Source organism: Plectropomus leopardus, chromosome 20 (genome assembly GCF_026936395.1).
Source record: "Plectropomus leopardus strain MGB_pleo_1.0 chromosome 20, ASM2693639v1, whole genome shotgun sequence".
Taxonomy (NCBI): domain Eukaryota; kingdom Metazoa; phylum Chordata; class Actinopteri; order Perciformes; family Serranidae; genus Plectropomus; species Plectropomus leopardus.
Genome location: NC_142195.1, coordinates 183,240 through 305,135, shown reverse-complemented (window position 1 = coordinate 305,135; position 121,896 = coordinate 183,240). Strand labels below are relative to the sequence as shown.

At 43.1% G+C, this 121,896-nt stretch overlaps 2 protein-coding genes across 4 annotated transcripts; both read left to right on the top strand.

The window, feature by feature from the left end:
• Positions 1–1,357: 1,357 nt before the first annotated feature.
• Positions 1,358–2,653, top strand: LOC148186122 (uncharacterized). Its single transcript, XM_088070951.1, has one exon. It carries the CDS (start codon positions 1,488–1,490, stop codon positions 2,436–2,438), a length of 951 nt encoding a protein of 316 aa, XP_087927077.1. The 5' UTR covers positions 1,358–1,487; the 3' UTR covers positions 2,439–2,653.
• An 11,620-nt stretch (positions 2,654–14,273) lies between these two features.
• Positions 14,274–108,376, top strand: crb2a (crumbs cell polarity complex component 2a). Of its 3 annotated transcripts, XM_042509794.2 has the most exons (13): positions 14,274–14,522; positions 38,712–39,404; positions 41,270–41,465; positions 54,880–55,019; positions 57,469–57,639; positions 60,404–60,517; positions 67,059–68,012; positions 70,412–70,986; positions 84,897–85,062; positions 86,016–86,886; positions 87,004–87,120; positions 105,174–105,300; positions 105,547–108,376. In XM_042509794.2, exons 1-13 carry the CDS (start codon positions 14,414–14,416, stop codon positions 105,766–105,768), a joined length of 4,455 nt encoding a protein of 1,484 aa, XP_042365728.2. In that variant the 5' UTR covers positions 14,274–14,413; the 3' UTR covers positions 105,769–108,376. The 3 variants fall into 3 exon arrangements, with proteins under 3 accessions (XP_042365728.2, XP_087926771.1, XP_087926770.1); XM_088070645.1 differs by lacking the exons at positions 105,174–105,300; positions 105,547–108,376 and adding an exon at positions 93,099–93,391; XM_088070644.1 differs by lacking the exons at positions 105,174–105,300; positions 105,547–108,376 and adding an exon at positions 89,828–93,088.
• The last annotated feature ends 13,520 nt before the right edge of the window (positions 108,377–121,896 follow it).

Below are 121,896 nucleotides of genomic sequence, written 5' to 3'. Positions count from 1 at the left end.
TTCGAGGCAAAAGATAAATCTTGATTGAATATAACTCCAAGGTTCCTTACAGTTGTGCTAGAGGCCAAGGCAATGCCATCTAGAGAAATTATATCCTCAGATAGAGAGTTTCTGAGGTGTTTGGGGCCTAGAAGAATAACTTCAGTTTAGTCTGAATTTAACATCAGGAAATTGCGGCTCATCCAGACTTTTATGTCCTTAAGACATGCTTGTAGTCTAGATAACTGATCGGTGTAATCTGGCGTCGTAGATAGATACAGTTGCATATCATCCACATAACAATGGAAATTTACAGAGTGATTCCTAATAATGTTGCCTATGGGAAGCATATATAAAGTGAAAAGGATTGGTCCAAGCATAGAACCTTGTGCTACTCCAAAGCAGTCCAATGCGGCAACGAGATCTAATAGGATTAATAATTAATTACAAGTGCCATCTGTGTACTATGATGCACTCTAAATCCTAACTGAAAATCCTCGAATAAACTATTATTTTGGAGAAAGTCACTACGCTGTTTAGAAACTACTTTCTAAAGGATTTTACAAATACTGGGGAGATTAGATATCAGTATATACAGTAGTTTGCTAAAACCTCTGGATCGAGAGTGGGCTTCTTTGTAAGACGTTTAATGACAGCTACTTTAAAGGACTTAGTACATAGCCTGTTAATAAAGACATACTGATTATATCTGACAAGGAATTGTCAGTTATGGGTAAAACTTAATTAAGTAGCCTAGATGGGATGGGGTCTAACGGGCAAGTTGATGGCTTGGATGTGGAAATCAATGAAGAGAGTTGGTGAAGGTCAATGGGGAAAAAAACGTCTAAATAAATTTCAGGCCTTACTGCCATATCCAAATTACCTGTGTCTGAGGTGCAGTCAGTTGAGGGCAGGAAGTGATGGATTTTATCTCTTATAGTTAGAATTTTATCATTAAAGAAACTCGTAGCGTGAGTTCAATGCAGATCAGAATCATTTCCTTAAATTTAGCTACTGTGCTATCGGACAGACACCTTCCATGGTAACTCTTGCTGAGTGACATGTAAAAGTTATTAAATAATGGTCTGACAGAGTGGGATTCTTAGGGAAGACTACTAAGTCTTCATTTTCGATGCCGTACATCAGGACACTGCAACAGATTGGGAGTGAGGAGGGTTTGCTGCCTGCTGCTATAAGTGCTGAACGCCTCTTCTTCCACATTGGACGCAATGCCAGAGATCGTCTACGTGCTGACGTACTGCGGGTAAGCGTGTTATCTTGTATGTGTCTCTGGTAGCGTCTCTGAGCTGCTCCTACGAGCGATCCTCAGCTAATCTTCTAACTTGTTCCTTACTTCGGCTGCTCTATCTATCTGTGACTGAAAACTCACATAAGTTTTACTTAATCACTCACAGCTGTCTCCTCCTCTCAGCGGTTTTTCCTGTGTATTCACAGCCGCTCTCTCACTGTTAGCCGGTTAGCTTCGTTAGCATTAGCTCTGGTTAGCGATGTCTTCTCTCTGCTCCTCTCCCTCTTCTGCTCTCTCCTGCTCAGTGTGTCAGATGTTTAGATACTCCTCTGCCTCCTTCAGTGATAGTGGTACCTGTAACAAGTGTAGTTTATTTGCTGTGCTGGAGGCGAGGCTTAGCGATCTGGAAGCGCGGCTCCGCACCGTGGATAATCCCTCTGTAGCTGCGATAGCTAGCGAGCCCCCTGTAGCCGGTGCGGACCGACATAGCGTAGCCTCTGCTAGCCGTCCCCCGGCAGCCCCCGTGCAGCCGGGAGGCTGGGTGACTGTCCGAGCGAAGCATAGTAAGCCGAAGCCCGCGGTACACCACCCACCCCCCCTTCACGTTTCAAATAAGTATGCCCCTCTCAACCACACACCGACCGAGGACACAACCCTGGTCATTGGTAGCTCTATTTTGCGAAACGTGAAGTTAGTGACACCAGCGGCCATAGTCAAATGTATCCCTGGGGCCAGAGCGGGCGACGTCGAGTCAAATTTGAAGCTGCTGGCTAAGGCTAAACGTAAATACAGTAAGATTGTTATTCACGTTGGCGGCAATGACACCCGGTTACGTCAATCAGAAGTCACTAAAATTAACATAGAGTCGGTGTGTGAGTACGCCAAGACGATGTCGGACACCGTAATCTTCTCTGGACCCCTCCCCAATGTGACCAGTGATGACATGTTTAGCCGCATGTCAGCACTCAACCGCTGGTTGTCGTGGTGGTGTCCAGCAAATGATGTGGGCATCGTTAATAATTGGTGCTCCTTTTGGGGTAAACCTGGTCTTATCCGGAGGGACGGCATCCATCCCACTTTGGATGGAGCCGCTCTCCTCTCTAAGAATCTGGCCGATTTTATTTTATTAGAGGCCCAAAGCCATGACAAACCAGAGTTGGGACCAGGTTTCAGAGTCGCAGTCTTACACGCTTCTCTGAGCTTCCTCTAGCACAGTCACACACCCATAATGTAAATGTTATAAAAACAGTGTCTGTCCCCCGACCACTTCATTTGTTTAATACTAAAATAAACAAAAGGGGAGTTGTACATGAAAATCTCATAAAAATTAACTCATCTCCTGTCATACAGCATCATAACAGGAGAATTAAATGCGGACTCTTGAACGTTAGATCCTTATCAACCAAGGCTCATTTAGTCACTGATTTAATATTGGAAAATCATATTGATTTATTATGCCTCACTGAGACCTGGCTTTGTCCTAAAGAGTACGTTAGCCTGAATGAATCCACTCCTCCTGGTCATATAAATAGTCACGTTGCGCGGGACACTGGCCGAGGAGGGGGAGTCGCTGCTATTTTTGATTCAAGCTTAGCAATTCACACTAAGGCCAAGTTAAACTATAATTCATTTGAAAGCCTTTTTCTTAGTCTTTCTCACCCATCCTGGAAAACTTTACAGCCAATTCTATTTGTCATAGTGTACCGCGCCCCCGGCCCATACTCTGAATTTCTATCTGAGTTCTCTGAGCTTATATCAAGTTTAGTGCTCAAATCAGACAAAATTATTATCGTAGGGGATTTTAACATTCACATGGATGTTAATAGTGATAGCCTTAGTTCTGCTTTCTCCACACTTTTGGATTCAATAGGCTTCAGTCAGTGTGTACATAAACCTACCCACTGCTACAATCACACCCTCGATTTAGTCCTTGCATACGGCATTGATATTGCAGATTTATTAGTCTTTCCTGAGATTCCTGCTCTGTCAGACCATTATTTGATAACTTTTAATTTTTTATTACTTGACTACAAGCCTCTCAGTAAGAGCTACTTTTTTAGATGTCTATCTGATTCAGCAGTGGCTAAATTTAAGAAACTAATTCCCTCTGCTTTGACATCATTACCATGTCTTACAACTCCTGAGCACACTACTACTAACTTAAGTCATTCCCAAATTGACTGTCTCATCGATAATGCTACTGGCTCACTGCGATCAGCTCTCGACACTGTTGCACCCTTCAAGAAGAAAATAATGAAACAAAAAAAATTAGCCCCATGGTTTAACCTCCAGATTCGCAAATTGAAACAAACATCGCGAAAATTTGAAAGACATTGGCGTTCGACCAAACTGGAAGAGTCCCGTTTAGTCTGGCTGGACAGTCTTAAAGTCTATAAGAAGGCCCTCCGCCATGCCAGGGCAAACTATTATTCATCACTAATTGAGGAAAACAAAAACAATCCCAGGTTTCTTTTCAACATTGTAGCCAGGTTGACTCAGAGTCACAGCTCTATAGAGCCCTGTATTCCTTCGGCCCTAAGCAGTGACGACTTTATGAATTTCTTTAATAATAAAATCATAACTATTCGAGATAAAATCCATCACCTCTTACCCTCAACTGACCTGACCCCGAACTCAGATAGCCTGATTATGGCAGCAAGGCCCGAAATTTATCTAGACCATTTCTCCCCCATTGACCTTCATCAACTCTATACTTTGGTTTCTGCATCTAAGCCATCAACATGCCTGCTAGACCCCATCCCAACTAAGCTCCTTAAGGAAGTTTTACCTTTATTAGACAACTTTTTATTAGATATAATCAATGCGTCTTTATTAACAGGTTATGTACCCCAGTCTTTTAAAGTAGCTGTCATTAAACCTCTTCTAAAGAAGCCCACTCTCGATCCTGAGATTTTAGCTAACTATAGACCGATATCTAATCTCCCTTTATTTCTAAAATCCTTGAGAGAGTGGTTGCTCATCAGCTCTGTGACTTTCTCCGAGACAACAGTTTATTCGAGGACTTTCAGTCAGGCTTTAGAGTTCATCATAGCACAGAGACAGCACTAGTAAAAATTAATAACGACTTATTTATCGCTTCTGACACAGGTCTGGTCTCTGTTTTAATCCTATTAGATCTCAGTGCTGCATTTGACACCATTGACCATCAAATCTTACTGCACAGACTTGAAACCTCAATTGGCCTTAAAGGAACGTCACTAGCCTGGTTTAAGTCATACTTATCAGATCGTTCCCAATTTGTTCACATCAATGATCAACCCTCCGCACATACAAAGGTCTGCTTTGGAGTGCCACAAGGTTCGGTGCTTGGACCAATCCTTTTCACTTTATATATGCTTCCTCTAGGCAACATAATTAGAAAACATTCCTTAAATTTCCATTGTTATGCTGATGATACGCAATTATATCTATCTATGAAACCAGATGAAACTGATCAGCTATCTAGACTTCAAACATGTCTTAAGGATGTAAAAGCCTGGATGAGCCGTAATTTCCTGATGTTGAATTCAGACAAAACTGAAGTTATTGTTCTTGGCCCAAAACACCTCAGAAGCTCCTTTTCCAACAATTTAATTTCTCTAGATGGCATTACCTTGGCCTCTAGCACAACTGTAAGGAACCTCGGAGTTTTATTTGACCAGGATTTATCCTTTGCCTCCCATATAAAACAAACTTCAAGGACGGCTTTCTTTCACTTGCGTAACATCGCAAAAATTAGACATATCCTATCCCAAACAGATGCTGAAAAATTAGTACATGCATTTGTCACTTCTAGGCTGGATTACTGTAATTCCCTATTATTTGGTTGCCCCAACAAATCTCTTAGGTCTCTCCAACTGGTGCAGAACGCTGCTGCTCGTGTTTTAACGGGAAGCAAGAAAAGGGACCATATTTCTCCTGTTTTAGCTTCTCTGCACTGGCTCCCTGTGAAATCCAGGATTGAATTTAAAATCCTCCTCCTTACTTACAAAGCTCTAAATGGTCAGGCTCCATCCTATCTGTCACAGCTCATAGTTCCTTACCAACCCTCAAGATCACTGCGCTCTGAAAACGCAGGGTTACTTGTGGTTCCCAAAATTTCCAAAAGTAGGTTAGGAACCAGAGCCTTCAGTTACCATGCTCCTCTCCTATGGAACCATCTTCCATTTTCGGTCAGGGAGGCAGACACCGTTTCAACTTTTAAGGGTAGACTTAAGACCTTCCTCTTTGATAAAGCTTATAATTAGGGCTGGCTCAGGCTGCCTGGACCAGCCCATAGTTAGGCTGACATAGGTTTAACCTGCCGGGGGACTTCCTCTGATACGCTGAGCTCCTTTCCTTCTCTCAATGCCGCCATCAGAAATCATGCATGTCTGTTAACTGCATTGCCATGTGCAAGCTTAGCTTAGCTCTGTGATAGCCATGTGGTACTCTCACTGCCTGGGGCTCGCGATTACAGAGCCTGGGTCTGTTGAACTGCACTACGCTAATCCTGTTGCCTCTCGGGAGCATTCCTGCTCCCTTGTTTCCTAGTTTCCCTGGATCCTGGCCGTAACCTTGACTGTGCCTGACCGTGGTGATAGCTGTGCTGATGCCGCGACCCTGCCTTTGGTTGTGCTCGTGCTGTGGCTGTACTGATTCTGTGCCCCCCGCTCGCCCTGATCGTGGTCTGGTCCTGGTTGCGCCGATGCTGTGATCTTGCCTTTGGACACCTCCCTTTCAACATATGCATGAGACTGTTATCATCTCTATCAACATCATCATAGAGAGCAATTACTAATTCCACACCTACCATTATTGTAATATGACATGCATCTGTTTCTATTATTGCTGTGCCCCCCCCCCACCCTCTCTCCCCCTCTCTCTCTCTCTTTCCTTTTTTGCCATGATTGTATTTCATTTGCTATTTACGACATCTATTGCTCGTCTGTCCGTCCTGGAAGAGGGATCCCTCACTATCCTCTACCGCTCTTCCTGAGGTTTCTTCCTCTTTTTTTTCCCCGTTACAGGGGTTCTTGGGGATTTTTAGGGCTCAAGCACCGAACAGTGCGAGGACCCTCCAAGGAATTATTAGGGCCCAAGCACCGACCAGTGGGAGGTCCCTCTGGAGCGCAAGGAATGATTAGGGCCCGAGCACCAAACGGTGCGAAGACCCTGTTGGAATGCAGGCAATGTTAGGGCCCAAGCAGTGAACAGTGTGAGGACCCTCTTGTAACTGAAGGAATTATTAGGGCCCGAGCACAGAACCGACCGCAGGCCGGAAAAGGCCCTATTGAAATTGCTAGGATTTTTAAGGCCCGAGCAACGAACGGTACGAAATTCCATACACTTGCCATCATGCCAAGACACACAAAAAGCCCATTTAGAATAGATAATTGTTGTAACTTTGGTGTACATTGTCCAATCTGGATAAAACTTCATTGGTTTCTTATGGGTCCCACTCTGAACACATCTGAATAACAATATTGCATCAATCGATCCAACCCAAATTTGACAGGTGTGATCTAGGTGCAGCCCTGAACACATCAACATGTCAATTAAGTATGATGATCACAGCGCCACCAAATGGAAAAGGAATATAAGCCTCTTAACACAACTATATTTTGATTTTCATGACATTAGCATGGTTTTGTCTACAAATTATGTAGACCAAGATGATGTACATTTTACGTGGTCTCTAGCGCCACCTGGTGGCCACAGGAAGTATTACCCCACATTAAATATCTAACTGAAGGATCGAAACTCTCTGCCTGCTTGTTCCGACTTTCACTGAAATGAGAGATCATGGGACAGTTTTTGTCATACCGTGTGGATGTGACTAGGTTTTTAACTTCAATGTTTCACCATGAAACAGGAAGTTGTAGTAACTCAGTCACACACTGTCCAATCTGCCCCAAACTTCTCAAGCTTGATGCGAGTTCCGACCTGATCACATCTGGAAATAGGAAGTTACATGATTTATATTTTTAGGTGCATCCCCTATCAGGTTGACCACATTCAGCTCAAATTTGTTAACAAAAGCTAACCTTCATGATGCCTCCTTCTGAAGATCATATGTTTTTAGTGACTGTGGTTGCTGTGGCAATGCAGTATTCGCCACCAAAGCAGAAGCTGCTGTAACGTTTGCAATAACCGATTGGCCCTAAATTTGACGGATGTGATCAGGTTGCAGCCCTGAGCACATCAACATGTGATATTCAATGCACCACCTCCTGGTAAAAGGAAGTATACCTTGTAACACAATTATCCTTTGACATACAGGAAATTTAAATGGTTTGGTCTACAAATCATGCAGACCAGGATGACTTACATTTTGTGTTGTCTCAAGCACCACCTAGTGGTCGTGGTTGGTACTACCCTGTGTGAAATAGCTCTGCATGCATTTTCCGACTTTCAATAAAATTAAACACAGCTGGAGTCACGCCAGTAGCCCTGACTTGCGTGGGGGTCCGAGGGCCTGTTAATTGCTGCTGCTGTAATTATTAGGGCCCAAGCACTGAACGGTGCGAGGACCCTCTTGAAACTGAAGGGATTATTTTTATTATTATTATTATTTTATTATTATTATTTATTTAATATTTTTTCTCTCAAATGAATTGCCTTTTTAGGGCTTTAACATATTCAAAGTCATGAAACTTTGCAGAATTATCAGGTCTGGTGAAAAATTTGATATTTTAATGGTCTTGTGCATGGGTGGGAGGAAATGTATCAGTTGCGCCCCCTACTGATTTTCAGTAGGGGGCGCAACACGTTTGACCTAGAGCTTTGAAACACATTAATCGCCATAAAATTGGAAGCACTTTGTGAGGGGCAAAGTATGCACCAAAACTAACCAAACGTGGCACACACATCAGAAGTACTAAAATGTGATCTGATGTAATTCTTTTTGCACTGATGTGCCAAAATGGCTCTCTAGCACTCCCAACAGATTTCAATGAAGCAGCCCCTGTGGTACATTTCACCTAGAGCTACAAAACTCGGGACGCCTGTGCAACACCCCAATACCTACAAAAAAGTCTCTTGAGGCCATATCGTAAAACCAACAGGAAGTCGGCCATTTTGATTTGAAGTTGTAATTTTGGTGTATTTTTGGCAACTATCTTCTCCTTCAGATTTCATCCGATTAACTTCAAAATTTAAAAATCCTCTCAGAAGGCCTGGGACATTAAAAGTTAATACATTTGTGAGTTTTCGTCACATCGTGTTGTTGTTACTGGGCCAATCATTTCCATGTCTCACCATTAACCAGGGTGTAGTTTATAACTCTAAGGGACATGGTCCAATCTTCACCAAACTTCACGTTTGATGACTGTCATGCCCTGAACATGACATGACAACCATTACCATTACTTTTAGCGCCCTCGACTGCCAACATGATATGTCATGGAAATTACATGCTTTCTTCTTTGGTGGTATGCTCCTACAGATTCAAATCTGGTGACAGATTGACTTCAAATCTGGTGATAAAACCTTTAAGACCTTAATGATGCCTCCCTCTGAAGTTTAGGTGTACCATGAATGCTGTTGCCATGGAGACCCAGTGGTTGCCACCAAAGAGGAAGTTGTTGTAACTTCACTTTGGATCGACCAATTGGCCCCAGATTTCACAGTAGTAGTCAGGCTGCAGCCCTTATCACATCAACAAGTCATTAAACTATGATACTCACTGAGCCACCTGCTGGCAACAGGAAGTACGCCCCGTACCACATCTATCTTTTGATTTTAATGAAATCTACATGTTTTGGTCTACAAATGATGTAGACCAAGATGGCGTAGATTTTTTGTGTCCAAAGGAAGTAATTCACCATGTGAAATAGCTCACTAAAGGGTCCAAACGCTCGGTATACTTTTTCAGACTTTCACTGAAATGGATGATTGCATCACTCAGAGTCCTGTCAGTAGCCTCGACTTCATCGCTGCTTGCAGCTTTAATTATTATTATTATTTCACTGAATTAATCGTTTTTCTGAGGGCTTTATTATACTCAAAAACTTATGAAACTTTGCACGCTTATCAGGACTGATGAGAATTTTTGTATTTTATATGTCTTATGTATAGGTGTCAAAAAATGAGCTCAGTAGCGCCCACTAAATGCCAGCCCCAGCAAACCATTTCCTGTAGAGGGATGAAAATTGGGTACAAAGAACATCCCAAGACAAGAAAGCCTCTTGGAGCCATACTCTAAACCCAACAGGAAGTCTGCCATTTTGAATTGAAATTTCTTTTTTTTTTGCGATTTCGTGGTGTTGGAATTTAACGAACTAGTCCTACAGATTTTAACAGATTGACTTCAAATTTAGCAAATCCCACCGACCCAAGAATGCGACCCATTTGTTTAACAGTGGGGACATTATGAGGCCAATAAGTTACATGTTTTGCCACCAAACAGGAAGTAGTTTCTAATTCAGTTGTACATGAGCCAATCTGCATCAAACTTCACATGTGTGATGAGAGTTCTGCCCTGAACACACCTATATGACAGTTTTAAGCAGTAGTGAGAGCTTCACCTATTGATACAGGAAAGACAAAGTTTTACACTAAGAGGTCCAGCTCCCAGCAGGTTGGCTTGATTGATCTCAAAATTGTGTCAAAAAATCTTTTAGAAGGTGATGATGCTTAAAAATGAATATTGTCAGTTTTCCATGAGTGGTGTCAAAAACAGTCATAACATGACCCCAGATGGTCAAATCTTAACAAAATTTCACACATTTGATGAGAGTCTAGGCCTGAAGACATCTGCAGTACAATTTTGAATCACAGTCATGGTGGTAACAGGAAGTTTTTTTTTTTTAACATTTCTTATTCCCCTGTAGCCTGTAGCTAAGTTATCTTGAGCAAACTCAAATTCACTCTGAATACTACAAAGACCTTCGTGATACACAGAAAAAAAAACTTTTCATCAAATGCTGTTGTCATGGTAATGCATTTGCCATAAAACAGAGGACACATTTTGAGGGGCAAGGCATGCACCAAGACTTACCAAAGGTGGCACAGACATTAAAAGAACTAAATTGTGATATCTGATATGATTTTTTTGCATTGATGTGTTAAAATGGCTCTTTAGCTCCCCCTAGAAATTTTCAACAAAGTAGCCCCCGTGGACCATTTAAGCTAGAGCTACGAAACCTGGGTGACATGTAAAACTCCAAGACCTACAAAGAAGCATCTTGAAGCCATGCCTTAAACCAAACAGGAAGTCTGCTGTTTTCATTCTCCTTTTTTTTATTTTAGCCTTTGTATTGTAACGTACTTGTCCTACAGATTTCATTTGATCGACTTCACATCCGTACCCGAGTATTTCCTAAAGTTGGTGATGTTATATTGCGAGCCATTTTAGATTTCATCGATGCTGTTGCTGTTGTGGCGCATTCTTCGCCATAAAACAGGAAGTTGTGTTTGAGGGACTAAGGATGCTTAAAAGCTCACCAAACGTGGCAAGAGAAATCAGAAGCCTTGAATTGTGATATCTGATATGATTTTTTTGCATTGATGTGCCAAAATGTACTCAGTAGCACCCAATACAAAATTTTAAAAAAGCAGCCCCCATGGACCATTTAACCTAGAGCTTCAAAACTTGGGAGGCATGTGTAACACCCCATGACTTACAAAAAAGGCTCTTGGACTCATGCCCTAAACCCAACAGAAAGTCCACCAATTTAAATTTTATTTAAATATTGGGGCAGTTTTTTTCCATTTTTATTAGAGCCAGACCGATTATTCAATTTACCTATATTATCAGCCGATATTTGCCTTTTACAGACATAATGGAGCAAATCAACCTCAGAGCATATTTTTTCCAATGTGCACTGATAAGAAATGGTGTTATTCTACAGCTTGTCCAGCAGAGTGTGCTCTTACTCCATTGTTAAACTACTCTCAGCACTCAAGCACATTGTGACAGAGTGCTGCAGAACAGTGGACTGTGCTACAGTCAGTCAGAGTGTTTTCACGGTAAGCAACATTGAAATACATATGGTTACGTTAATAAATAATGGGTTCATCTTTCTGCAAACAAACAAGATGGTTTAAGGTCCCAGGGTACAGGAGGAGAGGACTCCCAACGTGCTGACTTTATTGTATTTAGCAATTTTTCGGACCCTCTCAGTGGCTTTATATTCAAGCAGCAACAAGAGACACATTTAGGGACTTATGTAGATCATCGGGGAAAAAGGAGAAATATAGTGTCATTTTTCCCATGACACTATATTTACTGCTGCATGCAGTGAATTAGTGCGCAATGGTGCGAGGGCTTATTTATCGCTGCTTGCAGCTTTAATTATTTATTGTTCTTTTTAGAGGAATCTTGTCAGCATTCCTTTTCCAACAGTGCTGACCAATGCTGCTGAACAGTGGATATACAACTACTGTCACTCACAAGCAAGACGTGGTCGCAAATGGCTGCGGCATTCTGACTAGGTTGAGAGTGTTTGGGAGGGCCAAGGAGTGTTCAGTTGAGTCAGCTAAGGAAATAACAAGGCATGTGTACCTACTTTGTACCATTGACCGGCGGGCTGACCAGGCAGAGAATGCAAGGTACTTAGGTTGCACTTCAGTGGATGAGGGGGAAAATTCAGGAAAATGGAGGTACATGATGGAGGAAGATACAAACCTCCTTGTTCCAGGATGGCTCACTACTGACTGTGCAACACGCTTTGGCACTAAGGTGAGGAACAGCTTGTTGAACTTTTTAGGGGTGTACAATATTATCTGCATAATATTGGTATCGGCAGATAATAAAAATTCTGCAATTTTTTCTTTTCTTCTTTTTCAAAAATATTTAATTAAAAAATGTTTCCAGTGAGAAAAGAGAAACAGAATTGCATCCTCACTCGGAGAAAAATGTGTCAGAGTTTCTTCACTTCCTGCTCATGCCGCTCAAGGTTTCAATGCACAACCCACTATTTATAAATATCCCACTGAAATAGACTCTCACTGCAGCCTGTAAGCCCCATTCTGTGGACAATAAATGGGGTGCAGTCTTCACTCTTTATCACTAGTGACCACGGAAATACAGCGGGTGCTGCTGGATGGAGCAGTGAGTAACATCACTGTCCATTTTTAAGAATACTGTCTGCGGTGGAAACGCTAAATAGATCTTGGGTCTAAATACCTGGTCGTAGGTGAAACTTTTGATTCCAAAGATACTATACCGAAAGCATTTGGTAGAAATGCAACTAATGATGCCATTTTCACACACATAGCTAGTTTACAATGCAAGACAAGAAGAAAGATTTGTTTTGGATGCATGTAGAGCTTGCCCCCTAGATGCCCAAAGGTGGGCACAAGACACAAGAAATATAAGCTGAAAAAGCTTGTAGTTCTTCTAAGCACCTCTGACATCACTGGTACATGGAAGAGCAGCAGGTTTTGAATCAGCACCCAGAGACAAATAAAGCACTGTAAAGACATGTAGTTTTATGTCACACTTTCCTCAAAATTTCAATAGATGAAGTTAATGTTGACAAAGTTAACCTTTAAGTCTTGATACTAAATGTCCCCAAATTCACAATGCAGAATATCCTAATCATGTGCCAGTTACTGTCAGTGACACAAGGTTCATGGGTGCAAGTCTGTCTTGTAGACTGTGGGGTGTTTAAAGCTGGTGTTTAGGGAGGGGTGGGGGATGGAGGGAGTAAAGAAGGCTAACAAGCCTCTAACAGGCTAAGTGATGGACATCTGACTGCTAAGCTCCATGCTACAAAGGAGTCACTAAAGCTGCTGAAGAGACTAATTAGCCAGTGACTAAAACCTGGCATGGATTCACAGGACTGTACAGGTCAACACAAAGGCTGATGGTTCACAAAAGGACGTCTGGTGGATTAAGGCCAACATGCCTTCAATCAAAGGGTTATGTGCAAATGTAATAACAATTTGTTGTTCAAATCTTACACATTTTTGATATATGTCAACACTGTTGAGTGTAGAGAACTGGTTTTAGAAAAGTGAAAAGTTAAGGAATCATGACAACTGAGCTTATTTATAAATACAAGACTGCTTTAATAGTCTTACACCCCTTTTCCATCTAAATTATTATATTGTAGGTTGTGCAGCAAAACCTGCTAATAAAGGCAATACATGCCATTCCCATTGCCAGTACCAACAGACAATTATACCTTTATGTCTCTCTCTGTGTTTGTGTGTGTGTGTGTTTTTTTTCTGGGTTGTCACCTTTGATGTTATGGACAGGTCAGAAAACAGGTTAGTAAACAGTATAAAGCAGTATGGAGGCCAGTGAAAATTTTATGGTTACTTTTATATATATATATATATATTTTTTCACTTTCAAATTTGGTGCCTCTTTCACATAGAATTGTTTGTGGGGTTTTTTTGGGCAGTACAGAAGGGATTTTATTTATCTTTCCCTTCTTTATATTTTATATAATTCAAAATTGTAGCCAATCCACAAACCATTTTCTAACCCTTTTATTTTCTATCAATGACTATGGGGGGCTAGAGCCAATACCCCAACTTACACACATGAAGACAGAAACTGAACCCACAATCACACCTGAAATTGCAGTAATTCATAAGATCCTATTGCAATACTATTACAGCAAGGGAACACTTTTAAGGTAAAAGGGAAACTGAGTTTCAACAAGTTGTTGTTTAAACCCACCCACCCACCCACACACACACGCACGCACGCACGCACACACACACACACACACACACACACACAGACACACATATATATAAATACATGCACACACAACATTTTGCCATGTCCCCTTTTATAACTCGTGTTTTATGAGTTGTGGCAGTCACAGGGAGACATCTTTGGATGAGAAGGTTAGGTATTAATGCCTGGATGTGTGCGTAGCTGCAGTTATTGCAAAGTGGAACTTGTGTTTTTTTTAGCATGCCTTCTTTTTATTGTGTCCCTTTTTCTCCTTTTGAAGTTTCTCTTCTTTTACCCCTTTCCTTACATAACCTCTTCTGAATGAGCACCGGTAAAGTGTTAATCCAGCTCATGTTTTCCTGTTGTCTCTCGGCTCTCATGGCTGATTACACTCTGAGTCCAGAGCAGGGAGGGTTGTCTGTTCAAGTCCAGTGCTGTATTCATTAGGAGCCAAGCATGTGCAGCGTGTAGCTTGCCAGCTTCTAAACACAGGGCAACACAGTGAGGAGCTTCTTCACCACACAGCAGCATGTCACTACTTTAAGACTTCTCACTTTTATTTCTAGATGCTAGCTTGTGGTGTACAAATCCAGGTCATTGTTTTTACCATGGAGTTGGGGAAAGTTCATCTGAATCTAAAGACAGTACTGCTGACGATGATGATGTTCAAATGGGGTGAGTAGAGACAATAGTTTGGATATTTTTCTCCTGTATTCAAGGACAGTTTGAGGGATTTTGGATGGATCAGTTTTTTGTAATTGTAATAGAGTGCTGTAGAAAAATATGTTAATCCCAAGGGAGATTCTCTGTCTACATGGTTATTGTCTGAAGTTGCCATGTAATCTGTTTCCAGTAAAAGCAACAGGTTACATTTAAAGAGTCATTACAAGGATGTAAATATCCACAAGAACTATTTTACATCACATATACTTGGATTGTAACACGAGTAGCTGCTGCATGATTATTGACTAACACAATACATATCAGTGCTATCATTTTTATCATACTCACTCCCCTCAGTTTAACAGTTAGCAGGAGGAGGCCCAAGGAATGTTACCAGTGCCCTCAGAGGTGCTTTTCTGTGAATGGTGAAGTGGTTTTCAAAGGTGGTTATTGGGCTGTTTTGTGCTCCCCCCATATTGGGAGACACACAAGTTAGGGTTTGGTTTGTCCTTTGTTGCTCATAACAATGATGAGGACATTAGTAAAATACCAGTGAATTTTCACAATATTAAGAAACCTCAAGCACGTGGAGTGTAATTACTGTAATTAATGATGCTATGTAAGGCTTTAGACAAATAACTGGATTGTCAAACATGAGTAGCTGCTGTATGATTAAATCATTGATTATAGAAGGTAAGGCTTAAATGAAAATTTGTTTCAGTTTTGTACTACCTCTTTCTATCAGATGTGACCATATACTGTACATAAAAATGGACAACATGACAGCTCTGCCAAAATGAGGATATTCAATCTTGATCGCTCCTTGGTGTCTGACTGCAGTACAGGTCTCAAGGCCGCCCCTCCATGTTAGTGAATGGTCATAGGTCAAACTAAAAACTCAAAGTACATGCCAAATAATGCATTCAATAAAGCTGCTCACAATTGGTCAGATGGTTGGTATGGCAGGAACTACCCCACCGGGGATACTGTTACTGCGCATATGCAGGCTCACAATGACATCACCCTTGCAAGATGGCAATGCCCGTATATTGGATATTTTAACCTCACTTAAGCATAGTGGGGGGTAAGTGGGGGGCATGTCGTTCCTTTTTTATATAGTCTATGGACGGAATCAGTGCTTCCAAATCATGCACACTCAAACAGAAAAAACAGGGATAAGATCAATAAAAATAATATAATTCAAATCCCTCTGCACACTCATGAAGGTGCAGAATGAGGTCACATAATGTCCAGAATTGTTTAAATATTGCTTTTTAATCTGAAATGCCTTCAGTTTGATTTTGAAAGCCAAAGAAACGTCAGACAGCAAACTTTGCCTACTCTCATGGTGACTGTTCAGATTTTATTTGAAAGTGGTAAAGAAATTTTGTGTGGTGTGAACTATTTGCCTTATGTCCAAACATAGTTTTTCTATTGAATGTCATGGAAAGAACATTATACTTAATAACTGTATATTGCTATAGTTTGTATCAATTTCATCACAGTTAGAAATATATTTTTAGACACAAAAAGGCAGAGCTCTTTAATATGCGGATGTTACTTCTTTTAATATGCGGCTGTTACTTGACTGATATGGCAGTGGTTCAGTTACTGTGAGTTCACCATTTGGACTGATCTCACAAAAATATAGTGTGTGTGTGTGTGCGTGTATATACCTATATATGTGTGTGTGTGTGTGTGTAAAACATGGTGCTGAAATAATCAGTTGCATAATTAACTTGAGTGATCATGCCTCAAAACTGCAACTATATGCATTTACACATAAAAGGAATCTTTCTGTTGATACTGACACATTTTGGAAAAATTCTTTCAAAATTTCATTCTTTTAATCAGGCCCATGTACTCAGTAGAACATGAGTGCACAAGAAATTTGCCCATAAGGCATCTGATGATGGAATGCTGTGCTCTGACCTTGCATGAACAGTTTATACAACAGTTAGTTCCGACCAAGCAAACTGATTGGTTGAGAGGCATTCCATGAGTGCTGATATAGGAGTACAACTAGTGCACTAGAACAAACAGAGTACTTGTCAGTACGGAAGTTCAAAATACTCGGGTGTCGCGTGACTCATGGAGGCTTCGAATAGTTGGGGCTATTTGAATACATTATATGGTTAGACAAAACTCCGATTTTTGCTAAATAGCAATAACCGAATTGATTTACAATATACATGAATATACATGAAGCGCATCGTATGTAGTTTTTAAAGTAAAACATGCTTAAATTTCAAGTCTAATGTTCACAGCCAGGGTTAGATTAGACTGATTAATCTCACACTCGGGAGATTCACACATTTCAGCAGCTTAAGAGTCAGAGGCAATAGAAAAAGGCGACTGAGTGCTCAATAAGGGTTAAATATGATTAAAATACAAAAAATAAAATATATTTTATATGCAAAATATATAAAATCTATATACACACACCACACGCACACACACACACACACACACACACACACACACACACATCTATACACTGTATATGTATAGTACTTTTATATGTAAAATGTATAATTACATAGTCTAAATATGAGTGATGTGGATATGACATATAAAGTTATGCTGACATATTTTAGACTTACCTTACCATGGTAAAGCAGCAGGTTGCTGTTTATTGCTTATATATATAAACATGTATTTTATTTATCTTTGTCTTTCTACTGACTAACTTACTGCAATTAATTAATTTCATTAATATATAATAAACTCAGAACCATAAATAGCACATCAAGCAGTTGGTTTATGTCCTTCTCTTTCGGTGTCCTCTCAGATAGTCTCCACCATGCTATGCTATGCAGCACGGGGATGAACCAGGCGTGTAGAAAAAGGCACGCTGACACGCAGATGAGGAAAATGTTGTTGAGTAATGCCAGCAGAAGTAGTCTTACACTCACCACGGATGACAACTACAAAAAGTATGTGAGGTTATCATTTTCAAAAACTGCATGCAACTTTTACTCTAAGAAAGCGCACACTATTGGAAAGCCTTGTATATGGTTTAATAAAAATAAGAAGCAGGGAAAGGTTTGCAGAGGACAGGGAGCTGACACTCAGGATGAGGGTGCGGTCTTAGTGCAGGGAATCTCCAGGCTCCATTGAATCCTGTGTAGCTCTTTTGCTGAAAGAGGGAGGGGAAAAGGACAGGAGAGAGGGTTAAACATACCTTAATAGGCCTGGGTGGGAAACCGCTTTGGGAGATGAGGTGTGTTTGTGCCCCAGCTTTAGTTATGGAACTTTGTTAGTTGTGTTAAATTTGTTCTTATTATAGTGAATTAATCGCTTTGAAATTAGGTTTGCCTGTGCTAACCTCAGCATTTGTCTATAGTGTGTCATATGAAAGGCCTACAAATATTGATCCTTTTTTAAAAATTTAAAAAGGTCTAGGCTACTTGTCTGTTCTATGTCATCACACTACTGTTAATATAAGAGAGTGATTTCAATACAAAGTGTAAACCACTGCACGTGAATGCATGAATTAGTCAGATCTGTGCTCCAGAGGAGAGCCTTCATTAAGCTGTGTAATCTTGCCCTCTACTGGATTTATATGTTAATAAACAGCATTAAACTAGAGCCTTCTCCGTTTTTATAACCTGCTTCGAAATAGTTCTTCCAGCACCCAGTACTCCTATTGTAGGTTACCAATATACAATAACAAGATTACATATATAACACCATAACAAAAATACTATAATACAGTAGTGTAACAATGTCAGTGTTTAGAATAATTCCCCATTAAGCCTAGTGTGTTTCGTTTTTCTAAATGATTTACCCTGTGATCTCATTCAGGTCTTTCAGCTTCCCTCCCTTTGCCACCAATGGAAAATCAGCTGAGCTGAAACATAATAGACAAATGGAGTCAACAGAATCACAAAGCTAAAAACATTCACCCTTAAATCTTAAATTACGTTTCTGTTTACAGTAATGTTTTTTTACATTCTGTTTAGATGTCTCAAATATGCACTCTTAATCCATATCAGTACTTATGTACCATAAAATAGCACTCTGCTATCAAGCGCCATGTTATCTCTAACAAAGCTGACATGTAACGCACACTGACCTGTAAAATAAATCACACAAGCCTTTTCTCCCCTTTAACTTCTTAATGTTAGATGAAATTACTCAAGAGCAGGGCATTTTAAATTAATGGCTAATGAAATGTGTTCAGTATATATACTACATTGTACTAACGTTACTCTGTTAGCATATCTGTTATTGCTCCGTAAATCTACTAATTTAACAGCAGATAATCCAATATCATGCTTTAATGCACATGTTAATTTAGCTAAGATATGCTGATAATATAAAGAATGATTCTTTAGACGTCTTACCCTGTTAAAAGTTGGTCTTCTCTGCTGTAACTCCATTGCGCCGCTAGCAATTAATGCTACTTCCGGGAACTGTTGAGATGCTCCACATTCCACCATTGCTGTAAAAAAAACAGTCCATTGGAGTGAATGGAGATGATGCAACTCTCTCAAAGGGCTCTGAATACAACATCACTGGGACTGTTAACTTTTAACTCTGCATGTATGACTCCACTTCACGGCTGTTAAAAATCAGTAAATTAGTTTAAGAGTGAAAGTGTATATATAAGTGGATATGTTTATAGTATGGTGTAATGGTGTATCAGTACTTTTTAAGAAGTCAGTTGAGTCAGTTGGGTGATGTCCAGCGGCAGGTAGAAAAGCACAGGATATCACTAACACTGTGCCTGAGGAGGAAGAGGTAGTGAGAGGGGATGCAGTTGACACTGAGGTCAGCAGGCCAGCCAAAGAGAGAACCATGGAGCAGAAGGCTAGAGTTAGATGGCTAAGGGCAAATGATAGTAAAATGTGGGAGATGGTGACTTGCTGGTAATCTTAATTGGGCTTAGAGGAAATGTGGTTGAGAGGTTAGAAAAGATGGGAGAGGTGATTTACTCATATGGCGCAGAGAGATTCAGGGTGCATGACAAAAAGAGGGGAAAGAGAGCACAAGTAGGCAAGTCTAGAAGGCAAAGAGAAATAGAGAAGGTAGTTAAGGAAAGGAGACAGTGAAGAAAACAGTGGAAAAAGGCTACAGGCGAAGAGAGGGAGGGAATCAATGTTTTGCAAGAGGAGTTGAGAGGCAGGCTAGCAGCACTTAGAAGGGCAGAGCATCTTAGGAAAAAGAGGAGAAAGAAAGAATATGCAAGGACAGCTTTTTTTAGGAACCCCTTTAAATTTGCGAAAGGTTTGTTTAATCAGGAAAAAGGGGGGCAACTTAAGGCAACAAGGCTAGAGGTTGAAGAATATTTGAGAAAGACATATTTAGACTTACAGGAAAATAGGAGTGGAGGTCTTCCACCTGATATGCCTCCATTAGGAGAGATAAGTCAGGAGTTGGACGTTAGGCCACCTAGGTGAAAGAAAATTTTTATTTGTTGTCGCTTAAAAGATTTCATCAAATCTTCTTTTACACAAAATGAGCCAGGCTAAGAAGCAATTGCAGCAATTTTTTTCTTTGTTTAAGAAAAAAATTGCTGCATGGCACATTCGCTTGCGCAGCACCACCACCCAAAAATTTGTTTTCACCTCCTTCCAAATTTCACTCCAAACTTTTCTGAAAAGTTGGCAGCCCTGATGATACTAACCATTGGGTCTATGCATAACATGAAGACCCAGCTAACACAGATTAGCAAGGAGTGTGCAGTAAAATGTTGCTAGGCAACAGCTGTCACATCCAACGGCTGAGGAACTATTTGTATTGGCAGAGCCAAAAAAATCATTAATTAAACAAACAAATTATAATCTGTCGTCGCTTGTCACTATTAACAAATAAAAGACGCTTGAAGAAATGTTGTATAAAAGCAATATCACACTTGGGGTCGTGTGTAGTGCTTGTACATCATCACAGCTATGATGATAAACAAGCACAACATCACTCCCTCTTATGTGTGTTTCAACTCCAGCGTTTGAATATGTCATGCTTGTATTTATGAAACTCAGTGACTCTTTTATTACTGCAAAGTGTAGACTCTCTTTTTGTTACTTCATGTTTGTTTTTTCCGGTTACAGAAAAGAAAATTAAATTAGCCTCTTATCAGTCTCAGAGGGAGGTCACAGACAAAAGAGTGATTATTTCAGTTTAAGGGATGATGTCACAGAGAGTAGGAGTGTGTCTAACAGACAAAGTACTTTGTTTGTGGTAGCTGAGCTGTGGACCTCAAAAGGAGGTGAGCTGTGTGTGAGGGAGAACAAGGCTGTGACTTTTTTTTTTTTAACTGTTTAGAGCAATTTCTCCCGAATTGGAGAGTTGATGGTTGCCAGGCAGACAGAGAGGATACAAGAGGAGAGAGAGGGGTAAATGGCATGCATCTTCAACAACAAGCAACAAGGGTGCTCCAGGTGAGGCTGTATTAACTAGAGCTGTGTAAGAGGGAACGAGACATCTGTCTAATCTGTGTCCTCTGCGTCACGTCTGATTGGTACAGGTGTCTGAACAGTCAGGATCAGTCTTGTGCATGTTTGGATTACCACCAATAATAGACAGGTCATTATGTTGCATTTGTCCCTATACTGTCTCTGTGTCTAGGCTAATGCTCCAGTTTAAGTCAGGGTGCAAAAGGTTCTCTTTTTTTTCAAATACATTCTTTTACTCTCAATAGCTAGTTTGAGTTTTTCTTGGTTTACACTCATGCTGGCTTGGCTCTGTTTGGTTTGACTCTGCACATCCACCAAGTGCAGCAGGGTTTTGCACCTCCATTCCAACTGGGCCACTGGTTTGACAGTGTATCTTTAACTGATGACAGCTTATCTTGAGTGATAAAAGTAGCGGGCTGGGGTGCCCAGTAGCTCACCTTTTAGAGCATGCACCCCATGCAGTAGCAGTGGCAGATTTTTTTGGCTATATAAAGGTGGGGATAATCCATACACCGGTGGGGCTCAAATCAATATCAAAATTTCGATATGAATGCATGCAAAGTAATACCACTCATTCAACAACCAGAAATAATACATGAGTTGAGATGATTGCACTGACTTTTTCACACGCAACACCACACGGAACAAATGCAGACGGTCTATTCTGTGGGCAATTATGCACACATCAGCCCCTAAACCTTGCACATTTTAAGTCATGTGTCATTCTGTACACTTCACACACACACACACACACACACACACACACACACACACACACACAACATGAGAGAGAGAGAGAGAGATTTATAAAGACTTTAAATATATTTAAACTCACTCGTTCTGGCAGGTGGAGAAAGCGGACTCCTCCCTGTCCTGTTCAGGAGTGAATGAAAAATTGTCCAACATGCCCGGCTCATTTTCTGTCCAGGGGCGCTGTACTGGTTAGCTCCTAGCTAGTGTTGACGGTTGTAAATGGTAAGTGTTAGCTGGTAAAGGCGCGGCCGCACATGAGTGATGTCAGTGACGCAATTTGTCAGAGCTTTCCCACTGATCTCAAGACAGTGATAACCTTACATTGAGTACCAGCTAGAAAATTTAATGAATAAAGGGCGATTCTACTTCTGAACCCGAATCAGTTTTATGTGTGAAGCTGTCGCCATCATTGCACGACACTGCATTACGTTGTTAGGATGCTGAGGCACTGTTGTACCTTGCCAACAAGAGAGCATGGTGTACAGGCAAACATATATGAAAAAGGAGCTGATATGGCACTTGGTTGTTTAAGTGATAGGGCTAAGGTGGGACTAAGACAATTTCTGGTGGGACTTTAGCCCAACCAAGCTCTACCCTGCCCTACCCTGTCCTACCCTGCCGTCGCTTATGGCCCCATGTACAAAGGCTTTGTCCTTACCGCAGCAGCTGTGGGTTCTATTGCAGCCTCAGGCCTTGCTGCATGTCATTCCCCTCTCTCTCTCCCCTCTCTCAGTTTTTCCTGTTTCCTTTTATGAGTGATGAATACAATTAATTCAATTTCAATTGAATTTTATTTATAAAGCCCATTATCACAAAAGGCAGTATGCCTCAGAGGGCTTTGCAGCATACTTCTTTCCTCTGTCATATGATGGACATGCTGCTGTAGGACCACAGCAACAGCAAAACCAAGACCACGATCAAGGCGAGCCGAAGGTACAGTATCAGTGCAGCCACAGCACAAACACGACCAACGGCAGGATCACAGCATCAGCACAGCCATCACCACAATCAAGAGCAGCCAAAATTGCAGCCAGGAAACAAGGGAGCACAAATGCTCCGGAGAGGCAACGGTGTTAACGTAATGCAGTAAACAGACATATGGAGATGGAGGGAGCAAGAGAAGGAAAAAGGAGCTCAGTGTATTTTAGTAAGTCCCTCAGCAGATTAAACCTATGTCAGCCTAACTAGGGGCTGGTCCAGGCAACCTGAGTGGAAATGATGTCTGCCTCCCTGACCAAAACTGGAAGATGGTTCCATAAAAGAGGAGCATGGTAACTGAAGTGCTATGGCTCCCATCCTACTTTTGGAGACTTTGGAAACCACAAGTTACCCTGTGTTTTCAAAGTGCAGTGATCTTGAGAGTTGGTAGGGAACTATGAGCTGAGACAGATAAGATGGAGCCTAAATAAGATGGAGGCTACAGACGACTTATGCCCGCTGGTATGGAGGGAAATTTCAAGTCTGGCGGGTGGAGAACTTACAGGTTGACCATCGGTTAGTTGCATTCATGTGCAACTTTTTAGCCGAGACACAGCAACACGAGACAGTGCAAGGGGCCTTTTGTTGCCACTAGTTCTCTGAAGTCATTTTGGTTGGGCTGGCAGTATTAATAAACTTGCTTTTATTGAAGAAAAGCAGCTTACAAGGTTCTGCTAATTTAAGGATGAACACATTTCATCATCATTATTATTATTATTATTATTTCCATTTTTAAAGTGGCTAAATTCCTGTCTAAAGCCAAAGGAAAAATACATACTAAGAATACAGTATTGTAACTTGGGAATATGTTGCTAGGTTTTCCTAGCATTCTTATGGTAAATGTGTTTTGAGGTGTATTTTGATACGTTCAGGGTCATCCAGGCGTATCATGTTTTTTGTGTTTTGTTAGTGTTCTTTGTATGTGATCTTGTTGAATCATTGTTTGGTCATGTTACACTTTTTTGTTGCACCATGGGTTGGGTCAGTGTCGTGGTTGGAAACCTCTTGCTTGTTTAATTTTGATTGTTGAATGGAAAGGTGTGCAGATCCCAACTAAAGAGTACTTCCTGGTTCAAGTTCATCTCTGCTTCTTGTTTGTTGTAAGATAACCAGTCTTGCCACAGTATTGCACTAACTGATATCATCAAGTGTTGTCCCTGGATCAATGACTAACGTGTTTGTTCCTTGACTTCACCATAATACATGCATTGTTTGTCCAGGATTCACATTACAGCCAACCAGTCAGCAGCACTTTTCCATAGTGATGTTATTCATAGTCCATTGTGCAGATAACCGCCAATTGAAAAAAAAAAAGAAACTGCCCATTTCAAAGCCATTCAAGCAGCAAACACATGCAGAGATTTGCCTGGATTTCAAGCACATTTTTGGGGTGTGGGAATTACTAAATATAAATTGAACCTCTGTTGGGTCTATTTAATGGGAAAGAAGCATGTAAAAATAGATGTTACAGGACTTATGGTAACGTAAGTGCCAACACTTCCTTGTGATATCAGATCGTGCCTACAGTATTCACTGGATAAATAATAGATGGAGAATTCATCTTATGTCAAACAGTTGATTACAATACTATAATTTGTAACAAAGTTATATCTAAAGCAATGTGTGTAATATTGGTAAATGAATGGACTTGGATTTGAAAAACACCTTCCTCGTCCAATTACTGATTAAACCTTTTCTACCTCCTGAGTTCCAACACTTTGGGAAATATATGTAAGATAAAGAGATCAACATCAATTTCATGTTTTTATATTTAGCACGGAGTTAGAGTCAGGAAGTGGTTAGCCTGGCTGAGCATAAACACTAGAGTCAGTAGTAAACACTGTTCCAAAATGAAACACTGATCAATCTTCTCATCTAATTCTGCAAAACTAACAAACAAATAAACAAAAAAAGTTCATCAGGGCAATAAAATCATAAACTTGTCAATATGAAAACTCTCTAACACAAGCAATTTTGCATAAGGTTTTGTGAATCAATATGAAATAGTGACAATGGAATAAATTGATAAATAAAAACTGTGAAATGTATTATTCCACTGTTATCAAAATCTTGGGAGTCCTAATAATTGTGCCACATGAGGGTTTGAGTATGGGCTGCTGCTGAAAAGCATGGTCAAAGTGGAGAAGAGGAGTGAGAGAGAGAATATGGTGACAAAGCTGGACTCTTGCTGGAGGCTGAAGCCCGAAGCTGTAATCTGTGCACATAGAGATTAGAGGAGCTAGGGGATTGGCTTGAAGAGGCCAGAGGGATTACTGCATGGAAAGGCTCTGGAGGTCAAGGAGGCCATCAAACCTGCTCTGGTAAAAGACAGGGCAAAAAAGTAGGATGAATACTACAAGTGTTGGGTGAGGGAATTATTAAGTGGGATTTATACTCCTGTGTCGAATCGATGCCGTACTTGTCATTGCCTGGTGCAAAGCTACAAATGTATGCTGCACGTCATTGTGACAGAGATCTCCTGTTAATTTTTGTAAGTTGAAAATCATAGCACTCAGTGGTAACAAAGCTTATATGAGAAAAAATAAATTGCGAAAACAGAAACGCCCCCAAAAAATAGCATGTTAAGTCTTGTGTGATTTGTTCTATTTAATATGAGAAGGGGAAAGTCTGGTAACCACTAGGCCTATGCAATGTTAAGTGTCATAGACTTATGCTCTGGTGAATGTGTGGGGAAAACGGTGATGGTGTGTAGTTTAAAACAACTGGTATGTTGGTGAACCTTGTGAGAGGCTCACCAACAATGAGCAATTTTGAGCTAAATTTTGTGATTTTACCTTTGGTAACCGTTGCTGTTATGCCTGGCTTCATAAAAGTAGAGGAAAACTCCACTATAGCTGCTGGCTAAATTATGAAATGTAAAATGTCATAAGCTTATGCTTATAACATTAGTATGTTTTACGGGGTAACTGTTATGAAGTGTAGCCTACTTGTTTGTGATAATGTCACTATTAAGCCTCCGCCAGAGTTGTCCCTTGTCTTGATCCTGTTTGTGGTTTTCATGGACAGAATCTCATGGTGCAGCCGGGGGAGGAAGGGGTCCGGTTTGGAGACATCAGAATTGCGTCTCTGCTATTTGCAGATGATGTGGTTCTGTTGGCTCCATCGAACCGTGACCTCCAAGCATGCAGTAGGGCAGTTTGCAGCCAAGTGTGAAGCGGTCGCGATGAGAGTCAGCACCTTTAAATCTGAGGCCATGGTTCTCTGCCAGAAAACGGTGAACTGTTCTCTCTGGGTGGGGAGTGAGTTGCTGCCCCAAGCGAAGGAGTTCTAGTATCTCAGGGTCTCGTTCACAAGTGAGGGTAGAATGGAGCGTGAGATGAACAGACGTTTTGGTGCTGGATCCGCAGTGGTGTGGGAGTTGCATCGGATTGTTGTGGTAAAGAAGGAGCTGAGCCGGAAGGAATAGCTCTCGATTTACCAGTCCATCTATTTTCCAAACCTCACCTATGGTCATAAGCTGTGGGTAGTGACAGAAAGCATGAAATCGCTGATATAAGCAAGCTTTCTCCTGGGGGTGGCTTGGGTTAGCCTTAGAGATAGGGTGAGCTCCGGGAGGAGCTTGTAGTAGAGCCGCTGCTCCTTCGTGTCGAAAGGGGCCAGTTGAGGTGGTTTGGGCATCTGATCAGGATGCCTCCAGGGCACCTCCTGCTGGAGGTGTTCCCGTCCTACTGGTAAGAGGCCCCGGAGCAGACCCAGAACATGCTGGAGGGATTACATATCTCGTCTGGCCTTGGAACGCCTTGGGGTCCCCCAGGAGAAACTAGAAAGTGTTGCTGGGGAGAGGGATGCCTAAAGTGCTCTGCTTAGCCTGTTGTCCCCGTGACCCAGCCTAAGATAAGCGGACGAAAATGGATGGATGGACTATTAAGCCATGTTTAATGTGTTTTATGTGTGTTTTGAATCAATTACACTTTTAGCTCTTCCCAGACAGCCCAGTGCCAACTAGAGTTTTAGAGGTGTAATAGCAGAGCGACACAAACACACTACAGCACAAGTATATATGCTCACAACAGTGTAGGCCAGTGTAGCTTACAGCGAAGGCTCTGTGTAGAGCCAATGCAGAACTTCACATCTGCATTAAAAGGTGGTGGAGACCAACCAGCTACCGCCAGGGCTTATAAATGAAAGAGCTGATAGTTCCATAAGCAGCCACTTAAGGGTTCATAGCAAATGTACAGGGTAGACATTTTTAAATAACTCACCTATTTACATTTAATAAAGACTTAAAGTTACACATATGTAAGCTTAAGTCACAGGCTGAGATATCACAGACATCACCACTGCCTATGAGTCAGGTCCCCTCCTCGATCCTCCACAGCTCCACCCTCTGGTCCAAGTATAGTCGCATCTGGCTCCAAAAAACCAAAATGCCGAAATGCCAAATTTAAGGCTTCAAAATAGTCCACATACCAATGGGTGGCATCACAGGAGCTATGTCTATTATTTTACAGGACGGCTGTGGCTCAGAGGTAGAGCGGGTTGTCCTCCTATTGGAAGGTCAGCGGTTCAATTCCCAGGTCCTCCAGGCAACATGTTGTTTTATCCGTGGGCACGATACTGAACCCCAAATTGCTCCTGATGCTGCAACCTCTGTGTGTGAGTGCATGTGAGTGGTTACTGAGTAGCAGGTGGTACCATATATGATAACCTTGGCCACCAGTGTGTGAATGTGTGTGTGAGTGGGTGAATGTGACATGTAGTGTGAAAGCACTTTGAGTGGTCAAAAAGACTAGAAAAGCACTACACAAGTGCAGTCCTTTTACCATTTACCACACAGTCTATGGTAGAGACAGGGTTTGAAAATGGTGTTCACAATGAAAACCAGTACAGTGACAAAGAAGAGAGAAAAAGTAAGTGATAAAAAATACATATCTTTTTACACATCTAAATACCTAAAAACAGAAAATTACTTTTACTTCAGGAAATGAAAAAGCAGGATTTGGGGGATTTTATTTATAATCTATCTTATTTTATTTTGTAATTATTTCATTTTTCATTTATTTAATTCTATTTTGAAAAATAGAATCTCATGTTCAAAATTTAGATTGGGGTTACACATGGAGTCTGGGTTATTTTTCCATCTTATCGTGGTGATTCGGGGGAAGCAAACTGATTTTGATTTAAAATTTCTTGATGTTGACCATATCGTAAGGCAGTGTTAAGTCCTAACTGTTATAGAATTATTAAAATTGAATGAGCAACAGTACATAGCAATTTGCTCCATATTTTCTGATTACACACCTCACAATATGCATTCAGTACCAGTGCTACAGGTAGTGTGACCTTAAATGTAGCCTCCTATCAGAGATTTGCCATGTATGTTTGATTTTTTATAAACTGTAATTATGGTCTTTCCTTAACCCCCCTTGAGCCTTTAATGGCCAAATACTATTTTGATCAAAGTGTATTTGCCATAACCATGATCTTTCTTTAACTTACTGACCATATTTTCTCTGCAAAGGTAGTAAGATGTGAGGATTTTGAAAATTATGTCATTAAACATAATCCACTTTATTTAACCATCATCAACCAACCATTTAACCACTCATTTAATAATGATGGTTAAATCATATTGTTGAAGAAGAGAATTATGTGACAAAGCTTAAGCATGGTGGGAAAAGAAAGGAGTGGACCATCAATTGACCTTTGAGGCATACCATATAAGAAAACGTGAGCTGAAACATGATGATCACAGTTTTCTAACAGACATCATGAAATCAAATATATGAACTATATGCCCACTCACATTCTAAACCTCTCCAGATTAAGACTGGTGTAAAGTGCTGAATGTAGCACTGAAACATAGAAATGGCCCCATGAATGCAGAATCACATGACAAGCTATATATAAATATACTTTTTTTTTTTTTAAAGATAGGGATAAATCATCAAAATAAATACATTTTTTAGGGTTTAAATAAAGGTTTAACTACATTTGGCCCTTCCTGACACATGATTGGACAGTGTTTCTCTACCAGTGTTTAACCCAAGAGCACTTAAGTTTCTTATCAAGTAAGCAAAGGATCACATTCTCAATCAATTAACATGTTTATCCTGGTCTCCTTACATCAAGGAGACTTGAGCCTAATCTTGAAACCCTTGACAGCCACCTGGGACTCTTTTAGTCTACAGGTGGCTAACACTCAGTAGCAGCCCACTGCAATCTCTAAAGTTCAAACACAGTTTGTGTCTACACCATAGATTGAGAGGAGGATGCACCTCAACAAGAATTGGAAATGAAAACAACCTTCTGCTTCAAAGGGCAACACTAGGCCATAGTTGCCTTTACCAGGCAGACCTGAAAAAAGCTGCCGAAGAGCACATCAAATATAAATATACACTGTCATTTGCATTTAATGTTTTAAACAGCAATTATTTTTAGTTGCTAGTTAAACTCTTTAAACAGGTGCTCTCTATCCAATCATCTTCTATCATAATCCATTGTCTCCTTACTTGGGGCGGCTGTGGCTCAGAGGTAGAGTGGGTCATTCTCCAATCAGAGGGTCAGCGGTTCAATCCCCAGCTCTTCCAGGCAACATGTCGTTGTATCCTTGGGCAAGATATGGGTGAATGTGACATGTAGTGTTAAAGTGCTTTGAGTGGTCAGTGAGACTAGAAAAGCACTATGCAAGTATAGTCCATTTACCATTTACAGTATGTAGACTACTGATTATGGATAAACAAACTAAACCAATGACACAGGTCAGTTCTCATCCATTGGTGCAATATGGTGCACTGGTTTTCAGTTTGCTTTATGTCATATTTTCATTGTTGTTTTAATGAGAAATCTATTTTCTTTTTTATAGATTTTTCACCATGAGGAATACGTCCTCTCATATTTTTTGTTAAAACAAGAATGACCAATGGGATCATCAGCAGGGGAGTCATCATACCTGTAATGACTCTCACAAACTAATTAATTATTAATTAATCAATAATGTAACTCAGCAAAACTTGAAATAATATTTTATACCACAGTCAGATTCACATGACCCCCCAGTACTTCCTCAAATATTATTTATTTATTTGTGGCAGCAGGAAGGTGTATGAGTCAAAATAAACTCCATGGTAATAAAGGAATATGTCACCCAGTGCAACAGTATGGCTCACTGATATGTTTATAACAACAATGAGGCTCGATGGCACTTGCTTGTAGACACATTCACTGCTGGTCTGTATATGAGATTTGTTGGCAAGAATAAAAAATATAGAATATCACCTGACTGATGCAGAAATGCTGATGCTGATGCTGAAAGTCAGCTAATCTGTTTTATCAATAATGTGAGGAGTGTGGTTCGATCAGATTTAATTGACAGTGCTGGCAACATGGACAAACAACCCCACAACTGCTTTAAGACTTTAAGACTTTTTAGACTTTAAATGAAAAGAAAAAATGGACCAGAATTGATGTAAACATGACAGAAATCAGTGTGTTGAGTAGGACTCCATCTCTCATAGTAAAAGGCTTGAAATGATCTATTGTATAACAAGACTGACACTTAAATAATTGAATAAAAAAGTTGGACACCTGTTAATGAGGTCCTCTTTAAAGTTTGTCACGAGAGAGAACTAGATGTATGGAGGCCATAGTTTGAACTCAGTTTTCAGTCTAGATGATATGTGCCAAATTTTAGGCTATATGCTCACTTTTTCAGAAAAGCATGAAATGTGGTGTGCTCTTCAGAAATGGAGCCATTGCAAAAATGCCTTGGTGGCCATTTTCCTTTGCGCCATAACCGTATAAAATGTATTTTGCATCATATCATTTGAATAAATGGTCAAGGATTACATTGATAGTTTTTCCAACATCAACTCCAGGTGAACAGTCAATGCTGAATCTAAGAACCTCTGGATTAAGTTAAGGAGTATGTTTTTAAAACCACACAACATGCATGCAACAGGCATAATAATATCAAGTCTAGCCTAGATTCCCAATACTTGTTTTCCATCTCAAGTCACGAGATTCACCATTCATCTGAACAGTTCATTATGTTGTACATGGTATCACTGTAATCTTTGACCATTAAACACGGGGGTAGACATTGCCTTTTCAGCGTTGTCATGTTTGGCTCAGGACATTACAAGGCATTTTGCCATGGCTCCATTTCTGCAAATGTTTAGGGTCCTGAACTGCAAAAGCATACCAAGTTTCATGCTTTAATGAAAAAGTGAGCTTCATTTTTAGATAATACCTGAACTATTTGTCTTTATTTGAAATTGACTGATTGACTTTGAAATATGCTTTGTCTTAGACTTGGTTGTCTTGACCACACTCCACTAAGGGGAGTTCAAAGGCATTATGTGATGATTATGTGCTTGTATTGGTTCTGAATTCCTCTGCCAGTAATGATGCAATAGGAGGGCCATACATTTACTGACAGGGTCAAAGAAAAATGGTAAAAATATGTTCAATCTCAATCTCTCATTTACAAAAAGTGCAATGATGCCAAGTATTGTAGCAAATTATAAATGTTACTTTCTCACTACTAGTTTATCTCATTAAATACTCTCTTTCTGCCCCGTTTCTCCACCTCCATAACTCCCTTCGCTCTTAATATCTTCCACTTCAGTGAAAATTTGGGAACAGGACAATGATCAAAGTGTGAGGGGCTGGGAAGCTGGGAGTAGTGGCTGTGGGTATTTAGGACGGGGAATGTGGACCGATCCCCCAAAGACCTCATGGCATTGGCTGTTGGGGAAAGACAGCGTATGTATTGTACTATTTCATATTTGTGTAGCAAACTTTACATATAAAAGATCCACTATAGACCTATAATTCAAGATCAACAACTTCTGGTTTTTAAAATCTGCTGTGCACTCTGGATCAATATCTACTTTATTATCTTGGTCCACTATGCTTTAACTGTATTTAATCAGTTTAACTGTCTAATTGGTAATGGAAATTTCTGCCCTATACTCATGCCTGCTTGCATGGAGGGGGCCGTGTTCTTGCCTGAAGTTCACGTCGGCTATCTGTGGCACAAAGGGATACAAACAGCATGCTTCAGAGGTGCAGTGTCAGTCATGTTATGTCTGATCTGCAGTGGTCATATAGACAGGGTTGATCTGTATAAACCATATCGGGTGCACACATATCCAGGGGGCAAAAAGCATTTTGGTTGCTGCTATGGTCAGCCATTGTAACCAAGTAGATTTTGCAATGTTTGTAAATCTTTGTTGACTCAATAATTACATGCTGTTTCAGAGTTGATCTCCTGTCTTTCATTTGCATATAAATACATTGTTATGGAAACTGTCACCTAACAATAGTTGATTATAAGTAGCCCATAGGTATCAGATCTCTGAATTAAATTTGGTAGGTTATTCACAGTAATGTCTGGCTAAAAGGAGCTTGGTGAATCACAAACACTTTTCTGGCTTGCTGATATGATATGAATTTTGCTCACCTTACCAGAAACCTGTTCCATGAAGCAGGATGTGGGGTTCGCGAGGTAACTTAACTCTGGGTTTTCAGTATTACGAAGCTGGTTCACTTTTTACTGGGATAAATCACAGCGGTAACTTGTGCTGAACAGCTCCATAGCAGGTTCACACTTCAGAGGACCACAACCTGTCAGTGCCCTAACACACGTCAGATCACTGGAAGAAAAAATATACCAACATGTACAAAAGTCTGGAGTGACAGGTTACAAAGAAGATCTTTTTGCCAGTAGAACAATATCATTGTTTCAGGTTTTCTATTCCCACTCTCTCTTTAAAACTGGGCTTCTAATTTTCAGAGAGAATGTTTACAACACTTAACACATGATGATAATTTTAGCTGCGTTTTGATTATTCAAAGTTTATTTTATTCCTACAGGGATATCTGACAGTGTGGCTGATTTTACAGTCTGATTCATCCCTGCAGCTCAGAATAGAAAAGTTAAGATAAGGGGGCAAGAAGATATTGGCCAGTGAAGATGCAAGGATTCATGGCCGAGTCAGAACTTTCCAGTTTTCACCCCTCTTTATCTTTTTTTTGAAAAGAATTTAAATCAAGATTACCTTTTAATACAACTTGGTATCACCCTGTTTATCTTAACAAAGAAGGTGCTTCATCAAAACTGTATGTTTCACCTAAGTCTGTAGTGGTCCACAAAGCTGAACTGCTGCCACCACAACATTACAATCTGACCACAGTGTCAAGCATTAAGGTGAAAAGAAAATGCTCTCCAACAAGAAAAAGAAGATGAAAGTTTCACCCAAAGGTACAAAGGGAACTGCCACACCTATTGTAGACAGAGCCCAGAGTTGTCACCTCTGCCAGTCTGATCCTTACACTCTAGCCAAAAAACATATAAAGAGACAGAAACGCTTACTGATTTGCAAGGCAACATTGCTGCCATATTCAACATGCATGTAGATAATCTAGAGCACATTCACCACAACACTGTCATCATCAGCACTTTGAAAAAAATCCATTGATTTGCATTTGCATTACTTTGCATTTTTGGAGATAGAACACTTAGAAACACACACAAAATTGGTTGCAGAATAATGTCCAAAGACGGTCAGCAGTTGAAATGAAAAACAGCATACAAGCATACAAATACAAGTGCAGATGGAACCTCAAGATCCACGGTATTCCCAAAGAAGAGACCCAAGCAAAAACTAGAGGAGATGTTGACATGGTTCAGAGCCAGGTTGCTAATAACGACAAGCAGAGAAGGCCAAGGCTACCATCATCTGCTTTTCAAACAAATCAAAGTCTTATCTGGTGTGGAGAAAGGCAAGGGCTCGAGTTTACTCACAAAAGAACAACCTGAGATTTATGTAGGGTCTTACCCCTGCTGACAAGGCACTTCAGGCGAAACTCTGGCCATTCGTAGATGCTGTCAAAAAAAGGAAAGAAAGCTCACTTTGCTGGGATTCGCATAATAATAAAGGGGAGATACATCCACCATTGTCTCCACTTAAAGGACAACTTACATCTGCTCTGATGGACACTTCAAGACCTCAGTGATGGACCAATATATCTTTCATCTTGTGCAAACACACCATTCGTAAGTATGGTCTCGTTTAAAGAACTAGTGCTAAGGGGAATAGCTTTGCTGTTCGTGGCTAGGTTCAACTTAGCTTTTGGTGGGGATGCAATTGTTGACTCTGATTACAACACTCATTTCACTGTCTCATCAGTTGTTACTCTTAATGCCAGGGGTCTGAGAGAGATTTACAGCCACATTAAGTAGCAATTGGGTTACATGTGCTTTGGCGCTCATGGAAGGTCTCTGACTGCAACACCACTGTTGCAAAACACACATAGCGCTGTTGCATGATCTAATATCCCCAAGGAAGTGTTGTCCCTGGATCAGTGAATAATAGATAATCCAGGATTCACATTGCAACCAACCAATCAGCAGCTATTCTTGAGTGCGCCATGGAGATACCCGCCTGTGAAGAAAAAAGAAACTGCCCATTTCAAAGCCATTCTAGCAGCAACCACATGCAGAGATTTGCTCAGATTTCCAGCACATTTTTATTACCAAATATATATACCTCTGTTGGATCTATTTAATGGTCAAGTAATATGTGTGGAAAAAAAGATGTTTCAGGACTGGTAACATTAGCTCTACCTGTTAAGCTAAGCGAAGTTACGCAGGCTAAAATGCAGCTTCATTTAGGCAACAAACTGTTTTGAGGTTGGGAAATTTTTATATGTGTATAAACTTTGTGGACTGTATTTAATGGGAAATAAATATGTGTGGAAAACCAGATGTTACAGGACTTGTAGTAACATTAGCTCTACCTGCTAAGCTAAACTTCACAAAGCTAAGCAGGCAAAAAGGCATCTTGCTGCTAGCTTTACCTGCTAAACTAAGCTACTCTAAGCTAAGCCAGCTAATAGGCAGCTTCCTCTACAAACTGTTTTGGGGCTGGGGAATTATTATATGTGTTTAACCTCTGTGAGTTGTATTTATTAGGAAATAAGTTAATATAATAATAGTAATAAAGTTGCTTATGCTATTGATTGTGATGATAAGAAGGGTGAAAATCCACATTGACGAGGTGCAAGTATAATCAGTAATGTAATGTTTTTTCAGAAAAATACCACAAGACACAGGCTTGGCTTATGCATGTAACCTGAAAAAAGACAGGATCCAGACACTGTTCATGTCATTATGTGTTGGTCCAGGACCACCACCACGTCACATTAATCATGGGCCATCGTAAGGTGTTAGTCCAGGACCACCACCAAGTCACATTAATCCTGGGCTGTTATTAGGTGTTAGTCCAGGGCCACCACCAAGTCACATTAATCCACTGTTGTGCCGACCAACTTGGCAGGTTACATTGAGGATGTAGAAAACAGCATAACTTCTTCTACAGCTCACCATCATTCCCAGTTAGAGAATGGGTGAAATCAAAGCAAGGCAGTGGGGCTGGGGCCACAGACCCCCAAGTCACTAAGTCTGCCCTTGTTAATAACAAAAGTAGCAGAGAGCAGTTGTTTGAGAGACAGAGGGATGTGTCATCATATTTTTAAAGAATTACATCTTATCTTATGACTGACTCAAACTGAGACTAAAACAAAGTCTTCTGCAGAAGTCTGAGGAAGTCACTTTCCACCGCCAAACATTTAACTGTTAAGACGCTGTGGCGGTGAAAGGAAAAACTGCTGGTTTTCTGCCTCTGCCTCTCCCCACTGACAGTCTGCTGTGATCTATCGCAATCAGCAAAATGTCTCATTTGTCAATAAAATAGTGAAATTAATCTCTAGGGCTCGGTTACTTTGGTTCGGACAGCAAAGTGCAGCCCGAGTTGCACTCTAGTATCTAAATGCGCACACACCTGGCACACAGTCTGTATAGACACACATTATGTAAAAACTATTTCTGTGCATTTTCAAACAACTGCTGCATGTTGGATGTTCAGTCCAAAACACAGGACACACAGTAACAATTTTTGGGGCATTCAAATTTCCCTTGTATATATTTTGGTGGACGTGACCCCCAAGGACGTAGCCTTGAGGACACTGGGAGAGGGCAATGAAAAACAGGAATCTCCCGGGAATTCGAGAGGGTTGCAATATGGCTGTGACATGCTTGTCATGCACACTCTCCAGCTCGCTCTTGCGTTGACGCATGACGTAACAGGTCCTGACTCCTGGCAGATTAAAAAAGGTCCTAGAAGGTAGCAATATGAGCCACAGCTTTGCAAATATATATAGCCTTTGCTTATCCCAATAAATTTTTGTCACCTCTATGAACCAATAAGGAGAACCAATATTTATTTTTTTTTTTTTCATGGGTATCCGGTACTTGGCATAAGTACTCGGTTCTAATTTGGAGCCAAGTTTTGGTTCCTAACCCTATGAACATCAGTCATCATCACAGTGGATCCTTGTATGGTGGCTCGCCATCTTTGGACTGGATAGTTTCTTGAATCATAAATCAAAAACCCAACCTGTACAACACAGTCAGATTGACATTCAAAAATCTACATCCACCTTCTGTATCTTTCCTTGATACATCACACAAGTAGATTTCGATGATATTTTAACAGTGCACAATCATTAATCATTATAAGTGAACTCAAACATCTATTAAACAAAACACTACATTGATAAGGGTAGTCTCTTATCAAAGGGAACATGTAAGAGAGCTGAAGCCTCAAAACGGCAACTGCGTGACTCCACGGTCAACTACACACACACACACACACACACAAAAAAAAAAAAAACCCATCTTGAGTGCATTTCATGTCTCAATATATGCAGCTACACTCATAAACGCACACACGCTCTACAACCTTCATATTACCGGTATAGTGACACACAATATTACAATCTGCTAAATAAATATTAAAATTTAGCTTTACAATTTCATGGGCGGCACGGTGGCGTCATGGTTAGCACTGTTGCCTCACAGCAAGAGGGTCCCTGGTTCATCCCTGGCGAGGCCCTTCTGTACGGAGTTTGCATGCACTCCCTGTGTCTTCCTCCCACAGTCCAAAGACATGCAGGTCAGGTTGATTGGTGACTCTAAATTGCCCTTAGGTGTGACTGTGAGTGTGTATGGTTGTCTGTCTGTATGTGTCGGCCCTGCGATGGTCTGGCGACCTGTCCAGGGTGTACCCCGCCTTCTGCCGGATGACAGCTGGGAAAGGCTCCAGCAAATAGTCTAGCAAATTAATGGTCTTAAATATTGTTATATTATCTATTAGAGCCTTTTTTTTTTTAAATAATTGTGGTTTTAATACGCTCTGCATTTAATTAGGCTTACATTTTACACAAGACAGCTGGACTGGACATATCATTTGTGCGTTCACATGGTCTGAGACAGTTATATATTTATTTGCAGAGCGGGAAAATATTCAGGGCAGAAAATATTAATGAGTCTCAAATTCTACTAAAAACAATCATACGCACGGTTTAAGCACAGATTTGTGTGTATGCATTGTTTCTGAATGAGGCCCATTGTTCGTTATGTGAGTTACCCGACATGAGCCAAAGCCCCATGATGCAATCTGTTTTTAAAATACATTTTGGTGTAGCAAAAAGACATCACTACATGAAATGAGATGAGATGAGATTCCCCAAACTTGCATATCAAGTGATTTCACAAGAGATCTTTTAAGCTAAAAGCTAAATTATTTTTGAGGTGTAACCTTTGGTACAACTTTGTTGCATTTCCCATGGCTGCTTTACAACATAAAACCACTTTGTGGTTCATTGGGGGTAAACATTTCAATGTGAAGCAGCTGTAGGAAGTGTTAAGATTGCTTTAGTGAAACGGGGTGTGTATGAACCCAGATGCAGTACGCCAACACTTAAAGTCAGTTCGTAATATCCTTTATTAGAACCAACACAATCAAAGACCAGCTCACAGATAGTCAGTTCGGTCTTCGGGTGGTTTACCCAAACAATGTCTCTGGGAATCCAACGAAGTGTAGACACGACACTGGAACCAACTGTGGCTGGGGAGCAGGAAACCCCGTAGCTCGAAGGGCCGACAACACGTGTGGGAACGTTGTCGGGGATAGCGCTGAGTCGTGGTCGGGGACAGGCAGAGGATCCGTAGCCGGGAAAACAGTCCGAGAAATCAACGGTACCGTCGAGGAGCAGGCTGGAGGATCGTCGTGGTCGAGCGGGGAGGTCTTTGCCAGTGGAGCCGTCAGGTTTCCTGAACGCCGAAGCGAAGCACGTGGTCGGGGACAGAAGGCAGGTAGGTACACGGGATGGCAGGCACAGAGAGCTGGTCAGGAACGGGCTGGGTCGGCAACAGGAGGTCTGGCAATAGAACGCTGGAGAGTCGTGCATAGCAGAGGAACAATCTGGCAGTGAGTGAACGTTTTGGAGTGTCTTAAATACTGGGCTGATTGATGATGAGCTGCAGCTGTGGGAGAGCAGGCTGCAGCAGTGGGCGTGGCTGGCAGGTAGAGCAGGTCAGAGTGAGGTGAGTGGAAAAATACTGGCAGAGAAGGGGAGGAGGAGAATGCAGGAACCATGACATTTAGCAGTGGCTTGATACAGGAGATTCAGCACCATACAGAAATAGAAGGGTGATCTGTAGATAAAATGGAATTATGACCAGTTATGACGGAGTATGTGCATGCATCCTTATTACTATTTATTACAATACAACAACAGTGCTCCCTCATTCTCCCACATTCTTACCTGCATCTTGTTTTAATCTGTATATCTTTGATTTTTTTTCTGGTATATCTTTGATTTTTGTATTTTCAAACCTGTACAATTTTTCTTCTTCTTTGATACATGCCTATTTGTGCACTTTTGTATATTTTATATTTTGTATATATTGATATTTTTATTTATTTCTTATGTACACATGGCTGCTGTGACAAGCTAATTTCCCACAAGTGGGATAAATAAACGTGTCTAAGTCTAAGTCTAAGTATTGTTGCTTGTGAAACTCATCTTCGACTCGTGCAGGAATGATGCACCTCACTAACAATGAAAACTTCACATATTTTTTTTTGGGACACCTCAAGGAGACCTGGCCCTTTGACTGAGAAACACTTTTCTGCGGTAGATATGATCTTCATATGCATTTAATAATCCTTAGCATAACATTTCCTTTGTTTTTCAGGAATACTCTGCACAGCCACTTCAGACAAATGTTTGTCTGCACCATGCCAGAATGGAGCTACCTGTGTGGACACCATGGACGATTATGCCTGTATCTGTGCCAGAGAGCAAGTTCGATACATGGGCAAAAACTGTGACGAACTCTATGACGCCTGCTCCTTTGCTCCATGTGAAGACTGCACCACCACCCCTGGTACCACAGAATACTACTGCATCTGCCCAGATGGACTAACAGGTGATAACTGCACAGAGGAGGTGGATGAGTGTCAAAGCAACCCATGTTCCGAACCTCGCTCTCTGTGTGTAGACCAGCTAAACGGATACTTCTGCAGATGTGCTGCTGGGTACGGAGGATGGGACTGCAGGACACATGTGACTGACTGTATTGATGAACCCTGCAGGAACAATGGGACTTGTGTTTTAAGACCAGAGGGCTTTGAATGCCGGTGTGCACCAGGGTTTGAGGGAAAGACCTGTGAAGAAGATGTGAATGAGTGTTCATCAGAGCCCTGTCAGAATGGAGCTATCTGCATAGACGGAATGGCAGAGTTCCACTGCTTCTGTGTGCCTGGTTTTCAAGGATATAACTGTGAGATTGACATTAACGAGTGTGCTTCACGACCCTGTGAGAACAACGCCACCTGCATCAATGAGAAGGACCACTATGAGTGTGAGTGTTTGGTGGGCTTTGCAGGTACGTCAAAAAGACAGACACACACACACACACACACACACACACCTACACACACCTACACACACATACACATTTGTAAAGTACAATACTTGCTTATCAGCATTGAAATTACAAATATACAGTGTTATTGGTCAAGTGTTACTGTCTTAAATCAGTGCACAACATACTCACCCTTGATTCCACCGAACGTGTGTCGATGATGTAACATCTACAGCGCTCCACGCAGCTTTCTATTCCATTGGGAGCGTCTATGAGTGTTCCAAAAGCGGAGCGTCCTGCCAGCTGCATACTTGCTGACATTGTTCTTATTTCATCACTTTTCCTTGATTTTTTGTGATTCTTCCGTGGGTGAATAGGCTACATATATAAATGCTTTATCTTTTCTGCCTGTTTAAATTCTTTCATTGATATTCTTATCCACTTTGTGCTGCAGCTGTTCAGTCCTAGCAAGAATAAAGTAGATCAAAGAATTTTGGCCGTGTTTCAGTCAACAAACATACTCATCTTGATAACTATACGGATCAGTATAAGAACATCCAGTTATACCTGGAAGAGATTGAAGATTTGTGGCTGTGCATTAGTTGAAAACATATCCATCCTAATAAGTACATAGATGAATAATTAATTATGAATGAAATAGATATGTAGGAGATTTTAACTATGTCTGTTAAAAACACAGTACTGTAAAATTTTCTCTTACCTAGAAAACATCAGAAAATCCCATTAATCACTGGGTACTGACAATATATGAACAAACTGTGGACATGAACAAATACAGGAGAAAATTTGTTCATGCAAAGAGTCCCAGTGTGTTGTATGCTATACAGATATGCAAATTTGTAGTTGAGCTATGTAAATCCAATTGACTTGACAGCCATATGAACTGTACCTTTTAAGTATCTAAACGAGATACTTGCACAATGCACAAATAGTAATAGAACGAAGCAAACCTGGCCCACAACTCATTTTTGTCCTTGGGCCCCATAGAAAATTACTGCATCCCCAACTTACTGCCCATGTGCTCACATGGTTATTATGCCATATTTAATCATCTCCGGAAAGAATACAGTGCACACAGTGAGATAAGGACTTTCTGCTGGCTGACAGCATTTACTTGTTCATGTAGAGGTTTTTCTGCCTCTTGTTCGTCACCATAATTTGTTAATTCCAAAGTGTTTTGTTTGTTCCTGGGCACAAGGAGTATTTTAAGTGCACAGAAAGCATTTGTGTGGGCATCTTATCTCTAGTGATGGATTAAGTACGTGAAAGCTATGCCTGAGTAAAACTACAGTAAATGACTTCGGTAGAAGTTAAAGTCACCTGTTAGAATATTACTTGAGTAAAAGTTTTAAAGTCTCTGATATTTACTGTACTTAAGTATTAAAAGGAATTTCATTATATTATAACTTTATTTCTTCGTAACATAAACCACCTGCAAAATGGAGCGTATATCACACAAAAAACAAGGTCTTTTTTTTTTTTAAACTGAAAGGATTTAAAGAACAAAATTCAGTTTTTACCTTTCCTCCCATTGCTTTAATCATTGTCTGTCCCCTCCTCCCTTCCTTCCCTAATTAGTAGTAAGAAACTACAATACTTAGGGAAAATGTAGTTTCGTAAAAGTACACATTTTATTTAGGAAACACGGAGGAATAAAATTGAAAGTTGACAGAAATACAAAAACTCAAGTGACATACAGACACTCCCAAACAGTACTTACTTACTGTAATGAAGTATTAATGCTTTGTTACATTACATCACTGCATTTGACTATAAACAATAGCTACATTTACCAGATATTCCAACTTAATTTCATCATTACTAACATCATCATAATTATTTTTTTCATGTTCCCTCTCCACCAGGAGTAAACTGTGAGACTGAAATAGATGAGTGCGAGTCCAGCCCTTGCCTCAATGGAGCCACCTGCCATGACCTGATCGGCATGTACTCCTGTGTGTGCCTGCCCGGTTTCAATGGCATTGACTGTGAGGTTGATGTTGATGAGTGTGCCAGTAAGCCCTGTCAGAATGGAGCTTTCTGTCATGACATGGTGAACAGGTAGGCCAATCAACATGCTGAATTTACTTTCTGTAGGGGCTATTACAGTGAAGATTGTTACTATGAAATATAGGAATTACTGTGAAGCTTGTGTATGGTGGGGTTAGGGTGGCCTTGTGCTGCTCCATTAGATGTTTCTCTTATGATGATGTGCCTAGCCCTTGTTTGTGCCTCGCTATATGTATTTTTTTCTGAAAAATATAGAAGAATAGAAGTTACATTAATGTCAATGAATTTTACCAGTATTGAGCTTTGGATGGAGACAAATACCATTTGTAGCTGGCATCTTTGTTTGGATAAGGAAATAGATATTCTATCATCAGGATATTTCTTCATCCAGAGTTTTTCTGAAAACACCATCATTGCTGTTAAACTACCCTCTGAGCTTTCCAAAAATCATTTCTCATTTTTTCAGTAAAATGTATGCTGAGTTGTGACTCGAATGTTGCTAATACATGAGACATTAATATAGGGCTATATTAATGTTATTTAGTGCTTCCCTCTATGGTTTCGGCTTAAAGCATGTCCTGTTGTAGCTGTATGAATGAATATTGAATGAATGAGTAAATATTTTATTTACGTGTCTGGTCATTTGTATGACCCATCCCGCATGGGATTATTCAGACACATTAACTGAAATACAGTAAATATTCCTGCATCAGACATCACAGTACCATAACATGATCACGTAAACATAAACCACCTCCAGATAAAATACTCCGGGAGGTAAGACACAACAAAATATATGTTGACCAAATATATATACATACATGCATACATGCATACACACATGCACGCACACACACATACGCATACTTGCATGCATGCATGCACCCATGCACACATGCATACATACCAACACAGCCTATTAAACTCAAAACTCAGATTCAGACAAAACAAAATAGATAAACTAATCTTAATACATCTCTTCCAAAGAGTGTATGTAAATCCAGATCATAACCCAATAACTTTTCTGATGAACAGAGTGATAAATTCAGTTATAAGTTACCATTCTCCTACTTTCTTATGCTTTCAAAAGATTTAAAAAGAGTCAGACAAGGCAAAAACATTATCACTGAGACACTTCCTTCCTGTAAATCATAATATATAGGACAGTTTAAAATAAAATGAATTTCATTTTCCACTTCGTTTAACTAGTGGTAGTATTCCGCATCTTAGCTGTGCAAACAATGATCTGCGGCTTTTGGGCAAATTATACTTAACATATTTTTCCCCTCCCTGAGCTACCACCTTATCGTGGTGGAGGGGTTTGCGTGTCCCAGTGATCCTAGGAGCTCAGTTGTCGGGGGCTTCATGCCCCTGGTAGGGTCACCCATGGCAAACAGGTCCTAGGGGAGGGACCAGACAAAGCGTAGCTCACAAGACCCCTATGATGACATCAACCGATGGTCCAGAGTTCCCCTCGCCCGGACGCGGGTCACCGGGGCCCCCCCCTGGAGCCAGGCCTGGGGGTGGGGCTCGATGGCGAGCGCCTGGTGGCCGGGCCTTTACCCATGGGGCCCGGCCGGGCACAGCCCGAAGAGGTGACATGGGACCTCCTTCCCGTGGGCTCACCACCCATAGGAGGGGCCGTAGGGGTCGGGTGCAATGTGAGCTGGGCGGCAGCCGAAGGCGGGGACCTTGGCGGTCCGATCCTCGGCTGCAGAAGCTAGCTCTGGGGACGTGGAATGTCACCTCTCTGGTGGGGAAGGAGCCTGAGCTGGTGCGCGAGGTTGAGAAGTTCCGACTAGATATAGTCGGCCTCACCTCGACGCATGGCTTGGGCTCCGGAACCAGTCTTCTTGAGAGGGGATGGACTCTCTTCCACTCTGGAGTTGCCACTGGTGAGAGGCGCCGGGCAGGGGTGGTAATACTTATTGCCCCCCGGCTCGGTGCCTGCACGTTGGAGTTTACGCCGGTGAATGAGAGGGTAGCCTCCCTCCGCCTTCGGGTTGGGGGACGGATCCTGACTGTTGTTTGTGCCTATGGTCCAAACAGCAGTTCAGAGTATCCACCCTTTTTGGAGTCCTTAGAGGGGGTGCTGGAGAGTGCTCCTTCTGGGGACTCCCTCGTTCTGCTGGGGGACTTCAACGCTCACGTTGGCAACGACAGTGAGACCTGGAGGGGCGTGATCGGGAGGAATGGCCCCCCCGATCTGAACCTGAGTGGTGTTTTGTTATTGGACTTCTGTGCTCGCCACAGATTGTCCATAACGAACACCATGTTCAAGCATAAGGGTGTCCATATGCGCACTTGGCATCAGGACACCCTAGGCGCGGTTCAATGATCGACTTTGTAGTCGTATCGTTGGACTTGCGGCCGTATGTCTTGGACACTTGGGTGAAGAGAGGGGCGGAGCTGTCAACCGATCACCATCTGGTGGTGAGTTGGCTCCGATGGTGGGGAGGACGGTCAGACCTGGCAGACCCAAACGCATAGTGAGGGTCTGCTGGGAACGTCTGGCAGAGTCTCCCGTCAGAAGGAGCTTCAACTCCCACCTCCGGAAGAGCTTCGACCATGTCCCGGGGGAGGCTGGGGACATTGAGTCCGAGTGGGCCGTGTTCCGTGCCTCCATTGCTGAGGCGGCCGACCGGTGCTGTGGCCGTAAGGTGGTTGGTGCCTGTCGGGGCGGCAACACCCGAACCCGCTGGTGGACACCGGCGGTAAGGGGTGCCGTCAAGCTGAAGAAGGAGTCCTATCGGGCCTTCTTGGCCTGTGGGAGTCCGGAGGCAGCAGACAGGTACCGACAGGCCAAGCGGAGTGCGGCGGCGGCGGTCGCCGAGGCAAAAACCCGGGCATGGGAGGAGTTCGGCGAGGCCATGGAAAACGACTTCCGGACGGCTTCGAAGAGGTTCTGGACCACCATCCGGCATCTCAGGAGGGGGAAGCAGTGCTCCGTCAACACTGTGTATGGTGGCGACGGGGCACTGCTGACCTCGACTCGGGACGTTGTGGATCGGTGGAAGGAATACTTCGAAGACCTCCTCAATCCCACCGACACGCCTTCCGTTGGGGAAGCAGGGCCTGGGGACCCGGGGGTGGGCTCCTCTATCTCTGGGGCTGAGGTTACCGAGGTGGTCAAAAAGCTCCTCGGTGGCAGGGCCCCGGGGGTGGACGAGGTCCGCCCAGAGTTCCTCAAGGCCCTGGATGTTGTGGGGCTGTCGTGGCTGACACGACTCTGCAACATTGCGTGGACATCGGGGGCAGTGCCCTTGGACTGGCAGACTGGGGTGGTGGTCCCTCTTTCAAGAAGGGGGACCGGAGGGTGTGTTCCAACTACAGGGGATCACACTCCTCAGCCTCCCTGGTAAGGTCTATTCTGGGGTACTAGAGAGGAGGGTCCGCCGGATAGTCGAACCCCGGATTCAGGAGGAGCAATGCGGTTTTCGCCCCGGTCGTGGAACTGTGGACCAGCTCTGGACCCTTGGCAGGATCCTTGAGGGTGCTTGGGAGTTTGCCCAACCAGTCCACATGTGCTTTGTGGACTTGGAAAAGGCATTCGACCGTGTCCCTCGGGGAGTCCTGTGGGGGGTTCTCCGGGAATATGGGGTTTCGGACTCCCTGATACGGGCTGTCCGTTCCCTGTATGACCGGTGCCGGAGCTTGGTCCGCATTGCCGGCAGTAAGTCGAACTCGTTTCCGGTGAGGGTTGGACTCCGCCAGGGCTGCCCTTTGTCACCGATTCTGTTCATAACTTTTATGGACAGAATTTCTAGGCGCAGCCAGGGTGTTGAGGGGGTCCGGTTTGGTGACCTCAGGATTAGGTCTCTGCTCTTTGCAGATGATGTGGTCCTGTTGGCTTCATCGGGCCGCGACCTTCAGCTCTCACTGGATCGGTTCGCAGCCGAGTGTGAAGCGGCTGGAATGAAAATCAGCACCTCCAAATCCGAGACCATGGTTCTCAGCCGGAAAAGGGTGGCGTGCCCCCTCCGGATCGGGGATGAAGTCCTGCCCCAAGTGGAGGAGTTTAAGTACCTCGGAGTCTTGTTCACGAGTGAGGGAAGGATGGAACGGGAGATCGACAGGCGGATCGGTGCGGCGTCTGCAGTAATGCGGACTCTGCACCGGTCTGTCTTGGTGAAGAGGGAGCTGAGCCGAAAGGCAAAGCTCTCGATTTACCAGTCGATCTTCGTTCCTACCCTCACCTATGGTCACGAGCTTTGGGTAGTGACCGAAAGAACAAGATCGCGGGTACAAGCGGCCGAAATGAGTTTCCTCCGTAGGGTGGCTGGGCTCTCCCTTAGAGATAGGGTGAGAAGCTCGGTCATCCGGGAGGAGCTCGGAGTAGAGCCGCTGCTCCTCCGCATTGAGAAGAGCCAGATGAGGTGGCTCGGGCATCTAATTAGGATGCCTCCAGGACGCCTCCCTGGTGAGGTGTTCAGGGCACGTCCCACCGGTAGGAGGCCCCGGGGAAGACCCAGGACACGCTGGAGAGACTACGTCTCTCAGCTGGCCTGGGAACGCCTCGGGGTCCCCCGGGAAGAGCTGGATGAAGTGGCCGGGGAGAGGGAAGTCTGGGTTTCCCTGCTTAGGCTGCTGCCCCCGCGACCCGACCCCGGATAAGCGGAAGAAAATGGATGGATGGATATTTTTCACATTCATAATCATTTTTAAATAAACAGTAAGTTTTCAGTTTTGTAATTGTAGTGTAATGTCAGATGCTATGTGATGACCAGGACCAACAACACAGGCGACGCTTCAGACAGGACCACAGCAATGGCAAAACCAAGACCACGATCAGGGCAAGCCGGGGTTACGGTATCAGTGCAGCCACAGCACGGGCACGACCAAAGGCAGGGTCACAGCACATCACAGCTATCACCATGATCAGACGCAGCCAAGATTGCAGCCAGGATCCAGGAAAACTAGGAAACAAGGGAGCAGGAATGCTCCGGAGAGGCAACGGAGTTGGCATAATGTCAATAAACAGACATGAGCATTTTCAAAGTCCTCAATCTCTAACCATTCTTAGGAGGAAATGTCTTCATCAAAGCTACCTTTACTTAATCTATGCACAAAAAAAGAGCACTCTTATGCACATTTTGTGCTGTTATTGCAGAAAAAATGGATATTGTGTCTTTTGACTGTTCATTGTTTTATATACACAACATTTGCACTTCAGTTTTCTTAATGGGAACCATGCCATCCAATAGGCCTAATTAGTGATTGATCAGGCTAGAAAATATCATGGGCCATTCACCTTCTCTCCCCCACTCTCTACTTTGAACCTTTGCATGCAAAGATTGGACAGAGCCACAGTGCTCGTCTTTGTCCTCAGTCCTGATAACTGCGCTACTATGATGCATAGTTTGCTTGTAAGAAGTATTTTTCATCTCATGTATCTCCTGATGCTACTAAATATGACAACTCAATTGACATTCACTTTTTTAAGGCGAACCTCCAGTCCAGAACAGAAGTTGTCCGGTGCTCCACCCTCTGTAGACTTTTGTTTCTCTCATCTTGAGGGACATCTTAAATGCTCTTATTTGAGTTCTGAGAAGCGATAAGCAAATATTGGGCACAGAGAATTGAGGATGGAGGACTGAGTATCGGGGAGGGATCTCTGAGGAGTGATGTGCGAGGGCACACGAGAGCAGCCTTCAGGAAAGTCTTTTGTCGGCCGACATGCCCCCCTCAGTGGCACGCTGCACTTTCATACCTGAGTGAAGACAGATCAATAACTGGTCTGCTATGAGTGTCAGAGTGGTGGTGTGTACTCCAACACTTCAGGCCCCTGACACAGGGGTAAAACAGCATGTTTTGGTAAAGACCAACAGCTGGCCCACACCAACAGGCAGGGCTGAGTCTGGTCCGCTGTCCTGTTGAGCCTGGTGCAAAGCCTGTGCTTGTTGGCCTGAGAACACTTGCTGTCTCTGAGGGCTCTTCAAATTCAGAGACTGGAAAATGGGGTGCACATCTCATGTCTCTGTCTCATCCATACTTTGTTGGAGAGAGTCAGGAGCCATTGTCAGTCAAAAGGGTAGCCACTTGAGTTGCCACTTGAAGGTTCAGTAGGTGTGTTGCTCTGGGTCAACCGCTTCAGGCTTGGCTCCTGAGAAGGACAGGCTAAGGGTGGCTGGCTTTTCTACAGAGTTGTGCAGACCATCTAGTCCATGAGCCAGACCATCAATCGCAAGCGACAGGGTGGGCAAATTCTTTTTGGTATTTTCTTCTTTCTATATATGTCCACATTATTTATTGGTAGACACTCCTGTATTTCCTGTGGTATCAAACCTGAGGCCACTCCTCCTCAGGAGGTTTGATTTTTTACCAGCAATTTTTTCTGAAGTGATTTCAGGTCCTCAGGTTTCTGTAATGTCTATAAAAAGTCTGGGCTTGTATTTTAATTATCTAGCTACAGTAGCTAGTTAGCTAAAACAGGACCGGCACCGGTAGCTATGAGCATAAGTAGCTAATTTAAAGCAGTTCATTTTCACCATCGTCAGGCAGTCAATCAAATTTTATTTATAGAGCACTTTTCATACAAAGAATGTAGCACAAAGTGCTTCACACATTAAAAATGTAAAACAACATGAACAACAACCCTTCCAACCCTACCCACCCTTCTTCTCCCAGCCCCACCACAACCCTCTGCCCAAACACCATGAAACACAATGGGCAAGGGCCATGGAGGGCCAAAAAAACACATGGCTGAGCACGGAGGACTAAAATGAGGAAATGCCATCATGGAGGGCTGTTCGGACCAGGAGCTGATCATAGTTCACCGAGACACCACCAGAGAAATCACCACCCCCAGTCCAACTGCGACAGGACAACCCCCATGACAGCATCCCCACAGCCAGAGCCAAGGAAACACCAGAGGTTGAACAAATAACTAAAAACAAAATAAACAATAAATTATCTATTTAAGACTAAAAGGTCAATATTTAGAGAGTAAAATTAAATATGAAATAACAGCAACAGTATAATAACCAAAGAATCTAAATAACAGTAAATAAATAGGTAGATAAACAAGTAAATAAATAAATAATAAAGATTAGTTAAAAGCTAGATTAAAAGAGTGGGTCTTGAGCCTGCGTTTAAAAATATCAATGCTCTCAGCAGCCCTCAGGTCCTCCAGCAGGCTGTTCCATAGACAAGGGCCGTAATATTGGAATAATACCTCATGCGGGTCTTTGTTCTTACCATGCCATGATTAAACTAGCTAGCTAGCTAGATATGACAGGACCGACAGCAGTAATCTGTTACTAGCTAGCTACAAGCATAACTAGGCAATTCAAAGAAGTACATTTTCAATTGCATGCCATAATTAAATTATGAGGAGGTAAAGTTCTTTAGAGCATATGCAATCACTAATCAGCAATTTATTGAAAACATTTTCTCATGGTTTCAAGAAAAGGAATGGAATGTCCAAAGCAGATTTCCTCCCTTACTTCTCCGTATGCATAACTCACATAACCAGAAGGATTTGCTCCATCCAGTGTCACAAACAAATACTATTTGCAGGGCCTTTCTGCAACTGCAAAGGTTATCTAAATCATTTGTACTGGCACACAAACTATGAAAAGTTGTAACATCGGAGAATGCCCAACATCATAGAATGCGTATGGCATTTTTATAGTCAAAATAGTGAATGCATGAGAAATATTTTTATATTCCGCCGCTGCAAAGGTTATGATACCAACAAATTATGTGAACATATGTAAGGAAAAAAAAATTGCAACAATAATTTGCCCACCCTTTCGATAGCGATGAGGGGTCTGGCTCATGGACCAAGTATGTTGTGATTTTCATCAAATTCAGAAAAACACATATCATATTTCTGAGTTGAATCAATTATTAATATCACAGTAGGGATCTTGATACAAGAAAAACATTACATTGGATTGATGTAGGCACCCAGAGTGGTCAACAAGCCCCATAATACCCAACAGGCATTATGCAGGTTTCCATGCTTGGGTTAAAATGCATGATAACTACCACTAAGCTACCAATCTGCAATGGTTATCATGCCAAACTGTGAACTAGAGATGTCTAGCAAGTCAAAAAAACATACTGAATACTGAATGAAATAACGCACAACTGACAAAAAGATCAAAAAAACTCAGCTGCTAGACATCAACACCATGACTTAAAAATCAACAGCGGGCTAATACCAAATCATATTCACAACTTAAATGACTAAAAAATAGAAATAAGAGCAAGAATTCATCCTGTGTGCCTCAATCACCTGTATCACATTAAAACACAGCAGTAGGGGAAAAAACATGCACTTACCCTTTGATGTCTTCATAACAGAGCAATTTGTCTGTTTTTATGGTTGAGGGCGAAGGCATCAATGATTTTTTTGTGGTCCAGGGCCCTTGTTCTATCTGTGTTGATTGCTAACAGTGCCAGGTTGCTGGTTCGAGAGTCCCCACTGCTGTTCCTCAAGTAGGTCTTTAAACGGCATGAGAAGCTGCGCTCACAGCTCAAGGACATGATGGGCAGTGTCAAAGATATGGATAGGAGTTTGTACAAGTCTGTGAAGGCATCTCTGTATGGTCTCATAAGGCATAAAAACTCCTATGTGGTGCTGATCTTATGTCTCTGTTCTTCTTTGCTCTTAAGAAGCTGGTGGACTTGATATAGCTCTGCACATAGATTTCCCTCTCCGACTCCATAATGTCCAGCCATCGGCAGGATGCGATCCTTGTCATGAATGAGGAATACTTGGGGCTCAAGGCTGGCACCCTGCTCAAAACATCATTTGACTCTGAAGAAAAGCGCTGCTTCATCTCTATCATTAACCTGTCTATAACAGGGTAGAAAGAGCGTGTTTTCAGGTCCTCCAAACTTTCGTAGCATGCTGTTTCTAAAGGGGCCTCCACAACAAACTCCTCCAGGAAACCATGTGCCTATTGTCAGAGGAAAGCATGGGTGGCTGCCCTTCTTCATCCCACGCTCTCTGGTTTTGCGTGGTCCTGGTCTGTTTCTTGTGTCTCCAAATTTTCCTCAGCAATAAAAACAACACAACTCTGACTAGCTTCGCCACTTTCAACAGTCGTATCCAGCAGGGACGTTTGTGTATGACAAAATGATGCACTCTCCTCACTGATGCTAAACTAGCTAAATTTTGCACTGTGGCAGTAAGGAATTGTACATAGGGTCAAAATTTCAATGCGTGTTGCACTATTAGCTGTAATTTATCACAGGCATATTTTAGCTATTTATGTATTTTTTTTATTTTAAAAATATTTGTTACTTTATTGTTTTAATCATTTAAATTGTAATTCATCCATCCATCCATTTTCTTCCACTTATCCAGGGTCGGGTCGCGGGGGCAGCAGTCTAAGCAGGGAAGCCCAGACTTCCCTCTCCCTGACCAATTCGTCCAGGTCTTCCCGGGATCCCGAGGTGTTTCCAGGTCAGCTGAGAGACATAGTCTCTCCAGTGTGTCCTGGGTCTACCCCGGGGCCTCCTACCGGTGGGACGTGTCCTGAACACCTCACCAGGGAGGCGTCCAAGGGGCATCCTAATTAGATGCCCAAGCCACCTCTTCTGGCTCTTCTCAATGCGTGGGAGCAGCGGCTCTACTCCGAGCTCCTTCCGGATGACCGAGCTTCTCACCCTATCTCTAAGGGAGGACCCAGCCACCCTACGGAGAAGGCTCATTTCGGCCACTTGTACACGCGATCTTGTTCTTCCGGTCACTACCCAAAGCTCATGACCATAGATGAGGGTAGGAACAAAGATCGACCGGTAAATTGAGAGCTTTGCCTTTCAGCTCAGCTCCTCTTCACCACAACAGATTGGTGCAGAGTCCGCATTACTGCAGATGCTACAGCAATCCGCCTGTCAATTTCTTGCTCCATCCTTCCCACACTCGTGAACAAGACCCCGAGGTACTTAAACTCCTCCACTTGGGGCAGGATCTCATCCCCGATCTGGAGGGGGCACTCCACCCTTTTCCAGCTGAGAACCATGGCCTCTGATTTGGAGGTGCTGATTCTTATCCCAGCCGCTTCACACTCGGCTGCGAACCACCCCATATTCCCGGAGTATCCCCCACAGGACTACCCGAGGGACATGGTTGAATGCCTTCTCCAAGTCCACAAACCACATTTTGACTGGTTATGCAAACTCCCATGCACCCTCAAGGACCATGCCAAGGGTCCAGAGCTTGTCCACAGTTCCACGACCAGGGGCGAAAACTGCATTGCTCCTCCTGAATCTGGAGTTTGACTGCCCGGCGAACCCTCCTCTCTAGTACCCTGAAAAGACCTTACCAGGGAGGCTGAGGAGTGTGATCCCCCTGTAGTTGGAACACACCCTCCGGTCCCCCTTCTTAAAAAGAGGGGCCACCTCCCCGTTCTGCCAGTCCAGCGACACTGCCCCCGAATGTCCACACAGTGTTGCAGAGTCGTGTCAACCACGACAGCCCCACTACATCCAGGGCCCTAAGGAACTCTGGGCGGACCTCATCCACCCCCGGTGCCCTGCCACCGAAGAGTTTTTTGACCACCTTGGCAACCTCAGCCCCAGAGATGGAAGAGCCCACCCCCAAGTCCCCAGGCCCTGCTTCCTCACCGAAAGGCGTGTCGGTGGGATTGAGGAGGTCTTCGAAGTAGTCCTCCCCCACCATCAGGGCCAACTCACCACCAGGTGGTGATCGGTTGACAGCTCCACGCCTCTCTTCACCTGAGTGTCCAAAACATGCGGTCACAAGTCTGATGATATGACTACAAAGTCGATCATTTAACTGTGGCCTCGGGTGTCCTGATGCCAAGTGCGCATATGGACACCCTTTTGCTTGAACATGGCAGCACAGAAGTCCAATAACAAAACACCACTCGGGTTCAGATCGTCGGGGGGGGGGGCTTTCCTCCCCCATCATGCCCCTCCAGGTCTCCAAGTCCCACAGCAGAACGAGGGAGTCCCCAGAAGGAGCACTCTCCAGCACCCCCTCTAAGGACTCCAAAAGAGGGTGGATACTCTGAACTGCTGTCTGGACCATAGGCACAATCAACAGTCAGGATACATCCCTCCATCCCCCAAGGCAGAGGGAGGCTACCCTCTCGTTCACCAGGGTAAACTCCTACATACAGGCACCGAGCCAGGGGGCATTAAGTGCTGCCACCCCTGCCCCTCTCACCAGTGGCAACTCCAGAGTGGAAGAGAGTCCAACCCCTCTCAAGAAGATTGGTTCCGGAGCCCATGCTATGTGTCAAGGTGAGGCCGACTACATCTAGTCGGAACTTCTCAACCTCGTGCACCAGCTCAGGCTCCTTCCCCACCAGAGCAGTGACATTCCATGTCCCCAGAGCTAGCTTCTGCAGCCAAGGATCGGACTGCCAAGGTCCCTGCCTTCGGCTGCCACCCAATTCACACGGTACCCGACCCCTTTGGCCCCTACTACGGGTGGTGCACCCACGGTAAGGAGGTCCCACCTCGCCTCTTCCAGCTGTGACAGGCCGGGCCCCTTGGGTAAAGGCCCAGCCACCAGGTGCTCACCATTGAGCCCCACCCCCCCTTATTTTCCTCATAAGGGGTCCGGTGAGCTACACTTTGTCTGGTCCCTCCCCTAGGACCTGTTTGCCATGGGTAACCCTACCAGGGGCATAAAGCCCCTGACAGCTGAGCTCCTAGGATCACTGGGATACTCAAACCACTCCACCGTGATAAGGTGGTAGCTCAGGGTATATAATGTATAGAAAAAAACATTCTAAAAAAAGAAAATTCTTGGGGGTGCTATGGGGGTGTTTTGGCTATCGCAGGAGTAGCTTCAGCACCCCCCAGCCCTCCCCTGGCACCGCCTATGAGTGGAAGTGATGCTGTCTTTGATTAATCTTTACTTAATTAGTCAACATGTAACATGAAAACCATTATTCCTCAAGTATAGATATTGATTTTACATTTTGATTTTGCCTATTCTGTTTGCATAGAACGTAACTTGGGTGTTTATGCCAGTGTAGCAACATATAGTATGACGATTCAATCAACGTTATCTTATTTACATTAGCTATTGTTTTTTTTTTTGTCAAAATGGGATGTAAATTCCGTCCATATAGCCTAGTGACATCAGTTCATTAAAAAAAAACAAACATTTTGAACGATTGAACAATAATTGAACAATCTCTCTCTCACACAAACTACCCATTCGTAATTTCCCTTTGACAAATATTTGATTGCATTTTACTGCAATCAGCTTAATTTAATATGAATTGATAACTGTGGGTATTTTATGACACATGAGGCCAATGTGTCTATTTGTACAGTGAACATGCCAATCTTTAGTAGACAGGTTATGATATACTTTGATCGAGCACTCATTGCTCTGTATACTAGGTCTTTTGTGATCTTGTGATCAGGGCTCGATTGCTCATGTCTGTTGTCGTTGCTATGCGCGCCACTAAAGGTTCGATGGTTACACACAGTCTCATCTCCATGTATTATTATTGCATAGTGTACAGGGTTATACGGCTTTCTTATAAAATCCTTTAATAAGTCTGCACACCTCACTATGCAGCAGCTAACAGCAGCCAAATCTTTTCCATGACCACCCATTAGCAGGTCACCTAGGAAGAAACAAAACATATAAAAGATAGCAAACATTAGCATACTGGCCCAAAATTAATTTGGAGGTTTTAAAAAAGGAAAGGTCTGGGGCATCTGGTGGCTTAGTGGATAAAGCAGGCGCCCCATGAATAATGGCACTGTCCTTGCCTCAGCGGCCACAGGTTCAAGCCTCGCTCACGGCCCTTTGCTGCATGTCCTCCCCTCTCTCTCCCCCCTTCACACTGTTGATCTGTCCTATCTAATAAAGGCAAAAATGCAAAAAAATAATCTTAAAAAAAAAGAAAAGGTCTTATACTGTTGACCTGCCAAATTAAAAAACAATAACAAAACACTAGAACTGAAGACCCCTCAGTGGATTACAACAGACCAAAGTCAGCCACCCATGGAAAATTGTGGGCAAAGATATTATGGGACCATTAAGGAGGCTTTCAGCTGGCAACATTGACCTACTCACCTTTGTAGATCACAATGCAAGCTGGGTACAGTGGTCACCTCTGTGTTGGGCAATGGCTAAATCAGTTCACAGCTCTTCTTTTCTATGTCACCAGAAACCTCAAAAAAAAAAAAAAAAATGAAACTTGACACAAAGGAAAACTACAATTTAACATTCATGGGAAAATCTTATCAAAAGAGTAGACCTAAACTTGAAGGCCATGATTGCCTTAAATGTAGAGCATCAACATAAAACTTGGAATAAGTACTTACTAGAGTTTGATTTTGCCCTCAAACGCAGCAGATTTTGAAAGTTTTGTACATCTGTGTGATATTGGGACGTTTCCACTACATAGCAGTGGAACAGAAGAAACAGCAGTCCCACTAGTGCTTTGAGAAATCTCCATGCAGGCTTTTTGTCCAATTATTGCTCATTGTCTGTATTTGTTTTTGTCTCTTGCAGCTATGAATGTGACTGTAGTGATACAGGATTCTGGGGTGACTACTGTGAGGTGGACATCCCTGAGTGTGCCTCTGATCCCTGTCACCACGGTGCCTCGTGTTTAGAGGGAATCAAAGGTTACACTTGCTTTTGCTGGCCAGGTACTGAAATACTACATCAAACATTCCTGTTCTAACAAAGCAATGTGCAAGGTTTGTGAAATAGGCCAATTGTCCATGTGAATCTGAGCTCAGAGCACATACATATATCAAGTGTACACAATATTTTAATTTATTTCTAAAGCCATTTGTTTGAATTTGAAATCATGTTCTGTTATAATCAAGGATCACATGTGGAACTGCATTCATTTACTGAAGTGTTAAGAAACTGGTATTTTTCTAAGTTAATTTAAACGGTATAATCTCTGCATTACTGACATGAAAAAAGCAATACTTTTGCTGGTTGTTTACGGTAATATGTTGTCAGTACAGATCAACAAGATTTATGATTCTAGAGCCATGCTCACAGCTGTTTATCACCATGCATGGGACTGCATAGATGATTTGTTCATTTGTGCCACTTTAATTGGACATGTGAAGACATCTCTAAGTTCAGCTCCATTGGAAATTGTGACTGAGACTGCATGTTCTCTGTTTTCTGGAACAAAAGGACAGCCATGTGCCCTCAACCCCCTGGGTGCCTTTCCTTTTGCACTGTAGTGTGAGTCCCTTCCAATGGACCCATCTTCAAACATGATTGGTTCACTACTGTGGCCACCAAGGACATCATCAAGCCAAGAAGAGAAGCTTCTGCTGATCTTGTGACTCATGCTCCTAAGCCTCTGCAGAGGAAGATTGTGGGTCCCCGAGGACCTGCTACCCCTTCCACCGAAATACACACACACACACACACTTAAGTCGCAGCAGGAGCTGCAGCTTTGCCTTAGCACAATGCTCCAAACCCGAAGAGATCTTAGAGAAGTTAGAGAGCCTGCAAACAAACATCTCAAATCACAAGGAGAACAGAAGTAAGTTAGCACTGAACTGCTATCTCTGTAAGGACACCAGGACCGGCCAGCCTCCTCCTGTATCCTTGGAACAGCACAGCAAGGACTGAACCGAAACCACCTACAGCGCAAGAACTCTTACATCCATTCCCAGCTTGGCAAGTTACAACTGGGCATAGAATTACAACATAAGTACAGGCTAGGCTAGACTGTTTGCTGTGATTTTGTCATTTCATGTAAATCATGTGTTGATGTAATGCCACTGAATGAGTAATTGATGCGATTGGTTTCTAATTAGGTTATCAGTTATTGTAAGTTGAGTTTGCCAATGCTTTTCATAGACAGAGTCTTGCATGCAGATAAACGTCTTTTTTACTAACCAAGTCATCTTAGGTCACGTACACATTTACTCAAAATTTGGCTCTTAACATAAGCACACAGAGAAGGTACTTAAAATTCGAGCCTTGTGTGACCAGCCATGTGGTAAGCTAAGGCCTTCCCTGCTCTATGACCATCTTGGATCTGGCATGTAGTTGTAGCATATGTTGTTTGCCAATTTACCTTTGTGTCTTGGTGTGTTCACACACACACACACACACACACACACACACACACACATATTTACACACCTACACTTGTATATTTATTTGTATATATTAGTAGTAAGGATACTTTGTGTTTGTGTAAAGGTGTAGTTGGAATCACACTAAATATTGCACAAGAGTGAATGAGTCACCAACTAATGCAGCAAGAGCTCCAAATTCCTTTAAACCTTTACTATAAATATGGTCATTTTGGTTGCTGTTATTAATTTAAATATTAATCGGAGTTTCAAATTGATAGTTTAGTGTATTTTATGAGACTGCAAGAGGTGATTTAATGTATATTTAGTCACATTATTTATTATTGTTTTTGAAATTTTTTATTTTTCATTTTTTTTCATTAAACCCAATATCAAAATCAGAGTACAACATCACTCTGTTCTTGGACTCTCACAGCAGCTAAGGAATCATTTAAATTTTAAACAAGTCACTAAGTAATTACACTCAGTGACTTGACTTTTTTTATTGACTATCGACATACTTTCAGATACACAAACGATTAATATGTTCAAAAATTATGTTCCTTAAGAACGATTATGTATTTATTCTTGTCTTTCTCATTTTTGTGTTTTTTTTATTTGTTTGTTTTTTGTATGAAACATTTCTTTTTTTCCAGCCTTTTTAGTTGATTTCAGGTTCCATCTCTGACAAAGCTAAATCTTTCAGCTTTTCTAGCAATGCATTTCATCTCTTACCTTCTTTGGGTAATGCATTTCATCTTCCATTTTTTCTAGTTTTTCAGATCTTGCAGGCAACTTGTTAACATTTTTGCATTTTTAAAAAATAAGAATTAATTTCAGCTTTCAGTATTCCCAAACATTTTTGCAGAGAGGGGCAGGAAGTGCAGTATATTGGTATTGGCAATGTGCCTCAATTTAGAAAATTTGTGAATGATAGCGCATGTGAGTGATCTAAAAAGACCTACATGTAACACTTTATTTGGTCTTGTAGTCACTGTGAATAAAACAAGTAAAATGACATTTCCTTTTTTGTTTTCTCCAGGTTATGAAGGACCAAACTGTGAGACTGATATAGATGAGTGTGCCGAGCAGCCCTGTGAGAACAGTGGGGAGTGTTTCGAGCGTTCAGATCCATCTCACTGGGTGCTTGACTGGGAGCTCAGCTTTGCAGATGCAGCTGGATATATCTGCCAGTGTAAGCCAGGGTTTGCAGGTCAGTAAAACTCAAATTTAATAATTTCAATTAAATTTGTATTTACATAGCCAAATATCACAAATCACACTGTGCCTCAGAGGGCTTAACAACATACAACATCCCTCTGTCATCAGTCCCTTGGCAAATAATGAAAAACCTAGGGAAAAACAGAGGAAAAATTTGGCAGGAACACGGCAGCAGTGCAACTGTAGCCCTCAATCCACAATCCTCAATCCGTGGCAACCGACTAGACAAGGGAACATGAAGACTCCAGGGAAGAGGCAGAGTTAGTAATGATGGTTACAATATTGTAATCCAAGTTCTATCAGTACATTCAGAGCCCTCTACTGGGCTTTTTGGGTATTACTTCTCTAATAATCTGATCTGATGATCTGGTTGCTCAATATAATAATGGTTTAAACAACATTGTCAACTCTCTTGCTCAAGTGAAAACTCTGTATGTTGCTTTTTCTCAGACTGCACCCTGGTTTACCCTTGAACTCTGGTCAATGAAAAACTCAAAAAAACTCACCTGTTCAAGATTGCATACTGTCTGTAATTGCATTGTTCTGTTTTATACTGTGTTTAGCTTTTATCTGTTGTTTTATTATACTCAAGTGTCCTTGAGTGTTGAGAAAGGTGCTGATAAATAAAATGTATTATTATTATTAATAATAATGAGCCCAAATTTGCACACTGAGAAAAACATAAACTTAGTCAGCCAATAACTACGTGCCCACCCGATTATGTGCAGACCCCATAGTATATAGGGAGACATCCTACGGCCTCTTCAGTGAGTGATGTAGGAGTGACCAGGCCTCCAGGTAGAGGGCTCTGCCTGTGCCACTAAAACTAGGACTACAATGACATAACCATTGTTCTGTCTCACACAAACTCCACCAATGGATGAGCACTCTTTCAGAACATATCATCAACACAGCAACACTGATCCTGACCGGCGAAGGTTTAGTCATCATGTCCTGCCGACTTCTTCAGAGAAGGTGGAGGCCCAGCCAACTGAGGTGGTAAGCAGCCAAACTAGGTGGAGCTTTAGCCTAACTTTGCAGGGGTTGAAAGAAACCACCCTGCACACCACATTCATTGCAGCAAGAACAGAGCCTGAAAGGGAGAACAACCTGTCCATATGAATGGGCAGAGAATAGAACACAGCACTCACCCTGCTGAGCAAGACCACCGACACTGCCACACCACATGTGTGTGGACAACAGTGGGAGGGTCCCTGCCAGCCTTCCTGTAGGCTTGGGAGAAGCACTCACAAAGCCATCTTGCAAGTAGTAACTTGGATAAGGCTTTAACAGCCATACCATCACTAATACACACATTCAGCTGTTCAATGTGACTGATGGGGGCAGTGCATTCAGCATACCATGCCAATGCACAAACTGGAAAGAACAGATGCAATTTTGCTTCCCTGTTCCCCTCACTGGGTAGAGGACAAGAAACAATCCAACTCGACCTGAACAAAGTCCTTATGTACTTGGGAACAAAGGAGGGATTTTGGTTTCAAAAAGGCCCCACTGCAGTCACCACCGAACTACCGAACATCTTGTGGTGTCATGGAGAACCGTAGTGGGCAGTGGGTGTTGCATCGGCTGCCAAACAAACCTTCTGCTTTTTTTAAACTGAGTCCAGGTCTAGCTCACCCCCTCATGGTGGAACCTCCACAGACACCATGTCAACAGCTAATATGTTCGTCAGGGGACAGAACCTCAGCAAAGCAGCCTGACCGGACTCTGTCTCCCCCTCCACCCAGCTGCATGCCATGTGCCAAACTGCCTCAAGGCCTCCACCATCATCCCTGTCCCCCCAAAAAACAGCTGCATCTCAGGTCACCAGTCCATCAAGCTCCTCAAGCTTGCAGATGACACAACCTTCATTGGACTCATCTCTGGTGGGAATGAGTCCGCCTACAGATGGGATTGGGACCATCTGGTGACCTGGTATGGTGAGAACAACTTAGAGCTTAATTCTCCGAAGACAGTGGAGATGGTTGTGGATTTCAGAAAGATCGCTGCTGCCCCTGTCCCCATCACCCTCTGTGACTCAACAGTTTCAGTTATATATATATATATATATATATATATATAATAATAATAATAATAATTATGCACCAACCTTTGCTAACTTTTCATCACTAAGGGGTTAAGTTTGGACACACCAAATTTGAGGTCATTTGGATTAATCCTGTAGGACCAGTTTGCAAAAGTAAAAATGGCTGACTTTGTGTTAGGTCTTGGGGGCTTTTTTGTGCATCTGGGCATGATACATGAGTGTACCGAATTTCATAATTGTAGGTGAAACTGGCCATTGGGGCTGCATTTTAGGGAGCCATTTTACCAAGCCCATTGTCAAAACCTCCAAAATAAGACATTTTTCGGCCAGACGTGTACCAAGTTTCCTGAGTTTTTGGGCATGTTGCAACCTACAAAAAAGCGATTCATTTGGTAGAGAAATAATAATAATTTCTTGCATTCCAAGAGGTTCTCACATCGTGCACAGGCCCTTATAAATAATAAATAGTATTGGTTCTATATATATTTTTTTTTATTTCATATCTTAAAATATTTAAAGTTATCATATTTTTTTTGTTCTTCCCCACGCTAATTGTTTTCCATCAAAAACACCATGACAAATTCTTTGTATGAGTAAATGTACTTGGCAATAAAACCCGATTCTGATTCTGATTCTCACTCTGATTCTGATAATGAACTCCTTGCAGTGATGATCGGTGGCAAATCATTTCATTTCTTTCACATTACAGGAGAGAACTGCTCTGTCAACATAAATGAGTGCGAGTCTGAACCCTGTCAGAATGGAGGCACTTGTGAGGATAAGATCAATGGCTATATCTGTATATGCTCCGTTGGATTTCTAGGTGAGTCTTGGACCTTGTAATAAATGGACACAACTACCTATTGTATTTTCAATTTATAAAAGTTTTTAGTTTTTAAGTTCTGTAGTTAGTTTTGATCTGGCTTTGCCCACCTTGGCAACCCTGAGCATCCAAGGGTTGCTCCTGCAGTGGGCTGAAGTTTTTCTCTGCTTGTTAACCCACTGGGGGAAGGTGTGACATACTGTGTTGTTGTTTACCAACCAACCTGGTTTTTCCAGCTTGAAGATAATTTTAATATAAAATATTTTTGAAACTACTAAAGATTTCTATTTTATAATTGTTGCCTAACAACGCCACCTGGGTTTGGCGGGCCTAGAAACTCCATAAATATATTGTTTAAGAAAAAGGTAGCAACAGTAGCAGCAAGCCAGCAGCAGCAGCAGTTTCTTTCTCTACCTACCTGCGTGGCCTCTCACCTGATTAAAAGCTCCTCCATTCACCTGAGATGCCACATCCCAGATGATGATTGGTTTCCTGGGCGTCCCGCCCCGGCTGGGGATCAACATTTTTCTATTGTCAGTCTCTAAATTAAAAGTAGGTCAACTGCCAATCATGGTGCACACTGCAGCAGAACTGGGACACACAACTATGCAGTTCCATAAAAGCAATCCAAATCCATCCTACACTGGTAAGGCAAAATAAAGGTAATTAAAGGAAAATAAATATACATATAAAATACAATTTATAATTAAGTCACAGCAACATGCAAACAGATTAGATCAATATTTAAAGCACAAATCATTTACCACACATTCGAAAAAAAAAACCACAACTAAAATATTCTGCCTTGTGTCATAATTACCTCCATGGTGTTTAGACCTGGTGCCACATAAACACACAACTTTCAAAAAGAAAACGAAGAGAAACAATCAAACATGGATACAATGCAGGCAGTAGCGGTTTTATATGCCACCATCTGTGTTGAGAAAGAAAAATCGCATTGGGTGTCATCATGGTGGTGTAGACATGGGGAATGTGGGCTCTACATACTGTAGAGGGAGCTTGAGGTGAGTAATGCTGTGTTGATGTGATGTAGAAGGGTTGGAGTTTCTGAGTTGGGAAATCGTTTCTCTGAAATATTCATGTGCGTTGAGGTCGTAAAGTGGGAACAACATGGAAGTTACAAAGGAAATGGGTTGCACTTTAAGAGCGTTTAAACAAGAGACTGATATTGTGTTCCCATAGCTTAAAAATAGCCTTACCTGACTTGTTATCAAGGTTTATGCTAAAATTAATGTTTCCAACTAATTCAGGTAACTCTACATGGACAGTAGTTAACATTAATACCATATTACACTTCACATATAATCAAAATGTATATTTCATACGTGAATTAATAAAAAAGGTAACACTTTCTATGTCTATAATATATTATAATATACTTTAAATACATTATAATGCATCTATAGTGCTATAGTACTTATAAGCACCCATGGTTATTTATAATGCTTTATAAAAAAAAAAAGAATCATTACTCATTATGATGCCAATGTCCACAATGAATTGTGAAAAATATATATAATGTTTTACAGTGTGCATATAGTTATAAGCATTTATAAATATTCAGAATACTTTATAACAACAGTCATCATTCTGTAGCTTAAAAGTAGTGTTTTTTATGTCTCCAAATCAAAAAAATCAAAAGTTTTATTATGAAAACTCTTTCCAATGTGAAATGGTGCAGGGTTTCTGGGTGGTGACTTTAAACCCCAGCTCACAACTCTAAATCTAGCAGTGACGCATCTTCATGCAGGATTGTTTTTGTGCTTTAAAATTTTATGGTTGTGACACAACCAGAAAACTTTTTGTTTTGGTTCTCTAATAACTGCTTAATTGACATTACCCCCATTCGCTCTTTTCATTCATTCTGATCTCTTGATGTGTCTCTCTATCTCCCTTGTTGAACTGAGCAGGAGTTATGTCTGCATCATAGTTGAATAATTCAGGAGACAATCTTCCATCTTCATACTCATATCTGGATTATCTCCAAATTGAAACAATAAAACAATCGAATGTTCATCATCACAAAGTTTGTAGTGTATGTTAGTTCCTGTTCAAAACAATACAATTACCAACATATTATGTGCTGTTGTTGCATTGACTCAATCTTATTCTTTATCACTTTACTTAAGGCAAAAAAAGACTACTTATAGTGACTTATAATTATATGCACACTATAAAACATTATAAGTATGTTCATAATTCATCATAGAAATTGGCATCATAATGAGTTATGATAATTTTTATAAAGCATTATAAATAACAGAGTGCTTATAACTATGATTATACAGCCCTAAAGAGGCATTATAATGCACAATAAGAGTGTTCATAATGCGTTATAATGAAATATAGACATGGGCTTCGTAGAAAATGTTACCAAAAACGCTTCTCACTATTGACCTATTGACTTATGCCCACCATGTTTATGCATTTTTGATGTCATGTTTGCAACTTGCGTTATGAAATTACCTCTGATTTGTTTTTCTGACATGAGAAGCCATTCATGTTAATTTTCCAAGTAGGAAAGTCATTATTCCGATTATCCTGACATCACATGATGCAGCATGAATGAAGTACCTTTGGTAACGTAACACACTGGATCCAAGCAGGGGTAATGACAGAACATTCATTGGCTATTGACGGTATGCATTCCCTTGTTGGGTTGATGACCAGTGTACACTAGGTGACAGCGTCCAGAGTTCGCTCTGAAAAATCAAACATCTTTGATATTCACCCACTCCACCTCAGCTCCACTGATGTAGACAGAGGTGTCTGTCTTTGCTTCCTTCTTTCTAAAATTGAAAATCAGCTCCTTGATTTTACTGACGTTGAGCGGTAGATTGTTTTCCGTGCACCACCCAGCAAGATCGTCGATTTCCTCCCGGTATTAACGTTGTTTGTAATACGGCCGATGATGGCAGTGTTGTTTGCATACTTCACACGTATGCAAACATCGAGTTCTCGTGATGTCTCGGAGTGCAGTCATGGTTGTAGAGTGTGAGCAGGAGGGGGCTTGGCACATAGCCCTGGGGGTGAAACCACCAATCCTAACTCTCTGGGCTCTGCAAGTAAGGAAGTCCAGTAACCAGTTGCAGAGTGCTGAACTGAAGCCCAGAGTGTTCATTTTTCCAATCAGCTTCATGGGTGACATTGTGTTCAATGCTGAGCTGAAGGCAACAAAAAGCATTGATGTAGTTCTTATTCTCCAGGTGAGTGAAGACTGAGTGAAGAGCAATAGATACGGCGTCCTCTGTGGATCTGTTGATTCTGAAAGCATACTGGTGAGGGTCCAGGCTGGCAGGGATGTTGTCTTGGATGTGCTGGAGAACCAATTTCTAATAGCACTTTATCAGGATGGGGGTAAGAGCCACAGGGCGGTAGTCATTAAGACTAGACACAGCAGACGTTTTAGGTACAGGAACAATTGATGGCTGTCTTGAGACAGGAGGGAACAGTCTCTTGTGAGAGTGAGATGTTAAAAATGTCAGTTCTAACATTAACAAGCTGATCAGCACAAGTTTTTGTACTCGTCCTGGGATGCTGTCTAGGCCTGTGGCCTTGTTTTCTCACACCTCCTGTGGTCACTGAGAGTGGTTGGTCCTCTGGAGGCGGAGCAGACTTTACAGCTAAGTCCTTATTAAGGATGTAAAAGCGAGTTTAAAATGTGTTCAGCTCATCCGGCAGCATGGCGTCACATATAATGGGGGCACTCCTGCTTCTGTAGCCTGTGACAATTTGAATCACCTACAAGATATCTTTAGTGCTGTTGCTGCTGAGGTCTCTCTCCACTCTCTGCTGCTGCCTCCTCTTAGCCATTGCCAGCTCTTAGTCATGCGCTGGCAATGATGTACGCCTCTTTGATGCCTGACTGAAAGGCAGCTTTTTTAGCTCTAAGAAGAGCCTTCACCTGTCCATTCATCCAGGCTTTGGATTGGAGAATGGTTGGGGAATGATCTCACCGTCTTTGTGATCACCACGTCATCAGATTGATCAAATTGATCTTGTTATCTTGAGTGGCAGCATCTTTGAACATTTGCCAGCCTGTTATCAAAACAGTCCTGTATCACTGCTGTGGCTTCATCTGTCCACACTTTAACAGTTTTAACTGTTGGTTTGAGCCTTTTTATCAGCTGACAATATCTTGGCAGAAGGAGCAGAGAAATATGATCTGATGGGCCCAAAGTGAGGGCGTGGGAGGGCTTTGTAGCTTTCAGGAATATTTGTATACATGTGGTCCAGGATATTTCTTCCTCTGGTGGGGATCTCAACATGCTGGTAGAATTTAGGTAAGACAGATTTGAGGTCTGTTTGATTAAAATCACCAGCTACTATGAAGATTCCTTCCAGTTGCTTGATGATGTTGCTGCTGATGGCATCACACAATTCCTGCAATGCATTTTTTGAATTTGCATCTGGGGGTATGTATACAGCAACAATATAAATGCTGGGGAATTCTCTGGGTGAGCACAGTCCATCCACTTTAACTGCGTTTCAGCACCAAGCATAATTTATATAAACACAAAGCCCTCCTCCTCTCCTCTTACCGAAGTCTTGTGACCTGTCTGCTCTGAATAAAGTCTGTCCACCCGGTGCAACAGCTTGATCCGGGATGTCAGGGGTTAACCATGTCTCTGTGAAGATTTGCACAGAGCATTCTCTGATCTCCCATTGCTGAGTGAGCCTCAATTGCCTCCCATCCATTTTATTCTCCTGTGAATGGACATTAGCCAGGAGAAGGCTTGGCAGAGGAACAGCTTTCGGTCCAAGGCAGGTCAGCCTCACCCTTCTAACAGCTCTCTTCGTCTGGCGCTTTCAGTTTCATTTCTCCCCTCTGCTTTGACTGGCAGCATGGCATATGACATTTGTGCAGATCCTCTCACATTTGCTGAACTCAGTCCAAGCCCCATACAAGTTTTCACAATGTTCATGAGTGTTTCTCTATCCTAGGAAAGTCGTGTTTCAGCAGAGGGGGCCATGGAGTTGAAAAAATATAGCAAAATATAGCAAAAGTAGCAAGACTTTTAGGAGCCACTGGCTGCTACATCTGCATTCGCCACTGTATTAACTGTGAGTTTTCAGAGTGCACTGCTCTTGAGGGTTGATAGGGAACTATGAGCTGTGAATATTTAAACTTTGTAAGTAGGAGAAGGATTTTAAATTCAATTCTGGATTTTAGAGGGAGCCAGTGCAAAGAAGCTAAAACAAGATAAATATGATCTCTTTTCTTGGTTCCTGTTATTACATATGCAGCAGCATTATGGACCAGTTGGAGAGCATTTAGAGACTTGTTGGGGCAACCCGATAATAGGAAGTTACAATAATCCAGCCTAGAAGTAACAAATGCAAGCACTAACTTTTCGGTGTCTGTTTGATACAGGATTTCCCTAATAACAATATTATTTTTTAAATTCTTCTTCTTCTTCTTCTTCTTCTTCTTCTTATTATTATTATTATTATTATTATTATTATTATTATTATTATTATTATTATTATCATTATTATTATTATTATTCAACATGCCCCAGCTTATAAGCAGCTTCATGTAGGAACTATTTTCTCTCTACACTCATCAAATGCATTACTGTGCAGGATTCCTCCTACTATCACCTAGGTCGCCGAGCAGTCCCACATACCACACTGCTGCCCCAAAACTATTTACTTTCTGCACAGACAATAGTTTTCTGTTCATGTTTTCTTGATATTCACTTGTCTTTTCTGTTTGGTGGGTCAAATTTAAAATAAAATCAAATTAAAAACAAACAAATAAAAAAAAATGACCCATGTAACAATTTTGTTTTGACCTCATTGAATTTAGCCCTTTGTTTACATTCCTCACCTGCAATTGTCTTCTCTTGCACTGAGCTAAACTGCCAATCAGAGATATTTCACTTGCCAATGGGCTCTGCTGTTGTCAATGTTGATTACACATCCTGAATCAACTGGAAGAAAGTCAACAAGGGTTGACAAGGACCGACTAACTGTGTGTGACACATCGCAGAGACAAGGGTCACGGATGCTTATTGACAGTCCGACAGTGACTGACAGCCAACCGTCGGCTTGGTGTGTCAGGGCCTGTCATGTTTAAAAGAAATGTAATCAAGATGCACAGAAAAAGACGGAGAAGTACATTCACAAGAGCATTAAATATATATTGTGATCCATAGCTTAAAATAGTCCTCAATAAATTCACTATTTTCTTCTGTTTTATAATTTTTGATAAAAACTGCAGTGTTTTAGGAAAATACTAAACCTTTTTTTAATGAAACTTATGAAACTTTATTCACTAGGCTTTTTAAAAGTTTATTTTAAAGATTTACTTCTTGAGTAGGAACCACTGAGCTTGGAACCAAGAGCCTCAGACAGTGTAGGGAAGTCAGAAAGCACTGAGAGATATTGGCATGGGACTGTTTGACAATCAGGAAAAAGTTCAAGATTATCCTTCCCTTGTTTTCCAACACATCTCTGACACCTTCTATAACAGTCTGCCACTATCACATCTAACCCATATACTGTTTCCTTCCAGGTGAACTGTGTGAAGTGAACATTGATGAATGTGAGAGCCAGCCCTGTCAGAATGGTGGCTGGTGTGAAGACGGCAGGGCATCATACACCTGCCACTGTCCTGACATGGGGCTAAGTGAACTTCCTTGGGGAGGTGATCACTGTGATGTGGAACTCTATGGCTGTGTGGACCATGAATGCCAGAATGGAGCCACCTGTCATGCATGGCTAGAGAATGGAGAACACGGTCACACATGCTTGTGCCCTCATGGCTTCTATGATGAGCAGTGCTCCACGAGAACAACATTCTCCTTCTCCACTCCTGGATTTATTCACCTCCAGATTGTTGTAGAAGAAAGGACTCGGAGGGAGGTTGAGCACCATGTTCACCCAGGTTTTGGGGTACAGCTACGCTTTCGGACAACTATACCCAATATGCTGCTTTTCTACAGAGGGGATGTGGACAATCACCTCATTTTGGAAATTGTGAACAGTGGTCTTCATGCAAATGCATTTTCAGAGGAGTCTGAACTGGAAGTAACATATCCTGGTTTGGTTACTGATGGAGATTGGTGGAGTGCACACGTGTTTGTAGATAATGAAGGCCTGATTTTGATTGTAAAAGGCCCGGGCTGTGACAGGGATGAATGCAGAGTTACAGATGGTGGTCCTGATGAACCACCTTTCCAGCCCTCTGAAGCCTTCACTCATATTTATATAGGTGGAGCACCAGAGGAGCTTTTAGAGCACTCTATAAGTGGCGCAGGCTACATTGGGTGTATAGAAGACCTGATGATTGACTCTAAGCCTATTCTACCTCAAACACTCCCAGAGGACCATGGACATGAGCTGGGATGCATTAAGACCGAATGGTGTAAGCCTGACCCCTGCAATGGACATGGACATTGTGTGGACCTGTGGACCAGCTATCAGTGCAACTGCTACCGCCCCTTCTATAGTGAAAGCTGCTCTGAAGGTAAGCACTTTTACTACCAGCAGCAGCTTTTAAAAGCCTTCATCTCAGTGTAAACATACTCTGTCACAACTAAAAGTCCTCATGGAGCACAGCCCACATTCAAAATATTATTTAAGTACAGAAGTATTATGCAAAATAGAACTGCTGCAATCAGGGATGTTGGGATCTTGTTAATTACACATTTCTCTGTTATTATGAGAATTATTGGGGCTTTTTAATGCCTTTTGTGTTATCCACTCATTCTTTACTTTTCTCTTTATTGACCATAATAATCATACAGGCATTCAGCTGGTGGACATGGAATAGACCCTTCATTTATGCATCTCTGCAGCAACACAAAAGGGGCAGGCTGGAGTAGTAAACAAAGTTATCTTTCTTCAGCTCCACATAAGGCTTGTGTTGTCATCTGAGAATGAAAACGTAACATAATATAGTACTCTAATGTACTACTGTGACATACTCAATGTCACAGACAAATATGAAGGTGGATTGAATGTGGCTTTGCTGTATGAAATGCTAGTAAGACTTATTTCTCCACAATTTTAAATGCAATGTCATGAAAGTTTAACCCTTATGAAAATGTCTCAGTTTCATCCTGAAGTAAACGAGACCATCAGATTGGCTACTTCTAAATACATACTATTATTATTCTGAGAAACATAGATATCCACTGTTCCCTTATTACTTTGTATTTACACAGTATTTACAGGGGTTCAGACCGGATTATGGAATATCTACTGTTCCCCTTTCGTACCCTATTCTTACACAGTACTTACCTTATACTTACAAAGCACTTACCCTGTATTTACACAGTATTTACTGGGGTGCAGACTAGATTATAGACAATCACCTCCCCTTTATCCTTGTACTCACCAAGTACTTACATGGATGTTGGCTGGATTGTAGAGTGTCACACTGTTCTTTATTACCCAGCACTTAAATAATACCTTCTCTGTATTTACAAAGTGGAGTGCGAGCTGGATTATAGAGTATCCTCTGTGCCCTTGTCTTAACCTATAATTATACAGTGTTTTCTTTGTACTTACAAAGTACTTTCCCTGGAGAATACTGAATCTCAAGAATCTTATTGTGTTGTGTAACCCACCTAGGGGTCACTAGAGTACTTATATATGTTAGGACCAGTGTGTAGATTCATAGGAGGGGTTGAAAGAGCATACAGTAAGCAACTGGAGTCACAGGGTGTGTTTCACTTTGAACTATATTAAAATGTAGGCAGAAAATAAAAATCAAAGGGTCCCTCTTTAACCAAGAAAAAAAGCGAAAAATTAAAGGGTCTCTCTCAAACCAGTTTTCTAGTATCAATAAAGCAGTGGATACCATATAAATGCATTCAGTACATCAATAACTGCTATAACAGTGCTTCACAACCTGCACACAAAACATAAATCCCCATTAAGCTGGTTGTTTGACAAAACTAAATTGCAAGGAAAGAAAATTGTCTCTGAGTGCTGTAGAGTTCAGGATTCCTGTTTCTTTCCCTTTCTGTTCATCTCTGGTCCTTTATTGCAGTCAGTTCAGCAACCTTCAGTCAGAAAGGGTAGTGTCCAGTCAGTTTCAGTTTCAGTCATCTCAATTTTTAGTCAAAATATCAAATGTGGGCTTCAACAGTCCTGCCAGGGGGAGGGATGGTTGGTTCCCTCCTCCAGGAAAAGATGATATCCAGCTCCTCTGGGTAAGGAATTGATCACGTTCAACAGTGGCTCGCCATCTCCTTCATCAAGAAGAGTTCAAATTCCAAAATCTAACAATGTTTCCAGGGTATCTCAAAACAGAACAAGAACAAGGCACAATTAATCCTTGGAGTCACAAATCTTCTATGGCAATACTGAATATTACATCAAAATTCTCAAACACTACTATAACACAATAGTGGTCAAATAAATGATTTTTTTTTAGCTATACAGTAACTCTTGTGTGAAATATTCCATCCCTTTTTATATCAATCAATCCTTTTTAATTATAAAAATTACTGAACATTTTAATAATGAAACTGATGTGTGTTTCCTTTAATATCATAGTCTGAATAAAAGCACCAGTATCATGTATCTTGCATACATGCCAGTACTCACTAAATACTAATTCCTACATCCTTCCTCTAAAGTACCCTTCTAAAGTACCCTGTAGGTACCCAGTACTTAAGAACCCCTTAGGGGATAACTTTAAACATCTCTCCTCTAAAGTATCTTGTAAGTTCTATGTAATTACACTATAAGTTGTGGGCTGTATTATAAAGTGCTTCTAGTGTTTTAGTGTGAGCGTGTGTGTGTGTGTGTGTGTGTGTGTGTGTATGTGTATGTGTCTGTGTGAATGTGTGCGTGTATATTTAAATGTGTGTGTGTTTGTGTAATTAATTCAAACTTCCATTTTTTTCCTGTCAGAATTCCCTTCATGGACATACAGGCATGAGGACACAATGAGTTTTAGTGCATATGATGTAGGTAAAAGCCACAGCAGCAACTTCAATGTGTCCTTCTTCTTGAGGTCACTGAAGCCAGACGGGCTGCTATTTCAGCTGAGAAGACCTACAGAGGAAGAGGGAGGAGAGGTCTACTTCACCATCTACCTGGGGATGGGGAGGGTTTTTGTCAGCTCTCTGCCCAACAGTACCCCACTGACAGCTCCGATATTTGTGACTACTGGCGAGAAGCAGCTTCTTCAAGTGGAGGTCCAAAACAGACAGGTGATCTTTGAGCATGCAGGCCTTCGCTATGGAATAGGAAAGATCCCTGAAGTGAATGTTTACAGTGGGGATCAGGCTTATGTTGGAGGACTTCCAAGAAACTGGGACTCTGATGTGTGGGGGGGGCATTTCAAAGGTTGTCTGCAGGACCTTCGTTTAGATTCAGTGCATCTAGATGTGGATACCTGGAACAGGTTGGATAAGGAGGAAATGTATTTACCAAATGATGTTGCACATGTCAAGAAAGGCTGCATCAGTGATGATACCTGCAAGGTAAGATATACTGTAGTTCCTTCCCATTTTTTAAAAACAAGCCAACTTTCTCGCAACCCACACAAAACTTACTGAAACATTAATATTCCTTGTGATCTCCCTCCAGCCAGATGCCAATCTATTGTAGCAGCGGTCACATTTCCCACCATGCTTAGGGCTGGTAGTTCATAGTGAAGTTTGCTATTTCATGTTCCAAAATGCAAATGTCACCTTTTGTTATTGTTTACAATGTATTTATTGAGAACTTAGTGTTTTATTCTGGTTGTTGTCATTTTTGTGTTTATAGTTTACATCATTAGTGAGTTTCCAGTAAACAATTTTATGCTCGGGGAACATTCTGTGAATGTGACATAGGGGTTAGAGGTAAGTTTGCTGGACCCCTGCAGCAAGCACTCCAATGCGTTTAGGAAAGTTTTCTTAACGGATTGGTTATGTGCATTTTTGGTTTGAAATAAGGTTTGCAAGAACGGTTCATGGAATGTTTTTGGTGTGAATACATTTCACTGAACAGTCTGCAAATGTTCACAGGAGGTTGGGTTTTTTTTTGCTGATGTTTACAGAATGTTCCGTAAAATTTGCCTGGAGAATGTTCCCTTGTGGTTACATGAGAAAGTTTTCATAACAAATGTCTTACATGTATATTTGGTTAATGCAGTTCACAAAACCATCTGTAACATTTGCAAGACCTTTTTTTCTGACTTTCACAGAACATCCTGGGAAACAAAATGTTTCCTTCTCTTAAGCTTTCCTGGCTCCCACACAAAGCTGCAGAGAATTGACTGATTTATGGCCAGTGCTCAGGCAGACTTGCAGTCACAGGCCACATCAATTAAAACCTTAAAGCCAGGGGTGTTATAAACAGACAGCCCACAGAATGAAAGTCAGGGGCATCAAACATAAGGGCCATGGGCCGGACCAGATCCACCAGAGGGTCCAATCTGACCCACTGGCTAACTTAGCATATCCATCCATCCATCCATTTTCCTCCGCTTATCCGGAGTCGGGTCGCGGGGCAAGCAGCCTAAGCAGCGAAGCCCAGACTTCCCTCTCCCTGGCCACTTTGTCCAGCTCTTCCCAGGGGATCCCGAGGCGTTCCCAGGCCAGCTGAGAGACATAGTCTCTCCAGCGTGTCCTGGGTCTTCCCCGGGGGATCCTACCAGTGGGACGTGCCCTGAACACCTCACCAGGGAGGCATCCGGGAGGTATCCTAATTAGATGCCCAAGCCACCTCATCTGGCTCTTCTCAGTGTGGAGGAGCAGTGGCTCTACTCTGAACCCCTCCCGGATGACAGAGCTTCTCATCCTATCTCTAAGGGAGAGCCCAGCCACCCTACGGAGGAAACTCATTTCTGCAGCTTGTTCCCGCAATCTTGTTCTTTCACTACCCAAAGCTCGTGACCATAGGTGAGGGTAGGAACGAAGATTGACCAGTAAATTGAGAGCTTTGCCTTTTGGCTCAGCTCCCTCTTCACCATGACAGATCGGTGCAGAGTCTGCAATACAGCTGATGCTGCACCAATGTCCCTGTCGATCTCCCACTCCATCCTTCCCTCACTCGTGAACAAGACCCCGAGGTACTTAAACTCCTCCACTTGGGGCAGGATCTCATCCCCGATCTGGAGAGGGCACTCCATCCTTTTCCATCTGAGAACCATGGCCTCGGATTCTGAGGTGGTTATTCTCATCCTGGCCGCTTCACACTTGGCTGTGAACCGATCCAGTGAGAGCTGAAGGTCACGGCCTGATGACGCCAACAGGACCACATCGTCTGCAAAAAGCAGGGACCAGGCACTGGGCGAGGGAAACTTTGAACCATTTGTCGCATTCATCAGAAGGGGTCCAATGAGCTACACTTTGTCTAGTCCCTTCCCTAGGACCTGTTTGCCATGGGTGATCCGACCAGGGGCATAAAGCCCCAGACAATTGAGCTTCTAGGATCACTGGGACACCACGATAAGGTGGTAGCTCAGGGAGGCTTTTCCACCCTGACCAGAATACAAAACAACAATAATGGTCATATTTAAAGATATTTAACACTATGCAAACTTTAATTTCATTTCTTCTTAAATCACGTTTAAGAAAAATGACAAAAAAATTCTACCTTGTACATTGTGTATCGGGGCTGTATCAAACTCCTCCCTTAAAATATCATTGGTGGAATCCTATTGTTTAGGCATTGTTAAAATGTTTGATTTGTCAATGGCCTGAATGGCAGGATATAACTCATCCACCTTACTTGATAGCTTTACTCATGCCAGCATTACTACACAGCAGTGGAAATGCATGCACTTGTGGGTATAGACTCACTGAATGTGGAAAAACAGATATTTTTGAAATTGTACTTACTTTTCTTGAGACTCTAAGGCTGAGATTCAATACCATACCCATATCATACCATACCGCACCGTACCATAACGTATCATAGTATACCATACCCTACGTTACCCTGGCGTACCCTACCATACTGTATCATACCATACCATATACTTTTGTCCCTGTAGGGATATTTGTCTTGGACTCAGATGCTGCACCCATAAATGGCTTCACAGTCACAATAAATCAGACCACACATAAACAAAACAGCACTAGCTGTATCAAATCACAGCTATAAATCGCACATAATCCAAATGACACATGACACACAAAATAATGCAAATATATTGCACAGAATGCATTTTGCTATTACCCTGTTGTTCAAACATCATGGAACTATTGCACAACCCCTGCACCCTTAAGCAACACTGTTGAATTTGATGGGGATTGATACAAATTAGTTTTTAAATCGGTTGAGTTTGCAGTAGGGAACTCTGTATTGTCTGCTAAAGGGCATCTGTTTTGTAAAAGGACAATCATTTTCAGAATGTTCTTTCATTTCTTTACTCTAACAAAAAGGGAAACATTCGGATGTGTCATTTAGAGGTTATTGTGCAATGGTTATACAGGTCTGGTCCAGCTGAGATCAAATGGGGCTGTATGCAGCCCAATGAACTAAAAAGTTTGACACCCCTAATAGGCTGTAATGCATTCAGACACTTATCACTGGACATCTTGTCAGTCATATGTTTACAGCGTAAAAATGTCATTGATAAATAATTCCAGTACTAAAAAATACCACAACATTAAACCTCATTTATGGCAAGGCACTCAATTTATGCTTCAGCAAAAGTATTACTGCCGTGCTTAGTGAAGCATACAGACAACTGTGTAAACCACACAAATATCCTGCAATATATGTGTTTTTATCTCATTGACCATATCTAGATTGAATGATCAGCTTCCACTCTGTCTGTGAGCAGTAGATTCCCATCATGCACTACGTTAGGCTGGGAAGTAAAATCAGTGAATCAATAAATACTAACACCAGGGCTGCCAGCTTTTCAGATAAGTTTGGAGAGAGATTTAGAAGGAGGTAAAACTTTTTTTTGGTGGTGGCGCTGCATGCGCAAATGTGCTGCGCAGCAATTTTTTCCTTAAACAAAGCATTGCATAGCCTGGCTTAATCTGTGTAAAAGAAGTTTTGATGAAAAAAAAAACTTTATTCTTTGAAGTGTTACAACAACAAATAAAAATGTATGATTCACACACAGATGTGCATTAAAAAACATTAGTGTGAATGTCAAACTGCACTTATTGACCTAAAAGTAAATTATGCTTTGACCAAAGTGCAATAACTGTAGGCTTACTTTATGTTACATGGGGCAGCCAGGTATGGTGAGTGTGAAAACAACAGAGCTTATTCTACAGCCCACCATCACTCCCAGTTAGAGAATGGTGAAATCAAAGCAAGGCAGATAGACTGGGGCACCAGACTCCCAAATCACTAAATCCGCCCCTGATAAAAATGGAAGCAACAGAGCACAGGTGGATGAGGGATGGAGCGATGTGTTGTCGTATTTAGAAAGAATTCCATCAAAAGTCTGACTGGAAGTGACAGTGAAGACAGTGAAGTCTTCTGTTGAAATCTGAAGAAGTCACTTTCCCCCGCTAAACACTTAACTGTTCAGACGCTGAGGAAAAACTGTCTGTCTCTGTTACTGCGCCGCTCTGTCAGTCTGATGCTGTCTATCGATAAGCTGTGTGATCAGCAAAATGTGTAAGGCATATTGTTTTCATTAGTGCTTTTAAGTTTTTTGTCTGTGGTTGAAAATAGTTAAATTAATCTCTTGGGCTTAGTTACTTTGGTTCAGACAGGATTGTGCGGCCTGATTCACACTCTAGTATCCAAATGCGCGCACACCTGGCACACAGTCTGTATTCAGGCATGTTTCATAAAAACAAAGTTATTTCTGTGCATTTTCAGTATTAGCTTTCTAATCAGCTGCTGCATGTTGGATATTCAGTAAAACACAGGACAAAAAGTGAAATTTTTGGAGCGGTCAAATTTCCCTCTTTGATATATTGGGGCTGATGTCACCACTGGTTCCCTGTGGAGACTATGCACATGGTAGAGGGCTCTACATCAGGAGAAATACGGGAGAAATGTGACGCCAGGAGGACACCGAGAGAGGGCTGCATGGAACAGGAATTTCCTGTGAGTTTAGGAGGGTTTGCGGTATGGCTGCGACACACTGGTCATGCACGCTAGCTCTCCAGCTCATTGTGGTGTTGATGTGTAAAGTAACAGGACCTGCTGACAGATGAGAAAAGGACCAGTAAGAGAGCCACAGCCTTGCAGATATACAGTCATGGCCCAAAATATTGGCACCCTTGCAGTTCTGTCAGATAATACACCGCTTCTCCCAGAAAATAGTTGAAATGACAAATGTTTTGGTTATCACATGTTTATTTATTTTGTTTGCATGGGAACAACACAAAACAACAGAGAAAAAAAGTCAAACCTAATACAATTCCATACAGAATTCAAAAAAGGCACTGGACGAAATTATTGGCACCCTGAACTTAATATTTGGTAGCACACCCTTTGGAAAAAATAACTGAAATCAATTGCTTCCTATAACTATGAGTCTTACACCTCTCTACTGGAATTTTGGACCACTCATCTTTTGCGAACTGCTCCAGGTCTTTCAGATTTGAAGGATGCCTTCTCCAAACTGCTGTTTTGAGATCTCTTAACAGGTGTTCTATGGGATTCAGAGCTTGACTCATTCCTGGCCATTTCAGAACTCTCCAGCGCTTTGTTTGTAACCATTTCTGAGTGCTTTTTAAAGTGTGTTTTGGGTCATTTTCCTGCTGGAAGGCCCATGACCTCTGGTGGAGACGGAGCTTTCTGACAGTGGGCACTACGTTGCGCCCCAAAATTCTTTGATAATTATCAGATTTCATGATGCAATTCACACATTCACAGGCATCCAGTGCCAGTAGCAGCAAAGCAACCCCAAACATCTTTGAACCTCTACCATGTTTACTGAAGGGACTGTGTTCTTCTCTTTGAAGGCCTCATTTCGTTTTCCGTAATGTGCTTTACCGAAAAGCTCTACTTTAGTCTCATCTGTCCACAGTACGTTCTCCCAGAAGGATTGTGACTTTGTCACATACGTTTTGGCACATTGTTGTCTGGCTTTTTTATGCCTTTGTGTCAGTGATGGTCGAGGCCGGCTCTACACAGGGGCAAGAGGGGGCAGCGCCCCCTCAAATAAATGTCTTGCCCCCTCAAATCAAAATTTTAGAAGTTGAGAAAGCACATTTTTAATATACTCACAAAATTAATACATTACAAGTTGACAAAATTATCTGCAGTAGCGGAAAAATCCGCCGAAAAGGGGACACGAAGACGATATAGTATCAGCTTCCTCTCATCTATCTGTCCCTCCGCTGTGTGTGTATTCACAGGCTGGTCAGCGCACACACACACACCTCCCCTCAGCCCTCAGTAAACATCCAATCACTGTTAGTATGCAAATGAGCCAAGACGTAGCCGGACAGTGTGGTGTCAGGTTTCAGTGCCGCCACGAGCGGTAAAACTTGAAGAAGCAGCTGCGTTTTCTCAGTTACAACAAGCACAGAAATGAGTCCACGTCCACTGCATGTGACAGACTGAAGACAAATGACCGGTGTTTGACAGACCCCTACGTAAAGCACCGCCCCACGCTGTAGTTCTGCACTGCTTTGTTTAATTTAATCACAGTGGTTTTTACAAAGCCAGCTTACTTATTTATCACTCTAGCTTCCTGCAGCTCACAAAGAGAAAGTTAATGCTGCGTGATGCATCCGTTTTTCAGAGCTTTTAAAAACTGTAGTGCTGCTCCTGCCTGTACTAACAGTAGTAGCAATGATGCTCCTGCTCCTGCTAGTACATCAGAGACAGCAGCTAGCATAACTACTACTTTAGCATCAGTAAGCACTGCTTCTGCTGTACCTCCACCAACAAGAGCTGCCCCAAAGCAGCCTGCTCAGCTACCCAGTGACTTAAATGGCAATGCACCATCTCAGCCAATACTGGGTAGCTACCCAAAGTGTGCATTTGGTACAACATTAAGATCATTCAATCCTGCCTGGTACCGCACACGACCATGGCTAGAGTATTCTGTTGTCTGGGATGCCTGCTTCTGTTTCCCCTGTCGGAAATATGGCAGCACTGTTAATGAGAGGGATGTTGTTTTTACCTTAACTGGTTTTAACAACTGGAAAGCAGCACTTGATTGAGACAAGGGGCTACAGAGGCATGTGTCCAGCCACAACCATGTGCATGCTTCAACTGTATGGACTCAGCACAAAAGCAGAGAGGCTACAGGGGGAACTGTTGACCCCCTGTTGGTTGGTAAAACACAATTTGAAAAAAACCATTACTATGTCAAGAGTGTGGGCAGTGCTGTTAAGTTTCTTTGTGTGAATGAGTTGGGGCTCCGTGGGACTGCAGAAACTCTGAGGCACGATGAAGCTGGTAATGATGACATCCCTTCAGGTCTCTTTCTAAAACTGATGGAGTATACCTTAGAGAAGGATGAGAAGCTAGCAAGCATTGCTAAAGGTATCCCAAAGAATGCTAAATACACATCTAAGGATATCCAAAATGAAATTATTGAAACACTGGCAAACATGGTGCTGGGAGAGGTCAGGAAAAAATATGAAAATGCTGATTCTGCGGGGTCCTCAAAAGTGATGGGACCAGGGACAGGTGCAATGTGGAAAATTTGTCTGTGATAATTCGCTTTGTCAGCAATTCCATGCCAGAGGAGCATCTTATTGGGTTGCTTGACTTGCATCAACTTGATGCAGAGTACATCACCTCTGAGATATTGACACACCTTTCTGATGCTGGCTACAGTGCTGACAACATACTTAGCCAGTGTTATGATGGGGCTTCTGTGATGAGTGGGGTAAGAGGTGGTGTACAAGCTCTGCTCCAAAAGAAGCTTGCTAGATATGTCCCATACATCCACTGCTACAACCACCAGCTGCACCTAGTAGTTGTGCATGCCATGCAGAGTGAACCATGTGCAAAAAGATTTTTTGACCTCTCTAGTTCACTCTACAAGTTTTTTCAGCACCACCATGTGTCTGAGAAATATGATGCACCAAATCTTAAAAGGCTGCTTGAAATCCGATGGACAAGCCACTATGAGGTGACAAAGTGCATTGTTGAAAATCAAGACCATATTCTCAGTATCCTATCTGAGATGACAGAGGATGATGATGCTGCAGTTGACCTGTGCACTGAGGCATCAGGCCTGCTATGTCAAATTAAGAGGCATCACTTCTTTGAGACTGGAAAGTTTCTAGTGCGGGTGCTTGGTGTCTTGAAACCAGCAAATGCAATTCTACAGTCTCAGTCTGTGGATATGTGCAGTGCTTCTGAGGTTGTTGGTGCAGCACTAGAGTCCCTAAAAAACATTCGTGAAGATGAGTATTGGGCAGAGTTATCTCAGGCGGCTGCTGGAGATGATTCTCATCCTCCAAAGAGAAGGAGAACAATGAGCAAACACCTTGGTCAAAGTGTTGTGCTCTCAACTGTGGGCCATACAGACTCTGATGATCCTACCCTTAATCCCCATCAGTCTCTGAAAAGATCTCTGCTCAACATCCTTGACAGGGCCATTTCAGAAATTGAAACTAGATTTTCCCAGAGGAATGTTGACCTGATGAAAGCCATATCTAGTCTTGCACCCAAATCTAGTGCATTTCTAGATTCAACCCAGTTGCATCCTCTGGCTGTGCTGGCTGGCACGGTGGCAGACAATGCAAGTCTGAAAAATGAAATCCTTGTGGCAAAACAGATGTTGCTCAAGAAATGTCCAAATGAAACAGACCTGTCCACTGTGTATAAACACCTGCAGGAGTACAAGGAAGCCTTTCCTGAGTTGCATAAATTGTATGTAACAGCCCTGGTGGTTGGTGTGTCTTCAGCAGCGTGTGAGAGTTCCTTCTCCACATTGTCATGGGTTCTAACCCCCTATCGTCGCACCATGTTACACAAGAGAAAGAGGAATTTGGTGATCTTGGCCCATGAGAAGTCCATAACAAATAACTTGGACATGGATGAATTTGTGAGAGTTTTTGCAAAGGGAAATAGGAGACTGTTGTTGTAGAGTGGAGTGGAGAGAAAAGAGAGGAGTGGAGAGAAAGATTTTTGAACTGTTCGGTTGCTAACAAAAAAAACAAGCCAAAAAAAATTTTAAAAAAGAAAGAAAACATAGAATGTTCTGTTCTATATCTGTTGTGTTTTATAAATTAGTTTGAGAAGTTTTTTTTAATTATTATTCATAAGACTACCTTTCAGTTTTGTAAATATTGATTACAGTTTTTGAAGTCTTTAGGTTAAAATTTATTTGAGAATTGAGGCCATCTAGTTAAGATATATATGTTGTTGGTTGATAAAATCTGGATGAAGGATATTTTATTTTATTTTTATTTTTCAGTTTCCCCCCTTGAGGGATTGCCACCTTATTGTGGTCAGGGGGTTTGCGTGCCTCAGTGACCTTAAGAGCTATACCAGCAGGAGCTTAGTCTTCAGGTGGGACCCCCAAGTTGGACAGGTCTGAAGTACTGACTAAGGACTGACTAAGTGCAATCCACTTCTCTAGGTTGGGGTTGGACACATAGCTAACAACCCAATTCAATGAAGAAAACACTGTTGTTATAAGCACAGGGGGAAAAAAAGTGCTGGAGCATGATGTGTACATATGATGCCCCCTTCACATTTCTGACTGCCCCCTCATATATGCCTGCCTACAACCGGCCCTGGTGATGGTGTCTTCCTGGGTCTCCTACCATAGCGTCCCTTTTCATTCAGATAGCGACAGTGCAAGCTAACACTGTTGTACCCTGTGTCTGCAGGTCAGCTTGAATTTGTTCGGAAGTTAATCAAGGTTCTTTATTCACCATTTGAACAATCCTTTGTTGTAATCTTACATCAATTTTGCTCTTCTGTCCACGTCCAGGGAGGTTAGCTATAGTGCCATCAGCTATGCACTTCTTGATGACATTGCGCACAGTGGACACCGGAACATTAAGGTCTTTGGAGATGGACTTGTAGCGTTGAGATTGTCCATTTTTTCTACACAAGTTTGGCTCTCAAATCCACAGACAACTCTTTACTCTTCTTTCTTCTCTCCATGCTCGGTGTGACACACAACACAAAGGCTGAATCAACTTTTCTCCATTTTAACTGGTTGCAAGTGTGATTACTATATTGCCCACACCTGTTACTTGCCACAGGTGGATCTAAATACAAATTACAGGAGCATCACATGCTTGAAATGCAATTATTTCTAACAATTTTGACAAGGTGCCAATAAGTTTTTCCAGTCCATTGTTTAAGTTCTGTGTGAAATTTGATCAAGTTTGACTTTTCTTCTCTGTTTTCTTGCGTTTCTTTCTTTCTTACCATAAGAAGTGGTATATTTTCTGACAGAATTGCAGGGGTGCTGATATTGTTGGCCATGACTGTATACAGCCTTCGTTTGCACTGATTAATTTTTATCTCACGTTTAGGAACTGACAGGCGGAACCAAATTTTTTTTTTCATGGGTACCTGGTTCTTGGCATTATGTATTCGGTTCTAATTTGGAACTGAGTTTCGCTTCCCAACTCTACTAGTCAGACAGATTTGATAGGCAGAGCTGCCTTGAGAACTCTCATTCTGTAAAATTCTGAAAGAAGTCCTAAAACGTTTTTTTCTTGTTTTGAATTTGACGGTGTGAGAAATAGGGGGTGTGGCATGAGAGTGTGTGAAAGGGGGCGAGCATGTGTGTGTGTCTCACATTTCTTCCTGTGGAGCTGATATGAAAAGTGGGCTATTTTGGCTGAAGTTGCTCATACTAACCCAGTGTGAGATATTTACACCGCTTCACAGTTCGTGTAGTTTAACATTTCACTGTACATAGCATGCAACTCACATATTGATAAGTAAGAAATAAGAAAGTAAGAAATATTAAGTAAGAAATATTATGCAGCCTCAAAAAACACTTAACAGTAACACTTTTTTATGAAGACCACCATCTATAATGCATTATGTAGACATTCATAGTGAATTTTAATGCATTCATAATGCTTTATAACTACACTCATAAATGCATTATATATCAACAGGCATAAAACATTGTAGATGTGACTTATAATGATTTATAAGTCGCAAGTGTCTTATGGGTGCTTTTGACTAGTTATACACTAGCAGTGGAATGATAGGGCTTATAATGCATTACAAATACCAGTACTCACCACACATCAACAATCAACTGTAGTAAGGACTCATAGTTGGCTAATGAGAATGTATCTCAGTTCTTCTTTGCTGTTGAAACAGAGACAAGGACATTAAAAGGCATATGATAAGACTCCATACATTCATCTGGTCAATCTTGGCTGCTATGCAAGGTGGAAAATAATCTTGTGAAGTCTTCGCACTCTTTGAGACAGGCAGGCAACCTCCATTTACTGCTTTTGAAAACAGAGTAAAGCTATGACTCATTTTAAAGTTGCAGTTTATAACTTTTATGAAAATAATTTCGTGTAATATTTTCTGAAAGTGTCAATACATTTAAAAGAAGTATGGTTTAGATAATCTGTGAAAATATGTCCCTCCTTCTCTCCTACTGCCTCTAATTTGTAAGAATCAACCCCAGACAAGGCAGCAACAAGGCAGTAAATAATAAATATGAATCAAGGTTATGTAACTGCATTGCCTGTTTCTCTCCTCAGAAACATATTTCAGTTATTCATTCATCTGTTAAAAGAAAAAGTTATTCTAGCTAATGAGTGGTGCTTGGTACTCCATTTAACTGTATCCAACATAGCGAGTGGGTCGCAAACTCTCATTTTACAGCTGTACAGTACACTAAACTGTGTTTCTAAATAACATTTGAAGCAAGAAATAGTCAATGCAACAACAGAATCTTGATTCAAACTAAGCCGCCCTTATCGAATGATAAGGGTGGCTTAGTTTGAACGCAGCTCATGAGCAGTGTTTAACAGCTTTGTTAGAGACTCATTAGCGCTGATTGTTTTGGTTCATTTGCACATGCAGTAAGGCCATTAAAAGTGCTAAAAGGCAATAGAATAGGGTAGAGTAAGATATATGACTGTCATATTATCTGTTTCATTTAGTGTTGTGAATGAATGTGACAGTTTTTCTATAAAAGCTACGGTCGCTTTAAAGCTCAAATATTCACAAGAACAATGACATCCCTCATGGTTAGGCAAAAGTTTCAGTAAAATAGTAGAATATCACATTATGTCCCTGTTGGCCATTCAATGGCATCATTCAATATTGAGTTTGTCAGTGTTACTTTTCCTCTCTGGTAGACATAGGGTGCTAAAATAACCCTTTGATATGCTGATATCTAATTTTTAAAGTAAGCGTAAGGTGCGTATTGTGATAGTCGGGCGTAGTGTTAGATGTTGTGCTCTGTGTCTATAGGCAGACAAAAAACAGACGAACTATGGCTACATTAATCCCTCACAAAACGTACCTAAATTGTTATTTAAGCAGAAACAATGGTGCCTAAATCACCCTGTGCTGTATCTTTTTCTCAAAACCTTTAAAGGAAATTAAGAGGACATTTGCTAAAGGTTTAAAACAAATAACCTCCAGGTAACCATGAGGAAACCCTGTGCTGGGTTCCTTTTGCACCTTGTTACAAGCTGTATTTTGCGAAAAAGTGATGACACTGGCAGTGGGTGTTAAAAGCAATATTGAGCTACACAAATTGAACAACCTGATACTTCTTGAGGAATCAACAGCAGGATAAAATCATGACATTCAACTGTCTGAAAAGTAAACTGCACAGCAGCTAACACATGTTGTTGCAAAGAAGCGATTGCACAAATTGCACAGATTACGTGTGCACACACAAAATTGCCTGGCAATGCAGTGGTTGGTATAACCAGTCCATTAGTCTCTCTGTCTCACGACACACACCCTTTAGTCTCTCTGTCCTGCAATAACCAGTCTACTTGGTATCTCTGTCCTACTCAGAAACTGTTATCAAAAAAACTGCAGAAAGTCATAGATGTGAACAATCTAGCATCCAAACATAGTCTGCTCCTGTATCATACAACATCATAGATGTGTTTGGATTATGTCACTGGCATGCTCAGTGAGTGAAACATTAAATGAGTCATTATACCAAGATACAATAATGCTCTCGATAAACCATAAGGACACAAACTTAACTTCATTGCATTGTTTTACATTTGTAATCTTTACTAAATACTAGACCCAGTATTCCATTTCAGGTGTGACAACCATTCTGCACTCACACCCCTTTCAACTCAGCTGGTGAATGTAAACATTTACAACATGTGTCAGCAGAGGCAACACGTTCTCATGCCAAGCTTGTCACACTGTGCTGCTCTGTCAGGACCTTCTGCATCAACCTATGATGTTTTAGGTATCCTTGTGTGTCAGCTGTTTATGCACTGTTATGCCGTTACAGTGAGTTCAACAAATGCATATAATGGGATGACGTCATGGTGGGGTGAAGCAGCCTGTTACCGTGATATCAACAAATGCACATAGGTCAGATGAGGCAGCACGGTCCCTACGCTTACACAACTGTCACGATAGCTGGGATTAGGCTTCAGGTGCAAGTAAAATTGCAGACTTTATAAGTATTCAAAAAGTACAAGTACCCAAAATATGGCTTTGTTACAGTAATGTCAGCAAATTTGATTATTTACCTCTACCATTGGAAATACTTATATCACTAAGAATGACTGCCTGTCTCCAGTCTAGATGCAGTTACTGGTAGAAAAACACACATGGATATAACAATATATTTTACAGCTTTCTGTTATATTACATAATCTGATGATAGGACTTGCTGTAGGTTGTTAAAAAAAATTTAAAAAAAAGCATTCTCTGGAAAGACTGTTCAGTCATTAAGAATTTTATCTAAGTCATGGTGGGGTCCCAAAAAAATATAAATAATGCTCGGAAGGGACTTCCTTTTTTTTAAATGAAATATAGAATTGGCCTCCTGTCCTCACACTAGACAGTGCACTACAGTCCTTTAATTGGACTGAAATTATAAGAGCCTTGCAGTTATCCTTCCGAGTCATAGAAAAGAAAAGTTTTTACAGCTAGGATTACTATTACATGATCAAAGAAATTACAGATATCTGAACCAGCTCGTGGCAAAATGGCTGCTAAATTGGTGTGCTGTACAACTGTAGGACTGGATGTTAGTTGTAAGCTTGTAAATGAGCCAGGTAAAGCAGCAGATGTTAATTAGAAATGCAAAAGCAGTTTTAAAGGAAGCACTGCTCTATCTGAAGGTGTACGCTAAACATAATTAGTCCCACACCAGGAAAATGATATGGGAATAATTTGTTAAGAAAATCCCCATGGGCATTGGCATGGGCATCCAAAAGTGCATTAACACTTTTGGATGCCCATCATAACATACCATAGCTATCAGTAACAAGCTTTACGGTTTAAAAACTGCTGTGAAGAACATGTACTGTCTGAGTTCCTTGTGTCTGGGTCATAAATATCTCAATGCTTCCCTCTTCAGATGATGCCGTGTCAAAATGGAGGAGAATGCACCATCACATTCAACGATTTTACATGTTCTTGCCCAGAGGAATACACTGGAAAGACCTGTCAAACACGTGTATGGTGTGTTAGTGATCCTTGTGTCAATGGTGGCCATTGTGTGGACCTTCCTGATGGATATGAATGTGAGAAGTTCTCAATGATTCCATAAGTGGTTTGTCAGAAATCTGTCATATTCTGTGGGAAACACTATAATGTGCCCTTTTATGCATGTAATTACTTTAGAGTACTTTGTTGAATTTTTTGTAAATATTTTGTTACTATAGAAGCATCATGCATATAATAATAATTATCAGTAGAAATAATATGAGAGGAGATTGACATTTTAGGCATATATATATATATATATATACACTTTGGGTTAAATGTTTTCCCATCATTTTAAAATGCTTACTTAATCTTATGTATGTTTTTGATTATTTGGTGGTATTTTAGTAGATAATCAGTTTTTCTCACAAGTACTCTCCCTCTGAGAAAAAAAATAACACTGTCAACCTTGTGTCCATTGTAATAACATTGGTTATGCGGGAGTGTTATCTTATCTGTGTTATCTATAGTGCAAATACCTATTTCAGGGTCTTGTTTTGATGGTTTGAGTATATTGTCTTAAACACTTAGTACTTATAGGATGTTTTTGCATTCAATGCTTCTACCTATGTTCACTATTTTTTAGCCTAAATGTTACAGGTAGAAACTACCTTAACTGAAAAGTTGATGCTATTAAATAACCATTATAACTGAATTTTAAGAGGCTCTAATAAACTTTGGAGAAAGTGCCTGTATCTGTGTGCCCAAACACACAAATACAGTAACAAAGACAAGATGAAAATCTCAATTTTCTCATAGCTATTTTTGTCAGAAAAAAAGAGTTAATTTTGTCAAAAATTCTTGTTAATGTCATATTCTGAGTTGGTATATGTTTATTACTCAGGGGGTAATACACATATACCCTGATTTTAGGTAATTGATGCATACTGCAACAAAAAATGCAAATACAAATTGTTGGTGTGTTTCTTACAATAAATTAAATCAAAACAACAAAATAATAACACAAATATTTCTCTATGTTTACCATTAGGTGTGTACAATGCCACCTTTGAGAACAACCCTGTGCACTACAGTGCTGGAGGCTCCCTGGCTGAACCTGTCTCTAGCATATACATGGAGCTGCGCACTCGTTCAGAGAATGCTGTGATCCTGAGGGCCTCAAGAGGCTCTGACCTGCTGATGGTGGGTCTACTGGACTCCTCAGTGCAGGTGGAGATCCACATTGGCAACAGTGTTGAGGCACTGACCTTTACAGGAATTCGTCGGGTGGCTGATGGGAACTGGCATCGTGTAAACATCTCAATGGCTGAGAAGGAGCGCAAAGCCTCTCCATGGGTTATCACTGTGGATGGAATCACAGATGCCAGCAGCTTGCCAGAGCTAACAACAAGCCTTCACTTTCTAAATGAAAAGGGGGCTGTGTTGGCTATCGCAGAGAGCTTCACTGGCTGCTTGGGTGCAATGAGAGTCGGCCAAGTCTATCTTCCTTTTGTAGATGACTATAAAGCCCCACAGCCATCTCAGTTCCACTTAGTTGGAAAACCAAAAATTCACCTGGGTTGTACCAGCGCCCCTGTTTGTAATTCAGATCCTTGTCTAAATGGAGCCACTTGTGAAGACCTCTTTAATAAATTCATTTGTGTCTGTGACATTGGTTGGGAAGGAGAACTGTGTGAGACAGACACTGATGACTGTGTGTCTCAGTCCTGTGTTCATGGAAGTTGTCAGGATTATATAGCTGGTTTTGAGTGCCATTGTCATCCTGGATATTCTGGCACACTCTGTGATGACGATCTTGATGAGTGTGAGCATCATGCCTGTGAACATGGAGGCACCTGCCAAGATGGACCCAACATGTACACCTGTATGTGTCCCAAGGGCTATATTGGCCCTCTCTGCCAGTGAGTACTCACTCATCCATCTGTTTATTGGTTTGAATAGGTAGTGGTATCTGTAGCTTTAGCAGACAGTGCCCACACTCCATTAACTAAAGCAGAGTTTCAAATCTTTTTTACCAGGTGGGACTATCCTCCTGTACAGTGCGGTGAAGATGTCCAGTGTGAAAATGATGGTATCTGCAATGATGGGCTGTGGGGAGCTAACTGTACATGTGTACCAGGATTTACAGGCAGCAGGTGAGCTCACTTATGATAGTTTTGATTCTCATAATGCCTCGACAAAAACGTCTTATACTTTGTCCTAAATAACTAAATTGTTTAACTTTAATTTAGTGGTGTCTGGCAATCCTCATGCTGATGTCTCAGGGAATATCAATTATTGCATGACTTTCAGCTGTGGTTTTCCAGGTTTTTATTAATCTCTCTGCAATTTCTGACTCAGTACAATGCGCTTACTGGAATTTTTTTGCAGAGAAACACCTGTGACATGGATTGCAGTACATAAGTACCTACTACTTACTTGAGACCTTTTCATAGAAGGCTATTTGACATGTAACAGCTGTAAGAGCATAAGATAATGGCTTCCTATTATTTACGCGTGTCAGCATTTGGACCCAAGTATTGTCCAATATAAGTTCACCATGGTCATTAATTGGCCTCAATGGCAAAATAAGGGTGCTTTCACACCTGGATCATTTAGAGCAGTTGTCCTGAACTAGGGAGTGTTTCTCTAGTCTTGCAGGAGAAATAGATTTGCATGTACTGAACTGTTTTTTTTTTCTTTTACTGTTTTTTTAGGGCCCTAATGGTGTCTAGTAAAGATTTTGCCTTGTTGCCAAGCCTGGTTCAAAGACAGCTTTGAATGGGGCGGGGGGTTGAGGGGCTAGTGAGAAATGTTGGTGAGTAACATGAGTTAATCTTTAGGACTTATTGCTATGACCTACTATTGATGCTTTTTTTATTCAAAACTAATGGGCATTGTTTTTTTAGGGTTTAAGGATATGTAAGGCTTAGACCTAACGTCAGTAGTGAGGTCTGGGGGGATCCCCAACTGGGAAAAAAAATTGATAAACCAGCTCTCATTTGGTGCTTTTTTATGCACTCTGGCATCTTATTTACATTCAAAATACACATCTTAATCACTGGAAAGTTGAAATGTGTTCCTCAAAGAGTGTCAAAACTGGAGGTACTTAAAAACTGCTTTTATTAAATATGTATTAACTAGAGTTGTATTTATATTAACAGGGTTTGAATGTAACTCATACCGCTTTCCCACCAAAATTAGTGCTTGCACAGGGGTTTTTCAAACACAGGTAAACCCTTTTAAGTCTCCATTCCCACTGCCAGTGAACACTGCACTAGTTTTACTTTCTGTCAGCTGTTGTGTGTACGTGTGTGTGGGTTTTTTGATGGTGTGTCCATGTGATGTCACAGACAGGCAGAAGAGCAGGTAAACACTAGACGGCAGCAGTAACAGAGGTCTGTGAAAACTTATCAGTGGTTTCCTCTCTCTTCTCTCTTATCTCTTATTTATTGTATTCCCATCAATATTGATCGTAGGTGATAAAAACTGTGTCTACTGAGGAGTCATTTCACACGGGTGTGAATGCCAATTGTACACATTCCCATTGCATTGAAAAGCTAGATGTTAGCGGGTGTTAACAGACTTTTTTGTGCAGTGGGAATGAGGCTTACTCAAGTATCTAAGTACAGTTTTAAGGTTCATTTACTTGAGCATTTTCATTTTATGCAAATATGTGGGCTAATTCTACTCCTCTACATTTCAGAGGTAAAGCTTGTACTTTTTACTGCGCTACATAATGTTCACCAGCTTTAGTAACTTTAAAAATTCAGATTATAAATACAAAACATAAATCAACTAATAAATTAAGATGTATTATTATAGATTATTCTACTCAGCAGTAGGCCCTTATTTAAAATGAGTTCCACCTTTACCAGCTGCTATATTAAAGTGATGGACACATTAATGCATCAATAATTCTAATATATAGTAGGCTTTCTAAAATGGGCAGTTTTGCATAATAAATACTTTTACATCTGGTAGGCTATCTCAAGTATACTTTAATTCTAATACTTTTGTACTTTTATTTGAATGATAGGTCTGAGCATTTCTTCCACAGCTGTATGTTAGCATATTGGGTAACACTTTATTTTCCAGGCCCATAATTAAGCGGTTATTACATAGTAATAAATATAAGAAATATAAAATATAAAAAATATTGAGTAACAGTAATTTACAGTAAAATACCTATATTGACACGTCATAGGAGTAGATTAACTTGGGAATTACTGGTAAATTACACAGTAAAATTACAGCCAAGAGGCTGAGTGGTTAATTATAGGGGGAATTAATTGATCTTTCAGTAGAATTAGCTCAAATTAGCTCAAATTACTGTTGCCATCTTGATGTTTTGGAGCCAGATGTGACCATATTTGGACAAGAGGCTAGAGCTGTGGAGGAGCAAGGTGTGGATCTGTCTCATAGACTGTAACAATGACTTGCACACAGTCTGTCTCTAATGCAGCCACACCCTTAAATATGCATAACTTTGGGTGTTAATAAAATGTAAATAGGTGAGTTATAACGAAACTGGCCCCTTGTATAGTTGTCATGAATGCTGAAATAGAGACCAAAACTGTTTTTGTACCAGGCTTGAAACATGTTTGTTTCTGCTGTAAAACTGGGTATTTTAAAGTGGATATCCATGGGGATTGACTTATTCTCAGAGCCAGCATCAAATGGACAGTCAGTCATTTGCAGTTTTTGGCAGCCTGAGGATCAAAGGTCATGGGTGTTCAATATTGCTTTTTAGGCCTTACCCCCTATGTGCAGGGATTTCTCAAAATGCTCTGAATTTGTTGATGATATGTGGATTATAAATGGTGAAATTCCTAAACTCCTTGCAAATGTGCTTTTTCACAGAGTGGTGAGTCTTGTGCCATCATTGCTTGTGAACGACTGAGCCTTTCAAGAATGCCCATTTTACACCATATCATGATCCTGTCATCTGTTTACCTGTGGAATGTTCCAAACAGGTGTTTTATGAGCATTCCACAACTTTCCCAGTAATTTGTTGCGGGCATCAAATTCGTAATCAGTATATACATACTGATACTGATGCATATAGCATACTGATACTGTACAAAAAACAAAGAAGTTCATTAGTTTGAACATTAAATATCTTGCCTTGTACTTTATGCAAATGAATATAATATAATATAATATAAAAAAAGATTTGCAGATCATTACTTTCTGTTTTTATTTATGTTTTACATAGCATCCCAACTTTTTTTTTGAAATTGGGGCTATATCAAATGCATGCAAAGTTATGATAAGGCACACTCATACCTGCTCAGCATCAGCATCTCGTTATACACTGTATAATGACAATAAAGAGCATTCTGATTCTGATTCTGATTCTGGATTTAGTGCACTTTGAGACAAGCCTTGAACACTTGGTCACACTTGGTCATTTGCAGATTCTGATGCCAACACTGAGCAGAGGGTGGGTCTGGGGTGTCCAGCTTCAGACATAGGTCCATGGTGCTGTCATCTAGAGACTGCTGCTGACTGTGTCACAGTCTGCTCCACTCCATGTTTTCAACTCACCCCTGCTCCACTCTGCCAGTACCACTCCCACCTCATGAGCTCATCTCTTTCACCTGGACACTCGGCTGTAACTCATCTGTAATCTAACCAGTATTTAAACATCCCCTGCCTGAGCACACATTACCAGATTGTTCTTCGCTCTCACATGCAAGACTCTCCAGCACTCTTCGTTAGATTGATCACCCATTGCCGACCCTGCCTGCTTCTCACAAACCTGCCTTGTCGTTCTCTCAGTAAATGCCTCAGCCAACCTTACTCCACTTACCAACGCATCAGTCAGGCCTCCCCAGTCCTGGTCTCCAATCTCCTCTCAAGGCTACAGACACACTGAACTGTGTTGCTACTTTCTTGTTTGGCCCCTCATCGTCTTCATCGTCCGGGCTGCCATCGACCTGCAGCCCGGAACGTCCCTCCCCAACGGACACCTGCACTCCTAGTCCACCCCAGAGAGAGAGGCCATGGAGACCTACATGAAGGACTCTTTGGACGGGATCATCCGCCCTTCCTCCTCTTCTGTAGGGGCAATATTTTTCTTTGTGGAGAAGAAGGATAAGACTTTGAGGCCCTGCACTGACTGCACTGACAGCTCCATTGCTGCCCCTTTCAGGGCCCGGTCCACCTCTGCTCCCATCCTCCAAGTACCAGATCCTGATCGTCAGTTCACCGTGGAGGTGGATGCCTCCGATGTGGGAGAGGGGGCTGTCTTGTTCCAAAGTGCGGCCACAGGCCAGAAGCTGGTCTGGCACTGGAGGAGTAGCGGCACTGGCTTTAGGGGACCAAACAACCCTTTTTGCCCTTTTTGGTATAGACTGACCACAAGAACCTAAAATAAATCCAAACAGCTAAGAGACTGAACTGACGGCAGTCCCAGTGGTCCCTGTCCTTCACCCGCTTCAACTTTGCCCTCCACTACCGCCCTGGGTTCTTAAACATCAAACCTGTGAGTCTCCTCAACTAGGCTGCGGACTCGTCAACCCCTCCTTCGACGCCAAAAAGATGTAGTAGGGTTTACGATCAACTTTTATTTCATTTCTTCTTAGACCACATTTTAGAAAAATGACAAATAAGTGTACCAAATAAGGGTCCAACTCCATCCTCCTTGCCCCCTGCATGGTCGCTACCTTGACCTGGAAAATTGAGGAGAGGGTGAAGTCCGCTACCAAGGGTCAGCCTGGGCCCACTGCTTGCCCCCCAGACTGCCTGTTTGTCCCTCCACCTCTGAGGTCTGATGTGCTTCAGTGGGTCTATGCCTGCAAGCTCACTTGAAGAAGACATATGGGAGTTTGTCAACACCTGCCCTTTCTGCAACCAGCACAAGCCATCGCACCAGGCTTCCGCTGGCTTCCTGCACACCTCCCTGTGCCTCATTGCCCTTAGTCACACATCTCTTTGGACTTTGTCACAGGCCTTCCCCCATCTGACAGCAACACAACCATCCTTACTGTTGTTGTGCCCCTGCCCAAACTCTCCTCAGCCAAAGAGACTGCCAAGTTGGTTCTCATTTCCCACTATAAAAACCTTGTCTGATGAAAGCTGGGGAAACAATTCATACCCCAGCAACCACCCTCCTCTGATAAATAAAGTCAGTCAGTTTGAGGGTTTGGGTGATGTTTAGGCAGGGATAACACATCAACGGGAAAACAGTCTTTAACACAACAGGCTCCACGTGTGTGGACACTGGGGGACAGTCACCGTCAGCAGCTCCATACAAGCCACAGTGACCCAGGCTTTGCTCTAGTGCATCTCCTGTACTGCAGCCTGTGCTCCCGTTGCCTCACTGTGAGACTCCTCAGCTAGGAGGAGAGGAGACAGCAGCTGTTGAGACATTCCCTCAGTTAACAGCAGGAATAGCTCGAATACAGCTAGCGCAATTCCTCAGGTTAGGCCCAGCGCTGCAGTGACAGCCCTCGCTGGGTTAGTGGGTTTGCTCTGGCAGAATTCCGGCTGCCACAGCATCTCCTCTCCAGAGGTGCAGGCCACTCTCACAGTAAAAGTTGTCTCACAAGCCAGGAGTGAGGCAGAGAGGAACCACTGGGTAGCAGCTTAAATATAATAATTAAGTTTTCCATGCACACATTTCAATTCCAGATTTTCATTTATAAGCAAATTATAGAAAATCAGTTTAATTGTTTTTTCGCTAAGCAACTCCACAATGGACTTGGACATACTTTTGCTGCTGTTACCCTAAGGTGTGATATCACCTTCCTGCACCATCTACTTTGCCATTTCATTTTCGAGTTGGTTTGAGTTGTCAGATTTGAAAATGAAAAAAAATCCATGTCCTTTTTGTTTTCTTTTTAATTGTGTCATAGAATATACAACTTAAAGATGAAATTAAAATGCATATTATATGATAAACTCATATTTTAATATTATTTTTGAGTCAAACAATGCGTGTTTATTATGAAAAATAAGTACATGCATTTTAATTTTAAAATTTGACTTATCATTTCAATAATGATAACAATTTCTAAGGGCTTTTTTTGAAAATTAAAAAGCAAATGTCCATTACTTCTTCATTTCAATTATGTCAAAGAATATGATTCTTGAAGATTGAATTTTGTTAATGCATTTTAATTTTCAGATTTGCTTAGGACATTGCATAGGACATCCCTCTGCCCTTAGACCCTCACATCGCCCAAGGATAAAGGCCCCAAAAAGAACCCCTGAAATGGGGAAAAAATGGAAGAAACCTCACGAAGAGCGGCAGAGGATGATGAGGGATCCCCCTTCCAGGACGGACAGACATGCAATAGATGTTGTAAATAACAGTTGAATTACAATAATGACTAAAAGGAAAGAGAAAGAAAGAGGGGAAGAGAGAGGGAGAGATGCACAGCACTAATGGTAACAAACGCATGTCTTATTACAATAATGATTGTTGTAAAATTACTAAATGTATTCTATGATATCATGTTATGTTATGTGCAAATATTTTGGGTGTCGATAAAAGTCCCATGCGTATATTGACAGTGGAGGCGTGACTCATACTAATAGCAGTCGAAGGGTGCATCAAGCAGGATCACTGCATCGGCACAACCAGGACCCACAACACAGGCATAGCTTCAGACAGGACCACAGCAAGGGCAAAACTAAGACCATGATCAGGGTAAGCGGGGCGTATAGCACCAGCACAGCTATCCCCGTGATCAGGTGCAGCCAAGATTGCAGGCAGAATCCAGGAAACAAGGGAGCAGGAATGCTCCAGAAAGAAACGGAGTTAGTGGAATGCATTAAACAGACATGAGCATTTGCAGATGGAGGGAGCAAGAGAATGAAAAAGGAGCTTAATGTATCATAGAAAGTCCACTGGCAGTTACAAATGGAAAGTAACAAAGGAAGTAAGAAATGCATGTACTAATTTTTCGGCATGGCATCTGTTTGGGATAGGATATGTTTAATTTTTGCAATGTTATGCAAGTGAAAGAAAGCAGTCCTATCCTGATTGTCTCATTGATAGTGCTACTGGTTTACTGCAATCAGCTCTCGACTCCGTTGCACCTTTCAAGAAGAAAATAATGACACAAAGAAAATTAGCACCATGGTTTAACCCCGAGATACGCAAATTTAAACAAACATCATTAAAATTTGAAAGAAATTGGCGTTCAACCAACCTGGAAGAGTCCTGTTTAGTCTGGCAGGACAGTCTTGAAATGTATAGAAAGGCCCTTCATAATGCAAGATCAAACTATTACTCATCATTTGAGGAAAATTGAGGAAAATAAAATCAAACTCAGGTTTCTTTTCAACACTGCAGCTAGGCTGACTCAGAGTCACAGCTCTATAGAGCCTTGTATTTCTTTGGCCCTCAGCTGTGATGACTTTATGAGTTTCTTTAATGATAAAATTGTAACTATTCGAGATAAAATCCATCACATCTTGCCCTTAACTGACCTGACCTCGGATACAGGTAGCTTGGATAAGGCAACATGGCCTGGAATTTATTAGGTTTTCCAGGACTGACCTTCACCGACTCTCTAATTTGATCCAAGCCATCAACATGCCTGTTAGACCCAATCCCAACTAGGCTACTTAAGGAAGTTTTACCCTTAATAGACAATTATTTATTAGATATAATTATTGTGTCTTTATTAATGGGCTATGTACCACAGTCCTTTAAAGTAGTTGTCATTAAACCCCTTCTAAAAAAGCCCACTCTCGATCCAGAGGTTTTAGCTAACTATAGACCAATATCTAATCTCCCCTTATTTCTAAAATCCTTGAGAAAGTGGTTGCTCATCAACTTTGTGACTTTCTCCAAGATAATAGTTTATTCGAGGACTTTCAGTCAGGTTTCAGAGTTCATCATAGTACGAAGTAGTAGTAGAGACGGCACTAGTAAATATTACTAATGACTTATGGATTGCCTCTGATAAAGGTCTGGTCTCTGTCTTAATCTAATTAGATCTCAGTGCCCCATTTGACACCACTGACCATTGAATCTTATTGCACAGACTAGAACACTTAATGGGTCTTTAAGGAACAGCACTAAGCTGGTTTAAATCATACTTATCAGATTGTTCACCCAGTTTGTTCACATCAATGATCAATCAATCAATCAATCTGTGCATACTAAGGTCTGCTTTGGAGTGCCACAAGTTTCTGTGCTTGGACCAATCCTTTATACTTTATATATGCTTCTGCTAGGCAACATAATTAGAAATCACTTTGTAAATTTTCATTGTTATGCTCATGATACACAACTGTATCTATCTATGAAACCAGATGAAACTAATCAGTTGTCTAGACTTCAAGACGTCTTAAGGACATAAAAGCCTGGATGAGCCATAATTTCATTATGTTGAATTCAGACAAAACTGAAGTTATTTTTCTTGGCCCCAAACACCTCAGAAACTTCTTTTCTAAGGATGTAATTTCTCTAGGTGGCATTACGTGGATCTCCAGCACAACTGTAAGGAACCTCAGAGTTTTATTCGATCAAGATCTATCTTTTGCCTCCTATATAAAACAAACTTCTAGGACTTTGGGCTTTCTTTCACTTATGTAACATTGCAAAAATTAGGCATATCCTGTCCTAAACAGATGCTGAAAAATTAGTACACGCATTTGTTACTTCTAGGCTGGATTACAGTAACTCCCTATTATTTGGTTGTCCCAACAAATCTCTTAGGTCTGCTGCACGTGTTCTAAGGGGAACCAAGAAAAGGAACCACATTTCTCCTGTTTTAGCTTCTTTGCACTGGCTCCCTGTAAAATCCAGGGTTGAATTTAAAATCCTTTTCCTTACTTACAAGGTTCTAAATGGTCAGGCTCCATCCTATCTGTCACAGCTCATAGTTCCTTACCAACCCTCAAGATCACTGCACTCTCAAAACGCAGGATTACTTGTGGTTCCCAAAGTCTCCAAAAGTAGGATGGGAGCCAGAGCCTTCAGCTACCACGCTCCTCTTTTATGGAACCATCTTCCAGTTTCGGTCAGGGAGGCACACAACATTTCCACTTTTAAGGGTAGACTTAAGACCTTCCTCTTTGAAAAAGCTTATAATTAGGGCTGACTTAGGTTGCCTGGACCAGCCCCTAGATAGGATGACATAGGTTTAATCTGCTGGGTGACTGTCTAAGATACACTGAGCTCCTTTTTCTTTCTCTTGCTCCCTCCAAATCTCATGTCTGGTTACTGCATTATGCTAACTCTGTTGCCTCTCCGGAGTATTCCTGCTCCCTTGTTTCCTAGTTTCTCGGATCTTGGCTGCAATCTTGGCTGCAATCTTGGCTGCGCCTGATTGTGGTGATACCTGATGCTGGTTCTGTGACCCTGCCTTTGGTCGTGCTTGTGCTGTGGCTGCACTGATATCGTACCTCCGGTTCGCCCTGAATGTGGTCTTGGTTTTGCCATTTCTGTGATCCTGTCTGAAGCTACGCCTGTGTTGTGGGTCCTGGTTGCGCCAATGCCATGATCGTGCTTGATGCAACCTTTTACTGCCATTATTATGAGCCATGCCTCCAATATCAATATACAGATAGGACTCTTATAGACACCCACAATATTATCATAGTGTGTGCATTTAGTAATTTTAAACCTATCATTATTGTAATATGACATGCATTTGTTTCTCATGTAACTCATAATTCATCACTGCTAAAAGCCAAAGGAATACAAGGCTCTATAGAGCTGTGACTCTGAGTCTACCTATCTATGGTGTTGAAAAGAAACCTGGGATTATTTTTATTTTCCTCAATTAATGATGAGTAATAGTTTGCTTTGGCATGGCGGGGGGCCTTTCTATACGTTTTAAGATTGTCCTGCCAGACTAAACGGGACTCTTCCACGTTGGTTTAATGCCAATTTCTTTCAAATTTTTGCAATCTTTGTTTTAATTTGTGGATCTCGGGGTTAAACCATGGAGCTAATTTTTTTTGTTTCATTATTTTCTTCTTGAGAGGTGCAACACAGTCGAGAGCTGATTGCAATGAGCAAGTAGCACTATCAACAAGACATTCAATTTAGCAAATTACTTAAATTAGAAGTAGCTTTCTCAGTCACTGTGAGAAATGGTAATGAGGTCAATGCAGAGGTAATCAATTCCTTAAATTTAGCTACTACACTATCAGACAGACATCTAGAATAGTAACTTTTGCTGAGAGGTGTGTAATCAAGTAATGAAAAATCAGAGGTTATTAAATAATGGTCTGACAGAGCAGGATTCTCGGGGAAGACTATTAAATCTTCAGTTTTGGTGCCGTATGCAAGAAGAAGATTCAAGTTGTGGTTGTAGCGGTGGGTGGATCTATGAACACACTGACTGAAGCCAATTGAATCCAAAAGTGTGGAGAATGCAGCACTAAGGCTATCATTATTATTATCCACATGAATGTTAAAATCCTCTACAATAATTTCTTTGTTTGATTTAACCACTAAACCTGATATAAACTCAGAGAATTTGGATAAAGATTCAGAGTATGGGCTGAGTTGCAGTAAACTAAAACAAATAGAATGGGCTGTAGAGTTTTCCATGATGGGTGAGAAAGACTAAGAAAAAGGTTTTCAAATGAACTATAATTTAGCTTAGCTTTAGGGTGAATTGCTAAGCTTGAATCAAAAATAGCAGCGACTCTCCCTCCTCTGGCCCCCACAGCCAGGTCACTGTGAGGCAAAATAAATCAATATAGTTATCCAATATTAAATCAGTGACTAAAAGAGCCTTAGATGATAGGGATCTAATATTCAAAAGTCCAAATTGCTGGTGTGTGCTTTGACCTGAATTGGAACAAAGCAAACAAACTACAGGTGTGAAAGAAACCTAGATTATATAGGTTATTAGTTATATATTTAAGCAATATCACACAAGAGGGAGTGATGTTGTACTGTATCACGGCCGTGATTAAGTCGCAAGATAATCACAGCTGTGATGATATACAGTACAACATCATGACCTCCGGTGTGATATTGCTGTTGTACAACAGTTATACATGCATCTTTTATTAGTTCACAGTCATAAATGACAACAAATTATGATTTGTTTGTTTAATTAATGATTTTCAGGCTCCTCCGACACAACTAGGTCTGCAACCGCTGGAAGTGACAGCTGTTGCCTGGCAATGCATAAACATTTTCGTGCACGCTGCTTGCTAATCTGTGAAAGCTTGGTCTTCATGTTATGTACAGACCAGCTGCTTAGTATCATGAACATTTATCTCTGTGTTTTCAGTGAAATAAGAGTCTGTTATCAGACACTTTTTCGGACTGTAAGATTCAGATTAGTTACTTTGATCAGTTTGTCACTCCAGCGTGTGTCCACTACGTGATCTCAGGTTTTACCAAAACCTGTCCATCACAGCTACCCCCTCCTGGACTTCCTCAAAACTTTTAGTAACTGCATTGCATGTACAGTTAGCTCAAGCCACACTTCAAAATTCCCGTCCTTTCTTGCTCACCACCCACTCCTCTCTCTCTCCTCTCTCTTCTCTCCGCCCTCAACCTGACCAACTGACAATTACGTGAACAGCACCAACTAGCTGTATTAACCTATGCTTACACTATACTATAAACATATCCCACTTTCACTCTTACACTAATTACGGATTTTTAACACCCAAATTATTAAGCACACACACACAAAGACACATTTGAATTATCTTTCCCCACAGGTACTACAACCAGGATTTCCATTTTAATTTTTGGAAATTTAGTCACTGTGAAAACTGCTCACAGAGAGGTCTGCAGATGGACACTGCTTTTAGACTGATATGTTGCTTTTGGACATTTTACATTTACCTGCATTGTTTCAATACCAACTATAGAGATAATCTCACAATGGGACCTCTCCAACCACAACACAGCAATGTCATGGACCTGCTGTTTCTCCTCCTTACCTGCTGCCAGTACTTTTCCACTCACCCTCCCTCTGCTCTGCTCTACCTGCTAGCCACGCCTACTGCTGCAGCCTGCTCTCCCCTCAGCTGCAGCTCATCTCCAATCAGTGCAGTATATAAGACACTCCAGTTCACTCACTCATTGCCAGATTGTTCCTCTGCACTATGCATGTCTTTCCAGCGTTTCTCTATCAGATCTCCCGTTGCCGACTCTGCCTGTTCCTGACCTGCTCTACTCGCCTGACTCCCCGTGAACCTACCTGCTCTTTGTCCTCGACCACGTGTTCAGTTTCGGCGTTCCGGAAATCTGACGGCTCTCCTGGTAAAGACTCCTTCGCTCGGCTAAGACGCTCCTTCTGCCTGATCCCTGTCGGTGCTGTTACCTCCGCGGACGGACTTCCTGGTTATCGAACCCCTGCCTGTCCCAGACCATTCCTCTGCTCAATCCCTGTCGGCGTTCCAGCACGTGGAGAAGGCTCGCGGAGCTACGGGGTTTCCTCCTCGCCAGCCACTGTGGGTAGAAGCTTCGTTTCTTCACTTCGTGTGATACCCAGAGACTTTGCTAGGGCTTCCTGCCCGAAGAACGAACTCTTTACCTGTAAGCTGAGCTTTGACTGTGTTGGTTTAAATAAAAGTTATTACCAACTGAACGAGCGTTTTGGCGTACTGCATCTGGGTCCTACAACCACCCGTTACAGTACAATCTGGCCAAATATGGACCCAGCAGATTCCAGCGCTCTCCAGTCCCGCTTAGCCCGTGTTGAGGGAATGTTGCAGCAACATGAGGCTCAACTAACCTCCAACGTGGCGGAGGCTCGTCAGTCCGCTTCGGCGTTGGAAGGGGTGCTAACGCTACTGGCTAACCAGGTTCAACAAATGGCTTCCTCGCTGACTCAGCACACCGCGCCTGCTCCGAGTCCGGTCCAGTCTGCTCCCGTTCCTGCACCACCCCCAAGCATAGCTCACGAGCCCCGGGTAGGGACGCCGGAGCGATACGCCGGGGATCCAGAGGGTTGCAATCCATTCCTGACTAACTGTTCAATCCTGTTCGCACTGCAACCACTCACATTCTCCACATAGGCAGCTAAGGTCGCTTTCACCATCAACCATCTCACTGGTCGAGCACGCCTATGGGGAACTGCAGAGTGGGAAAGAGGCACGCCGGCTTGTGTGTCTTTTTCTGCTTTCGCTGAGGAGCTCCACAAGGTTTTTGGGCCGGTTCCTGTGGGTTCTGACGCCACCGGAGGACTTTTGAGCCAGCGACAGGGCAACCGGACGGTGGCTGATTTTGCCATTGAATTTAGGACGAAGGCTCGACAAAGCGACTGGAACTCGGCAGCCCAGTGTGACACCTTCCTCAATGGCCTAGCCCCATATGTTAAAGATGAACTGGTCTCATTCGATCTCCCTCCATCTCTAGACGGTTTAATTGAACTCACCACACGATTAGATCGACGCATCCAGGCGAGGAGAAGAGAGCAGATCCGGGAGGGAGGTGCTCGTCGGGGCCAGAACGTCATGCATGGTTCTCCTGCACTCGTCAGTCCTCCTTCAGATCCTGTGATGGGAGGAGCGGAACCCATGCAGGGACACACTCGGCTAACCACTGAAGAACGGGAGAGACGACGATGGGGAGATCTGTGCCTCTACTGTGGACAGGCCGGCCACTTTGTTTCCCGATGTCCAGTAAAAGGGGCGGGCTCAACAGTAGAAGGGGGCATACTGCTGAGCTGATTTCAGAACTCTGTTTCCAGCCCTCGCCCTCTATTCCATGTCCAGCTCCAGCTCAAGGAAGGTTCACACTCTCTCGCCACGTTCATCGACTCTGGGGCCGACATCAACCTGATGGACAAAGAGCTCGCTCGTCAGCTGGGAATGAAGCTGGTCCCCCTTCCTCGTCCCCTGCCGGCCAGCGCCTTAGACGGTCATCTCCTGGGAACGGTGACTCATCAGACGGCTCCCGTTCCCATGCTACTGGCAGGGAGTCATCGTGAGACCATCCAGTTCCACGTTCTGAACTCTCCAAGATTGCCGTTGATCCTCGGGTACCCTTGGCTTCGTTGTCACAACCCGCATATTGACTGGTCCACGGGTTCGATTCAGTCTTGCGCTCCATCCTGTCAACAGATCTGTCTGCAGCGACCCGTTTCTCCCACACCATCCACCAGTTCCTGCTCCGTTCCAGACCTGTCCATGGTGCCTGCTGAATATGCCGATTACAGCGAGGTGTTCAACAAAGCCAGGGCCACTTCTCTGCCCCCGCACCGAGCTTATGACTGCGCCATCAACCTCTTACCTGGCTCGGTTCCTCCCAAGGGCCGTCTCTACTCCCTGTCCGCACCAGAAAGAGAGGCCATGGAGACCTATATTAAAGACTCGTTGGCCACTGGAATTATCCGGCCCTCTTCGTCTCCTGCAGGGGCTGGATTCTTCTTCGTGGGGAAGAAAGATGGTTCTCTTCGACCCTGCATCGACTATCGGGGCCTGAACGAGATCACCATTAAAAATCGCTACCCTCTTCCTCTCATCTCCTCGGCTTTTGAACTGTTGCAAGATGCCACGATCTTCACCAAGCTGGATCTACGCAACGCCTACCATCTGGTTCGAATCCGAGAGGGAGACGAATGGAAAACGGCTTTCAATACTCCCACAGGTCACTACGAATATTTGGGGATGCCGTTCGGACTCACTAACGCCCCAGCTGTCTTCCAAGCTCTGGTCAATGACGTTCTCAGGGACCTGTTGAATAAATACGTCTTTGTCTACCTAGACGACATCCTGATCTTCTCTCGTTCCATAGAGGAGCACATCCACCATGTCCAGACGGTCCTGCAGCTCCTATTAAAGAATTCCCTGTTTGTAAAGGCAGAGAAGTGCGAATTCCACGCCAGTTCTGTTTCCTTCCTTGGCTACATCATCGGACACAACCGCATGGAAATGGACCCTGCCAAGGTCTCCGCTGTTTCCTCCTGGCCCGTTCCCGACTCCCGCAAGCAGCTGCAGCGATTCCTGGGGTTCGCAAATTTCTACCGCAGGTTCATTCGTGGCTACAGCACGGTGGCGGCTCCCCTCTCTGCCCTCACCTCATCCAAAGTGCCATTCCGATGGTCCCCAGCTGCTAACGAGGCCTTCCAAGACTTAAAGAGACGCTTCAGTTCGGCGCCCATTCTCCTCATTCCCGACTCCGAGAGACAGTTTGTGGTGGAGGTTGACGCCTCGGATGTGGGGGTAGGGGCTGTTCTCTCTCAGCGCTCGGCAGAAGACGAAAAGCTGCATCCCTGCGCCTTTTTCTCCCGGCGCCTATCCCCTGCTGAGAGGAATTATGACATCGGCAACCGCGAGCTACTAGCGGTCAAGCTGGCATTGGAGGAGTGGCGCCATTGGCTGGAGGGTACCACTGTTCCCTTTCTGGTATGGACAGATCACAAGAACCTGGAGTATATCAGAACAGCCAAAAGACTGAATTCTCGCCAGGCTCGTTGGGCTCTGTTCTTCACCCGGTTCTCGTTTACCCTCTCCTATCGCCCTGGCTCCCGTAACGTTAAGCCCGACGCGCTGTCCAGACAGTTCCTGGAGGAGGAGGGGGACTCATCCCAGCCTGACAACATTCTTCCCTCCTCTCATCTCCTAGCAGCTCTTATCTGGGAGATAGAGGAGCGGATAAAGTCGGCGTTGGAGGACCAGCCGGGCCCCAGTTCATGCCCTCAGGGTCGTCTGTTCGTTCCCCAAGACTTCAGGTCCGAGGCCCTGCAGTGGGCCCATGCTTCCCGTCTGACCTGTCATCCTGGGGTTTCCCGCACCAAGGAGGTCCTGCAAAGGCGGTTTTGGTGGGCCACCCTAGACGAAGACACGAGGAACTTTGTCAATGCCTGCCCAGTCTGTAGTCAGAGCAAGACCTCCCGCCAAGCCCCTGCCGGATTCCTGCACCCACTCCCTGTACCTCATCGTCCCTGGTCTCACATTTCTCTGGACTTTGTTACCGGTCTGCCACTGTCGGAAGGAAACACTACCATCCTGACAGTGGTAGACCGGTTCAGCAAGATGGCGCACTTTGTGCCATTACCGAAGCTGCCCTCTGCCAAAGAAACTGCTGAACTAATGCTCCTGCATGTCTTCCAACTACACGGCTTCCCTACGGATGTGGTTTCCGACCGGGGTCCTCAGTTTACCTCGGCGTTCTGGAAAGAATTCTGTCGGCTCTTGGGGGCATCCACCAGTCTGTCTTCTGGATACCACCCACAGTCGAACGGTCAGTCGGAGCGGCTTAACCAGGAGATGGAGACGGCGCTGCGGTGTATGGCCTCCAATCAGCCCGCCTCCTGGTCACCACAGCTGTTGTGGGTGGAATACGCACACAACACCCTGGTCAGTTCTGCCACCGGGCTCTCACCATTTCAGTGTGCATACGGCTTCCAGCCTCCCCTGTTTCCTGACCAGGAAAAAGAGACTGCTTATCCGTCGGTAGAGACTTTCATCCGCCGCTGTAAGCGCACCTGGTCCCGAGCTCGGTCTGCACTCCTGCGGACCGCCGCTCGCTACGCCTCCTCAGCCAACCGTCGCCGCTCCCAGGCTCCTCCGTACCGGGTCGGACAAAGAGTTTGGCTGTCCACCAAGGACCTTCCCCTGAGGGTGGAATCCCGCAAGCTGGCTCCCAAGTATGTTGGTCCGATTCCTGTGGAACAGGTCGTCAACCCGGTGGCGGTCCACCTCAAGCTGCCCCACTCCATGCGCATCCATCCCACGTTCCACGTCTCCAAGGTCAAGCCGGCCAGGGAGTGTCCTCTGCAGCCCGCCTCTCGACCACCGCCGCCTCCCCGTCTCATTGATGGGGCTCCGGCTTACACGGTGCGTCGCTTGCTTCGCTCCCGTCGACGAGGTAGGGGTCTGCAGTATCTGGTGGACTGGGAGGGTTATGGCTTCCACCGTAGTTCCACCGCCTGAATCCTGATCAGCCCTCCCGTGCGGTCCGGAGACGGTGTTCCTCCGCCTCTGTCCCGGCTCCCCCTTCTCCTGTTCCTGGGACATCCGGCCTGGGTTCCTGCTTGGAGGCTTCTGTGTCGCAGCTGGTGGATGGTCCTCCCTCTGGTGATGACGACACGGGTTCCGGCGTGTCGGAGGAATTCTGACCCTCCTCCTGGCCCCCTCCGCCTGCCCGGCTTCTGTGGCCCTGTGTTGGGACGTCATGGGCCGTCCCTTGAGGGGGGGGTTCTGTCATGGACCTGCTGTTTCTCCTCCTTACCTGCTGCCAGTACTTTTCCACTCACCCTCCCTCTGCTCTGCTCTACCTGCTAGCCACGCCTACTGCTGCAGCCTGCTCTCCCCTCAGCTGCAGCTCATCTCCAATCAGTGCAGTATATAAGACACTCCAGTTCACTCACTCATTGCCAGATTGTTCCTCTGCACTATGCATGTCTTTCCAGCGTTTCTCTATCAGATCTCCCGTTGCCGACTCTGCCTGTTCCTGACCTGCTCTACTCGCCTGACTCCCCGTGAACCTACCTGCTCTTTGTCCTCGACCACGACGGCTCTCCTGGTAAAGACTCCTTCGCACGGCTAAGACGCTCCTTCTGCCTGATCCCTGTCGGTGCTGTTACCTCCGCGGACGGACTTCCTGGTTATCGAACCCCTGCCTGTCCCAGACCATTCCTCTGCTCGATCCCTGTCGGCGTTCCAGCACGTGGAGAAGGCTCGCGGAGCTACGGGGTTTCCTCCTCGCCAGCCACTGTGGGTAGAAGCTTCGTTTCTTCACTTCGTGTGATACCCAGAGACTTTGCTAGGGCTTCCTGCCCGAAGAACGAACTCTTTACCTGTAAGCTGAGCTTTGACTGTGTTGGTTTAAATAAAAGTTATTACCAACTGAACGAGCGTTTTGGCGTACTGCATCTGGGTCCTACAACCACCCGTTACAAGCAATCCACAACATAGAACTAATGTGGGCCAGGGAATATAGTTCCTACCCCCTTGTTTTTTAGACCACACCAATTAAGCCTTCACTGTGACTTTTCCTACAGAACTGTACATTTTTCGTAACAGCATCTTGCATCATTGTGATGTATCCTGGTCTCAAAATCTGTATGGACAGATTTTGTGACCAGGATACATCACAATGATGGGGTGTTTTCAATAGGTGTCCCCAGGGGTGCATTTTACAATGATGACACACACACACACACACACACACAAATACCAATGACAACAATACTATCTGTTGCAAAGTTGACATCGATGGTAATAAAATATTTATTCTCACATAAATGTTTTTGGAAATGTTCAGAGTGGTCTAAAATGTTCTCTCTTTTCAAGCACATTCATTTGTGTCTTGTAGGTGTGAATTGGAGATAGATGAGTGTGAGTCCAACCCCTGTCGAAATGGTGGTTCCTGTTTGGATCGATTCAACATGTTTGTTTGTGAATGCCCACCTGGCTACAGTGGTCCAATCTGTGACACTAACGTATGTTTGTTACATTTTTCTTTGTTGGTTTTATAAATACAGGTCAAAATGTTGACTTTTAGATTTTTGCCAAGCAGTATCAAGTAAACATCCAATGGCTTATAGAAGTTCAGAAACCATTAAAACATATTTTATTTTGTATTTATGAAATACTGAAGCAGATAAGAATGGTCGACAAATCTCCACCTGTTTTCAGAAAACTAAAGCATGACATTTTCACAGTCTCCGCCCTCTGTACCTTTGCAGAAACAAGCCCAGAAACAAGGAATCCCCTGGCTGGTGGTAGCCATCCCGCTCCTCTGCTTATGTGTGTTGATACTGATCATCAGCTTGACCTTCATGGTGCTCATGGCAAGGAAGAAACGCCAGTCAGAGGGCGCATACAGCCCAAGTGCTCAGGAGGTGGCTGGAGCTCGGCTGGAGATGGACAGCATGCTCAAGGTCCCACCTGAGGAAAGACTCATCTAACACAAAGGATGAGGAAAGAAGGGTGTTCAAGATGAGAGAGACTCACAGGCAGGTGCACAGGGCTCACTGTGAGACTCATGGATTATCTGAATACTTGGGCTATACTGAGTTGCATATGGTGTAGGAAACAACCCCCTTGTGGTTGTGATCTGGTCCTGACCCTGTGCTATTGCGCTGTAAGTTATGTCATTTATTAAAAACATCTGAGGAAATAGCCCCATGTCCTAGTACTGTGTAATTTTGCACATAGTAATTTGTCAGTGGCAGGGCCTTGACCTTTTTTTAAATACCTAACTAGTGCACTGAAGGACTTTGTTTCGAAAATCTTGGGATCATGAAAGTCAACCGCCACAAGCACACAAACTGTGGAATATGCTATTTTCATTTAATTTTTTTCATTGTATAAGGATCATGGTACACCTGTGATGCTGCTGGGTACTGGACTGCATTCTTAAGAAGCATCCTCATTACATGTTAGGGGCCCTAGCAGCATCCAGCACACTCCAGCCAATACACAGGGCTGTTGCTGCAATTGCTGTATTGACCACAAAATGCTACCCTCAAGCAAACTCTGACTTAACTGGAGTGATCAGAAAAGTATTGTTTCCAGTTTTACTTATAATGAAGATCTCAGTGGTTATTATGACAAGATATGGCAGTTTAAATAGAGGTACATAGATTTAATTTGTGCACAAAAAACAAAAAACTTGAATGCCATGGAAGCTTCAACTGAGGAGATGAAACCATCACATCAGGACGGGGCAATGAGACCGTAACCTTCCTGTATCAGTTTTCTGTGTGGTTTTTAGTTTGAAATTTAACTGAAGATCTCTTAATTTATTATCATCATCCTGTTATGCCCACTTCTATAGCAAATGTTTGATAACTGCAGAATTAGCTCTGCCATCTGTTTGTCATCAATGAACCCTTTATGTTCAAATTTAAATAATGCCTTCTGTCAATGCTGGAATGCCATTGGATGCACATCTTGTTCAGTGTTCAATTTAGCTGAATTTTGTCTCTTCAAACCCTAGTTAGATATGAGCACAGCTCTCTACTGACAATAATGCCCTTGTGTTATAACCCACAGATGTTAAGTCTAGGGACAAAGGGAAGCAACACAGCGATGTGGTGTTAAACAGGCGGGAAAGCCATTTATTGTTCAACACATGTATGAATGACTGAACTGGCCCAGCACCAAGCGAGCAGCCCACACACAAACAAACAAACAAAGGGAGAGGACGGCGGGTGGCGGCAAATCAATAAACCAAATAAAACACCTTATGCCTGCCGAACCCACCCCACAGCTTACTACATGTTGTCATCGGTGTGACAATGACAACATGTGTTAAACATGAAATACAACAAAAGCTTATCTAGAGTCGAACTCCCTCATACACCAGTTAACATGAAGCTCCGAGTTAACAATCACGAGTTTACATCAATCAGGCCAGCACAATACCGAGGCGAACTGCTCATGGGTAAGCACAGCCGCCCCCTGGTAAAGGTACGGCGGACTTAAATAGAGCAGGAGGAGGAGAAATGAGCCACAGGCAGAGGAACACCCCAGGATACAGAAGGAGGGACTCCCCGATGATGTGGTAAACCTCCGAGGATGTCATCAGTCACGTTGCCTGAGAAATGAGACTGCCACAACCCCAATACACACAACGACCAAAAACAATGCCAGCGCCCGTAACACATTGCTATGCACAATTTTGTACTTCTGTGATGTGAAAGCAGACTGAGGCTCCAACAAAAATGACAGCTGGGGGAAAATCCAGGCTAAAAATATGTCATATAGATTGGCCTCAATTATTAAATCATCTCCCTACTAAAAGCAGTATTTGCCACTGACAATCCAATGTTTGGAGCAGTTCTGTCACAAAAATGCACCTAACTAACCAGGAAATGTACAGCAACTTAAAATGAGTCTACATCTGATTAATGACAAGTTCTAAACCACAGAATTGGTTGCATCTGTATTCTTATAATGATGAATCCCATGGTCCTCTTAAATTGACAGTGTGTTTAGTTAATCCAATATTAGCATGGGTAGACACCCCACAAATCCCCTGTCTGAAGGGGGTGGAGCACATGACAAAAAAAACTCCTTAAGTCTGCTTAAGTCTTAGTAATTTTTTTTTTTAAAGATTTAAAGACCTCCATAATTGAATTGCCCCCCTACCCCCCCCCCCCACACACACACATACAAGGTATTTTCTGCTCATGTTTGTCTTAGCAGCAGTGATAATAGTTATAATAATTTAAAAAATGTATTTAACCCAGGGAGATGAAAACAAACCACTTCTGATGATTTGAACTTCTTAGTATTAACGTGAGATTTTTAGGAAAGTGAGGTAGAAATATCACACCAAAATAAGCACTGAAAGGAACAACAACACCGATCCTAAAGTGTCAACATAAAATATCCTGCAACACACTATAATGTGATGTACAGTATTAGTTTGTTTAAATGAACATGTCATTATTTAGTACAGATTCCAGTGTTGGCTAGACTAATGTCAGTCTTTTTTTAATTGTGTACAAAATCCAGGATGTTTTATTCACCATGTATTATAAACATATATTAAAACCAAATTGGTTTTGAAGTGTCAGATCATTTTATATCTATCCAAAGTTCACAGTCACAGTGGACTGGAGTATATCCCAGCATGCATTAGGTAAGAGGACAGTTTGCCATCCTATTCCACAGATATCACATCGACATACATACATAGATGAAGAAGACAAAGGGGGACTGGCCCAGATGAAAGGAAGCGGACAAACAAACAAATAAGGATAGACAATGGTGGGATAAGTAGACTGTACTTGTATGGCACTTTTCTAGTCTTTTTGACCACTCAAAGCACTTTGACACTACATGTCACATTCACCCATACACACCCATTCACAGGTTTGTAAATGGGCGAACAGATAAACAAACAAGAGCAACATAGGAAGAAAGGAAAAGGAAGATATAAAACAGAGGGAATCGATTTAGCAGGGAGAGTCAGTTGCATAGGGTTGCTTCGTACGTGTGCTTGTGTTTGTGTGTGGGTGTGTGTGTGTGTGTGTGTGGGCATAGATGAAGAAGCCACAGGGGGACTGGCCCAGATGACAGGCAGCGGACAAACAAACAAATGAGGATAGAGAATGGTGGGATTCTTGGACATGTCACATTCACCCATTTACACATACTTGTGGCCAAGGGTACATGGCGCCCCTGCTACTCATTAACCATTCATACACACTCACACTCCAATGACTCAGTTCAGTATCTTGCCCAAGAATACTTTGACATGTTAACTGGAGGATATATATGGGTGACTATTCTTGATAAATGATAGGTGGAAAATGTAGTTCTCCATATAATACAATCCAAATAATAATATTATAAAAGGGGGGATTGCAAAGCCATATACATAAATGAATGACAAGGGATAGAGGGACAAGGCAGGAAAGCTTTTTGCCATTTGTAATAGAAAGAATTGGCTTCTGCCATCCCTGCAGTAAGGTCCCTGTCTGGTGAAGTTCTTACTGCAACTGTAGATATTAACAGGACCTGCTCAGTATCTATCTCTACTGATAAGGAAATATGTTCTTTTATAGAGCCACTAGGGCTGCCTAAGCTGTCTGAAGAACAAAGGGAATTTCTTGATTCAGATATAAAATAAGAGGAGGTCAGGAAGAAGGAAAGAAAGGAAAGGCTTCACTCTAGGTAAAATCCTTAACTGAAAAAGGCTGGATTTAACAACAGAATTAATCTGTTGAACCAATTTAAGACCATTGTAAATTTTTACCCCCAGATTAATTACAACAGGATTGACATAGGGAGCACGGGAACCCAGGTCCAGGGGAGCATTGGGGCCCTACCACTGGGTCCAAACATGATAACTTCAGTTTTGCTGTCACTGAAGTTTAAGAGGTTCAGAGTCATCCAAGCCTTGATGTCCTTTAGACACTCTAGTAAGGGGTGTAGGCAATTTGGATTGTTTGGATTTGGGGGCAGGTAGATGTTGGGAGTCGTCGACATAAAAATGGAAGGAAATGCCATATTTTTTTATAATTGCCCCTAAGGGGGCCAAGTAAACAGGAAAGAGGATAGGCCCAAGAATTGAACTTGGGCCTTTTTCTTAGAGGCTGGAAGACTGGGTTGGTGCCCTCATTCCAAGAATGGATTGTTGGAATGGCCCGAGTAGCAGCATTTGAAAAGATGTCCTATAAGCAGATGGGAAGATTAAAAGTATATTTAAGAAAGTGTGGCAGATACTTAACTTTTTTGGAGGGCTCATGACTGGGACATTAGTTAGTGAGGTATCTTTTTTCTTTTATATATTTTTTTCATTGTGCTGCTGCACATATGACAAAGACGTATTGGATTTGCATTTCATAGACTTTGAGGTATATCTTGGATGTTTATTTTATTTAAAATGTGTAATGTATGTATATTTTCGTAACTTTTTTATTAGGGCCCGAGTACTGAGAGGTGATCTTCATTCCGTTACTTGTGTATTTATAAACAGTCTGTGTGATGCTGGTAACATTACAGTGTTTCTATGTTAGCATTAGCGCTACAGTGAACTGTTTAGCTAACGTTAGTTAGCACATTAGCTTCTACAGTCAGGTAGAAGGATCGCTCGTAAATCAGCAGCTTATTTACATTTGTCACTATGTAAGCTCACTGACATGTTGTCTGTGATGATTCAGGTATTTTGAGAGCGCGACACATGTCTCCACTGAAGAAATCACCCCCACAACTGATACTACGAGCAGACAGGCGGGGAGAGGAGGGAGCCGGGACGTCCTGTGGACCAAACACCGAGGACCTTGGCCTTTGCTGGAGGGAGCCTCGCGCCTGACTGGGGGGTCTGTAGCCGACCCTCCAGATACAGGAGGACATTTTGCTTTTCTATTTTGCAAAACAAAAACATGTCAGCATGTGGTTTTAGCAATATAGGTGTTGATAACAGAAACTGTGGTAAACAGAGAGCTAACTATGTGGTAGATCAGTGGTGATGACAATATTATAATGTAACAGCATACATAAATATCAGCAATAAACCCAATCTGACAAGACTGTTTGGTAACTTCATGAAGATATTTTTATTCACTCTGCAGTAAATAAATACTAACCAGTCTTAGCATTGGAAACAACCTAACGTTAGCTCCACAGCAACATCACAGTAACATACAGTCTAAAGTGTTACAGTGCATTCATTAAAAACATTTTTTAGCTGTAAAGCAGAAATGAGGCTCACTCACCATCAGTTTAGAGAGCTTTCAGCTCCAGTTAGCTGTTGCCACTCCGGAAAAGCAGCTCCGGTGTTCACTGTTGTTTTATCTTGGGCTCGATGGAATTCTTTCCTTTAAACTCATTTTTCGTCTTCGGTCTGCTTCTGTGACTCTGTCTTTACCGTGCATGTGGCTGTCAGCAGAATGAGCTGTTTTTCATTGCTGGTGGTGGTTTACTCAGCCATAGTATCCGTAATTATTCCACGAGGCCATGAGCTGACATTTGTGAGCTTGGCTGAGCGTGCACGAGGGAGGGTGACTGCGCAGTGAGTGCACGGCAATGAGTGACACCGCATAGAGCCTCCCCGCAGCTCTGATTGGTTGATCTCTGCCAGGCGATTTTTTTTTGTAGATTCCTATAAATCCCCAGGGCGGCATGGTGGCATTGTGGTTAGCACTGTTGCCTCACAGCAAGAAGGTCCCTGGTTCAAAACCTGGTTGGAACGGGGTTCGGTCCGTGGGTGTGGGCCCTTCTGTGCAGAGTTTGCATGTTCTCCACATGTTGCATTTTGATTGGCTGTGAGAGGTTGTCTGTCTGTATGTGTCGGTCCTGCGATAGATAGTCTGGCGACCTGTCCAGGGTGTACCCCGCTTTCCGCCCGACACAAAAAAAAAATCACAAAATATACACACACACACACACACACACACACCGTAGCACACACGCACACACACCTGCTAAAGCAATTCTTGCAGTGCATTTTTTGAATTTGCATCAGTTTTGTGTTCTTATTGCTCCTAACAAGGTCTGCCCATCCATAGTCCATGAGTCAAAAACCCCAAAATTGACCTACGACAATCAAACAGGTGGGCAATTTCTAGTTTGTTTTATTGACTTGCGAGACATCTCTAGTTAACAGTTTGGAATATGATATGCGTATTTCCAAATTTGATGTAAATCACAACATACTGAGTCCATGAGCCAGACCACCGATTTCTATTGAAAGGGTGGGCAAATTCTTGTTGCTATTTTCTTTTCCTTACATATGTTCACATATGTAACCTCTGCAGAGAAGCAACCAACCAAACAGTGGGCGCATGATAAGTATCGATAAGCTACTCCTCAAAGGTTGTCATACCAGTAAATAATGTGGTCATATATAGGAGGAAGAAAATAGCAATAAATTGCCCACCTTTTCAATTGCAATTGGTGGTCTGGCTCATAGACTACAAGTGCAATAGCTTGATCCAGAATGCCAGGGGCCAGCCATGACCGGACACCAGCCAGAGGATGGCCTGGTAGAGGAGTATCTTCCGGTCCAAGTAGGGTCAGCCTTGCCCCGATACTGGCTCTCCTCCCTCTCTTTGTCTAGTGCTTTCAGTTTTGTTTCTCCCCTCTGTCTGACTGGCCACTCAGCGTATGCCATTGGTGGAGATCCTCTGGTCTGCTGCATTCAGTCCAAACCCCACACAACTTTTCCCAATGTTGATAAGTGCATCTCTGTCGTAAAGACAGCTGACTATTGATATTATTATTCAGCCATCTATGTTTGCCGAAGTTATCTAACTCTAGCACACAAAGCTAGTGTTAGCTAAGCACACAAAGCTAGGGTTATCTGATGTTAGTTAGCATCTTTTCTGGAAATTTGTTGTCAAGTACAACACTGAGCCAACAGTTCTGATAGTTTAATTCCAGTGTTTGCAAACGGACCCCTGCTCTCCCCAGCATGATACGACGCAAAAAGGAAGGGCCCAAAGCAGAGGAGATGCAGGAATAAAATAAAATGCATTATCTTGACCTGGTTACAGTTTGTCCTTCAAACAGGACAAAGACAAACAATGACATGATTTATCATACAGTATACGTCATCATCAACACACAGTGGTTCGTCACAAGAGGCTAACAATATGATTAAACCAAGAGAGCTACTCATTATGATATGATAAAGAGAGAGAGATGATGATGAGAAATGGGAACTCCCATTACATTCCCCCATTTGAGCATTTTATGCTAATAATTTTAACATTAATCATTGGGGAGAAAAAGAAATTTACAGAAATGCAGAATCATCTGCAAAATCAATTTTCAATCATGACTGTGAAAATCAAGGCTGATGATTAAAACTACTAATACATACGTTTTATTCTTTTTTTTCCCAACTGATCAAAGAAAAGAACATAACCTCTAGATTAAATGACATTGTGGGCAGAGCCCAGTCAAGAGGCTCATGGGAGAAATGATCTTCAGACTGAATGGTGAATTGCCCCACAGAAGATCTGACTAGTGAAGTGATCAAAGCTTTAATGGAAGGTATTGCACAACAGATCACAATCACCATCAGGAAACCTAACAAAGGTGTCAGCACTTTCAAGTCACTCTCCAATCCCCCTCAGTTAGCCAGGACCACGGACTCCAGCTTCCAGAGTCAGAGTCTTTGGTCCTCTTCTCATGAAACAGGTCATTGAGGTGTGAGAAAACATGAGTCCTATTGTCCACAATATCTGGAATGTAGTGCAGCACTCAGTTCAAATAATATGGCAAACTCCTCCCTGGCTGGCAAACATCATATCCATCGCCAACCTATTTTGTAGTGCCAGGATAGTTCCTCGTTGTTGGGTGGGGTTTGTTGTCATGACAGATTGGTGAACTCCTGGTTGTGTCACGTGTGTCATGTTCCAGAATCTAGCATTTGAACCCCTGTAACTGATTATGCTGATGTTGCACATATTGATATTCTCGGTCATGTCTGTAACAGTTCTGTTCTGTAGGGCGTCACGGGTATTGCGGCCCCCACCCCGTGGGGAAGTTGTGTGCAGACATGGCAGCTGTCACATTTGTAATCCTTCTGGTCGTGGACAGTACTAAAGTGTACCAGGAATTTTCCTCAGGCTTCAATGGGGTGCGAGTAAACTCAGGCAGCAGTTATCTTCTCATTCTGTTGTTAGATGCTCTGCAGTTGCTGCTTGAGTTCTTATGACCTTGTGGTTTATCTGGCTGAGGTGTGTCTTGTTGCCAGAGCAGTAGCAGGACAATGATAGCAGTGAGCAGGAGCATGCTGCAAACTCCTCTGCAAGTGCCACCCCTCCAGCACTACTGTATGGTCGTCTGCGTCATTGTATCAGCAGGATCACCTCAGCCTACCCTCATATTCAATGTGCTGCCTGTTTGTGAGTTTGAGAAACGTGTGGTCCTAGCATTATTCACACCCCTCTCTCCCTCGCAAACACGAGGCGGGGGAGAGCGTCGGCTCACCTACTGATGCTAATGCACGCTTGATGGGATGTCCTTGGCGGGCTCAGAAACTTGTTTGCAGTGACTGGCGTGTACCCAGGTTGCCCTTTCTGCAATCGTCACTGCTGTCTCTGTGCTGAGAAGGAGCTGTAAGGGTCCGTTCCAGCTGCATGCTTTCCAATTCTTCCTTCTTAGATCCTTTACCACAACCCAATCGCCTGATTCCATGTCGTGCAGTTATCGCTCTGTGGCTTTTGGCAGGGCGTCTTTTGCCTGTTTGTGGATATCAAAAAGCACAGAGGACAGGTTTGCACAATAACACAACATTTCATCTTCACACTGGGGAGTTGCCTTTTAACAGGTCAAATTTTCGTATTCATTGGCTGTGCGAAGAGGATCTCTAATGGGCTAAGGCCATTTCGGCTTCTGACCCTAGCTCTCACGTGCATCAAAACAATCGGCAGTACTTTTGTCCAAGTCAAACCAGTTTCCTCACAACATTTAGCCAACTTTTTTCAGTGTACCATTTGCTCTTTAAACTGCCCTCCCACTGGCTGGGTGGTAGGCACAATGTTGTCTCATCTCATTGCCAAAATACTCACCCACACTCTTTAAGGCTGTGCTTATAAAAGGTGTGCCATTGTCAGATGAGATCTTACCTAAAGCTTTTGCTACTGCTGCTGCATCTTATTTAGAGGTGGGGAAATACTCCACCCACTTTGAAAACATGTCAACAAGAACCAAACAGTATTTCTTTTCCTCGCTAGGTGTCAGGTCAATGAAATCCATTTCTAAGTGGTCTAATGGTTTTTGTGGTTTAACAGTCCGCAGGGACGGCTTCGTTGAAATTTTTGTAGGGGGCGCTGGAGAGCCATTTTGGTACATCAATTCAAAAAATTCATATCAGATATCACAATTTAGGACTTTTGATGTCTGTTTTCGATTTGGTAAGTATTCCTACATGCCTTGCCCCTCAAAAAGTGCTTTCAATTTTTCACATTTCACAAGTTTCATAGCTCTAGGTTAAACGGTCCACGGGGGCTGCTTTGTTGAAATTTTCTCTGGGGCGCTCAAGAGCCATTTTGGCACATGAATGCAAAAAAAACATATCAGATATCACAATTTAAAATTTCTGATGTAAATAAAAACTTTCGGTGCGTTTTTGTGCATGCCTTGCCCCTCAAAAAGTGCTATCTGTTTTATGGCGAATGGTGTGTTACCATGGCAACAGTGTGTGATGAAATCACAAAAGTATTTTTTCGGTGTATCATCAAAAAGACTTTGCAGTATTATGACTGAATATGAGGTCGCTGGGGTTAACCTGCTCTCGGGGAAACATCAAAGTTCCCCTGTGACCTCTAGGTGGCGCTATGACTGTGATTCAAAATTGCACTGCAGGTGTCAGAATTCCACCTGGGTGCAGCAATGAATTAGTACTTCCTCTATGTAGTGCTAAGGCTGGAGGCGTCCTCAGGGTCCGACGCCGACAACTTCTCTGTAGCATCCGTGCCGGAGACGCCGACTTCGGCAGTGCAACCGGCCGCCGGTCCCTCGGTTGCCTCCATGGTCCATGTTCCACCCGGCTCCTCTCTGCTCACCATCCAGATGTACGGCTCGGCCAATGGTTCCTCTGCATCTCCTGGTCCGCCACCCTCAGCGGAAAGAAGAGGACGTGGTCGCCCCCGTGCAGCCCTGCGCCGCTGCGGTTCTCCTACTCCATTGCAGCGGAGGATGGTGATGGCCTCCCGCCGTTGTCTCGACTCTGCCGGCTCGGCGGCCCGATGTCGAGCGACGAGCGCTGGAGCGCCGTGTGGAGCGCGGCGTCACCACGCTCCAGCGAGGTCTCCCGATTGCCGGCCGCCTTTGCAGACCGGGGAATACCGTTTCGCAGAACTGACAACAAGCTTTTCGATATCCTGACATCTGAGTGCTGCTCTGTCAACATCGGCGCTCTTCCGGGTGACCTCATCGCGGCGGCTCCCTTCGTGCGCCATGATGTCAGCACCTCGGTTAAAGGGCCGGTTCGTCTTCAACCACTTCCGGCGGCCCGTGCCGAATAGGAAGTGGGGACATGCTGCCTCGGGCGAGTCAAGTCAAGTCTAGTCAAGTAAACTTTATTCGTTGAGCCCATTATTACAAAACATGGTTCGCCTCAGTGGGCTGTACAGTTTACGACATCCCTCTGCCCTTAGACCCTCACATCACCCAAGGAATAACCCGAACACAAACAAACAAAAAAAAAAAAAAAAAAGTCGCTTTACCTCGGTCCCACCGGCCGCGGAGGTCAGGTTTGCCTGAGGCGTCTGATGTGTCGTGGCGCCCTCCCACTCCCGCCAGCTCACCTGACCTGGGATTCTCGACGCTGTGCTGCCTTGACTGTTCTCCCTCCTCAATTTGAGCAGCCCGCTCATGTTGGACCGCCTGGCACTGGGATGTCAGCGCCACTTCCTGCTCTTCCTGGCCATCCACAGCAGCTCTGTCCCCTTGGGGCTCCTGGCACCGGGCTGCCGGTGCCCTCTACTGCTCAACCTCAGCAATTGCAGCATTTGTTTCTTGATGGAATTTCTGGCACCGGGGTATCGGTGCCCTTGGCCGCATATACTCGACAATCGCACCACTTCGCTCTTGCTGGGGCACCCTGCACCGGGATGCTGTTGTCCCCAGTCATACACCCACAGCTTCCTGGTCTGTTGGGTTGTCGGCGCCCCCAGCCGTGCAATCCCAGCCACGGCACCAGTTCGCTCTTGCTGGGGCATCTGGCACCGGGTTGTCAGTGCCCCTCACCGTGCCTCCACACGACCCGCAGCAGCCGGCCTTGGTTGAGACTCCCGCCTACGCCTCCCAACCTGTCTGGGCCGGGGTTGTTGGCACCGGGCTACCACCAAATTTTCCCTCTCATCCTGTGCACCATGTCGTTTCGTCCACGGTTCTGGTCTCCTTTCCAATCATTTTCCGTTGCGGCGGCCTTTGCCTACTTTCACCCTGGCCACAGCCGATCCTCCCTTCCGTCCTCCTGGCGCTTTCGTCTCTTGTCCATCTCCGGTTCCCTCCGATCTTCGTACCCAGATTCTTGACTGCACCATGTTTCCGGCGGCCATTTCTCCTAGGTCCCGTCAGCCACGGTCGTCAGGTTTGCCCGGGGTTGCCAGTGATGTTGGCGGCGCCCTCCCACTCCCACCAGCTTGCATCACCCTGCAACCTCGGCACCAGGATGCCCGCGCCCTCGACCGCTCTCCCACCTCCATTTGAGTGGCCCACTCGTGTTGGCTCATCTGGCACCGAGATGCTGACCCCGTAGTAGAAGGCACTGGCACCGGGCCGCCAGTGCCCTCTACTGCTTAACATCGACGCCTGCAGCGGATTGGTTTGCTGGGGAGTCCGGCATTGGGATGCCATTGCCCCCGGCTGTACACGCTTGGCAGCCGCACCACTTCGCTCTCGCTGGGGCATCTGGCACCGGGGTGCCGCTGCCCCCAGTTGTACGTTCACAGTGACTTCGACAGTTCGCTCTCGTTGGAGCTTCTGGCACCAGATGCCGTGCCCCTGGCCATACGACCTCACCTGCTGCACCGTTTCTCTCTTCTTGAGGCATCTGGTACCGGGCTACCAGTGCCCTCTACTGCTTGACATCGACGCCTGCAGCAGTTCGCTTTTGCTGGTTCGCATCTGGCACCGGGGTGCCACTGCCCCCAGTCGTACATCCACAGTGACTTTGACAGTTCGCTCTCGTTGGAGCTTCTGGCACCGAGATGCCGCGCCCCTGGTCGTACGACCTCGCTCACTGCACCGTTTCCCTCTTCTTGAGGCATCTGGCACCAGGCTGCCAGTGCCCTCCACTGCTTAACATCGATGCTTGCAGCGGTTCGCTTTTGCTGGGGAGTCTGGCATTGGGATACTATTGCCTCCGGCTGTGCACGTCTGGCAACCAAACCACTTCGCTCTCGCTGGGGCATCTGGCACCGGGGTGCCGCTGCCCCCAGTTGTACGTTCACAGTGACTTTGACAGTTCGCTCTCGTTGGAGCTTCTGGCACCGAGATGCCGCGCCCCCGGTCGTACGACCTCGCTCACTGCACCGTTTCCCTCTTCTTGAGGCATCTGGCACCAGGCTGCCAGTGCCCTCCACTGCTTAACATCGATGCTTGCAGCGGTTCGCTTTTGCTGGGGAGTCTGGCATTGGGATACTATTGCCTCCGGCTGTGCACGTCTGGCAACCAAACCACTTCGCTCTCGCTGGGGCATCTGGCACCGGGGTGCCGCTGCCCCCAGTCGTACGTTCACAGTGACTTCGACAGTTCGCTCTCGTTGGAGCTTCTGGCACCGAGATGCTGTGCCCCCGGACGTATGACCTCTCCTACTGCGCCGTTTCACTCTTCTTGAGGCATCTGGCACCGGGCTGCCGGTGCCCTCTGCTGCTTAACATCGACGCCTGCAGCGGTTCGCTTTTGCTGGGGAGTCTAGCATTGGGATGCCATTGCCCCTGGCCGTGCACGCCCGGCAACCGTACCACTTAACTCTCGCTGGGGCATCTGGCACCGGGGTGTGCTGCCCCCAGTTCTACGTCCAGTGACTTTGACAGTTCGCTCTCCTTAGGGCATCTGGCACCGAGATGTCGGGGGCCCCCAGACGTACGACATCGGCTACTGCAACGGTTCACTCTCCTTGGGGCTTTTGGCACCGGGCTGCCAGTGCCCTCTACTGCTTACCCTCGAAGCCTGCATCCGCATTGTTCCCCGGGGGACGCTTCCTTTCTCATCCGTTGCCTGTCGCTTCTTCCGTCCCGTCGCTCATGGCCTCCGTCTCTCTCGTTGCGCCCAGCCGCGCCGAGCTCTAGAACCAGAGCTCTCCGAGCTCTGGTTCTAGAGAACCAGAGCTCGGAGAGCTCGGAACCAGAGTTCTGGCTCCGTCTGCTCGGCGATTGGAACGATTCTCCTTCTTTATGACGATCACCTGTCTCATCCTCAGGACGTCAACTTTTTCGATGACGCGGCTCTGTCTGCCGGTTTTGGGTTTTTTTTTACGATGAAAGTTGGTTCGTAGGCAAATGGCCCCAAGAGTTGGAAGGAGACTGCCAGGTCACTTTATCTGCTCTCTTTGAGATCTACCCCATCATCGTCGCCACCACCTTATGGGGCCGTGAATGGAGTCGCCTATCTGTCCTCATCTACTCAGACAATCTCGCAGTAGTTTGACATCATAAATAAAGAAGTTCAGAAGCTTGGCTCCTCATGTAGACGCACACCCGACTCCAGTTCCTCCATATTCGACCTTGTCTTTCAACATCTAAACCCAGCTTTCATGCCCCTGATCTGGAATCTCAGAACACCATCATCAATAGCCTGTCCCCATGCAACTTTCTCTCCATATCGGTCGGCTTGGAATTGTTTCCACAACTTTCACGACATGCATAACATCACTTTTCCGTCATTTGATCTCATCACCTTAACCTGCTTCATCACCCACGGCCATTCTGTCTTGGGAAATTAAAACCCAGACAATCAAAGTCTACCTCAGCGGCATTTCGTTCATCTCTAAACTCCTAACCAGTAGTCATGGCCAGCTAATGGTCATCCCCAGATCACCTCACTACTCAGAGGCCTCTCACGCTAAGAACCAGCCCAAAATCCTCGTAGACTCCCATTAACCACGGATCTGCTGTCAGGCTGTATCCACACCATCCGCTCCAGATATAGCATACCTCACGTCAACCAAACTCAAGAAGCAATGTTCATTCTCGCCTTCTTCCGTTTCCTCAGATGCTCAGAATTCACTGCTTCGACCCTTCGATACGATCCACGTCGGCACGCCTGCCTCTCGGACCTTTTTTCTCTAACAACACCATAGTTATTTTTAAAAAGAACCAAAACCAACTAATCTAGCCAACCCACTCCCGTCTTCTACTTCTACTACATTCAATCAGTTCTAAATGCCTTCCTTATTCTCTCCAATTATTTACATTTCCGGACATCACAAAGCAAATCCCAAGATGACCCTCTGTTTGCATCTGAATCCGGCCAGGTGGTTACCGGCTTCTGGTTCCACCAACACTTCCGTCAGGTCCCGTCATTGTCAGGCATCTCTCCCATGAATTACTCCGGACATTCTTTCAGAATCGGCGCTGCCACCTCGGCTTCCTGCAGCGGTATACCGGAACACTTTATTCAGATCATGGGCAGATGGTCCTCCCAAGCTTATCACCGTTACGTCCGTTCCGACCTAAGAGATCTCAAATCGGCTTTTTCCTCTCTCATATAATGCACGCTTTTGCGGATCTGTCGTGCCCGGGAGCCACGGCGGATTCCCACCGAAGCTTTCCCACACTGCACTCAACCATCCATTCCAATAATCCAACATCAATGTTTATACCAAATCTACATTCACGTCAATAAATTGTTAAAATTAATTCTGATTGAGGTGTGGTCCTTGCTAGTGAAGTGAAGCTTATAGCAGAGTTTCAGGAGGGGGACCACACCTCTACCGCACCTCAACCGCGCCTCTTCCGGCTTAAATATCCTCCTAACCCGATCTCCCCCTTTCGTTCTCGTTATTCTGCACCCCTCCCTCCCTCCCTCAATCTCTTTCCTTTTCCTCCGTCTGTCCGTAGGGTCCTAGGGGATCTGTCGTGCCCGGGAGCCACGGCGGATTCCCACCGAAGCTTCCCCACACCGCACTCAACCATCCATTCCAATAATCCAACATCAATGTTTATACCAAATCTACATTCACGTCAATAAATTGTTAAAATTAATTCCGATTGAGGTGTGGTCCTTGCTAGTGAAATAGCGTTATATGTGTCACAGTAGTTTTCAAATGAGCATGTTGATGTGTTATTTGCATGTGTTCCATATCATAGAACATATAATGATGTTAAAGTACTGCTGTTTTGGTGTGTCCTGGATATCAGCAATTGTTATGATTGACAGAGTTTTGAAAGGAATGTATTATATGGGTGGTGGAGTAAAGAAATACAGTGGTAGATAAGGTACTGCTGTGACTAATGAGGCAAAAGTATGTATAGTGATCAATTATAAGAGAAAGTATGTAAATGTAATGAAGTTGTTGTTTTTGCAGAAAGTGTGAATGTGAATGCCAAGGGGTTAGATTAGGGTTGAAGCCAAGTGACAGTAACACTATCATACAGCTAATGAGTTTGTAGGGTTTATATTTTGTAGTTTAGACCATAGGTAATGATAGTGTGGTGATGAGTGAAAAGCAGTGGCAGTTTTCTGTCAAGAAAATGTGTAGGAAGGTGTTTGCCCCATTGAATGTCTTTTAGTCAGAGTAAGAGGTCTTGTCTTGTTGCAGACAATATAGTGTTTTCGACAACAGTCTGCATGTCTGTGGTGGTGATCAAGATGAATAGGTAGAAACATAGCTGGTGTCTGGAAGGATGTGTTGCTAGCATTTGCATGTGTGCAGTGGTTACATACTAAGTAGCAGGCAGGACTGAGGGGTTATTAGATTTAAATGTCAATAGTTGCTCAATGGGTCATTGGTTAGACTGGGAGGGATAGTGAAACGGGTGGTGGTAGGACCCAGATGCAGTACAACAATAGGCTCTTGAAGTTGGTAATAACTTTTATTGTAACCAACACAGAAATGGCTCAGCTTACAGACAAAGAGTTCGTTCTTCGTGCAGGGAGCACTAGCAGTGTCTCTGGGT

Excerpts from the sequence above, each read along its gene's own strand:
- crb2a (XM_042509794.2), top strand. The coding sequence starts at position 14,414 with ATGCTAGCTTGTGGTGTACAAATCCAGGTCATTGTTTTTACCATGGAG. Across the intron at positions 41,466-54,879 it reads TGTCATGACATGGTGAACAG|CTATGAATGTGACTGTAGTG; the intron begins GTAGGCCAATCA and ends TGTCTCTTGCAG. Across the intron at positions 57,640-60,403 it reads GTGTAAGCCAGGGTTTGCAG|GAGAGAACTGCTCTGTCAAC; the intron begins GTCAGTAAAACT and ends TTCACATTACAG.
- LOC148186122 (XM_088070951.1), top strand. The coding sequence starts at position 1,488 with ATGTCTTCTCTCTGCTCCTCTCCCTCTTCTGCTCTCTCCTGCTCAGTG.